Source organism: Pleurodeles waltl, chromosome 12, assembly GCF_031143425.1.
Source record: "Pleurodeles waltl isolate 20211129_DDA chromosome 12, aPleWal1.hap1.20221129, whole genome shotgun sequence".
In the NCBI taxonomy this organism is placed as follows: Eukaryota; Metazoa; Chordata; class Amphibia; order Caudata; family Salamandridae; genus Pleurodeles; species Pleurodeles waltl.
The window spans coordinates 675,396,152-675,531,879 of record NC_090451.1 but is presented as its reverse complement, the minus strand read 5'-3'; the positions used below and the strand labels follow the sequence as shown (position 1 = coordinate 675,531,879).

General features: G+C 46.9%; 1 protein-coding gene across 1 annotated transcript; it reads left to right on the top strand.

Annotated features, from left to right (window-relative positions):
* Positions 1–44,799: 44,799 nt before the first annotated feature.
* LOC138267203 (extracellular calcium-sensing receptor-like) lies at positions 44,800–103,852 on the top strand. Its single transcript, XM_069216056.1, has 6 exons — positions 44,800–44,949; positions 51,755–52,024; positions 68,085–68,876; positions 85,900–86,127; positions 102,693–102,816; positions 102,936–103,852. Exons 1-6 carry the CDS (start codon positions 44,800–44,802, stop codon positions 103,850–103,852), a joined length of 2,481 nt encoding a protein of 826 aa, XP_069072157.1.
* Positions 103,853–135,728: the final 31,876 nt, after the last annotated feature.

The following is a 135,728-nucleotide window of genomic DNA, read 5'->3' as shown; positions in this document are numbered from 1 at the left end:
ACACGAGCCAGTAGCAGCCAGAAAATGCACTTTCACATACAACTCCAGATATCCCTACGAAGGCCCTGATAGTAAGTTTGACAAGAACACACAGAGCATCTGCAAGGCTGCTGGGACTGGTTCATGTAAGCTATTCTTGAGATTCTGTTGGGAAATTATAGGTGGCAGACGTTTCGGTGGTATCACGCTGCAGCTAACTGGATCTGTCCCTTGGCACATGCCTAGAGGCACCAAGGCAGAGAGCAACTACACCATCTATCAATTGCCATACAGCCCGGTGAGGTCAGGAAGCCTCGTTCAACAGTGGGAGACGTAGATAAATGACCTGCTCTAGTCCTGGCTTAACCCGTTCAAGCCGCACACATAAGAGATGCGGCAATCTCGTCATGGCCAGATGCCCTGTGCTAACTTGGTGCTGACTTTGGCTGCCTTTATAAAGCCCTCAAGCTCAGATCAGAAAGTGCGCAGGGAAAAGGAGGGACCATAGGTGCAGCTGGCTTCATTACGTCAAAACTTAATTAAAATAAATGAATAGCCTTACGAGACAATTTGATAATTTAAGCGTATGTGTACTGGTAAGAAAAGATGTTCATACCAACCTGACCTGGTGTCCCCACATGGATGCGCAGAGCCTGCCTGACACCTTCTCTCTCGTGTGTGCAGATTCAGATCGATAACAGAGTGGAAATTAACAAAAAACATGTTGAATAATAACACTGTTAGACTCTGCTTGCCGTGTGTTTAATGCATTATGAGTAAGTGAACAATCAAAAACAGAGATATAAAAATGAGGATTTATTAGCCGTCAGCCAGATTAAAACACACGTTAAAGGCTTTGTTCATTGTATCCTTTAGCTCATTAATAACAACGTTGATTCACTTTTAAAATGACATATGCACACTGATATAGTGCTATTGCATCTGAAATGAATTTGCTATGCCTTGTTAAAATATGTTTTCTGGCTTATGTTAATGTGGCCTTAATTTAGGCCTCAGTGCCATCTTCTTCAAAATGGATGTCTTCTCCGGCATGTTCACTGTTTCCCTGTTCATTCTCTGTGAATATCACAGTCGGGCAGACATGATTGTTTATTTCCACTGAAGTTGTTTTTCTGGTTCCCAAAGAAAACTTTCCAAGGTGGACACAGAGGACTTTCCTCTAGCTCACTGAACCTCATTCTTTCACAATAGGTTGCTGGTGTTCATGTAACTAGTTTGTTCTGGCATCTCCAGATAACACTGGCATAGATTTGACAGAATCAATATTCATTTTGTGGGGTAGAGCTTGGATGCTAAGGCAATATGATGTTTCATAAAATTGTGCTCCGATTTGCTGACCAGACATGGGGATGATTTGCAGAAACTAACGATTCCCTAGCAAGAATAGTGCATGTCAAATCTCGATTTTGGTGGCAAGACTGCCCTTTCCTGAATACTTTCCGATGCAACTAGGGAAGCTTTCTGATTTCTTTGTGATTTTGCTGCTCACTTGGGACTTCGATTTTTTCCTGATAACTGAATAATGTGCTTTGTCCTCTTTTTTGAGAGCTTTCATTGGAAGGACTTTATGCCCTTGCATTCATAGCTTCTGTACAACGCCTTTTGAATTTTCATGATAAATCTTTGAAATTTTTATTCCTGCTCTACAACCCAATTATTAAGTTGGCCCTTACTTAACTGACTTTGTTCTGATATGTTATGGGATGCTTAACTCAGGAACACTTGAAATTGCACCGTGTCCGTTTCATCAAGCTTGTGGGCCAGACATAGAGGTGATATTTTGGAGTGTACAAACTTAGGGGTTCCCTCATTGGTAGCAGAGGATGGGTCAAAGATAAGAGCACCTCCTTTTCTTTGTTAGGGATTCTCTTTCTGCCCTGTCTTCAGTTTATCAAAACTGGATTTTCCTGGTGGGTTACTTGCAAAGTTCCTCACTTGCAGTGCTGAGCAGTGAGGATTGTAAGTATATTTACAGGAGAATGATCCTTGAGATTGAGTGTGCTATTAAAGTATTGTGGTAGGTGTTGTGTTTTGGAATGTTATGATGCATATGAGGTTTTTGGTTCTGCATTGTTGATTCTTCGTTCAATCAGTGGTTTGATCACTACCATTTTACTTTTTGATCATACTATTGATTTATTCGGTAATCGTATTTATCAAAATCCAAGATCTCGACATGATATTTCTTAACTTGTCTGCATAAAAGGTAGAGTGCTTGGCGAGGCACTACATTCACACAAATAGGGAATTTCCTGAACTGATGAGTTTCATTTCCAAGGTTTGCATGTCCAGGTAGATTGGTGTTATTTGGTCTTTGGTGCACAGGAGTAAGTAGACTAACATGAGGGTTTTGGATTATTTTGAGTACAAATATTGGATGCTGTGTTGAAAAAGCCTAAAACCCTTAGCACACCTGCTATGGAGGGACAGAAAATACCTGAAGCGGGTCTGCCTGCGTAGGAAATGTTGATAAATGCTGGGTTCTATTTATGTACCTGGATTCACTATTGGCATGAACACACCTCTGGTGACAAGGACTTGCAGTTTCTTTAAGAGGGTACTTTTAATGTTAGAAAGTTATATTTCTTAAGGCACACAATAAATGTGAGAAAGCCATTACCTAGACCTACGCATTTGAGCCATTGAAAAAACAGGACCAAATAGCCAGATGAGGAGTATAACTTTTTATAGATCTCCTGGATTCAAGTTCTCCTCTGTATATGATGGTTTGCAGAAACAGGTGCAGGTCTCGCCAGTACCTGGCCTGGGTGCAGAGGGAGAGTATAGGAGTGTACTGGCACAGGGGTTGACAGTACTTGCAGTAGTAGGTGCATCTTTGAGTGTCCGCCCTAATGTACATTAATAACTTTGCAATGTAATAGCAGAGATCCAACTGTTGTCGCTCCAGTTTTAAAATACATGTTTGTTTCTGGTCCCCTTGAGCCTTCTAAGAAGAGGGAAATTAATATTGGGCTTTTAAGGATTTATTTGAAGAAATTTCATAAGGAACGTTTGAGTTAAATAAACTGATGTCGAACAACTAGATGAAATGAGATATCTGATCAGAGAAGCAGTGAGGTGTGCGAATGATAAACTTGAGGAATTAGCTGAAGAATGTGACGTGGGCAGGCAGAATGAGCACCGTATAGAGAAATAATAAAATGGATTTGACCAAAGCGGAAATAAAAGAATTGGGTTTGTTCACATTACAAGCTCACATTAAAGATCTAATTGTGAAAATGTAATCATAGAGAGATTCAAAGAAGTACTAGGAAGGTGGGAGGAAGGGAGTTGCTACTAAAAAGAAAGGTACCAAGGCAGGAAAGAAATCAAAGGGAGCTAGTGGTGATTCAGGACCAGAGACATTGTCAGAATTCCCCTTGAAAGAATTACATGGAGGAAATTATGTGCATGTGTCCTCTGGACTAGAGGTGATCTTTATGCATGCATAGCAAACTTTCCAAACTTGTGAGAAAAACCTGACAAATGGTAGAAGGAGGTTCACAGATTAGTGACGATTTGGAAAATGCTTTGGATTAATTAGGATACACCATTTGAGATTATTGTTCAAAGTAATCTATGGACGGAGTGTTTGGCTGCTGGTGCCAGGTCAACTGAGGAACGGGCTAGTGTTGCACCTAACAATGCTCCATCAGAGGTGGCTGCTGAAAATTTAAGGCAGTGGGATTGAATATTAAAGGTCTGAAAATGCAATGGGCATTCCATTTAAGGTCTGAGAATGGGAAATGAGATGGTGCAGGAGCAAGGCTGTGGTAAAGGAGCTGAGTATAGTTCTAGAATGAGTGCAAATATTAATTTGCTGGAGAGGAGCAATGCTTGTCATTTCTAGTGTAAAATGAGGCATTGAACAAGTGAGCACAGACAGAATCTAAATCTAATCCAGAATCATTTTGTTCCCTAGATGCAGTGAAATGCAAATCAGATGCAGACTCAGTCAGTGTGCCCAGTCCAGCCAGCTCCTATGAAGAATATGCAAAATTAAGGGAAGTTCCATATGAATATGCCTGTAGTCCACTGATGCAGCAAAACATGAGAAACAAAATGCCTTACAGTTCAGCTTACCAACAGAGGCCATTGTTGCTGAATAATGATTGTTCTTAGTTTTCAACCAAGAGTTATTCACAATGAAGGCGCCTGAGGGTGGAGGAGGATTGCATTATTCTGAGCAGTCCTAGAGGTATCCCAGAATAACCCATATGTTGAAGGTGAGAGGAAATGCCACCTTGTATCATTTCTAATTGACCTTGGTGCTACCTACTCTACCGTTAGATCTGTGGATTTTCCAAATGCACCCTCTCGAGAAGAGAAATGCATTAGCAATAAACAGATTGTTAACCCGGTTGTGAAAGATGTCTCACTTAAAACAGGATCAATGGAGAACATTCATCAGTTCATAATATGTCAATCAAGTCTTGTTCATTTACTGGGCAGAGACTTTCTCTGCAAGATGAACTGGGTGATTTATTGTACACCAGATGGTGTTGCAATTGAAACTCAAGATGAAGAGTCAGTGTTTAAAATCAAATCACCAGACTCTGGAATAAGGGGATATGGTCAAAAAAGAGGTATGGAATTCCACAGACTAAGAGATAAGATTGATAAAAAGTTCAGACTCAGACAGAATAATGTTATACCAAATGCAGTGTTTGCAAAAATTTGCCTATACAGGTTTTCATAAGAAGAAGAAAGAATGAATCTTGTTATTGAACAAATGATAGAACTATGCATTTTGCAAGTGGTACTTGGTGTTCCTTGCAACTCTCTGAAAACGGGCATTCGAAAAATGAGTGGAAAATGGAGTATTGTGCACAACCTGAGGAATAAAAATACAATAGTGATCGCCTGTTGTCTGATGCTACTGTATCCTGCAGTAATATTGCTCCCTCAGAAGCAGAATGGGTTAAAGTCATTGACTTATGGTAAGAGTTCTTCATTCCTCTGCTAGAGGACAGTCAACTTCTTTTTGCATTCCAGTTCCAAATAACGTATTTCTTTGGTGTCAAATTCCCCAGGGATATACCGAACGTCCTCCAATTATTAGCCAGCTTTAAAAGATGGATTTGGAGAATCTACATACCCTGCACCCCAGTTCTGCAACAATATATTGATGACCTGCTTGTGGCACCAAAAACAAAAGAAAATAGCAAGCTAAATTTAATTGCATTTCTGAATCTTCTTGCGGACAATGGTCACAATGCTTCCACCACAAAAATACAGTAGTGTAAAAAAGAAGTGATATATCTTTGTCAACATATTGAAAAGGAAGCAAGGAAAGTCTCAAAAGAATGCCTTTTGGCAATTCTGAAAATGAGTTCTCCGACTCCTCGGAGGGAGATGATGATGTTTCTGGGAATTGTTGGCTACTGTTGTCACTGGATTCCAAACTTTTCTCGGACTGTGAACCCTTTAATAAGCTAAATTATGGTTATATTAAAGATCTGGTACAACATGATGACAGATGCATAAAGACCTTCAGAGAGTTAAGAGAAACCTAAATAATGTACCCACCCTTTGAATGTCTAATTAAGATAGGAATTTTTACCTTTTTTCCAAGAAAAAGTTGGTTGTGCCCTGTCAGTATTGAACCAAAATCATGGTGGGGGGGAATAATGAGGCAAGTTGAATATTTATCTTCTGTGCTGGATCTAGTATCTGTAGCTCTTCCTGGCTGTCTGTCTGAAATCAGTGCAGTTGTTCCACACTCAGTTGAAATTTTGCTAACTCATATTAGAACTCAGCAAATGACTAACATCCGGCTCACCAGGTATGAGCAAGTCATACTGGCGTTTTTATTAGAAGATGTAATATTCGGAACCCACCAATGCTGCCTCCTGCCTCTGACAGTAGAGAAAACAGAAAGGATGATGATAAAGATTGTGATGATTAACCAGAACATGATTGTATGAATGTCACAGAATTATGTACCAAACCCAGATCACATATCAAAGAAATTCCTCTTAAAATGGTCTATCTGATTTTGTTTGTATGTGGTTCTTGTGTGAGAGGCCATCTTGAAGCATTAAAAGCTACATATGCAGCCTGTTCCATTTCTGAAAATGTTGAAGGATCATACCTGCCTACTGAAATTTCAGCACAAGGGGCAGAGTTGATTACACAAGAGCTTGTTGCTTTGCAAACAAGCTGAATGTGAAAATTAGAGTGGTGCTGACTTTGGGCAGTTATGGTCACAAGGAGGTTTTATGACAATCAATGGTACTCCCATAAGGAATGTTTCCTATATTCTTGCCCGGAGGGACCCCTGAGAGAGTTTCGCCTGGATCCGGGAGAGGCGTGCTCCGATCTGAGTGCATTCCTTGTTCGCTGCGGGCGGTGTGCGCTCTGCGGCTCATGCTCCTGGCTGGGGCCCAGCGCCCGCCCTGTGAAAGAGGCGCGCTCGGCCCTGAATATTGTGGGCTCCCTTGGGCGACTCTCGGAGCCGCGCGCGCCGGACCCCACGTGCTCTGTGGGGCCGTGGCCTGCCGCCGGCCTGGAAGACTGGGGAAACACCCACGATGAAGCTGAGTTCCTCCTGCACGTACTGCGGACGATGCGTGCGGCCTGGGGGGCCCCTGCTGACTCTGCCTCTCCACACGCAGCCCTATCGGATGCTGCTGATGACGCAATACCAGCGGTGACTACCTCTTTGGCAGTGAGTACACGGCTTGCCCCGGGGCCCTCCCTCCTCCCACGCAGGCCACTGAGCACATCCACCCAGCCCCCTGTGACGGGGAACACCGTGATCGTCGCCTGGACACAGGAATCAGAGCCTAGGGCTTGCGCAGCGACGAGGTGGTGAATCAGTGGCACTTATCGAGCCACGGCCTACCCTGCACGCATACTGAGGTCCCTTGTCGCCATTGCGCCCACGCACAAACCTTTGCTGCAGAGGGGGCCACGGCAGCCCCTTGGCTCCTATTGCCTACGGCTCTCACGAAGCCAGCCAAACACTGGAGATATTGGCCCTCTCCCTGCGCTAGCAGCATTGTCGCCCCAAGCCTGCCATATCTAATTCAACTGGATCACCTCCTGCCGTCTTTGGGGCCTAACAAGCCTGCGGACCCACACGGATAACTTAACCAGTAGGTCACTCAACCCTCCTGTCACCACCCTGCTCCTTCTCCTCAACATAACGCAGGGGTCGGCACCTGCTCCCTACTTATTTACCTTACTTACTTGCGGTACCGGCCTACCACACCAATATCTCTTCACTACCTGGCACTGCATACGCCTCGCCCCCTTCGGCTCACTGGCCACACTCCTCGGAAATGCATAGAACGTGCGCTGCCCAGTTTGAGCGCCCCTGACTTGTTCTACACTGACACCTGGACACCCGGATGGGCAAGACGCGACCCTCTAGGACACCAGCGCCGTCCGTGGAGATGTCGGGAACGTCACCCGGAGCTCCGGACTCGACCGCCCGAGCGTTGAGCCAGATGGAGTCAACCTTACAGGGCCATACATCGGAGTTCGAGAGGCTGCTACAAGCCATTATGGACACCAAAACTACTCTCAAAACGAAGATCGACGCCGTTACCCTAGATGTCAACCTACTACGAACGGACCACCAGGCACTGGTGGAGAGAGTCGCGGAGACAGAGGGTAACATAGCATAGCTGACCCGAGACGTGAAATCCCTCTGGGAGCAAATGACCCACTTATCCACAGAGGTGGACGAACTCAGGCGCACAGCCGAAGACACGGAGGGTAGATCAAGGCGCAACAATATACGTCTGGTGGGCTTCCCTGAGAGAGCCGAGGGCCCCAATGCGGAAATATTTTTGGAAGGTTGGCTAACGGACACCATCCTACAGAACAATTTGCCGAAATTCTTCTTGATCAAACGGGCACATAGAGTCCCGGGCAGACCTCCGCCACCGGGAGCCCATCCCCGTCCATTGATCGCCTGTTTCCTTAACTATCGAGACAGAGACCTAGTGCTTCTGCTTTTCCGCAAAGAGGGACCGCAAAAATACGAGAACGCATCGATTACTGCCTACCCGGATTTCACTGCCGAAGTCCAAAAACGTCGCAACTCCTTCTATTCTGCAAAACAACGCCTCCGCGAGCACAACATTAAATACGCCCCCCTCTTGCCTGCGAAACTACAGATACAGGATGGCTCTACAGTGCATGTCTTCACTTCCTCGGAGGATGTCTGGACCTGGCTACCTGCTAAGGGGCTTGCCCAGCCCACTCAACAGGGGAGCCCGGAAGGGTCCTGGGCACCCCCAAAAAGAAAGCGAGATAGCCGAGCCCGATCGGGCACCAAGCCTACCAAGGCGCAATCGGTGGAGGAGCGCACGGGCCTATTGCGCGAAGCCACACAGTTTGCCTCCAACCCTTACTTGTCCCTGAAAGCATTGCCGGACACTGACATTGCCGGGCCGACTCCTCAGACGCTGGGGACTCCCACCAGGGCCCGTCGCTCACTCCATGGTCTGCAGATGACATCTGACCTGCAGATCCCACGCTGCCACTTCCTTCACGGGAGATAAAACCCCAAGACACTCCCTCACCAATCTGTCCTACTTCACTCGCTCTGAGATGTATTGGGCCAACGCGCAGCTGCCTGGGAATGCGGATCACATACCTGCAACGACTAGTGCGGGATCCGAGGTGGTGGGGTCTGATTGGGTTCCTGGGTGGCTGTTGGCCGGTCCTCTGCAATCTGTGACTCTCACACCGCGCCCCGCTCCATATGGACCAGTTTCCTTTCTTGCGAGCCTACGGGCTTCATTTTTTGTCTACACATAGTTATTATGTATTGAATTACGTTTCCTTCCCCACTTTTTGGGGGTCTTCTTATTCCTTGTTCTTATTGGTTTTCCCTGTCGTTGCCGCGTCTGGTGGCTGGGGGGGGGGTACAGAGGGTTCCCTCAGGGCACCTGCTTCGTAAATTATGCTTGAGGGAGGACACCAGAGGGGATCCCACAAGCAATGAGGGTGCAGCACTGGGAAACCACCCTTCGTTCAAACATAATAATCTAGCTATGACTACACAACCTCAGACACACACCCCATGCTATAACGTTATCACATCGAACGTTCGGGGTATGTCCAATCCTCGCAGGCGACAACGCATATACAGCTTTTTAAGGCGACACCTTGTCCACATAGCAATGCTACAGGAAATGCACTTGACTGCAACCACGATAGAGAGGGTGCGAACCAACTGGAAGGGACAACTCGTGGGCACTGTCACCTCGTCCTTTGCTCAAAGAGTGGCAATCTGGATAGCACCAAATGTCCCGTACATGATCTCTCATACCCGACTGGATCCCGATGGCCGCTATGTACGACAGAGGGTTGCCTAGACGGTAAAGCAGTGACTCTTGTAGCCCTTTATGCACCTAATACCTCCCAAAAGAGCTTTCTACAGGCAATGTCCGCTGGCTGGCTCAGAGACCCCCATGCGGAGAGCATCTGGGGCAGAGACTGTAATAGTGTCCCGGATATTCACCTTGACCGCTCTTCTCCTCCTCTACCCTCCGCCCCGAGCAGGCAGGTGTCACAGGAGCTTGACACATGGAGCGTAAAAAATGGGCCTAAATTCCTTCTGGCGCCTGCGACACCCGACAGACCGTGAGTACTCATTTTACTCCCCGGTGCATGACTTGCATACAAGGATCGACCTATTCTTTGTCCCTTCCATAATGATATCCAAGATCAGCGCTGCCACTTACCTGGCACGTACTGTGTCCGGTCACTGCCCCTTACAGGTGGCTCTGGACTGGGGACGCCGAGGACCCGGATACCAACGTGGCGCCTGCAACCGGAGGCCCTGACGGATCCCCCCTTTCGGGCAGACCTAGCGCAATGCCTGGCCACTTATTTCTCACAAAACCTAAACACGAATACACATAGGGCAACGGAGTTGAATGCACATAAAGTGGTGATACGGGGACACTGCATGATGGCTTCCTACAGGGTCGCAGGGTTTTAGCCAGGGAACTGTCACAGATAAGAGTCCAACCTAAGCACTGAAGAGATTGCTGTGGCCAGAGGCGAGAAAGCAGCGAACACACTCATATCCATACGCGCAGACCGCAGGTAGGCTGACGATAGATTGTGCAAGCATGATCACTGACATTACACTACACGCCAGTACGCTGAGGGCGACAGATCAGGCCGCCTGCTGGCATGGCTGGCTCGCGACAATCCCAAGTCTTCGCCCATCGGAGCGATGCGCTTGGATTCAGGCAAACTAGTAAACACCCAAGGGGCAATCAACGAAGCCTTTTACACCTACTATTGTACACTATATGCCCCTCCTCCCTCCCCCCAGGGGACCGCGTGACTGGCTTTCTGGACTCCCTACAGTTCCACCACCTGCCTCCTAACAAGCAGACACACTGAATGGGCCTATCGAGGTTGAGGAGATCCGCCTTGAGATATCTCAGTTGTCCAGAGGCAAGGCCCCTGGCTTGGACGGCCTCCCGCCCGAGTATTTCACATCGCTAGCGCCCCACCTCTTGCATCCCCTGCTACAGGTCTACAACGAGGCGCAGTCCCGCGGCACACTGCCTGCATCCATGCGGGAAGCCCTCATAGTGGTACTGCCGAAATCTGGCCGTGACCCCCTTGATGTCCGGTCATATCGTCCCCTCTCATTACTAAACATTGACTGCAAAATACTAGGGAAAATCTTAGCCAACCAGCTTCTCCCATACATTACTCACTTAATTCACGAGCATCAATCGGGTTTCATACCGGGTAGGAATACTTCCCATAATATTAGGAGACTGATCCATATACTACGCCGCACCGATCCAACCCCTATCGGCAGCGAAATCGCTGTGTCACTTGACATAGAAAAAGCGTTCGATACACTGAGCTGGAATTTCCACATCCAATCACTCGCAGCGCTGGGGCTCGGAGCTGGATTCATAGCATGGATCAAGATCCTCTACTCCAATCCATCGGCCCACGTCAAAACGGGACAAATAATCTTAGACCCATTCCCCTTTTCCTGGGGTACCAGACAGGGCTGCCCCTTATCCCCCCTACTATTCACCATGGAACCCTTAGCCGTACACCTTAGACAACTGGCACAATGATGGGGCATCCCAGAACTACATACATTTCATATAATCTCCTTGTACGCGGATGACACTTTAATTTATCTACGCGACCACACATCGTCACTAAGCCAGGTAATGGAGTTATTGGACTCCTACGCAGACATCTCTGGCCTACGTGTAAATAAGTCCAAATCTTGCATCTTCCCCTTATCTCCAGTGCCTTCGGAACTCCAGTCGGTATTACCGAATTACCAGCTGCCATGGTGTCATATCACCTTTAAATACTTGGGCATACAGATGTACTACTCTCTTGAGGACCTCAGGGAAGGCAATTTGGACAGAGCCCTCCATTCCATTAAGGGCTTCCTGCCCTTCTGGAGAACACTTCCCCTGTCCCCCATGGGCAGGGTCTCTATCACGAAGATGATCATCCTTCCTCACCTACTTTACTGCTTTGCAGCGCTCCCTCTTGTCTTGCCACGCTCATTCTTTAAGACACTACAGAGCACTGACGGACTTTGTGTGGGGTAAGGACAGACGCCGCGCTGCCTCATCTACGATCCAACATATACAGACTGAGGGCAGACTGGGTGTTCCTAATTTCAAAATGTACTACGCTGCGGCCCAGCTGCAGTGGCCAGAAGATTGGCTGCGTGATCACCCATCGGGTGAAAAATCGACCCTGCTCAACTCCCTTGCTCAGACACCATTACTGACCTGGCTGTCAGACAAATCCTCCCTCCCATTACATACACAGACTGAGGGCAGACTGGGTGTTCCTAATTTCAAAATGTACTACGCTGCGGCCCAGCTGCAGTGGCCAGAAGATTGGCTGCGTGATCACCCATCGGGTGAAAAATCAACCCTGCTCAACTCCCTCGCTCAGACACCATTACTGACCTGGCTGTCAGACAAATCCTCCCTCCCATTACATGGCAACGCTGTATTGACCGCTGCAAGGTCATGCTGGCTACGCTATATCCAGGGCAGGGGGCCTCACTTGCCATACTCCCCCAAGTACCCCTTGACACTTCTGCCTGATGCACGGTCCTTGCTGGCACACCACAACATGTCCCCGTAGAAGGCGGCGGGCCTTGACTCGACTGGTGATTTCTACTCTGAAGGCACACTACTAACATTCGATGAATTGCAGACCCACACTAAGATACCGGACGCTAACTTCTTAGCATATTGCGCTATACGCCATCTTCTTCATATATCGTGGGGCCTGGGTGACACTGAATCTCCCGTGTCGCAGATCCTCACCCTGCTCCTCTCAATGGGCGACAGCAGGAGAGCGGTGTCACGATTATTCACCGTGCTCCTGCTGCAGGCCCCCCCGTGCCTAGATCGCGCAAAGTCCCATTGAGACGAGTCGCTGCCTGCCCCCCTGTCCTCGGCTTGGTCGTCTGCGCTTTCCTCGGTCAAGACTGTCTCCCGTAATGCTAGACTCCCCTACACCCAATTAAATTATTTACATTGCTCTTACCTCTCCCCCTCCCGCATAAAACGCATGTTCCCTGCTTCGGACCCAGCGTGCCCCCGATGCGCGCTGCCCCTAGTGAATTTTTACCACATGGTGTGGAGTTGCCCCCCGTTGGCCGTGGCTTGGCAACTCGTCACTGATATAGTGTCTGACATAACTTCCCACGCACTGCTGCAGACTCCTGAATCTTGCCTATTGGGATTGAGACGTCGCACCAACAAAGACAAACAACTACATAGGTTCAACGATCTCACTTACATAGTTTTTAAACAACAAATTGCCATTAATTGGAAGGCACTGCACGCCCCTAAACAGGAAGAGTGGCTTCGGATATTACTACAGCAGTCTCAAGCCGAATCCCAGACACTGCGCAGCTTACAACATAGAGGGTTAGCACAGGGTGGCTCAGAAGTATGGGACGCCTTTATAGTCAAGCTGGAGGTCAGGGATGACACTCGCCCACCATAGTTTCTTTATAAGTCATCGAGGGGGGCTGGCTGATTCCCCGCCTCCCCATCGATCTGAATTTGAATCTTGCTCTGGCGACGTCTATAGCGTTGGCCGCTGCTTCCACATGAAAGTGCACACCATTAACATACCAGCGTAAAAGGGCTCTTGGACACCCCCGCGATTCTACCCATTATGCCCCCTCTTCACGCCATACCACACCTGAAACAGCCAGGATATACAACTGCTAACACGTCCCTTTATGATAATTTATTACACATCAGGATTCATTTTAGGCCAATGAATCTTTTGACCCAGTTGTGAGACAACTTAGGACGAGATGGTTAATCAATATGTCCATCAATAATGTCATCATCATTTATTACAATAATGCATTTCACTTTAGTCAGAGACATTAATCAATTCAAGACACTACCATGACCTGGCAGTCATGAATAACCACACCAGTTTAGTAGAATTTTATGAGTTTTATTCCCTATTAGTTACCATTCCAAGAGCAAATGTGTTAATCTTAAAACCAAGAAGCAAAGTAGCATAGTCACAATATGGCAGCTCTGATAGGATTTCATCAAGCAAAAATCACGAATATCAGAACATAACACGGCGTGAACATAGATCAACTTTAGCAGAGTGTCATCAACGCGTCAATTCAACAAAGCATAGATTCCGTTGTTTGTCTATTTGCGTCAGTTTAGTGAATACCTGTCGTAACCACTGATTATTCGCATGTTGGTCTTCATGCAAAACAATTTAGAACACCAATTTGGAAAACATCTAACTATGGTCTCTGTCAAAAGTAAGCAGTTGGTACCTAGAAAGGAAAAGCAAACAGACATATCACAATTTCATTGTCATAGTTACCCTCCAAGGTTTAGGTCAGCACTCCGGGTCAGTCTTCGTCTTCAGGACATCAGTTGATTTGCCATCAGTCAAAACTCAGCTCCGGGGTAAAAAGGGGCACTCCCCTCATAAGGAAGCAAAGTGTAAATTGGGCAATCTAAAGAAGAGGATGGTTTGAGTAAACCAATAAGTCACCAAACAGAGTGACAAAGTTTCTGGATAAAATCAATAGCATTCCCTAACACCTCTCTCAGGTTCCCCGTGTTATGGGCTTTTATCTCTTTTTCGTAGTACATTCCCCTAAAATTTCATTGGTCCTTGGTTATACCCCACTATCTTTACCCTATTAGAAAACAGATTATGTCATTAATCTTTCACCCCATTTTAGTTTACAGACATTTTATTGGTCCATATGATTGACGTCTTCAGAGGTAGCACGTCCGGTATGATTTCATCCTTCAGTAATTCTTTGCACATCTTTTGGTCAGTAGCTCCATTGTCTTCACCGGTTCAAACGACCTTGTACATTATATTAGTATACACTGTTGCATTTCGATTAAACATTTCTACAAGCAATATGAATTTCATGAGAACGGATCCATTATGATTACATTCAGCTTCTAGTTTGAAGAAAACAAGAGGTCATGTCCTTTTGCGAGTCAGCACACTGCACGTTAGAAAAACACATTTAATATGAGAGACAGCCAGCTAAGCTTTGGCTCATGCTAACTTAAGGCCTACAAGATTTATTTAGCATAACTTTAATAGCATAATCATTAATAATTAGTGCAAACCATTCTTTAATTCAAATATTCATAGGCATTAGTCATTTTTATTAATCCACGTATACATTGGCGGCCACTCCCCGTGGTCACATTTTAAGTGCACGTTTTAGCAAAACAGGTCAATACAATTTCTATATGGCATTACCACACATTAGTTCATAAACATTTCATGTTTAATATAGATTCTATAAGCTACACTCTCTCACTACCAATCACTAACACGCTCACATAACAAATGCTTATTGTGCGTGTGGACGCCCCCGCCCCCCTCTCGCCCTCTCCTATCAGAATACTACTGTATACATCTCCCGCCCTCCCCGGCGCCTTCACGTACTGGCCACCTCACGACACAGGGTATAATTTAAGTTGACGTTGAATATGTAAATCACTGTTAATGTTTAAAGATGTTTAATCCCGATGCTCTTCTTTACGTACCTTAATGACCACCTTCGGCAGCTAGCTATGTATATCACTCTGAAACAATAAAAAGATGTTTGAAGAAAAAAAAAAACTCCCTAGGATATGGTACGACTGGTTCCCAGGGCATGGGTATTAAATGGGGTCACCAGCGACTGAAGTACTATTAGTGCCACCCTGAGTGATCCGAGTAAACTACTGACAGCAGGCTTCCCAGTGCAGACTGCAGGAGCAATGCACACTGCTCAAACTCGACTGTGCCCGCCCCATGTGTGGCACAGACCAAGCACTGCCATTAACATATGTAAGGAACCCCTAAGGCAGGCTTCCAGAGCACAGGAGGCAGGGTGCATTATGTTAAAGGTGTGGACATATAAATACAAGCTTATATTTCCCTGTTGTGGCCTTTTCCAGTAAAGGCTACTGTAGGTGAATGACGGTCCATAGGATAACATGCGCTGGCACCGAGGCAAACCTGAAGTCAACAGCTCCATTATGGTACAGTCAAAGTGGTTTGTGTTTGGTATCAAACAATGTGCCTTCTCACACCTGATATGAATCTCGTGCTGAGAGTGAGGTAGCATGGACCCAGAAAGCAACCTTAGAGATTGGCCACCAAGTTTCCCCCATTTCCCTGTGCTCTGGCTGCCAGTTCCCAGCTGCCGGGATTCTGACCCCCTTGACAGAGGTGCAAACACTCCTAGGAGTCAGGACAATGGCCTGGATGGGAAGGAGGTCACACCTCCCTCCCTCCCAAGAAGACTATTGAAGTGGCACATCAACGCCTTGAGCTTCAGAGGGCACATCGAATCTGATATTCAAGCAGGCTGTCTCCCAGGGAAGGACAAAGCAACCCCACTGCCCCAAGGCAAATTTGCACCCACACCCACACCCTTGGATCCACTAAATCTGGGATTTAAGGGGTTCCCGTGGCACCGGAACTTCAGTTCTGCAACAACTTGTGACAAGAGAATAAGAAAAGACCTACATCGATGACAACAGGCACCTGCACTAACACAAGGCATGATACCTTGAACATGTGGCAACCCCATGGAACTGCTCAACTGTGGCTCGTCCTGGACCAAAGACTGCTTACCCCAGCAAGAGGGAACACTTTGTGAGCCAAAGGCAAGGATAGACTGCCTTTGACTATGAGCACTAGTGCCCTACCCACCGCTGGTAAAAAGTACTCACCAGATCCAAAGAAGTACCTGCCATCGGGCCATCTAAGGCACTTCCCAAAGTTTTGGCCTGGGCAGAGTTCACAGAGTTCCACTCAGCGGAATTCCAAGGAGTTGATTAAAAACTCTGTGGAATTCTGCTGAGGTGGAATTCAGTGAGCAGTGGAGTTCTGAATGCACCTGATCTTGAAAGCGCTAAGCTTAGCGCTTCCGAGATCGGGCATATTCAGGAGAGTTCCGAAGGCAGTGAAAGCAGTGTGCACCGGCCTGCCCTATGTGCACTGCAAACGGTACAGGCCGGTGGACAAGAGGTCTGAAACAGCAGCTTTCCTTTAATTCAGGCCAGGACCATAGGCAGCAAAAGCTGCCTTTTCAGGCCTCTGGTGCACCAGTGTGCACAAACAAGGAGAAAAGAAATGCAGACTTACCTGGGTCCTCCAGGGGGTCCTTGACGTCCTCTGCAGTGGCCTGGCTCTCTGCCATCCTCTGCCCCCTGCTTCCGAGCTGCTGGCAGAGGGAGGCCTGGCTGTGGATCCGTTGCTGGTGCGCACTGCAGCCCAGTTATAAGCTACACAGCACAAGCACAGACTGTCTGCACATGCACTGTGTAGCCCATAACTGGTCTGCAGTGCGCACCGGGTGAGCTCCGCTGGTGGGCTAGCTGAGTTTTTAGGTAAACTCCATGCGAGTGCCCAAAAATGATGTGTTAGCTCTGCCAGCGGAGCGGAACTCCCCACCCAGCCTTACCGAAGACAGGTAATCCAGTGCACTGTGGGAAGTATAGTTTTACTCCCTGCCAAGTTACAGCAAGCTACCGTTTTCCACTGGACCTCCAGAAGGACAGATAGTTTCTCCTCCAGTTTACCACTGCCAAGGCTTGTTGGTTGCCAGTCTGGTGATCACCACCTTTACTCAATGCTGCAACTCAAGGGTAACACCTTCAGCTGATGTACACTATGGTTCTGTTGTTGAGTTTTTGCATCCTTTACCTCACCTGCACCCTCTCAGTGGTAAAACCAGCAACTGCAGCTCCCGTTCAGCACCAAGGATGGCCTAGCACACCTCTGCACCTAAGACACTGAGTCAAAATGGAGTTGTTCTGCCTTATAAATCCAGGTCCATGTGCCCACCCAAGCTTAACCCTCAGTAGGCTCCCACAAACTCATTTTTCAGCACCAGAGCCATTCTCCAGCTGCACCCGTAACCTCATGGAATCAAAGCTAAATTGTGTTGAGACCACAACATCTTCTGAGATCTGAAAGGTTGAGGCAACACCATTTAAAGCCCCTCATATTCAAACTCAGTGCACTTCAGTGTGTGTGTTTAAAGTCAAGACTGAGATTGCCAGTATTTAACTGTTTCCTCCATTAAATCTTCCTTTTCTCAATTTTCTCTCTCTGTTACTGGCACATCAACCAATGGGTACTGAGTGAAGTACATGTGCTCGGCGCCTGAGCATCAGAAGCATGGATCAAGTATTCAGCTTGAAGATCTGACTCAAACACTAGCAAAACTACAAATATGCACAACATCCATATGACAGGAAATGGACTAAACTCAATAAAAACAGAATCTCTACCAAATAAGGTGGATATACTGGCTGCTAAAGCAGTACATGCATCAAAGTTCAAAGCTCCTTGGGGAACCTTAAACTCCATCAATACTGAATGTACCAACACCAAATACAGTAACCACAAATCAGACAATACATGCTGCACTGCCAATAATTCTTTGATAGCACATAAATAATTTATTACAGATCCACAAAGGACGTAAATATTTCTACCCTAATGTGTTTTTGCGCAAACTGTCTGGATTCTGTGATACCATGTGTTTTGTCGTATTTGGCTTGACACACTTTGATGTGGCTATGCCTTTTCCCACTCTAGCTGGCCACATTTTGTAGCATTATAATAAATTTAAGATAGAGCTTCAGAGATATTTGAAAGATGAACAGCAGCTTTACCTTCTGACAATGAGACACTAAGGATGTGACATAACAATAGAAACCGTGTGGCATATTTAGTGCAATTTAACTATTAGTGGAGAAAGAAACAGAGAAAGCAAAACATGCAGCTCTCTTTTACAGAAGATGGTGTAAGGGCTCTTAAAGGATGACCTAGCACAAATCCCTAACTATTGCATAGAGGTGACATCACCTCGTGACTTGGTCCTGCAGACTGATTATAGAGTGTTGACTTTAAGAAAAAGAAACATGTTGAGTTTCTTGGTTTGTCTGAGCCAGGAAAGACACATCGGGAAGAACCTCGAACAGAGGCCTTATTCACAAAGCTAAATTTAGACCTTGAGCATAACCTCAGACCTGAAGTCTAAGGGCCCGATTCACAAAGGTAAACTTGGACCTGAAGTCTAAGTTTAGAACTGAAGTCTAAGGACAAATTCACAAAAGTAACTTTAGTAAATTTAGGTCAACGTTTAGCTTTCTGAATAGGGCCCAATGAGTAAAGTATTTATTCAGCACACAAACAGTAATAAAGTGAAAACAAAACACAAGAAAAATCAAACACCAACTTAGAACAATAAGAAAAATGGTAAATTATTTGACACCAAATTATTTAAAAAAAATACAATCATTAGAACTGAAGTTACGATTTTTCAAATTTTAAGGTGAAAACTAGAGCCTAAAATATCAGAGCAAGACCCGGTCAAAGATGAAAAATATGGCTGACTGCGATAAGTGTGGTTCGGATACAAGAAGTGGATTGGGCCCAGATGGTACTTCCCTTCAGACTTAGAAGAAATTTCATGGAAAAAGTTCTGAGAAGGTAAAGTTCAGATTGGCAAAGCTGCAGGCAGCGTCAGAGGAAGCGGTGTTGTATTGGGGAAGCAGCTAGATGAAGTTGCAGTGAAGATTTCTATTTTTGGACTTAGATTCTTATTTGGAAGTTGAAGCTGCAAGCTGTAGCAGAAGAGGGCTCTACAAAGCAGGACAGCTGAACAGGATTTACTGCTGAGCAGAAGAACATAGCAGTAGCTGCAGCAAAGTCAAGTCAATCGGAAATTCACCTTAGCAGATAGACCAGCAGGTATGTACCTGTTTCCTCTCGGTTCTCAGAGAACTTTTTAGCCAAAATCTTCCTGAGTCCCAAATTCTGGATTTTGGTTATCTGGGTACTTTAGTACCACTTCCAAGGGTCTAGGTGCGGAGAAGCACCACTTGGAGGGTCAGGACTTATTCAGGCTGCGTTCAGGTGCAGGGTCAAGATGGCTGGTGTCTTTTCTGTCTCGGAGGCTCTGGTCAGGAGGCCAACCAAATAGCCCTGGAGTCACTCTGGTATTTCTGGGCTCAAGCAGCAGGGTAGTCCTCTGAGGGTTCAAGGCAGGTTTCGGGCAGCAGATCAGTCCTTCAAGTTGCAGCAAAGCAGTCTTCTTAAGTACACAGCGGCCCATAGTAGCAGGCAGTCCTCTGAGAGTCCTTCTATAGGTCCTGAACTTGAACTGAAGAGTGGTTCTGATATTCCTATTTTTATATCTGGTGTCTTCTTTGAAGTAGGGAGAGGTTTCTAAAGATTCCCTTTGAAATGTTATGTTTGGAATTTCTTGCCTTCCCAGGCTCCAGCCTGGCTGCAGACACAATGGACTATTGTGAAGTTCTTTGTGGGACTGCATGGCACAGGCTATTGAATTGCAAATGGGGCTGTGCCCAGCTCCAGCCCCCTCACCCAAGACAATCTAATACCTATATCGTGTGGCTTCCTTGGAGGAATATTCAAAGACCAACTGCCAACCACACTCCAACTATTAATCAATCAATCAGTTTTTATAAAGCACAACTACTCACCCGTGAGGGTCTCAAGGCACTGGTGGTGGGTATGGTCCTCATTCGAACAGCCATATGTTGAGGTTCTTCCTGAAGATGGTGAGTGATGGGCTTTGTCTGAGGTGCGAGGGCAGGTTGTTCCAGCTCTTAGCTGCGAGTTAGGTTAAAGATCTTCCTCTGGCATGGTTTTCCAGATGTGTGGGATTGTGGCTAGCGTCTGCTGGGCGGAGCAGAGGGGTCTGGCGGGGTTATAGAATGAGATGCAATGGTTCAGGTAGGCCAGTCCGATGCTGTGAAGGGCCTTGTAGATGTGAGTGAGTAGTTTGGAGTTGACTTGCTTCTCCACTGGAAGTCAATGGAGGATCCTCAGGTTTTGAGAGATGTGTTCCTGGTGTGGGAGGTTCAGGACGACTCTGGCGGCGGCATTTTGGATGTCGTAGTTTCCGGATGTTCTTTGTTGTGGTGCCGGTATAGAGTGCGTTGCCATAGTCGAGCTTGCGTGTGACTAAGACGTGGGTGATTATCTTGCAGGAGTTGACCGGGATCCATTTGAAGATTTTGCGGAGTAGGCGGAGGGTGTGCTAGGAGGAAGAGGTGACTGCGTTTACCTATCAGGTCATTGATAGGGAGGAGTCGAGGATGATTCCTAGGTTGCGGGCATGGTCAGTCGAGGTAGGCGGTGCAGGCCACCAGGAGTCAGCCCAGGCTGAAGTGGAGTTTCCGAAGATGATGAGCTCGGTCTATTCTGAGTTGAGATGATAGACGGAATGCAGAGCAAATCAAACATTCACCCCCAGTCACAAAGATCTGGGTTAAATCCATTGCTTTTTTGCTCACCACGCCACCCCAGTTTGGACCCACCATATGCAAATCAGTGTTGACCCTGTTCCTCATGGGAACAGTCCAGCCCGAACTGCCAAGCCAAGTCCTGCCTGGACCAGAAACAAACATCCTAGGACCAGTTTCAGGGTAACACCCTTCATCAGCTAGGCTAGCTTGAATCCAGTGGCACAGTGAGCATGGGACCCATGTCTGGGTATACCCTTCCCACTTGGGGCGACTAATGCAAAAACAACAGTTGATGGACGGAATGCAAAGCAAATCAAACATTCACCCCAGTCACAAAGATCTGGGTTAAATCCATCGTTTTTTTGCCCACCACGCCACCCCAGTTTGGACCCAGCCATATGCAAATCAGTCTTGACCCTGTTCCTCATGGGAACAGTCCAGCCTGAACTGCCACGCCAGGTCCAGGTTCTCAAAGTTGAGATTGAGGCAGCTCTCCCTCATCCAGGAGGCGACGGCTCTCATTCCGGTGTGAAAGTTCCTCTTAGCTATGTCCTGATCTTCAGTGAGGGATATGATGAGTTGTGTGTCATCAGTGTATGACACGATGTTCATTCCGTGGTCTCTAAGGATGACTGCAAGTAGGGCCATGTAGATGTTGAAGAGCGCTGGGCTCAGGGATGAACCCTAATGGACACCGCAGCTGACTTCTGTTTGTTTGGATATGAGGGGTGGGAGCCTGGCTCTCTGTGTTCTTCCGGTGAGGAAGGAGTGGATCCATTGCAAGTCTTTTCCGCAGATTCCTGCGTCGCGGAGTCTGCTGCATAAGTTGCTGTGCGAGACCGTGTCGAAGGCTGCTGAGAGGTCGAGGAGTATGAGTGCTACAGTGTGGCAACGGTCGAGGAGTATGTGGATGTCACTGTGGCTGCAAGAAGAGCTGTCTCCATGCTGTGTTTGCTGTGGAAGTCAGACTGAGAGCTATCCAGAGTGTTGTCCTCAAAGAATTGTCTCAGCTGTGATGTTATAGCTTTTTCCAGGACTTTGGCGGAGTAGGGTAGCAGTGAGATTGGCCAGAAAGTCTTGAGCCCTGATGGATCGGCTGTGGGTTTCTTCAAGAGGGGGCAGACTTCAGCGTGTTTCCAGCATCTTGCAGAGTTCGGGGGCGATGGATGCACTGGCTCTGTTGAAGATGTGGTGAGGACAGGGGTCTGGGGGAGCTCTGGAGTGAATGCTCTTTATGATGATTTCAGTCTCTTCTGTGGTGAGAGTGAACCAGCTATGGACGGTATGGGTGAGTTCTGGGGGGCTGGGTTGGTCGTAGGTTCTGATGCTGGATGGGTTCTGTGGGAGAAAGCTATCATAGATGTCCTAATTCTTGCAGTGGAAGAAAGTGTCCAGTTTGTTGCAGAGGTCTTGTGACAGGGGGATGTTGGTGGCTTCGGAGGGAGGATTGGTGAATTTGTTGATTACCGTGAAGAGTTCCCTCGTATTGTGCAGGGAGGTGTTGATGCATTCACGGAGTGTGGCTTTATTGTGTTCTTGATGAGTTGGTGATGAGTGGCAGTGGCGGATCTGAAGGAGGCGAGGTCTTCACTGGTTTTGCTCTTTCTCCATTTCTTCCCCAGGTGCCTGCAGGTACGTGTGGATTCTTGGAGTTTGGTGGTGAACCAGCTGGCTTTTTTTAGGATGCGCTTGACCAAAGTTGATCGGGTGGGGGGGCTAAGGTGTTGGTGCATTCAGTGATCCAGGAGTTGAGGTTGCGTGCTGCTGCATTGGCGGCGTCGGTGGGGGCGGGGGTGATTTTGCAAGAGTCGTGGTAAGTTGCTCATCGGTGATTTCATTCCATTTCCTGTGGGGTGCCCTCGGGATGCGGAGGTGGTTGTTGGGTGCAGTGATAGTGAAGTGTAGGAAGTGATGGTCTGTCAAGTCCGGGGTTGAGATATTCTTGATGGTAATTCAGTTGCTTGAGGTTAAAACGGGGTCTATTGTGTGTCCTGCGATGTGGGTGGGTGCAGTGATCAGTTGTCTGTGGCTGAGGGTGGCGAGATTGTCAAGTAGGGAAGTGGTGTTTTGGTCGTTGCGGTCCTCGAGGTGGAAACTACACTCAGTAATGTGAGCCAGGAACAGTCTGGAGGCACCAAACAGCCTTGGAAGGGAAATGCCAAAGTGGCGTTTTCAAAATTGTAACTTAAAATCCAACTTTACCATTAAGGAGGGTTTTAAATTAATACATGGCTAGATGGTTTGGATTTGGTTCCTCTTGATGGCCCTTTCCGTCAGCAAGGCTTTATCAAAGTATTCTTGGGAATCTGGTTTCTTCAGCATGTGTATTGTAGATCCTCTGGTGGAAAGTAGGTCTTCCGGCTATGCCCAGGTCACAGCTGCAAGGTGATTCCACAGTTCTCACATGTTCACTCAGTCTTGAGGGAGAATTGCATTTGCTCCCAGCCAGTGTCCACACTGAGAACAGTTTTAGCTGGCTCTGGTACAAAAAATATTGCACTTTTTCTCCATCTTTATTGTCAGGAGAGATGTCCAGGGCACTGGAAATGGGGAAGGGATGAGTTTCACCGAGACAAAGTAAATCTACACTACAGGTAAAGACAAAGGGCGGGGGGCCGCCCCTATCCAACTTATAAACAGGTTTTATGAAGGTAAGGGACCTTGGTTTTCTGAAATGAAAATCACCAGATCACTTAAAGAACATCTCCATTTTTGTGAAGCATACACACGTGGGGTGCAATCGACTCCAGGCACTCACCAATGCATTCACAGATCAGGCAGCCATCAACATATTTCAGATATTTAATAGTTAATGGGTCTTGTCTGTGGTAGAGGTGATACACATGTTTCCTGGCAGGAGCATATGTAGCAGTGGTAGTGTTCCTGACTACATAATGCGGCCACCAGTGTCAGAGACACTCTAGACAGCCTGGATTGAGGTTGGGCAGACTCTCTAATTAACATTGTTGTAAACGTTGGGTGTTCCCCTGACATGATGGTAAGTACAGGGAGGCCCTCTGGTGGGCTTGCATGACTGTCAAGTTAACAGGGGAAAACCCTGGGCTCTTCAGAAAATGTAGAAATGTTGGGGAGCACTTCACAAAGCACTGAAATAAGTGCTGTTCCAACTGCAGACCTTACAGAACTTTGAAAACAATTGTCTCTCAGAGCTATGGACAACTCTTAAGTGCCTCGGAGAGTTGTGCTCCAATGTAGCGACAATATAAGTCTCAGGTGATTAGTGCCATGAGTTTCTTTTACACATCCCAGCAACCTAAGCAGCTAGTAGCCCCTCCTCGCCACTGCATCCTCCTCTCGAGACCCTGATTAGATATAAAAGACTTCCTTCCTCGTGGCTCGTGATCATTGCTAGGCCCATGAGATGGAGTTATCGCCCTGCTGCTCCAAGGCTGTGAGCGCCCTCTGCCAAGACCCGAGGAGGGTTGGAGAATCCCGGCTCATGAGGGCACAGAGGGAAGTCTTTCTTCTCTCTCACTCAGGCACAAGCCGGTGCTTACCTGGACTCCATTCCAGCAGTCTGTGAGTAAGAAATCACGAGTGTGGTTAAGAGGCGTCTTTACGGCTACCAAAAGCAAACTTTACTCCACTTTGTGCTTTCATTTCAAATCAGACGGTTACGAGTTTTATGTGACGTGGAACGATGAACTGTGCATTTCAGTGCATCTGCAATTCATTTGAAATTTGCACCACCAAAAACAGTGCATTTCATTTACGTACTTTCACCACATACTGTGACCTTTGGTGTTAAAGCAGGGATCCAAAATGTATCCCATTTGCAGTGGGAAGTATATTGGTTTTGTGATGGCCGCTGGAAATATGCAACTGTGTGGCTGCATAAGTATTAATTTTTGCACATAACCACCCATCTGCTAGATAATATGCAGATGTTAACAAAAAAATAGTTTCCAGCTCTAGTAGATTAGAAATGCAGCAACATATGCTGCCGTGCACTGGAAGGTACTTTGCAAATATTGAATATTGACCTTTTGGTTGCTGAGTGTTGTATGTGTTGCCTCTCTATATATGACAAAATACGTTACCCAAATGTGCTGTTTATGCTATATAATTTGTGTACTCTCCCACAAAATGTAGCCACAACTGCTACAATATTTGGTTCTTGTCTGCCTAATTTTAGTGGTCCTGCTAATAAGACATATTTTGGGTGGGGATAGGGTGAGATATGCATCGTCATGAATTAAAGGGTTGTAACAAGTACATAATGAAAATGTTAGAATTGCATAACTTGTGTATGTATGGTTTGTCATACAGGCATGTATTTGGGAACAGGTCGGAGTACTTCAGACAGAGGTGTAATGGGCTGTAATACTTTTTGTGCAAAATATACTTCTTGAGAGCAGAGTGGGGAGAATACCTAGGAGGGACTGTGCCTACTGCACTGAGCGTGAGGTTAAACACTCATTGCGTTCTTTGCTTTGTCACAAAACAGACAAAGCTTTCATGACCAAAGCTTTCATGGCTTTCATGACCAAAAGGAGCCATCACCCCGGGCTGAGCTGAATGGCACAGAAATGTGGATAGGTCAATCAAGACGCCCTGATATCTTCCCTGTTATGTTGGCCTAGTGCCTTGTTGTGTGACTGCCGGTGCCAGTAAGGACTAGTGGTGTGTAGGCTGCGACCGTGTGGCCTGAGAGGAGGCCAAACTTCTGCGGACAAACGTATTTTGAGAGCGCGCGTCAGTGCATGTGGTGACAGTAACAACAGTGCTTAATTTGTGCCGGTGCCCCACCAGCACTCATTTATTTAGGAACTAGCACTCGTTAAAGGGAGAAAGAAGGGAAGAATAACCAAAACTCGAAAGTGAAGAAAGGGAGAGGGAGTGCGGGGTGGAATGGGGACTAAGCTGCCTTGGGGTTCGGCAGTCTGGACGTTTATTATCCCCAAAAGCTGGTTTGTGAGGCAAAGGTTGAGCACATTGCGCAATCCATGCAACGACGAAGCACGGGGTTGTCAGGTGAGACAAGGAGATGTTTCTCTACAGACGTCATTCAGTTGCTGTGATTGGTTACTGGGCTGAGCATGAATTTTGTCCCACATGGCACGCCTCCGTATACTTGCAATGCCATCATGAAGTTCGTTTTCTCGCACGTCATCTTTATCCAATGATTCTCGATAACCCCTTACCAGCGCGTCACAGTAGGTCTCGTGATTCATCTTTTTTTGTTAAAAATACTATTTTTTAAGGTGAGGAAACTGCGCGCTCCAGGCAGCTCTCTCATTGCTTGTCCTGGATCCGCGGGCACCAGCGGGCCTGTTCCTTACAACGATGCTCTTTGCTTGTACAGTGTGCCCATGCGCCATCGCGGCTTGTATGTAGGGGAGTTCATCGCCCGGCATACTTTCCGCAGATTCGCACGGCTGTCACCGCTTTCCTGTCGTTTTGTATTTCATGCCAAGGAACGCGGGGTATTTTGCAGTTTGTTGCAACAGCCTTTTTGCTTTCCATGAATCTAGCATTCATGATGTCGGCCCTAGCGGGGTATTTATTTCACGCAAGAATTAGCATGAGGTTTCCCAGCTTGTCAAGCATTTGCAATGCAATAGGTCTCGCATTTTCTTGAGTTAGAGCTGTTAGTATTGTAAATTTATAACTGAACTTTTCTTGCCCCATAAATTGGTCAACCCTGCCTCATAATTTCGTCTTTTCCTTCCATATAATACCAGTGGCCCAGCATTTAACTAAAGCACTTCCATTGACCTTCTTCCTCTATCTTAAAACATATATAATTATCATATAAACCTTCATCAGAAATACATTTTTGGCATTAGAGTGTAATGCTGAAAACACCATAACAAAAATATAATTTGGAATGGATTGGAGGGGGAAAGGAAAGAGGGAGTCTGGAGTAAAGACGGACAGGATGAGTGGTGTAGTAACCGTGTCATGGGCCCTGGAGTAAGGAAGGAAAATGGTTGACTGTAGTTTCGGTAGGAAAATAGAGCAGTAATTAGAGTTGAGTGAGGCCCGTAGGTCTCTGGGCCCGGTGCCACTGCACCTGCTGCCCCATTGATAACTAGGCCTCAGGAGAGAAAATGGATGGGGCAGAATAAGAGAAGCCAAAAGGAATACAACAGACAAACGGAAGAAAGAGAAAGGGTTGCAAAGAAATAAAAGAAAGAAGGGAAAGAAAGAACAAGAAAATTAACACAGAACTAAGAGAAGAACGTAGGGCCATATGCACGAACACTTTTTCCCATAGACACAGAATGGGGAAAAAGCTTTGCTACATCTGGCCCATAGAGAGTGAGACAAAAAGGAAAGGATGCTGGTGAACAAAAGATAAAGAAGAAAAAATATGACATAAGTGTGAAAGAGAAAAATGCATGAACATTAGAATAAAAAAGAGATGGTGAGAGGAACAAGCAGTGAAACAGCCAGGGCATGCATGTACTGACGTTTCCCACTGACAAAGAATGGGAAGACCACTTTGACACTTCAGGTCCCGACAAGTACCCTGTGGCTTCCACATACAGACGGTAAAAAGAGGGATTTATAGTAAGACATGAATTGACAGATAAAGATAAGAGAAACACCAGAGAAAGGAAGAAAGATCTTTAAAAAGAAAAAGTGAAAAGACGCATACCAACTCAAACGAAAGAGCACATGAAAAAGACAAAGAACGAAGGGAAGATGAAAAAAAAGTGAAATAATGAATGCCTGATGAAGAAAAAAAGAGAGAAACGAAACAAGGAAAGAAATAACCATGTTTTTGCAAGTTTGAAAGAGGAGGTAGGAAGAGGGAAAAAAAAAAAGAGAGGAGTTGAAATAAACAGTTGAAAGAAAGAGCAAAACTGCTAATTCGTGGATTTTGAGACCTGGAAAGAGAAAAGTTGGGGAGAAAGAAAAAGTTGAGAGTAAACAGAGTAAAGGTAAGAACGGAGTGAGATAGGTGAAACAGACCCTCCCAAATAAAGTTGGCAGCTAAGAATAGATTTAATTAGCTCCCGCGTCATCAAACAGAAGTCAGAGTGTGGAACAGCAGGGGGCGCTGCATAACAGCAGGAGGTGCTTTAGCAGAGTAGTATGAGAACCCCTATACAGCAATATTGGAGCTCTTCAGATCAGGATTGGGGGAGTAGACAAAGCTGTGTCCAGACCCAATGCTGGAATACCAGGAAGCGGGTGAGGAATGAGAAACGGAGCACTGTGTAAGTCCTGGTATTGGAATAATGGGGCACTGCAGGTAAGCACTAAGGCCCACTGACAGCTGTATGTGGGCTGCAGTACTGGAATAGTAATGGGCACACAAAGTCAGAAGTGAGTTATGTTATTGGAGCTATGTGTGGAACCTAGTGCCAGTGTTGCCGAGTGTTTGGCAGAGCTGTGCTGGTTCCCATCAATAGGGTCATAGGATGCTAAACTTGAGGTACACTGGCTGAGCTGTGTTTTGCTCTTTTGGATCCAGTATTGGCTCAGCAGCAGGACTGAATATTAGAATTGAACTGCTGTAATGGAACTGTATGTGAGCGGGGTCCCAGTATAGGAAAGGAAGTGACCTCACTGGGGTAGAAATGATGTGCACTGATTGAGCTGCGCCCGAGATCCCAATACTGGAATAGCAGAGTGTCATGACTGCAAGAACTGAGGTGCTCTGGCAGACAGCGTGTATGGGGATCCTGGCACTGGCATGGCTGAGGGCTTGGAGTGTACGAATGGAGGTGCACTGATGGTGCTGCACCCGAGGTCTCAGTACTGGAGCAGCAGAGTGTACCGACTGCAAGAACTGAACTGCTCTGGCAGACAGCGTGCGTGGGGTTTCTGGCACTGGCATGGATGAGGGCTTGGAGTGTGAAATGAGGTGCACTGATGGAGCTCCGAGTGGGATCCCAGTATGGAGCAGAAGTGGACACTGTCACTAAGGATTGCGGAACCCTGATCTAGCTGGGTGCCTAGGCTATTAGCAATTACAAGTGATCCTCCAGGCAGGCACACTTGCTAATGAAAATCCAAGCCAAGGAAGGGCGGGAGCCAGGCAGCTAAGGGAGGGAGCAGAGAGCCCACAAAGACCAAATGTGACCAAGATAACAGCCTAATTTATAGCCTTGTTTACAGCTAAGCTCAGAGCAAAAATGCCTGAAAATGAAAAGGGAAGCTTTCCTGGACAGGAGCAGGAAACAAAGTAAACAAAAAAGTCCCCAACAGACCAGATAAACAGGACAAAGCGTAATTATACTGTAGTTGGTCCCTGATCCCACATAAAAGAAGGAGGGACAAAGAGGCATGACTGACCACTAGCAAGCAAGGATTTTTAAATGACCCTGAAACTAACAAAATAAATATCTGGAGGCCCACAGAAGAAGTATACTTAACAGTACACAAGAGGTTGTACGCTTACACTCAACCTAAAAATATATATATGTCTCGAGGCCACAGCGTGTGGAAGCCGTTGGAAAAGGTGGAGCATTCAAACAGCACATCTTGGGCCAGATGTGCTAAAGGAATTTAAAATTGCAAACTTTGTGATTCGCAAAATCACTGGGTTTGCGACTGCACAATTTATTTTCATAATGTGCAAACCCCGTTTTATGAGTGGGGAAAAGTTTTTCCAACTTGTAAAGTGGGTTTTGCAAATCATAAGAATCGCAATTGTGGAAGTGGATGTAAAAGGGGTGTTCCTTGCAAATTACAATTTGCTATAGTTTGCAACCACCAATGCAATACTGACACCTCAAATAAGTTAATAACTGAATCCCCTCTGGAAATCATATTTCTAGCCTAGGAGGGTATAAAAAGTGTCACAAATAATTGTAAAAAATTCACGAGCAACACTGTGTGAGATTTAGCTGTTAAGGCAGGGCGTCTTTTTGTCACAGAAAAAATCAAAGCAAGCTAACATAACTCACTTCAGTAGCTTGTCACAGAGAAAAAACTTTTCTCTTTTAGGAGGACACCACTTTAGCTGGGTTGAAAAACACTTGTTACATCCCAACCCCAGCAAGAAGTTCCCACCTGCTAGGCCCAGCTGTTTGCAGCTAGAAGCCAAACGGAGTCAGACGATGGCCAAACAGGAAATAGCGCACACCGCTCTGAGAGCTGCAAAGTGCTTGCACTGCTATGCGACACCTATTTACCCACTCCCCCTTTACCCATGGCCACTCAGTTGCGCTCCACATATGGCTCCCTGAGGGGTGGAACCTGCGCTGCAGTGATGGCATGGCGCTGTGCAGTTCAGAGGTTCAGTGAAAGGGTAGACAGTCAAACAATGAGGCTCTGCAGAGAGGAAGTTGGACAGGAGCACACACAACATGACACAGGAGCATGAGTGCAGTGGAAAATGTTGGTGGTGGGGGGTTGTAGGCAGATATAGGCAGTGGTTTTCCTGCTCCATCTGCTATTTTTCAAGATGAAAACCTGCTTTTTCTTTTGAAGAACTAGTTCTATTAAGGAGCACAGGCAGATCTAAAAAAAATAGTTTTCTATTTGAAAATGCAAACACAGGGATGGAAGTATGCATTCCCTTACTGGACATCATGGGTCTAATTTAGAGTTTGGTGGATGGCGGTACACCATCACAAACATGAAGGATACCCTGTCCTGCTCTCTAGTTGATTACAGTTTTAATACTGAGGTGGTCTCTGTATTTATTCTTCTACCCCTTTTTGTGTCGACATCCAACTCAAACTAGTCTATTTCTGGAAAGGCCCAGCCAAGGACACTGAACCAGAGATTATCTGAGGCTCTCTAAGGCTCTGATATAGCTATTAAATATCTACTTTCATATGTGATAAATCTATCCAGTCATAACTCTTTAGCAACAAAAAGTTGTATTCAAATACTTGTAGTTATTTTGAAAATCTTTTCATCATCAATAGTGCAGTTAGCTAAAAACTTAGGACTGGCCAACAGTGTCATGAATAACACAGAGCTACTTACAGCTATTCAGGCAGAGGTGAATGGCCATATTTTGGAAATCTATTTGTAATCTGGCCCCTGTAGCCAAGGCCGGAACAATGGAACTTCAACCGGTTAGTTAAAATGTAAAGGCCAAACCAAAGAACTATGCTAAAATAATGAATGATCCTTCCAGAAACAAAATTGAAATTGAAATTCTACCAGGATAAATAGGTAACATTTATGAAGTACTCCAGCCCCAGCCTGGATGAAGCAGTAATAGTACAAAATAGGTAGGTATTTAATCGCAGAGGCAATGCTTCTTTGCAGCCTCACCCAGCCCTGCTACACTATGCAGGATTTGTTCCTGGTCATGTCAACATTTGAGCTAGCCGCACTTTTCATGCTGGTATTTATTAATTCATATTTTAATGGTAAAAGCAAAATTACATGTCCTAGAATGTAAAGTCCTGTAGTTGCTGAAAATCGTCACATCTAGCATGGATCCACTTTTCAGTTGTGGCTGTACAAGAACAGCAACAGCTCAATGTTTCACTTGTGGCACACTCGAGTATTACCTGCATGCCTTTGTAATTTTAACAATACTTTGTTATAGTGACAATCAAGTGACAGTATTGGCTCTAGAGATATGTCAAGACAAAAGTACAGGCACTGACTGTTAGTCCTGGCATCCTTGGCATGGGTTTGCCCTAACTTCTTGCCTTCAGACCACCTCTTTTTTCTGACTTTGTTTTTTGCTGGCCTTAGGATTCTTCGCACTTGCCAGTGCCAACCAGTGCAAAAGTGTGTGTGCTTTGACTTGTTGGGGCCACTGAGAGAGAAATGGGAGGGATGGGTGGGAACACAGGGCAAAGCAGACTGGCAAAACGCCTGTGTGGCCTCACATGTCCTAGCAATATCTGCTGGTGCAATTTAAAAACCTGCATCAGGGATACCTCACACCCCCGGCTATGGAAGGCTGCTAATCGTACCTCCCCCGCATGCAATAGATGCCAGGACATGCAAGAGGACTTTTACCACATGGTGGGCCATGCCCGGTTATACAATAGTATTGGAACACCATTACTGATTCCTTATCCGTGGTAGTAGGGGCACACATTGAGACACATCCCAAGATCGCAATGCTGGAAATATTGGAGGCCATGGGAGGGCTGAGCAGTGACAGGACCCTGGGGGGAACAGGCACGGCAGTGGCCAAAAAAGGTATTGGCAGGCAATGGATTTGCAGGCAGCTTTCTATAGTAGGGTGAACCAATGGCATGGACTGGTGCGCCAAAAATGAGGAAATACACAGCCAGGGGACATCCACAAAAATATGTGAACATTTGGAGAAAATGGTGGGCACACTATGTACCGCATGGTTATCAGTGGGGACTGATAGACTCTGAGTGTCGGATACTAGATGGAGATGCAAGGGATGGGGAGACTGTGCACAGGATGTATACCAACTGTATTTCTTTTCATTGTTGTTAACAAGAATAAAACAATAATTATTTCCATTAAAAAAATGCAGTGAGCTCTTTCCCTAAAACATGGTAACATTGACATATTTAATTTACTTATAAGTCCCTCGTAAAGTGACCTAAGTGTGGCCAGGGCCTGTAAATTACATGCTACTAGTGGGCCTGCAGTATTGCCTGTGCCACCCATTTAAGTAACCTTTAAATAACCTTTAAACATGTCTCGGCCTGCCATTGCAGCGCCTGTGTGGGGTGTTTTGAACTGTCATTTTGATATGGCAAAATAAACCTTCTGCTAGGACCAAACCTTCCTTTTTAATACATATACGTCACCCCTAGGGTAGACCCTGGACAGCTTCAAGGACAGTGTCTAATGGATCCAAAACATTGGACATGTACCTTTTAGTTTTACATGTCCTAGTGGTAAAAAACTCTTAAATTAGTTTGTCACCTCTGCAAGGCCTATCTCTCCCATAGGTTAACATTGGAATTGCCTTATTCAAATGTATAAGTGTAATTTCCAAACGAGAAGAGATAGCCCCTTTGTTTGGGCTTTGTGTGTCCCTCCTAGGTAGCCAGACACAATAGGAGCTTAGATATCACTTGAAGGGCCATTATGGGCAGGATGGAAGGAGGAGCTGGAAACAGCTTTACTTACACCTTACAGACTGTGTCCTGTCCCCACAGAAAGGGCTACATGCCCCCCTGTAGCTAGTGGGAAACCAGGTCAAGGTGGGCAGGATATCTGTGCCCCTCAAAGGCATGTCTTTGAGGTCTCCCCCACATCAAAGGCACCATGAGTATAAGAACTGTACCTCAGACACCACATCGGTACCTGTGGATAACCCTGCGCAGAAGAAGGACTGCTGGCTGCTGGAGGACTGCCACTCTGCTGGCTTGGCCCCTGCTGGACTACTGCTTTGCTGTGTTGACCTTTTGCCTGCTGGCCTGTTGCCTGGGAGTGAGAAGGACTGGGCCTACATCTCTCCAACCCAGAACCCAGGGTGACTCCAAGGTCTGGTTGGCTGGCCTCCTAATCTAAAGTCTCAGGGGCACAAAAGACTTCCAATCAACCTGCTTCTACACCTGGACTGTAAATCTACTCTGCCAAGTTGTGCCACGCCACTTCCGGACCCTGGGAAGTGAGCCTGAGGTATTTCCTAGCTGAACCAATGCATCCTCTCTGCTGAGCAGCACATCGCCCAGCAGAAGCGATGCATCTCCTCGGATGAGTGGCACGTCCTTGATTAGAATTCATACATCGCCGCTGCTGCGTGGATTGGGCCTGACTCACATCGCCCCCTCATCTTGGGTTTGATGCATCGCCTTCAGAAACACCCTTGCACAACATTTCTCCAGAGCAGGTCCTAGCATCCCTCATCGACAGCAGCCTCGACTACGACACAAAAGCTCTGCACTGCAGCCTCACCGCTCATCAGAACTGATGCATCACCTCAGCTGCACAATGCATCCCTGACACTGGTCTGTGCAATGCACGCTCTGCCGAGGGGATCCTTGACATTGACACAACAGAATCTTGCACCTCATCCTCACCACATCTTGGAACCAACTGATCACATCAGCTGCTCAATGCTGCTCTTTGACTCAGTTCCACATAGCACGCAGCAACCAGGATTTAAGTAGTTTGTTCAGTTGGCAGAGCTGGGTCCCTGTAGCATGGCCCGTGCTCCATCGCGGTCGGTCAGAACTTTTGAGTTTGACACCGTCTGGTGTGACCAGATATCCCCGGTTGTTACTTTGTAGCGATATACTACTGTTTATTTGTTAAAAATAATAACTCAAAATGTACTAATTGGACATTTGTCATATTGGCGTTGTTTTATTTATTTAAATCTTATCCATTTTTCTAATTCCATGTGGGATTTCTTTTGTGTGGTTTTTTCTCTGTTTTACTGTTTTAAGTGTTGCACAAATACTTTCTACATTGCCTTTAAATTAAGCCTGGCCGCTCTGGGCTAAGGTACCAGAGGGTAAGCACAGGTTAACTTGGGATCTGACTGTGCCTTACCCTGGCAATATTTGTGATTGCTGCTTGACTAGGGCTCACACCCCAGTCAACCAACAACCCAATTTCTCACAGACATGTTCAGTGTATACAAATAATTACTACTGATGTGCACAAAGTGCCAACAGATTGGGTAATGTCATGATGTCTGGAGAGAAGGGGCAGGATCACAGCTGGGTCTCATGTCACATGGAATACTTTAGTTAGTATTTTATTTAAAAAATCTACTTGCATTCTAAAACATGGAGTTTTATCAAAGCATGAAATGTGCTGTTGGATAAATAGTCATGAGTGCCTAAGAGCATTCAACCTGACAGGAACAACTTGGGATCTATAAAGGTTAGCTAAATACCAATGTGTGACAAAAGTAAGGAACATAAGCTTTGTTGTTTGACAATAAAAAGGTTCCTGTAGTTATGCTTCATACTCTTCGTTCAAAAGTGGTTTGCGAAATGATTTTGAATTTTTTCATATGTGGATAAAATTGCATTACTGAGTTAAATATTTGCCACTGAAAAAAATCACCATCATTTCACAAACCACTTCTGAACAGGATGTAAATACTTTTTAAAAAGTCATTTCGGTAGTAGTGGGAGACACATGACTTAATATCACTCCAAATGTCACAAGCTCATAAAGCTGCGACAATTAAGTAGGACACCAACCTTGGTGTGTCTCCAAAATAGGATTGGTGCAAGTCCTTTCCTATATGCTTTGGCTCGGAATAATTGGGCGAGACTGCTGGCATGCAACTTTAAATTAAACTTGCCTTGTCTGCTCTGATAGCACAAAGCATATGGCATTCTATCCTTGACAGCCCCACTGCCAGGCAGTGATGTGAAGGAAGAATCCGACCACTTAGGTCGGGCTCCGATTGGCAAATATAGTGGGGGGGGTCCTCCCTAAACCACCACCCTGAAGATACACCCCAGTGCCTGGCAAACCCACATTGAAAGTAGCGCTTCTCCCCTTCCCAAGAATCAATGTAATTCAAAAGAGAAATCTTGTTTTTGGACTGTCACTGCTCTGAGTGACAGACCTGCCCAAACAAGTGGGGTGCCATTTTTATTGTAAGTGTGGGAATACAGGGCAGCTGGAATTTTGCCATTCCATGCAGATTGAGGAAATTCTGGACATTTACCCACATATTGACATTTGTAAGATACTCTGGGTAAGAAAACAAGACAGCAACCATGCTTGCGGCACCATCCTGGACTCCGGGTTTTAAATTTTCTGAAATATCTAGGATTTGCATATTCCACATGGACACTAGCCAGTCCTGCTCCCAAATACCGCGTAGAACTACCACCCCAAAGTCTATCTTATCCAAACATCATGCCCTCTATTTACATGGCTACATTTGTGTCATTCCTGTCATATGCGAGGGACCAATTTATACATTTGGGGTACCTTTTTCAATAGGAGAGGATTGGGGGCACAGAACAGTAAGACATTTGTTACTATCCATTGAAGTTCTCTATATTTTTGACTTGCAAGTCAATGTGCACCAGAAATCACACACTGACATGCTCACTTAGATTCACCTGATCCTATGGGTAATCACAAATTCATACTGAAAAGAATAGCCCCCATTTCTAAATTGATATTCTTAGGCACATTTCAAATATATATATCTTTCCATTATAGCAATTTTTAATCATCTGAGTTTTTCTTATGCATTGCTGCATAGTCAAAACAAAATGAAAAGGCACTATAAGCTGCAGCTTAGTTGCTGGCCCCGTGCACTGCATTATTTCGAACAATGACTTACTCCATTTATCCTTTCAATGAGAAGAGCTTGAATGACGTAATGGTCAAACACATTTGCAGATTGACATCTTGTGCAAAAACTCAAAGATGAAATTATTGTATCCTGCTCTTCCCTACTACTTACTTTCACAAATTTTTTATTCAATAGTTTCTTTGATAAAAACTTGAACAATCTAAACAATTGACTCCTTGCTTAATCTAGAGTTGCCGCTAGTTCTCAGAAATGTATAGATTTCCAAATTCCTGCATGAGATTCACACCTATTTTCTCCAAAAACTAGATGTAGGTACAAACAGGAAAAATAGGAACTACTGTCCACCACTTATAAATACAAAACACTGAGGTGAAAAAAAACAGTTTTCCCAAACTGTCTGTTTCTGAAAGCTGAAAAGAGGGCAATTGTTTGTTGAAACCATGTTTAGAAAATGACAGATTCTTGCACAGCACTTATTCCCATTTTTGTAAAAATAACATTCTGCCACATGTTGGATATTTTCTCAGTTACCTTCAGTAAATCTCATACCCTGAGTACATTTATAATTCCCACTGTTGGACCTGGCCCTCTCTGCAGGATCACCCCCTAACATTTTGCCTTTACCCCTCTTGCTTTGCTGAATTCATTTTTGCTGGCTTTAAGACTCTTTACTTTACCATTGGTAACGCACGCTAAAGTGCTAGTGCTCTCTCTCTAAAACATGTTAAAATTGGCCTTCACCTGATTGGCACATTTAATGGACTTGCAAGTCACTAGAATGCAGTACCTCATGCATTCACCGCTTAGGACCTGTAAATTAAATGCTGCTAGTGGGCCTGCAGCACTCTTTGGCCCACCTACTAAAGTAGCCTCTTAGAACAAGTTTCAGGCTTACCACTGCAGCCTGTGGTGCAGTTTTAAACCACCTAATTGAAGCTGGCATAATATACCCTTTGCCTAGAGTAAACCTTTCTTTATAATACCTATATGCCACCCCTAAGCTAGGTTCTAAAAGCGTGTAGGTCTGGGTGCCTGGTATTTAACAAGTAGGACATTTGCATTTAGATTTTACATGTCCTGATAGTGGAAAAACTCGAAGTTGTTTTTCACTATTGTAAGACCTGTCTCTCCTATTGGTTAACACTGGGTTACATTATTACATTAAATAGTATCACCTTTAGATTGGGAGTAGATGGAGATATACTGTCTAGACTCAAATGAATTGTAATGTTGAATCCTATTAAGTGGTAAAGTCAGATTTGCAGTAACAGTTCTGAAAAGGCCACTGTTGGAAAGTTGGCATTTTATTGTCCAAACCATTTGTGCCTTCTGCCAGCATCCTGGGTCATGTGACTGTGAATGTGTCTGCTGTTGGGGTTTAGGTATTCCTCCCAGACAGTGACACAAAAGGGATTAGGTGTGGACAGAATGGGCCATCCTACCAAGACGACTGGGGATGGAGCTCTGCCCTGCCTCACTTACACTTTAAACGGCTTTCTTCCAGCACACACAAAGGAACCTGACACCAGCCTTTGTCACCCCAGACAGTTTGGAGCCTTGACACAGGAAGCGAAGAACTTTCCAGAACCAGGAGTTGGGAAAGGGCAGGCTGCACGCCCAAACACAAAGGCTGGCACCAGGTATAAATACTGGCCCCTCAGAACCACTCTACAGAACACTCCTAGACCTATGGAAGTTACAGAGGAAGGATTGCCCTGCTGCCAGAGCGCTGCCTTGCTGCATGAAGGACTGCCTTGCAATCTGAGAACGGAGATTGGTCCTGTTGACATTCATACTAGTCTAACCTGATTGACTTCAACAGTCAGCTGGCTGACCTCTAGTGGGAGCTACAGAGACACAACAAGCTCCAGAGGCCTCCCTGAAACTGCTCAGCTGACCTGCTGCACTGTGCCTGCAAATGGACCTGTCTGAGCCCTGCTGGAATGAATCCCGGATCCCCAAGAGATGCCTGCTCAGGTCCTGGACCCATGTCTAGCATTGGATTGTTTTCCTCCCTACCTGTGAGTTCCATCGAATTCAACACAGAACAAAGCAACTTGACACAGCACTCACAGCAGAACTGATGCAGTGTGATGCAATGTAACAAAGGACCTCTCTTTGCAGCACCTCACAACTCCTCATCGATGGCCTCTTTGGAACAGATGCAGTGCGATGCAACTTGACATCGGACCTCGCATCGCAGGCCCTTGTGGCTCCTGATCAGCAGTTTTACCGGAACTTACACAGCACGATGTAGGACCTTGCATTCTAGCCCTCACAGTTCATCTGAACTGATGCAGCTTGAAGCAAGAATTTGCATCTCAGCACTAGGCAGCTCCTGATCGGAACTGACTCAGAGCATCCTAAATCCTCACAAAAAGGACATAAGGTACAACTCTCGGTGGGACAGACTTGGCCCCTGTATTCAGCCCACACTCTATCACAGCTGGCCTGAACTTGTGCTTGTGTCCTACTCCAGCGTGACTAGATATCCACAGTGGGTGCTATGTGCTTTTGACACTATTGCTGGTTGGATTTTTGTTGTTCTTGTATCATTTTATTAATTAATATGTACTCTATGTCTCCAAATTGGTTAAGGAAATGTGCTTGTATTTTGTTTTCACTTTATCACTGTTTGTGTGCAGCATAAATACTTTAGACATTGCCTCTGAGTCAGGCCTGGCTGCTTTTTCAGCCAAGCTACCAGAGGATTGGGCCCAGGTTAATTTTGTTGTTCCTGACAAAGACTATGGGCATTATCTGAGGAGGGCTGCCACCCCCTCAACAAGTAACCCCATTTCATACACTCAACATAGGGGAAAAGGTCATACATGTTGTATGGATGCATTTTAAGAAAAAAGATATGACAGTTTAAGAGCAAACTTCAACAGTAAAAATAGGGCTCAGCATGTTGGGGGTTAGCAAATCATGGCAAAAATATCAATACAGTTTTTAAAATGATAAATTGATTTTATTGCCAATTTTAATGTGGTTACTGAAATGATTTTGCTGTGTTTGTCTAGGAATGGTACGTGCTAAAGTTAAGGATAAAAACCTTGTGGCTGATGACACTGAAAAAGGGTTCCTCAATGTAGTGAAGCTCATGGCTTTAAAACGATGCATCAAGCTTCCTCCAAACCAAAGAATATTTCCTTTTCTGATAGTGGTCTCTCTGATGCCACAACATGTCTGTCAGACCCCAATAACTGGATGTCATTTGCAAAGACCTGAGGTGAATGGACTGTCACAAGATGGAGATATCTTCATTGGTGGGATCTTTAATGTTCATACGGAAATAAAGTTCAGAGAAATCACCTTCACAGAAAGACCAGAAAGTATCATTTGCCAAAGGTAATATATTCTTATTTTATAATTGTTTATTTAAGACAATGATCTGGTCTCTAATTCTGGATTTGTTGCAGATCACCACATTTATCATTTTGTTAAAAAGCTTGTTAAATTAACCTTGATAGGTCTGTTTTTTCTTTTGGGTTGAAAAGGCAGGTTTTCTCATCTACATCAGAAAAATCCACGTCAAATCAGGAGTTGACTGGAAGAGAAAATCTCAGACTCAAAACGTTTTCTTGGACTTTGTTTAACACCCAATTTGTCACAATCTGGGTTTTTAGAATGCACACAGAAGCATTAAATGTTTTGCACAATGATTAATCTAAACCCTTAATATGTGGAGTTAGTACATACTTATATATGGTGTTTCTTATCAGGAAGAAGAGAGGTTTGATGTTTTAAAATAGGATAAACGTTTCCTGTAATCTTGTTATTATTTGGTATTTTGTATGATGTTATATTTTTATCAGTTTTTACTATAGTGTATTTTTATATGTGCTTTTATGTTTTTTAACCAAAATAAAGGTTTGATGATGATGATGATATAGTTATAGATATATATATATACACATATATATATATGTATATATACACACATGCATCTTACGGCATTGCCAGTAGGTGGTTATAGTTAGGACCTAGTTTCCATAGGAAAAGCATTTTTTGTTTGGCCAATAACTTTGCTGCTGTTTGACGAATCTCCACAAAATTTTCAAAATTAATATGACAGTCAGTTCAGCTTCTTTCATGAAGGTTTTGGGGTGATTCGTCAAGTGGGGGCCAAGAAAAATAGTGGGCCCAAAATGCTTTTTCCCAATGCAATTTCCATTGGGATTTTTAGTCTCGACTAGAGCTCGAACCGCTGGACAGGATTACACCAAATTTGGCAGAAAGGTAGCTCTTGGTCCTGAAAGAGCCCTGTTTGTTATTTGTGGTAAATCCATTTAGTAGTCTTGACGTTTTCTTTTTAAATTCATTTTATTATAAAACAGTGATAACAGTACAATCAATGTCCCACAACTGAGAGGCCAGTATTAACTGCACATAAAACAAGCAAAGCATATTTATCAGCGACCTACAACCTTCTCACAATGTCTGCCAGTCAGGATTTCAGCTTGACTATGATTAATATCTTACCATCCACTACAGGGCTCTCTCAAAGAGCACATTAAAGGTCAAGAAAACTTGATAACAACCATCAGATACAAACCCAGAAACCCAAAAAGAGAGAAGGAGTGGACAAGGAAAGAGAGGAATAGAAAGAAGAGAGGTTAAAAAAGGGATCAGAACATTTCTGCCGCCTGAATAGCTTCAATATTCCAATCGACCTTGTAGGGTAGCGTAGAGGAATGGAGAACCCTCTAGTACAAGCTATAGGAAATGGCAAGCATCTAGTCGCTGCCAAAAGTTTGATTTAACAAATAAGCACGCAGTGGACCCCATATATCTTTGGGACACGAGCCCTCTGGCATGAGCTCCCAGTATATCATCAACTGCTCCTGACAGTATGAAGCATCCCGCGGCCACTCATGGCTCCGAGGCACTCCACAACGTCCCCAGCTCATCGCAACCCTGCGCTTAGCCAACAACAACAGCAGCCCTACCAGTCTTCTGTGAACAGTCGGACCCCCTCAACGTAGCCTAACAGGGAAAGCTTAGGAGTACGTGGCAGCTCAATATCAGTCATCTTCTCAATAATGTGCAGCACCTCCATCCAATATGCGCTCACTCCGGCACAACGCCATGCAAGGTGGAGAAAGTCCGCATCAGGCGCCCCACATCTTTCACAACAAGCGTCTACACGCAGCCCCATGTGTCTCAAGCTACTGGGAGTATGATACAGCCGGTGTAAAAACTTAAAACGAAGGAGGCGTAATCGATAATTAGGGGACAACTCTCTCATATGCGGGCAGCATCTGCGCCACACCTCATCTGAAATAGCCTCACCAATGTCCGCCTCCCAGCGCACTCTCGCCCCTATCTCAGTTCCAGGTGACTCGCTCTGCACACAGGCATAAAGCTTGGTAATAAGTCTACGCGGGGACGGTGTCTGGTATAGGAGCTCCAGTGAACGACACACCGATGGCCTCGCGGGGAAGCAGGGGTAGCGCAAGCGCAGCATAGCCCCAATGCTGAGCACAAATAGCCAGTTAATCGCAGTATCAAGCCCACCACTTAAAGCCACCTCAGCTGAGATGACCAGTCCATCAGAAAACCAGGAGCCCAAGGTAGCCAGGCCGACTTGCGCAGGAACTCCTGCACACATGCATCCCATGACAGCTGCACGTCCGCAACATCCAAAACTGAGATCATAGGTGCAAACGGCTCACTCACTTTAACACGTCTCAGCAGCGCGGTCCAGGCCCTCGCCGTACAGGCCACATCATACGCGACAGTCTATCAGGCCATAGAGCGTCCGCTTCAGGTGCCATATGTGGCAAATACCTTCCAGGGAACAGACAAAAATGTGCGAAATGTGCCTGCGCCCAGTAATAAGCTCTAAATCCGGGGCCGCCAGCCCACCCATCTCAAACGGAAGCGTCAATCTCTCCCATGAAATTCTGGGCTGTCTACCGGCCCAAACTAACTTCACTAGAGCACATCTGAGCCTTTTAAAAAAACTCACAGTGAGAACAAGCGATAAGTTTACAAACAGATATAGAAACTTTGGCAGAATTACCATCTTCGCAATGGCAATACGGCCGGTCAGCGAAAGCGGCAGCGAACGCAAGGTCTCCACTTTTTCTTCTAACCATGCAAGAGCCCTGCCGTAATTCTCTGACCAGAGCGTGGTGACATCACGGCTCAACCAGACGCCTAAGTACCGCACTGGGCCGTCAGCCCAGTCAATTGAGTATATAGAGGGAACCTGTGCCGTAACCGCAGAGAGGTACCACCATCAACTTAGACCAGTTTATGGTTATCCCAGAGAGCCACCCAAAACACACTATTTCATCTAGCAGAACATCAAGATGTCGCTGTGGGTCACGGACATACAGAGCAACATCATCCGCATACATAGAAATTAATATTGGCCTCTGCCTGAATGTCAAAGCTCTGTCATTGTGATGCTGCCGCAATCGAGCAGCCAGTGGCTCCATTGCAATTGCTAAAAGCAGCAGGGATAATGGACAGCCCTGACGAGTGCCTCTAGCTATCAAAAAAGGGTCAGAAAGGGTACCATTCACTCTCAGCCGGGCAGAAGGCCTCGAATACAGCAGCCAAATCAATTGTATAAATCTGGAGCTCAGCCCCACCCGAGCCCCTCCCATTGGAGAAACGTGCTTCATGGGACAAAGCTCAGAGCTTTGCAAATAGTTTACGCCCGGCCATTGGGCAGCAGCTGTCCCATGAAGCACGTTTCTCCAATGGGAGAGCCGACAGTTAGGAATAGGACGTTCTAACCACACACAAACATTGTAAGTGACTTGTCAACTGACAGTCTTAATATATAGGAGTTTTTTTGCAGTTGTATAGAAGGAGAAGTACATTTCTACATGGTCCTGAAGAAGCATCGCTGGATCCTTTTGGACCATTAGAGACGCGAAACATGTTGACCCTGTTGTTAGGGACAGCCTGGTAGTTCCACTTGTCCCACCTCTCTTGTTTCTTCATTATATGTGGTTGAGAGTGTATTGACCATTATACTCACTTCACTCTCCACATTAATTTTAGTCTTGGCCTCTACCCTTTATGGTTAAATAAAAGTGTTATCCCTTGGTCCTGGGTCCAGAGCCAATTTTAAATACCCTCACTACTACTCTCTTTCTTTTTCTCCTCTTCCCAAGCTCACTTGTGGGGCCTTGGCATCATCAAGTTAAGATCTCCAGCAAAGAGCCCCCCTACGGGGGGTGCCCGTCAGACATTGCAGCACCAGTCTGACGAGGAGCACTTCCGAGGATGAAGCATGACACTCAGTTGGGTGTGTGAGGATTCTTGCTCCTAGAATTAGGACTTCCTTCTCCTACTTTCTCTTTGGAACAGTGTATTTTATTGCCAAGTACATTATATTAGGGAGGTCATACACTGGACCATCATTCCTCCCCATCCCTTTTCTTATTGATCTACTGTACATAGGCAGACAACAGTCTCATCTTGCGCCTATCATTTAGCCCATGTACATTCCAAGTAAGGCAGTGTACAAGCGTCCCACTAAACCCAGTCATACTGAGTTGTCACCCAGCCACCCAATCCTCCACACCACATATTCACAATGGCAACAGCATGCAGAAAGGGAAGCAAGACAAAGAAAGGAAGACATAGTGAAGAATCCAATCCCAGAACAACCCTAACCCCCCACCCACGATGACCCCACAAATGGGTCTGTGCAGCAGTCCCACCCAACCCCCAAATACACAACCCAACTAACATTATTAAACAGTGTCATAGGACTCATCTACAGGGGCGTGAAACAGGCCATCCAAGACACCATCCCAAACAGGACAGGTGGCAGGGGAACTATCAATACAACAAGTACAACAGAGCAGCCATGTTATATATTAGAAACATTGACCAACAGAATAGCAATAAGGCAGTGGTGGGGCCAACAGCCCCCCAGCTCAGCAAAGACCATTTAGTCATTGTCACTCAGGGCTCCTCTCTCTCCGCCAGAATCTCTCAAACCCGCTAACAGCACCTTTTTGGGAACCGATTTTGCGAACTTGGCGGCCAGTTTCAGGTCAGTAAAGAAATGCAGCTTTCCTCTATGCTGCACATGTAATTTGGCTGGATAGATGAGGGAGTATTTGGCGTGTGTCTGGCTAAGAGTGCGCTTGACCGGCAGGAAGGCCCGACGGGCAGCCTGGACCCCAGGGGTGTAGTCAGGAAAAAAATTAAGTTCAATGTTATTGTAAATCACCGGTCTACGCTTTCTGGCCAGTCTGAGCACAGTATCTCTGTCCCGGTAGTTCAGCAAGCAAACCACTATAGGACGCGGCAGAGTTCCCGGTGGCGGATGCGGACCCAAAGACCTATGGGCGCTCTCCACCACCAAGACTTTGGAGAGCTCATCGGGAAATAGCGCAGACAGCATCGTCTCAACATAGTCCTCCATACGGCCCATAGCCGGTGACTCAGGGAGGCCTATGATACGTATATTATTGCACCGCGACCGGGCTTCCAAATCCTTGTTCTTGTCGCGGATGACCTCCAGCACGCGTTCCATGCGTAACAATTGCTCCCCGTCTCCACCGCGTCCATCTTCTAAGTCCGAAGTATGAGATTCCAACTGCTCAAATCCGACCTTATGACCATCCACCCGTTCCTTAAAACGATCCATCTGCTCAGTCAAATGGTCAATATTAGCATCAATGCCAGCCAGGCTATGCTTGAGGTCCAAGAACATAGCCTTAACGGAAGAAGCTTAAGCCCCCTCCTCAGGGAACGAGTCATCTGCCGAAGAGCCGGCCGCACCACTCTTTTTCTCCCCTTATGATCGGCCTTCCCCATCCTCTGCACAGGCCACTAGGACCGCGATCACAAGTGCGTCACTCCTCTTCAGCACCGGGCATCCTCCAGGAAAAGCCACACAGGGCAGTAATGCCACAAGGGTATGGGGTCCAAGTCACCGATCCTGGTCAGACCAAGCCTGAACTATGGGTCGAATTGCCAAAGCCCCCAAGCCAGGCCCGCAACCAGGATCGCAGTGTCCGTCCAGTCGCAGATTGTAGGAGGATGGACTGGCTTGTAGTGAGTACCAAGGGGTACTTACACCTTGCACCAGGCCCAGGTATCCCTTATTAGTGTAGAGGGGTGTCTAGCAGCTTAGGCTGATAGAAAAGGTAGCTTAGCAGAGCAGCTTAGGCTGAACTAGGAGACGAGTGAAGCTCCTACAGTACCACTAGTGTCATATGCACAATATCATAAAAAAACACAATACACAGATATACTAAAAATAAAGGTACTTTATTTTTATGACAATATGCCAAAGTATCTCAGTGAGTACCCTCAGTATGAGGATAGCAAATCTACACAAGATATATGTACACAATACCAAAATATGCAGTAATAGCAATAGAAAACAATGCAAGCAATGTATTGTCACAATAGAATGCAATGAGGGCACATAGGGAGAGGGGCAACACAAACCATATACTCTAGAAGTGGAATGCGAACCACGAATGGACCCCAAACCTATGTGACCTTGTAGAGGGTCGCTGGGACTGTAAGAAAACAGTGAGGGTTAGAAAAATAACCCACCACAAGACCCTGAAAAGTGGTTGCAAAGTGCACCTAAGTTCCCCAAAGAGCACAGAAGTCGTGATAGGGGAATTCTGCCAGAAACAACAACACCAGCAATGCAACAACAATGGATTTCCTGACAAGAGTACCTGTGGAACAAGGGGACCAAGTCCAAGAGTCACGATCAAGTCGGGAGTGGGCAGATGCGCAGGAAATGCCAGCTGTGGGAGCAAATAAGCTGCCACCGGATGGTAGAAGCTGTGGATTCTACAAGAACGACAAGGGCTAGAAACTTCCCCTTTGGAGGATGGATGTCCCACATCGTGAAGAGTCGTGCAGAAGTGTTTCCGTGCGGAAAGACTGCCAACAAGCCTTGCTAGCTGCAAAGGTCACGGTAAGGGTTTTTGGATGCTGCTGTGGCCCAGGAGGGACCAGGATGTCGCCAACTGCGTGAGGAGACAGAGGGGGCGCCCAGCAAGAGAAGGAGCCCACTCAGAAGCAAGCAGCACCCGCAGAAGTGCCGGAACAGTCACTACAAAGTGGAGTGAACCGGAGCTCACCCGAAGTTGCACAAGAGGGTCCCACGAAGCCGGAGGACAACTCAGGAGGTCGTGCAATGCAGGTTAGAGTGCCGGGGACACAGGCTTGGCTGTGCACAAACGAAATCCTCGGTGAGTGCACAGGAGCCGGAGTAGCTGCAAAACATGCGGTTCCCAGCAATGCAGTCTAGCGTGGGGAGGCAAGGACTTACCTCCACCAAACTTGGACTGAAGAGTCACTGGACTGTGGGAGTCACTTGGACAGAGTTGCTGAGTTCAAAAGAACCTTGCTCGTCGTGCTGAGAGGAGACCCAGAGGACCGGTGATGCAGTTCTTTGGTGCCTGCGGTTGCAGGGGGAAGATTCAGTCGACCCACAGGAGATTTCTTCGGAGCTTCTAGTGCAGAGAGGAGGCAGACTACCCCCACAGCATGCACCACCAGGAAAACAGTAGAGAAGGCGGCAGGATCAGCGTTACAAGGTCACAGTAGTCGTCTTTGCTACTTTGTTGCAGTGTTGCAGGCTTCCAGCACGGTCAGCAGTCGATTCCTTGGCAGAAGGTGAAGAGAGAGATGCAGAGGAACTCTGATGAGCTCTTGCATTCGAAAGCAGAGACCCTAAATAGCCAGAAAAGGAGGTTTGGCTACCTAGGAGAGAGGACAGGCTAGCAACACCCGAAGGAGCCTATCAGAAGGAGTCTCTGACGTCACCTGCTGGCCCTGGCCACTCAGAGCAGTCCAGTGTGCCAGCAGCACCTCTGTTTCCAAGATGGCAGAGGTCTGGAGCACACTGGAGGAGCTCTGGGCACCTCCCAGGGGAGGTGCAGGTCAGGGGAGTGGTCACTCCCCTTTCCTTTGTCCAGTTTCGCGCCAGAGCAGGGCTGAGGGATCCCTGAACCGGTGTAGACTGGCTTATGCAGAGATGGGCACCATCTGTGCCCATCAAAGCATTTCCAGAGGCTGGGGGAGGCTACTCCTCTCCAGCCCTGACACCTTATTCCAAAGGGAGAGGGTGTAACACCCTCTCTCTGAGGAAGTCCTTTGTTCTGCCTTCCTGGGCCAAGCCTGGCTGGACCCCAGGAGGGCAGAAACCTGTCTGAGGGGTTGGCAGCAGCAGCAGCTGCAGTGAAACCCCGGGAAAGGCAGTTTGGCAGTACCTGTGCTAGAGACCCGGGGAATCATGGGATTGTCTCCCCAATACCAGGATGGCATTGGTGCGGCAATTCCATGATCTTAGACATGTTACATGGCCATATTCGGAGTTACCATTGTGAAGCTATACATAGGTAGTGACCTATGTATAGTGCACGCGTGTAATGGTGTCCCCGCACTCACAAAGTCCGGGGAATTGGCCCTGAACAATGTGGGGGCACCTTGGCTAGTGCCAGGGTGCCCACACACTAAGTAACTTAGCACCCAACCTTTACCAGTTAAAGGTTAGACATATAGGTGACTTATAAGTTACTTAAGTGCAGTGTAAAATGGCTGTGAAATAACGTGGACGTTATTTCACTCAGGCTGCAGTGGCAGGCCTGTGTAAGAATTGTCAGAGCTCCCTATGGGTGGCAAAAGAAATGCTGCCGCCCATAGGGATCTCCTGGAACCCCAATACCCTGGGTACCTAAGTACCATATACTAGGGAATTATAAGGGTGTTCCAGTATGCCAATGTAAATTGGTAAAATTGGTCACTAGCCTGTTAGTGACAATTTGGAAAGAAATGAGAGAGCATAACCACTGAGGTTCTGATTAGCAGAGCCTCAGTGAGACAGTTAGTCATAACACGGGTAACACATACAGGGCACACTTATGAGCACTGGGGCCCTGGCTGGCAGGGTCCCAGTGACACATACAACTAAAACAACATATATACAGTGAAATATGGGGGTAACATGCCAGGCAAGATGGTACTTTCCTGCACAGATGATCTCAACAGCAGCCCAGACGAGCGTCCGCAACACCACAGGGGTCCGCGGTTCGAGTCCCACTGCCGATTAGGCCTGTCAGTCAGTCACAGCCAGGACCAATTCAGGTCCAGGCGCCAGGCCGTGGCATATCAAGCAGGCACCCACTCTCCACATGCAAAACAAGGAGTGGGGAGGAGGGAGCGGACAATCCAAACCCCCACCGGCACCAGGCCACAGCATACACCAGCCTAGCGCACCGGCCCAGAGGCCGCAAGCCGGCAAGGTCAGCCCACCGCACCTCCCGTGGCCCTACAGCCCCGCAACCACCCACAGATGGGTCCCGCCAGGGAAAAAAAGAATAAAGGAGGGGCACCTAATGCGTGGACAAGCTGGAGAGGGGAGGGGGGGACCCACCAAAGCCACCCCCCCCTGCTAAGGGGACACTCTGAGGCTCAAGATGTCAAGGGGTCGCTCCCCCGTGTCACCCACAAGGATGCGCCAACTACAGCCGGGCCCCCACCCCCGCAGGTGCCTGTCGCCCGGCCGCCGAACGGGCCCCCCAGGGGGCAGGAATCCGGCCACCAAAAGCACGCCCACCCACAAGAAGGGGAAAGAGGGACGCCCAATGACACAGCCCCCAGCAATGGGAGAAAAATGTGGCCCAGAATAGTTAAAAATTAAGGGGTCGCCCCCCAGCGCCACCGGAGCAAGCGCGCTGTCAGCGGGCCAGCCCGTCGTCACAACCGAGGCCCGCGCCACGCAACTTCAGCAAGGCCCGCCCGGAGGCACCAGGCAGACCTGCTCACCTGTCGCCAGCCAGGAGATACAGGCGCCACCCGCAGCCTCCTAAAGCTTCCTTGTGCCTTTAGCAGTGCGGCCCAGGGGTCGGCAGGCTGCTCAAAAGGAGAATCGGGAGGATTTATTCACCCGCCCAGCAGAGCCTCACAGTGTGGAGGCCATCTTGCTGGTCGGCCATGCCACGCCCCAGTCTTGACGTTATTAAAGAAAAAACAAACATAGATATCCAGGGACGCAGATCCTCCACGGATCCAACAATCCCTGTGTTGATATTTGATTGGCTTCATCCAGGAAGTGTTGTCTGCCATTTTGGGAATCGCACTCAGCCGAGTCCCAAGAACAAATAAAGAAATAAAGAAAAGGGGGGAGAGTAGGAATACCATGACCCCATAGGCCTGGTTCTGGGGCTCCCCAGCGATCCCCACCTGGCCCAAAAAGCTTTTTTTTATTTTGAAGCAAAAATTGTGGCAGATTTGTGAATTCTTGCAAAACTAAATTTAAAAAACACAAGCGCAGGAACCCGTGCTTGGATTTTTTTATGCCATGGGCCATGTCAGAGGGGGGGGAGTGATTCATGATCATTTCTACTGATGTGCACTGTCTGGGATCGAGGGGTGCAATACAACCCCTGAACGGGCAGCTGCTTCTGTACAGACAGTCTGTGATGCAAACTAAACTGATGCACTTTTTGTGACCCTTTGGCACTGATGTCCACTGACACTTGTGGCTGCCCACCTCGTTGCTCCACAGACCACAGCAAACTTGCAGCTGACCTGCCTCCTGACAGCATAACGCAGAAATCAGCATGGGCCGTGCTGTGGGCTGGTGAGTGTGGGCGGGGCTCAGCAGCAGCACCTTGCAGTCGCAACAAGGAGTGCCAAACGAAGTGTCTGTTTAGCTCAGATCATCAGGCCTCCCGCTCCACAGCCTGCTGGCAACAGGTTAGCAGCTGCGATAAGGGCAGCATCTAGCTGGCCACAGTAGCGTGTGCACAGCCCGCTCAAGGGTATCTTTTTTTCAGTGACGACTTCCTTTCAAGGAAATTCAGTGGAACATAATAGTGTTGTTTTTTTGTCCATTTATAATGTTCACATTGTTTTAATTCTATAGCTAATCCTTTTTTGACCATTCACAGTGTGCTCTATGGTACCGGTATCGTGCAACTGTACTTCACAACGTTTCTCCAGCGACATTTTATTAGTGGCTGGCATTCAGCTTCTTTCCACCGTGACTCATCAAATTCTTTTAACAGACACACACTTTATTACATTAGGAAATTCTGTTCTTATTGTTAGACTTGGCATCCTTGGCGTCGTCTCCCCAAATTTTTTGCGTCTGTTTCCCAGGTTGCTGACGTGTGCTGGACTCTGTTTTTGCTGTTTTTGTTACTCTGGGCACTTTACCACTGCTATTCAGTGCTAAAGTGCAAGTGCTCCTATGTAAAATGTATGTGTAATTGGCTTTCCATGATTGGCATATTTGATTTCCTAGTATGTCCCTACTACAGTGCACTAGAGGTGCCCAGGGCCTGTAAATCAATTGCTACTAGTGAGCCTGCAGCACTGGTTGTGCCACCCACGAGTAGCCCTGTAAACGTGGCTCAGACCTGCCACTCCATTGTCTGTGTGTGCAGTTTTAAACTGCCAATTCGACTTGGCAAGTGTACCCAATTGCCAGGCCTCAACCTTCCCTTTTACTACATGTAAGGCACTCCTAAGGTAAGCCCTAGGTAACCCCATGGGCAGGGTGCAGTGTATGTTAAACATGTAGTTATGTATTTTACATGTCCTGACAGTGAAATACTGCCAAATGCAGTTATCTCTCTCAAAGGTTAAAAGGGGGCTGCCTTTAAATGTTATTAAAACGCAGATTCCATTTGGGAGCAGAGAGAAATATGGCGTTTAGGGTCGCTGAGCTACAATTTAAAAGTACATCTTTTTTTGTGAAGTAACTTTTTAGATTGTGTGGGCATACTAACTATAACACTGCTTATGACCTCACATATTACATCACTCATGACATTGTCAGTGACACTGATGACATCTTAAATGACATAACTGATGACATAACTGATGAGCTCATCCACAGAACCACTCAAACACCCACTAATATACTAATTTAATAGTTTCTGTTTCTTGAAAACAACAAACTAATCAGTCATTTCCCCGACTCTGTTTACCTCCTGTTCCACCAAACCCAAATGAACCCTTTGGTTGTGTGGTATCTTCTCCAAACTCTGCTTTTCTGCAAGGTTAAACTTTTCAAGTATTTCAATGTTCATTAATTCATTAGGCTTTTAAAGACAATCTTACAAGCAGCTTGCAGGTCTTGAGCTGGACTCAAAAGAGAGGTTTATTTTTAAAACAGATGAAAAGGACCTGTCAGGGAGAGGGAAGAAGCTTTGCCACTCGTGAATCATGGTCCCTTCCACCGCTCAGCAATGGTAATGAACAACATAGCACACTCCGTGTATCTGCATGTACATTATTATACTTACAGATGTCACTGAGCAAAGCCTAGGAAACCAGTTATTGATGGAGCAAAAGCATTGGATTGCTCTGATTATGGATGTCAAAATGAGCAAACCTCCACTGTAAAGGTACAGGTTGAACATCCCGAGGACGACAAAGCACACCAACACTAGTGTTCATTGGGTCAAATCAACATGCTAGGTGTGGTGTAACTTGTATCTGATTCCTTGCTACCCATTATAAACAAATTGTAAATGTATCCATAGTCGTTTCTTTGTTTACTTTTGATGTATTGTGTGGGCGTTTTGAAAGCTACAAGTACTCTACTAGTTAGAAACATAGTTGGTCCATCTCGTAAAAATTAACTGCTGTCTGGAAGCCTTAGTATTTGCATTGAAGGCTCAACTTCTCTTTGAAAATCTGCACCATCCCAATCCTTGTGTTGCATTACTCAGAAATTGAGATATGTTGCTAATTTTTATGGTTTAGTTATGTATCAATATGTGTTCTGGCATTTAAGTGATTTATACTGAAATAGTTTGTATTTCCTCAGAAATTTAGCTTCCTATAATTTTTCAGGCTTGGTTTGCTTAATTACCAGTGGCTTCAGGCAATGGTGTTTGCCATTGAGGAGATCAACAGGAACCCGGACATCTTGCCCAACGTCACACTGGGATTCCGCATGTACGACTCTTGCTTGATGAGGCAGCGGGCCCTTGAAGGGACCTTCTGGGTGCTGACGGGTCTGGGGAAGCTTGTACCAAACTATAGATGTCTAATAGATAATGTCCTTGCAGGCATAATTGGAGATGCAGGATCATCGTGTTCGATTGCTATGTCACGAGTCTTGACCCTTTACCGGCTCCCACAGGTATGAAAATGCCTTAATCTGCTCACCAACAAAAAACAATATTGCATGTCAAAAGAACCCATGGAACTGTCTGTAAGGAGATATATTGGAGAGTGGGTAAAGGTAAACACATAGGACCAAAGTCACAAAAAATTTCTGTGAGAAGTTGATTCCTAGTTCTGGCTTAGGTATATGCAAGTGTCACTGCTTCTTCTGGCAGAGAAAAAAAGGCCTAGATTGAAACAGCTAATTTCAAGCCTGTGGTGCCCGCTGTTTTGGAAGTGTGGCAGCTCCAAGATGATGAACAATGGTAATTTTATCAGTGCCCAGAGGAAAGAAATTAGAACACTTGCCTGCATCAGTCAAATACATTATGTTATTTGTGTTAGGTTATTGTTTATGTTATGTGTATTTGTATTGTATTCAACTCACCAGGTAGGGTGTCCTGGCTCTGAAACAGGAGCTGTATGCGCAAAGACAGGCTGGGGCTGGGTGAGTAGTCAGTCTTTCAGTTCTTGAACTCCACAAGAAACTGAAGGGGCGTCTCTGCTGTGCAAGGGCAGGTCATTCCAGGCTTTAAGAGCGAGATAGGAAAAAGCACGACAACAAGACCTGGTTCTACTTTTGCAAAGGGTGTGTCTGAATAGCAGTCAACCTTAGCAGAGCTATCTGGCAGGTTTGCTGAGTGGTTGTGTAGCCAATCCCAAGTTGCTAGGTTTCCCCAAGAGTGTAAAAGTATCCACAGTGTGATATATTAACAGATTACGGGGAAAGGGACATTGAGGGTTATTAGGGCCCTCACACAATAGGACACCTACTTACAGCCACAAAATGAGTGACAACTGATGCTATGTCCCACTGCACAGTTGCTCAATGCCACTCTGTTTTCTTTCACTATTTGCATTGTTTTAGCCTCTGTTCCCCAGGAACATAAAAAATGTTCAAATTGGTCACAGCCTGGACCATCCTCCCTCCTCAAGATAAATTACCACCCCACTGGGGGCTGTTCTACAGTTTAAAGGTGTCTAGTTTAGACAATGTAACGGTTGTCAAAGTTGATTGCACCAGTTGTGTATTTGAGATTGGGAAAGGCATAACTTTAAATAAAGCTATGTATACTTATGTATTGGGACAAACATACATGAAATGTGCATATTTCCACGAAAGTAGGGACTGTAATATTTATTTTCCGTGCAGTTCTTATAGAAAAAAGGAAACTTCCAATGTTGTTTTCAAATTTGTTGTGGGGGAGTGGCCAAGAACTGACGGTGGGGTGCTCCAATTAAACAGCCAAGATGTTGGTAAGATCAGTTCACAGTGCATTAGAAGCAACCTGGAGGTTGAAGCTGGTGAATTGTATGTTTCAAGTGGATATTTTTTCAGGATCAGAGAGGTTGTACTCCTGGCCTTTGCACTAAGTTGGTGCCCCCGTTTCTTAGCTTCTTTTTAGATTTTACATGTTTTAGCTGCATCACTTTCAGCAATAATATTTTTCACTTTTCACTTTGCTTGCAATATATTATTGTAGGAATAAATTGTACAAATGACTTGTTTCAGTTAGCCTTCCCTCAACATGTGATCAGTACATTCCGTCCAAGGCTAGGAAAACAGTACACTATATCCGAAGACTTGCGTTGCCCATTTAGGAGGCAGCTTCTAACATCTAGACAAGCTTTGCATCAGAACTCTCCTCCTAACAGTTTGAATTTGTTACATAAATGATGCACTGACCCGGAAGGGGGAGAAGGGCTTTCCAGCCGCGGCCATCCTGGGACGAATGCTGTGTTTGACATGCAGCTATGCTGGCACTAATCTACCAGCTTCCTGAAAGGATTGCCGCCCATACCACAGGCTGACTCCTGACACCATTTCCAGGTATGAGGGTAATGGCAATCCTATAGATCGCGTTGGAAAAAGGGTACACCTGCTATCCTCTCAGTATAGTCTTAGGGTAAGGCAGGAACCTCCAGAATCTAAGGAACCTCTAGAACTCACTTACCATGGTTGAACTGTTCATTTTCTTTGCACATTCATTATCCTGGTAACTTTGGTTTGTTTCATTTGCCTAATCAGCACAGCTCATACTCTCTATGCAAGATTACGATTGTTTCAATATATGTATTGAAAACTTGCCTTGTATATCTCTTGTGGTTTGTCGGGGCATGCATGGGTAATACAATAAAAGTGTGAGATATGTCTTCACAACCTCCCTTAGGAGTCAGGGTGTCATGTTGCGGTTGCCATAATAATTTTACACCCTGGTCAGGTTAAGGGTTCAGTTGAAGCACTGTGAGCTAGCAAGGAACTGGGCTGACAGTTTCCAGTGGTGTGGCAAGATTCAGTTCCCCACATTCTGAACTTCTGCTGTTCTAAATGTAAGGTCCTATTATCTTAGTAGGAACCATATAACAAGGTAGCATGGTAGCAGACCATTTACTTTTATCAAGCCTGATTCTTGGTGCATGATTGGGCTTGCTTGGGTAAACTATACAGAGTCCTGGTAGGGACATTTATGACCCTTCCTACTGGAGTAAAGGAGTTTTAGAGAAGGTTACTACTACTACTGCTATAGTCCAGTCAGCCAGATATTATTGAGTTGAATAGATTCTCTATGTATTTGCACCTTCAGTATATTTAGGATTTGGAAAACTCCTTTGTTAGCACCTTCGATAATGAATGAAACAGTTTTATGAAAGGGTAGAAATTGTCAATGCTGTTGGATGATATCAAGGGTTCTGGCCAGGATGCAATAGGAGGGTATGTGAGAATGTGCATAGTGGTAATGAGTAAGCAAGCCAACATGGTGGATGCACCTTAGTGCAGCTTTGCCCCGGGCCGCCAACTTGCCAGGAGATATCCAGGGCACGGTGGCAGCATCCATCAACTAGCCGCACGTCGGGCCCTCGGGAGGCTGGAGGGGCTGGCCGTTGCTGGAAGAGGGGCGGCTGCACACCCATGGAGCTACCTGGTGGGTGAGGCGTTCCAGCGTGTGCCCCCATGGCAGGAGGCGGTCCGCCTGGCTAGTGAAACCTGGATGCAATACTGAGAAGATCAGCAGCCATGATCCACTGCCTTTGGAGCCAGCAGCACAAAACCACTAGCAGCGAGCGGTAATGCCTGGCCGCCCGACACCAGAAACTGGGCGGCCAAGGAGCACGGCTCAGAGTAATGCATGTGGTGGCAGCGGCCCACAGCCGCGGCATCTTGGGCCTGGTCGCCGTCAGGGGTACGCTGACCAAAGAGACGACAGGTTGCGGCCAGGCAGGCCCATGGGCCACTCCCCACCCAGGACTACTTCAGAACCAGCCGTGATCCACAACCCATGGAATCATATGGTGAGAGGGACTGCTCAGAGCGTGGGCCCGGGGGTGGCGCAGCGGTGTGGCCAAAGACGGGGTTCCCAGAGACTGACAGCCTAATCAAAGTGTGAGGCCAGGCCCAGCTAGGGAAAATCAACACATGGCCTAAGACTAGGCAACGCCAGATGGAGATTGGGGGTGCCAGTGACCTGATGCACATGGCTGGAGCAGCATATTGGACCTGAGACCAACAGAAACCAGCCTGGTAAGTGTCGAGTGGGCCCCTAGAGAGACAGCACAGTAGGCCGGGCCCTGGAGATGGCTGGGAAGGGGGCCCCTACCAGCTGTCAGTTAACCAGGTACCCCATTGGGGCCCCATTGGATCTCTCTCAACATCTAGCCACTCCTCCTTGATAGCGTCCCCCCGTGGAAGTGGGAGAGGGAGGCAGTGCTGGACTGAATCGTATTAGAAAGTTCCTGAGCAATCCAAAATACAGCCACAATACCTCTTTGACGGCTGCAGTTTTGAGGCACTTATGCCCCTGGAGCTTAATACTCACGAGACTGGCCTCCCGGGGGTCGCATCGATCTGGGTGGAAGCCAGCAATGCTGGGAGTGGCATATCCCTGGCCTTGGGGGAGGCGAGAGAAGGACGTAGCCAGGACTCGGAACAGAAATGGGCAGACAGCGTCCCCCTCAACCGGCCCCACAGACCTCGTCATCCCACCCCCTAAACCTGCGGGTGCGGCATCCCTAGCCGAAAGAAATGCAGATGCCCCTATGATGTTGGATAACTTGGATCAAGTGCTCGCTGCCATTGTGTAAGTCAAGTGATCTATAGAGACCCAGCTGGGAACACTGGCCATGGAACTTGGCTTCCTACGAGACAACCACCGAAAGCTGGCAGACAAAGTCTCTGATGGGGAAAAGACACTTACCGAATTGCAACCACAAGTAATGGAGCACCAGGCATAGCTGCAGGACCTTCGCGGTCGTGTTTAGTATCTGGAGATGTGAGCAGATGACGCAGAAGGCCGCTCCTGTAGGAGCAACATCAGAATAATTGGGATGAATGAAGGAGCGGAAGGGCCGGACCTCCTGACCTTCCTAGAAACCTGGTTCTGCTCCCTTACACCGGACTCAAACCTCACACTATTCTGCACACTAGAAAAGACACTTGAAGTCCTAGCTCGCCGGTCACCCCCCCGGGTCACTGCCACAACCCTTACTTTTAAAACTACTACACTACCGGGACAGAGATGCCAGCTTGGAAGGATGCGCCACTGCAGCTTGAAGGCAAAATGCTGATGCTGTTCCCGGACTACACCAAACAGGTTCAGCAGTGGCGCTCCACATTCCTGGCAGTCATACGCCGCCTCCGGCAATTGGGACTACACTACTCCCTGCTCCTCCCGGCCTGTCTATGGACCACTGCAGGCAACAAGACGCACCTCTTTATGGACCCATCAGAGGTGATGCAATGGTTGGACCATTGAGATGATGACACCTCGGTATGTGGTACTGAGGCGCCCCCTAGATCTCGCTGTTGGAGGGGAGTCATGTGGCATGGCCGCATAAGAGGGCGGCCTCCCGGTAAGTCCTGGCTGCTTCCCCAGATTTGGAACAGATCATTAAGGAAAGAAAGGTGGCGATGACTGCTACGGCCACCCTGGGGGCTGCAACCCTCTTGACTGAAGATGACGTGGGTCATCATCTCTTTTTGACAGATGAGGAGTACATGGACTCAACCATCACACCGAGACTCACCCATAGTACCTGTTGTCACACCGCAGACGGCGGATGGCCTGATCTAAGTTACCGGGGCCCCACGCCTCTGTTCGGCAGCCCTTCCCCCGGGGACGGCACGGGCAGACCCACACAATGGAAACTAAGGGAGACTAAGGGGAAGGTATTTAATATTTATTAGGACTGCTACAGGCATAGCACATATTACACGGATGCCCCCCTCCCCCCACTGTTGCTTGGTGCCAGACAGAGTGCTCTATTATAGGATACATGACTGAACTGCTTGACCTGAGGACGCAGTGCAGAGCCAGCAGAATTACCCAATATCCCAGCTGTCCCCACGCTATGGAAGATGCCACACATAGAAGTATATATGGCCACACGCAGGCCACACCGGCAGCACTGGCCACTTCACCCCCTACTCCAATAGTTGACATCATGCATTTATGGTTTGAGTGCCTTGCCCGGTGCGAGGGCTTCCCCCATTTGACATCCCCTTACTACCCTTCTCTCTTAAGATAAGTCACCTTTCCCCATCCAGATGGAAGCCTACTGAGTCATTCGCAAGGTGGGAGCACACAACCATGCACAAGCAGTCAGAAATGAGCGTGGGGGGCACACAGGTAGGCTCCCCATTTTACTCCCCCTGAGCGTAAGGGGCATGCACAAAGAGTGGAAGTGCTACACAGTCTACTCCTATATCTGGCTCCTGAGCGCCAACATAGCATTACTACAAGAGACACATATCACTGCGGAGGAGGAACCAAGACTCCGCTGCCGCTGGTGCGGAATTCTACATGCTACCCCCTATTCTGCATTTGCACGCAGGGCCCTGATCTAGGTTCGGCCAGCCCTCCCATTTCAGGAAACAGGGGTCACAATTGATACTGAAAGTCGCTTTGTATTGGTAGAGGGCCAACTAAATGGAAAACCACACTTAATAGGCAGTATATATGCCCCCAACACAGATCAGCACCTCCTCTGGGACCCCCTGTCCATGCACCTTGTCCATAAAGGCACATCTACCATGGCTCTTGGGGGCGACTTCAGCAATGTCCTGGACATCTTCATGGGAAGGTCTCATCCACTTCTGTCCCACAAACTACCCTGTCATCAGGCAGCACACCACTCAGCCTGACCTGAGCAGTGGTACCTCAGAGATATCTGGCGCATCCAGCTCATAAACTTCACTCCTTCTATTCCATACCCCACTACCTTTATTTCCGGTTCGCCGCCTTCTGAGCTCTCATAGTATACTTCGCTTGGCAACGTATTCCGACTACCTAGGCAGATTCATAGCAGAGCATTCTGCCCATGTGATAGACCTGCACTTGTTGCCCTGCGTCCCATGTCCCCCTCTTGCACCTTAGGAGCGACTTGTTAAAAGACTCTTCACTTAGATATGTGCTGGACACCCACATAAAACACTATTTCACAGAGAATCACAGCACTGTGGAGAGCCGTGCTATAAAATTGGACTCCTTTAAGGTTGTCACACGGTGTGTATGCATCAAAGAAGTCACGGATGTCAGCAGAAAACTAGTTGGGCGGGGAGGAGGCGCACCTGGCTGAGCTGGAAAGGTACCCTGACCCTCAAACAGACATCACTGTGTAGCGAATTTGGGCGCGTGAAGTGCTCACCACACAATTGGAGCACCTATAGAGCTTCAACTTTACAGTTCATGCAATGAGGGTACATCAGAAGTGGGACAGGGCCAGATGACTGCTTGCCTGGCTAGCACAGAAAGATACAAGCACCACCCACATTACAGAAATACGCTCTCAGTCAGGAGAGATACTTCGAGATCAGGACTTGATCCTGCAAGAATTCACACATTACTATGCACGAATATATGAGGCCCCAACTGCTGCCTCTTCCTTGGCCGTCACTGACTGCCTGTCACATATTACCATCCCATGTATCCCTGCAGCTACCAGGAGGGTCCTGGATGCTGCAATTACAGAACAAGAGGGCCATCAAGCAATCAAAGACGTGGTCAGAAATAAATCCCCAGGCTTAGTCTGCTGCTGGAGTTTTACTCCACATTTGTGACTATACTAGCCCCAAGGTCTAAAATGAAGCATTACAGTGGGGCACCCTGCCCAGAACACTCTGAGAATCGCTCCTCACCTCTATTCTCAAGCCTGATCGAGACTCAACTTTCCTGAGTTCCTATCGGCCAATAGCCATTCTTGGGGCAGACTACGAAATATTAGGCAAAGTTCTAACAGGTCATTTCACAAAAATAGTCCCCACCCTAGTACACGAAGACAAAAATGGATTTGAATTGGGGCAGGATATCTCGCAAAATCCCTGCTGCCTGTTTCACATAAAGAATCAACTCTGCGAGTCCTTACCACACCCATTAGCCCTCATCTTAGATGTGGAGGAGTTTGATACTCTACCATGGGATTACTTATTCCAGGTGATGACTTGCGCGGGTGGGGGAGAACTCCAGTTGGCATATACCTGCCTCCTCTTCAATGGCCCCTCCTCCTGGGTCTGGTTGGGTCCTTTAGTCTCCAATTTGTTCCCAGCACCCACCAGGGTTACCACTATCCCCCCTCCTGTTTCACTGGCGATGGAGCCTCTGGTGATCCGACTGCAACAGGAGGGAAGCTGCTTGGGCATTCCCTTGGCTGACTGGGTGCATGTGACCTTTCTTGTATGTGTATGATATGTATGTTGGTGTACCGCCGGGATATCAACATGCCCCTCAGCCCACTATACAACACATTGTAAGAATTCACTGCTGCATCAGGCCTGTAAATCAATTTGGCCAAGTCAGTGGTCTACCCTTTCCACCCAGAAACTCCATGCCCTGTCGTTCAGCTAGGCTCTGCTCACCTTCAGTGGGGGCCACAGGTGGTCCCATTTCTCAGGATCCGCCTACATTAAACACCGGAGGACCTATATGAGGGCAATCCAGGCAGAGCGATGGCAGGCGTCAGAGCACACATGGCATTCTGGCAGACCCTCCCCCTTGCCCCCATAAGAAGGATAGCACTCACTAAAACTCTTATTCTCCCTAGATTGTTATATTTCTTTGCGAACCTCCTGGTTGTTCCACCCGTGCCTTCTTCAGAGAGCTGGATACATTGATGGGGACTCTAATCTGGGGCCGACAGCGCCATAGAGTGGCAATTTCGAATCTGCAACTCCCCGAGACTGAGGCAGGCTGGGAGTACCGGTGTTTGAGACTTACTTTCTACCGGCGCAGCTTTAATGGCTGTCACAGTGGACACCTGACCGCTATATGGGTGAGGCTGCCGGTTCCCAGGACCCTCTTAACAAAATTACCATTCGCATCCTCTTGTTCCCAAGGCTGACACCCTCCCACCTCCTGGCAACTGCAGGTCTCAGTGGCCTGCGTCTGCATGCTATGAATATATAGACTCTGTTGAGACCGACCGTGTATTGCTCCTAATGTTCTGCTGGTGGGACTGCCCCCAGGCCACTACACAGCGCGTCACTTAGCAGAGTGGACAGCAAATGATGTTAGAGCAATGGAAGACCTATATTTTGAGGGCCACTCGCTCACATTTGACCAGCTCATGTAGAATAATAATGTATTGCCAGGGCAATTTCTCACCCATCAACAGCTATGCACTACTATACAGACACTCTGGGGACAAGTGGAGACTGAACCACAGCACCACCCAGTCATACAAACAATATACCCCATGGGTCCTGGTCGCCACCTCATAACCTGGCTATAGAGAGCCATAGTTGACATTCACTGTATAACCCTGGACCCACTCAGACGTCGATGGGAGACAGACCTGGGCAGGGAACTAACCGATAGGGAATAGGAAACAGCACTGTCCCATCCCAAGAAAGTCTCCCGCAACTCCTGTTTCAAGAATATATAGTTTTAGTTCCTACAGAGTGTACCTATGCCCCATATGTCTCAATAAGTATTATCCCACGGCATATCTCACATGCCCACACTGTCCCCAAGAAGAGACAGATCTTCACCACAGGCTTTGGGCTTGCTTGACACTTCATCCTTACTGGTCTACAATTCACACTACCCTACGGGGACTATTGGAACTACCTAACTTGAATACATGGGAGGCTAGAACTCTAGGCCTTATCAAATGGAAGAAAACACAAGGTGTTGGTAGGGACAGAAATTGGTGGGATACTGCTGAACAATATATGCAGTAAGTCATGATCAGATAAGGAACTAAAATATTTAGCACAGCATAGTGCTTTGATGCAAGTATTATAGATCATGAGATTTGCATCAAGCAGAAGGTGTGTTAAAAAGGGTGAGTTGCAAAACTGATTCATGAATGTCAACTTGTAAAAAAAAAAAAAAAGGATGATTGTAGTCAAGGGTGCATGGAAGGGTACATGGAAGTCATGGTATGTACACAGTTATTGAAAGTAGTGACAAAGCAAAGCAGGGAGGTAGATTGTTGTAATCTTTCCTCTGAAGGATGTTATGCCTGCTATATAATGGTACTCAAAAGAGATTGCAAGTGTGCCTTGTAAGCGAATGGTGGAGGACATACACTCCCCGGCCTTACAATTCACTTAGAGTGTATCATATCAGTGATGTCATCAGTGATATCATTTGAGATGTTATCAGTGATTTTATTAATAATAATTCTTTATTAAGTTTGTAATTAGGCTTGGAACTCACAGTACCGGTGTACGTAGCATTGCATTACAATATAATCAAAGGTACCAGCTACAGTCATTCGCAATCATAGAAATAAATCAGCATACAAACTTATAAACCAGTCCCAACTATGTATTAGTGTGATTTAGTTACTGTAGTCACAAATACAGCTCTCCCGTTGCCATACTGTAAAGCTCCAGTTGGGGGAGTAGCTTAAAATTGTGTCCGATGCCCTGTGGGGGGCTCATAAGGTAAAAGTGGATTCTACCCCATCTACAGCATTGATAACTGGCCCCCTCGTTTAGAGTGTGTTTTAAAATGGCGCAGTTGGGATGCCTGTATGGCTCCATGCATGGTTGTCATCCTGACAAGACTGCAGCTAATCCAGCTTAACTTCTTCCACTGTACCTACTGCATGCCCAGGCAGCTATGGCAGGCCAACAGCATCTTTGAATCTAAATGCTTTTGCTGTCTTGGGGACCCTGTATATATCTATCATATGATATGGGAATGCCAAGTCATAAAATGTTTCTGGAGGGGTGTTTTACCCATGCTCTCAAGTGTCCTGAGTAGGTTGATGGACCCCTCACCGTGTATCCCTAGGAATCCTCAAAGATAATGGGGGCAACCGTGGAGACTGTATCTTGGTGGGGATGGTAAAGGTGATTGCTAAAAGAGACATTGTCAGGCACTGGAATTCTTCATGTCCTCCCTGTTTATTGAAATGGCATTTTGGTGTGTTCTGGTGCACAAAACATGGGATACATATATGTGAGGCAAGGGGATGTCCTCAGAACACACAAAAAAATGGTGAGATATGTTGGGTATACCATTGCATAGGCTGAGTTGCTCTGAACGTTATAAGATGTATACAATGTATAAGCATGACATGTTATGACGTGACAAAGTGATGTGCATTTTCTTGCTGTGTTTTGTCAAAAACAATAAAATTTTATATAAAAATGGCACAGTGAGTAAGAATGGCTGCAGATGTGGCTGCACTCTTGATTCAAGTCTCTGTTATGTAAAAAAGTTGTAGTGCAGAGCTATAAAGAGGAGAAATGATTAGTGGTAAAGGATGTTTCAATATGAACTAAACTCGTATTCAATAGGCAAAATGGAACTGAGAGTTCATTGGAAGTTCTACATAGGAATCCAGTGGTTTAAACTTGTTCCGTTGGCTGTAAATGTGGGCAGGTAGGTAAGGTGAACTTAGGTAGAATTGAGGATGTTTCATTGTGTGTAAACATAGGATGTGACTTCACAGAGATGGTGTGGAGTGCTGAGGAGCAAATAATGGACAAAAGGTATGGGCACAATTCACAAAGCTAAAATCACTTGTGCTGATCATTCTACTTCTTTGCTATTCACTAGTTTAAAAGTGAAAATGTAAACTATAGTTGTAGACCTAGTGTCTCCACCCCCACCAATAAGGGGTGCAGCCTTCTGTGAAGGAATTGAGAAGCGTAAAGTTACTACAAGTATCTTTTTACCAGTTGATGGAGCTCTCAGCCACTTGGGTGGAGAGTTCCCTAAAATATAAATGTACAATTATTTTTAAAAAAATTGGAACAAATAAATAAAAATATAGTGCATTAACTCATCAATGTGAATGTGAATAAAACATATTTTAACTATACTACTTTCATTTATAAATATTATTTTTGAACAATAATGTTAAAAAATGCCTACTCTCACTACTGTTTTTTATTTTCATTTCATTTATATTAAGAATGGTCAAATGTTATGTGTAACTATTTAAATATGTACTGTATCTCTAAAACTTAATTAAAAAGCAAGGAAAAAACAATACAATTTATCAAACATTATACTTCATTTTATTCACTATATTTACATTATGTAGTGGCAGTCACCACGGTGCAGTGCAGTTATAGTTAGATCAGAATTTTTAGAAAAAGCATTTTTTGTTTTGCTGATAACTTTGATGCCTTTTGACGTACAAAAAATGTTCCAAAAGAAGTTTATCCACCTCAGCATCTTCTTGGATTGTTTTGTGGTGATCCGTCAAGAGCAGGTAAAAAAAAAGGAGTTCCCAAATCATTGATTTCCCTTGTTAATTCTCATAGGATACTTGGGTCACAGGTAGAAAACAATGGCTCATCTGAATTACACAAAATGAGGCAAAAATTCAGAAATTTTCTCAGAAAGTGTACTTTTTGTGATTTGATGTAAATCAATTAAGCAGTTTTTGAGAAATAGGAGTTTAAAATGGTGCTCACTTGGTCATGAAGGGATAAAAAAAATAGGTATATCTGAATGATTTTTCCAGTGGGAGACCAGCAGTGCCGAAAACTAAAAATAAAATAGGTCCTTCTGATTGGCCAAGGGAGCTTTTTCTTCCATCGACCCGTTTGGTAAACAGTGACTGTTACCAGTCTTGTGGTACTAAGTGATCTGCTTCACTGGCCACAATCCAGGAAAAAATTTTGTGGCCACCAGAAGAGGACTCACTGACTCAGTCTACGTGTTCAAATTTGTTAAAAGAATTGCATAAGGGGTGGCAGTACTGACACGCTGACTTCTAGCACTTGTGAGGAGGACCCAGCGGGAATCCCCTGGGACCAGAAATTTAAAAATCAATTGTGCCATAGGGATTCTCAAAGGGAAGCTTGCACAGAACAGTGGTACCCATGGGGTGTTGCTTGGGCCCCTCCAGTACCGCAGGTCCCATGAAAAATAAATTAAATATGGGTTTGGAGACTGGGGGGGGGGGATTGACTATCCATGGAGGGTTGGCCACCAAAAGGCTGCCATAGTGTAGATCCTGGGATACAGGAACCGGGCTCCCGCCAGCCTATGGGGCCTACCCTCTCCTGAGCACGTGTTTCACCATGCACAGCATGGAGTTGGCTAACCACAAGCAATGCATGGCCAGAGGCCTTGCACAGTCAGGGGTTGGATGTGCACAGTGGGCTGCAGGGCTTCGCTTGAAGTGGGGAGTTGGCTGAATTTGATAAAAAATAATCCAGAAATTCAATAACAAAAATTAAGTTTAAAGTGACGGTAAAGTTAGGTATATTAATATGATCTTACTTTACGTTACAAAAACGCTAGAAATTCTCTAACAAAAACAAATGTTAAAGTGACATTATTGTTAAGGTAAAAACTAATCTTTAAAAAACTAAAATACAACACAAACTCACCAGTAGTAGCTTACTGAGTTAACTATAAGTTGCATCCCCGCCATGCACTGCCTATGACCTCCAATATTAAATCACTCATTGCATGTTGGATAACATCATTGATGATATCACTGATGACATCACTGATATGATACAATCATTGTACTAATGTCCTGTACAGCATATGGACTTGAAGTGGTTCACCATGCTACACCTGTAGAAAATTACCTTCTTTTAGAGTTCACATAACCTGCTATTTTAAGTCAAGAGGTTTGCTAGTGAAAAGCCACCTTCTTTCAGATCCTATGGACAACATTGTGTAAATTAGTAAAATACTCTATACACATTCCTGAGATGGGGACAATAACATACAACCTTAAACCCATGTTTACCCTATGAGTGGGAGATAAACCACCTCTAATTGGGGCACCCCTACATTTTACATTATTCAACAATCTGCAGTGCCTGAAACATCTTCAGCAAAGTTCTGGAAATTATTATACAGGCCTAATATACATCCTTGCTGCACAGAATTTGTCTATTCCACTGTATTACAATACTTAACACTGGCACGTGGCAAGATATCCACTGGTGGATAATCTATTGTCAACAGAAGATTTGGGCCTTATCACAGATGTTTAAAATATCTTTTTGTCATTAAGCCTCAACGTACTTTCAAACATACCTCTGCAATCCACATCAGGTGTGCTCAGCTTTTACCTTGTAACATAGACTAATAACTGCACCCCAAACTTTAGTGTTTTGTAAACAGTGCACATTTTCAAATCAGTGAACATCACATGTGACACATTGAATCACAATCCTTGTGTCACGTATAAAAGAGTGGGTTAACTTAGAGATTTATTTGTGAGAAGTTAACTGTCCCCAGTGAGAGAAATACTTTGCAAAAGGGTTATGACAGGCTTTCATTTATGTTGGAACTGTAAATCATGCAAACACAGCATTGTTAAGAAGATACACACATTCATCACCTAAACCACTCCACTTGGCATATGTTCCAGTGCAGAAAACTGTATGCTGCCAGTAACATATTCTTGGTTAAAAAGGGGGTACTGGAGCATAATGTGCCACTAGAGATATTCATATATGCTAGCAAGACATTTTGTGGACAAAGTTGACATTAAACTTAGGGTTGGCATGAGAAAGCTGCAGTTTAAGCAATTGGAATTAGACTATATTTTCAATTTAGACCCGTGAAACAGAGGGTGAACTCTAGGGAACCGATGATCCATGTGAGATAGGTTTCTCGGTTAGATCAATATATTTCTGGTTGACTGTTGGGTTTCACTGGAGTTGTTGATATATTTCTGTGTATGAGGTGGTGCCTTTTGAAGATTGGAATATGTTCACTCCTGATGGACTCCTTAAACAGAATTTACTATTCAGAATTGACTTATTGCTGTTGAAATGAAGGACACATTTGATAATAATGTTTTCAGCCCACCTGGGAGTCATAATCGGTTTTATATTGATTATTTGCACCTTTGAAGACTATTGCTTTGATGCATTGCTGCTCTTTGAACTTTAGGTGCCCACTGGGTCTTCATTCAGTTAGACTATGTTGGCAGTTCAAGTGGAAAGCCCCATTGATATTTACTGTTCGAGCTATAAAAGATTGTGAATCGCTACAAAGGAGTGTTATCCCTTGGATAGCCCACTGGGAAAATATTAATTTAAACTGGGATAACACCTGCTCTCTTATATTGCTATGATTCTTTATTTCTATATGACTGACTCAAATCACTGTGCTGTGGTAGAGTACCACATTATTCAGAGCGAGACATCAAACAACGCATTTATTGTTTGATTCTACTTGTGACACATAGTGCCGACCACAAAATCAAATGTGAACATTTTTTCAGCAGTTCTGTTTTTTTGTTTAAATTAAATATTGTTCTTTCTTTGCTTTAATATAAAGATGTTAGATTTAGAAATGATGTAGAGTCTTTTGGCTTGAGAAAGGTAGTTTGCCGAAATACATTGCAAAAGCTCCAATAAATGCATATTTCAAACCTATCCCACAAGGAGTGACAACCTTTTTATTCAATGGGACTCAACCAATAAGCTTTGTAATTTGTTACGCTTTTGCCTGTCCATCGCCATGCACCTGATGTTATGGAAATGTGTAATAGTACCAGTGGTTCTCCATGTGTGATACTTGACTTCCACCAAGGCTGGCATGGGGTACATTTAAGCCTGTTTTGACACCATTACAACTGTATTAACTTTAGAATTGTTATTTGTGAATTGCAAATGTCCTGCTCTTTTGTGGGTATGTGTTTTGTATTACCATTACCTTCCTAAACTGCTCATTAGTTTCCATACACCCTAACTAGTTTTGAGTAATTACTTCCTGTTTTCTGACCACCTTCCTTGCTCTCCCACACTTTTTTGACCAATAGTATGCTTATTTGTGTGGGGGGTGGAGACCGTCACACAGAAAACATGGGGGAGGAGGCTGTGATCTTCACCCACATGTGTGTGAACTGCATTTTGTAGTAAGTAAGTCATACCACTGGTGCACTACTCAATGTACTACAAAATTAAGTTTGTGAATTTAACCCTATGTCTGTAGAAACCAGAAGCTTTGGGGAGAATAGGGCATTGGAGGAAGAAGGAAGGGCTTATAAGTAGTAGAATGTTTGGAGACAGGTTGGGGAAAGTAAATGAGCATAGTTTGAGCTCAGACAGTCATGCAACATGTGGTTTAAAATGTTGCTGCTCACAATTTACATTACAGACTTGTGATATTTAGGTGGAAAATCACATTTAGGCTCCATGCTATCTCCATTTAAGATACAAAGAACAAGATGCTCATGAAATGGTAAAGCATTTTAATTTAATGCCAGGTTATTACAGTTCACAAATAATAAAATAAAACACAAAAGTACATGAAAGTAGAAATCTGATGGTTACAAGTTATAAGGATATATTATTTTGAAGATGTTTTCCTGGATGGTTACAAAAGGTTCTTTGAAGAGGATTGTTTTTAGTTTTCTTTATCAGGCCCGGATGATGTTTCAGGGTTGTGCCTAGAACCTCCTAAGCAAAATGAAGCAGAACAATAGCCATCTTATCAGTACTTCTCAAAAACTCTGTGGGATGATGAAAGTACAGAAAAAGAATGTCCTTGATCGACCGTTGCCCTGTTTAATTAAGTTAGTGACATGGGGCAAAGTCATAAAAAAGACTGTAGTTCTACACCTTGCCATTTTCAAACCTCTCATTCTTGCTTTCACAGATAAGTTACTTTTCATCAAGTCCCCTACTGAGTGACCGCATTCAATTTCCTTCTTTTTTCCGAACGGTCCCTAGTGATGACTTCCAGTCCCGAGGGATGGCGCAAATGCTAATACACTTTGGTTGGACATGGGTGGGTCTTGTGGCAGAGGACAATGACTACGGTCAACACGGTGTCCAAATATTGCAAGAAGAAATTATCAAGGCGGGACTTTGTGTGGCCTTCTCTGAAAGCATCCTCACAAGTAGACCTGACAAGAATTCTTTTCACATTGTTCAAGTAATCAAAGAATCAACAGCCAATGCTATTGTCATCTTTGCCAGCGATGCTGAGTTCACTCCTGTTGCTGATGAAATAGTTAAGCAGAATGTTTTTGGAAAAGTGTGGATTGCAAGCGAGTCTTGGTCAACTTCCCCACTCATATCATCAGAGAAGTACTCAAAACTCTTCACTGGTACCATTGGGTTCGCTGTCCATAGTGAGGAGATGTTGGGATTCAAAGAGCATCTCAACAGAGTGCACCCTTCACAGTCTCCTGGTGATATTACTGTTAACATTTTCTGGGAAAAAGCTTTTGGGTGCAAGTGGTTGAAGGAGAAAGATTTGTCAGGTTCCTTGAAAAATGAAACCCTAGAATGTACAGGATCAGAGAAATTAGAACAAATTCAAATAGGCTATAATGACGTCAACAATCTAAGAGTTGCCTACAATGTTTACACTGCTGTCTATGCCATTGCTTTGGCTTTACAAGATCTCATGCTCTGCAGACACGGACAAGGTCCTTTCCATCTGGTGAGCTGTTCAGATTTTAGGAACCTCAGACCTTGGCAGGTACACTATTTAAATGTCATAGCTTTTTAAATTTCATACGTTGTAAGAAGCTATCCAGTTTTACCTGTCATATGCTATATGGAGTATACGCTACTGATTTTGGTAATGTAATGTTAAGGATGCATTTGCAAAGTTGTTGGATGATCCACAAAGTAATCAATTAAATGTCACTTCTTTCTTTTGTATTAATGTGCTGAGAAATAGGTTAACACTCACGATCCTGTATTGTATTAATGCGTACAATACTTTGTATTGTATATAATGTGTATTAATGAATTAAATCCATGAATTTCTTGGTTATTAATATGTAGATGATATGAAGATTTATTTAGATTCAATTTAACAATTCATTTTGACAATGATCCTATTTCACAAATGAAATTGTTGCGTCAAACAAAACAAAATTTGTTTAAAGCTATAACTGCTGCTCTGTGTATAATCCACAAAAAAGTCAGATGCTCCTGCAGTTTCTTTACAAAGACATGTACAGGCTGACATGTTAAAACCTAAGGTTGTTCTAATTTCTTCTGGGAAGTTAGACATTACGTCGATGGGTCTGTCCAGATCTAGCCCAGGTTTATGAATCCCAGTCTAGATTACAAACCCAGACTAAAGTTTTTCAATGCCATACTTCGGGTATCAGGACCTACTACGTGTGCTATGTAAGTACTTGTATAGGCGTTCAGATTACAGGCCAGCTTCTCTGTCTGTGTAAAATGCTTCTGGCACAATGCAAGTTTATGATCACAAGCCCATGAAATGTATCTAAAAAAGTTTTTTGAAATGTGGTATATTTCTCTACTAAGGCCATATATGTACTAACCCAGGCTAATATATGTCCTCACAAATTCACCAGACAAAACCTCATTTTAAGGAATGCTATAGTCACAATACAAGCCTGAAATATCCTGAAACATTCAATCCGTATATTGTAACACAACCATGATTTCTCATTTTCCGCCATACCTTCACATGTGGCGTCATAGAGGACATCTTGACATTGATGTATATCTGACGCATCACATATGACAGCTATGAAGATCTCGATCCAGATTAATTGCCCAAAATATAATGGTAATATCCACTGCTATAGGCAGGTCCATCAAAAGGGAGGGGCAGAACATCATTATCCCCCAGTCCCTGCACATTTGCATGGCCCCATGCTGAAATAATTATTTATACATTTTCAAGCAAAGCTACCCTATTAAGTAATGGTCAAGGCATCTAACAAGGCTTTTACCACTTTAAAACACCAGGTGCTGTTTTGGCTGTGTTTTTGCCTCTGTTTCATATTCTTTTAAAATGTTAAAACAGGTCCTTCTCCTATGAAGCGTGTAGCTTCAATTTATAGATCCTGACAACCTAACCTCCTTTGTCATGCTTAGCAGCAAGTTGTGTCCTGTGCAAACTTCACACATCTAATGGCCTCACTGCCATGCATTGCGTAAATAACTAACACCTTTCTAAATTATACAGAGAACAAAAGGAACATTCCATGGCATATATACTATGTATTCTAAAATGCCATATCCTAAAACACTACTCTTAATTGTAACAATAAAAGAAAATATAAAATCTTAATCTAAATAATCATGAATACATTAAAAACAAGGAGTGACACTCTCTATAATCTCATTTAACAATTAGCAATTTAGAGTTCCTGGGAAATACATGTTAAATAAAGTGAGAAATATAGAAAGGAAAACAATTACACAAATATTGAACAGGTAAATTGAGACTCAGGTTTATCCAGTGAAGGGTAAAGCCAGATGTGTCGGCATGTGCTGTTCTAGCAAAGTTCACTATATGATTAACCAAAACTGGTCAATTGCAAATTGAACAGTATGTATGGTAGTTTCTTAGGCGTAGTGAAGTTCCCACCCCTATAAATGGGTATGTAAATGTGATTGAGTAAAAAAGAGTAGTCAGCTAATGCATCAACAAAGCAAATATTACTCCAGGAAGCAAAGTCAGCATTTTATTGAGGCAAGCTATAAAAGTGATAAATTATATGCAATTTGTTAAACCATTTAGGATTTACCTACATACACTCATGTCTAGTTGGCATCAATTTGTGAGTGGGTAAGTCACCGTATGTGTAGGACAGTGAGTGAGTATGTGTGCATGAGAAAGTGCTTGTTAATGTTCTGTGACTGACTATGAATCTCTAAGTGTGCAAGCATGTGAATTAATTGGACTAATTTGGAGCCCAGATCACATTTTTTAAAGTAATATTGGCTGAGGACTAACATCAAGCTGAGGATGTTTGATGCTGGTTGTAATCCTGTTATTGTTGAAGATTCACCCCCTGGTATGTTAATTTGCGGTCAAAGGGGATGTGAGGGCAGGTTTTGTAATGTGATGTTTACTGAGATTTGTCAGTCTACTATCCTCCCTAAATTTGTCAGGAGGGGTAAAGGGACAATAACTGACTATGGTGGTCATTACAACCCCGGTGTTAAAGCGGCAGTAAGACCGCCAACAGGCCGGCGGTAAATATTTTGCAATTACAACTGTGGCGGAAACCGCCAACAAAGACAGCCACTTTAACACTCAGACCGCCACGGCGGTACAAACAGCGCGGCGGTCACCGCCAACAGACAGGCGGGAGACAATGTACCGCCCACACTATTATGACAGGCCAATCCGCCACCTTTTCCGGGGGGGATTCACTGTGGATAAAAACACGGCGGAAACAGGCATTTCGAAGGGAAAACGCTCAGCTCCACACACTCCACGAGGAATGACGACACCATGGAGCCGGAACTCCATATTCTTCCTGCACTAGTCTTCCTGCTCCTGTACCAGGAGCACCAACGCCGGTGGCGAAGACCACGGTGAGTACTGCACCTACAACATAGGGGAGGGGAGAGGCAAAAAACAGGGACACAGACATGCAACACCCCCACCCCCACCCTCTACAACACACACACCAATGCATATCCAAACATTACAGTAACACCCCCAAAACCCCCCGGAAGAATGCAAAGACAAAAGGAAATGAGTGTAACCATTATAATATATCAAAATAGAGTAAGCAAAATTAACAAAATATACACCACGAATAGTAGTCCAGTTATAGCACCATTCATAGTCCGTGGACCACTGGGCCCAAAATGCATGGGCGAGGCCCACACAAGATACCCGAACATGACGGAGAGAAATTGGCTGGGGCATCAGATAGAAACACAACAGGCACCTCAGGGGGAAGGGAAGGCACTTCAGCCTCAGCCGGATGAGTGCACGACGCCAGATCCACGAGGGGGCTCCATGCCCATTGATGTATCCTGGGGAGTGCAAAGCCACAGTCTCTCAAGTCTCTACAGTGGGTGGTTTGCCCACTGCTGTATCCTGGGGAGTGCAAAGCCACAGTCTCTCAAGTCTCTACAGTGGGTGGTTTGCCCACTGTACCATCCTGGGGATTGCAAAGCCATAGTCTCTCAAGTCTCCCCAGTGGGCGGTTTGCCCACTGTACCATCCTGGGGAGTGCAAAGCCACAGTCTTTCAAGTCTCTCCAGTGGGCGGTCACTCAAGTGGATAACAGTCTCCACTGGTTCTGGAGGGGGACTGGTGCCCAGAGTGCTTCATTCTGCCAAGGACAGACGGAGTGGATGCAGGTCTCCACTAGTTCTGGAGGGGGACTGGTGCCCAGAGTGCTTCATCCTGCCAAGGACAGACGGAGTGGATACAGGTCTCCACTGGTTCTGGAGGGGGACTGGTGCCCAGAGTGCTTCATCCTGCCAAGGACATACGGAGTGGATGCAGGTCTCCACTGGTTCTGGAGGGGGACTGGTGCCCAGAGTGCATCACTCACCCCGTGACGGTCCCTGTTGCGTCACTGCCCCTGGCGCTCATGGGCTAGCGGTGCTTGCCTTGGCGGTCCCTGCCCTGGTCAGCGGTGCTTGCCTTGGCGGTCCTTGCCCTGTTCAGCGGTGCTTGCCTTGGCGGTCCTTTCCCTGTTCAGCGGTGCTTGCCTTGGCGGTCCTTGCCCTGTTCAGTCCTTGCCCTGTTCAGCGGTGCTTGGCTTGGCGGTCCTTGCCCTGTTCAGCGGTGCTTGCCTTGGCGGTCCTTGCCCTGTTCAGCAGTGCTTGCCTTGGCGGTCCTTGCCCTGTTCAGCGGTCCTTGCCCTTCAGCGGTGCTTGCCTTGGCGGTCCTTGCCCTGTTTAGCGGTGCTTGCCTTGGCAGTCCTTGCCCTGTTCAGCGGTCCTTGCCCTGTTCAGCGGTGCTTGCCTTGGCGGTCCTTGCCCTGTTCAGCGGTGCTTGCCTTGGCGGTCTTTGCCCTGTTCAGCGGTCCTTGTCCTGTTCAGCGGTGCTTGCCTTGGCGGTCCTTCATTGCCCAGCTGGGCTGGGGCTGGCGGTCCTTCATTGCCCAGCTGGGCTTTGGCTGGCGGGGCCCTCCTGGGCAGCGACGATGGGGCTGGCGGGGCCCTCCTGGGCAGCAACGATGGTGCTGGCGGGGCCCTCCTGGGCAGCGACGATGGGGCTGGCGGGGCCCTCCTGGGCAGCTGGGCTGTGGCTGGCGGGCCCTCCTGGGCAGCTGGGCTGTGGCTGGCGGGGCCCTCCTGGGCAGCGATGATGGGGCTGGCGGGGGCCTCCTGGGCAGCTGGGCTGTGGCTGGCGGGGCCCTCCTGGGCATCGACGATTGGGCTGGCAGGGCCCTCCTGCCCAGCAGGGATGATGGCGGTCTTCTCCGCCATGCTGCTCCTCCCAGACTTTGAGGGTTTCTTCTGCCCCTTCCCCACCTTGGGAGGAGTCACAGCAGAGTCCACATTCCCCCCGGGACCCCTGTGAGCGGCTTGAGTGGCTGGAGTCTTCCCCCTCTCCCGCCTGGCACTGGCCAACTTCTGGTGCTTCACAGGGGGGGGACTGGCTGTGCTCTGGCTCCATGATACACTGGCTGGCCTGGTGGCCGGTGCACTCCACATACCTGTGACAACAGGCACCACTGGTCCCGGTGATTTTGTGGCTGAGGTGATAGTACGGGACCTATGAGTTGGACGGGGGTGGTGGGAAATAGGTTATGGGTGGACAGGAAAAGTTGTTTGGAAACACTGGGACGGGTAGCTGGAGGGGGTTTGGGAGTGGAGGAAGAGGAGGTGGTTGTAGGAGGTGTAACTTTTGTGGCTTTGGGTGCAGGTGCATGCGCTGGAGGCTGTCGTGAGGTGGATGTATGTTGGGTGGGTGTGTGCCTGCGTTTGTGTATCTTGGGAGGGGGCATCATAGACACACTGGGAGAGGACACAGACATGTGGATGGTAGTGGGAGTGGTGACTGGACATGAGCGGGGTGTGCTGGTGGGTGTGCTGGTGCGGGACGTAGTGGCTGCAGAGGTAGTGCATGCAGGTGTGAGTGTAGACAAGACTTGGAGGGAGGAGGGAGATGATGAGGAGGAGGGGGACACAGTGGAGGCAGTGGATGTTGGTGTGTCTGCATGTGTGTGATGCTTGCATGAGTGCCTCTGGGATGTGTGGTGCTTATGTTTGCCAGAGCTTCTCTTGTCTGTTGTGGTGTGTGCAGGCTGGTCTGATGGTGTGCTTGGGATAGGCAGAGGTACAGGGGATTGGGTCTGGGTGGAGGAAGTTGGAGGGGGGAGGCTAGACACAGGGACAATGGCTGCCATCAGTGCTGAGGCCAGAGTTTGAACGGTTCGATGAAGGGCAGCCTGACCAGAATGAATGCCCTCCAGGAATGCATTTGTGTGTTGCAACTCCCTTTCTACACCCTGGATGGCATTCAAAATGGTAGACTGAACAACAGTGAGGGACCTGAGGAGGTCAATGGCCTCCTCACTGAGGGCAGCAGAGGTGACAGGGGCAGGGGCTGAGGTGCCTGGGGCGAAGGTGATGCCCACCCTCCCGGGTGAGCGGGCACGGGGCGAAGGCTGAGGGACTGCTGGGAGGGCGGTGCTGGTAGGGGGGGTGGCGGCTGTACCTGTTGAAGTGGAGGGCACAGATGTTGCCGCCACCACAAGGGAGCTCCCATCGGAGGACAAGTCCATGTCGCTGGTTGCAGATCCTGTGACCGCCATGGTTCTCCCCTCGCCCTCCATCCCACTGGTGTATTCAGAGTCTGTAGTGTGGGCCTCCATGCCCATGTGGGATGCAGCTCCCTCGTGCTCCGGTGCCACTGCACCTCCGCCTGATGATGCTAATGCACGCAAGAACAGGGAGACCGCAAAAAAAGGGAGGGGGGGACAGAAGAAAGACATGTTGAGTGCATGCATTACCGTTAACGTTGGCAGACAAGACAGACACAGCAGCCCCCTGCACAACGTCGCGCTGTTGGGCTCTACAGTGCAATTAATGGGAAATGGCCTACAAGTCTATGGACCACATCTGCACACATAGATGAAACAGGTGCATGAATAGCTTTACTTGGCACTCTACAGAGGTGGGGTGGGGGGCCACAGGGCCATGCCTTACAAAGGGGCCTAGCCTACGGAACTCGCCCTGGCCTAGGGAAACCCACAGCCCTCCTCCCCCACCCAGACCCCTCCACTGCGCTCAAAGTCAGCAGAATGAGAGTGTACTCACCCCCTTGTGTCTGCTGTGATGCCCTAAAGCGCCCTTCCAACTCAGGGTAGGCCACCGCCAGGATCCGGAACATCAGGGGGGTCATGGTTCGACGGGCACCCCTCCCACGTTGGAAGGCCATCCCCAGCAGAGCCTCCGCCGTCTTCTTGCTTCAGCAGCGAATGTCCTCCCATCTCTTCCGGCAGTGGGTGCTCCGTCTGTGGTGGACCCCCAGGGTCCGGTCGTCCTTGGCGATGGCACGCCAAATATCCTTCTTCTGGTGGGCGCTGACCTACATGAAATGTACAGAAGAGAAGTCATTACCAACTGCACCGTCAAAGTGAGTGGCCCCCAACCCTACCCTTGCCATGTGGCACATGCACCCACCGTCTTTCATGCACGCAGAACTCTGCCCCCTTCCTTCTTACAACCAGCCCTCTCCACACAGGCATAGCCCATACAGCATGCTCCCTGTGTACTTACCTGTTGGTCTGGAGGACCGTAGAGTAGCGTGTACTGGGGGAGGACCCCGCCGACGAGCTTCTCCAACTCCTCCGATGTGAAGGCAGGGGCCCTTTCCCCAGACGCACGAGCCATTGTCTCTTCCAGACCGAGGCCACAGCAGCATAGGGTCCAATGTTAACCAATGCAGCATTGCGCCGCGGTCTTCGACCGCCTACCGCGACGGTGTACATTCCAGCGCTGTTACCTCACATCCCATTGTCCCGCTTTAGTTGTCAGGCAGCCGCCATTTCAGGGGCCCACATGGCCTAATTACCAACTGCGTCACACATACCTAGGCCTACTCTCAACACAATTACAGGCCAGATTTTGTGTGTGAATCTTGTTCTGTCTACACTGTGTGTACATACCTCTGAGTTGTTTGACTCTGTGCTTGCTGTTGTCCTTCATAGGCACCGTCTGCTGGGACATGTGAGGAGATGGTGGAATCCTCCGGTGTACCGACCGCTGGTGGACCTGTCGACAATGGAGGAAAGAAGTTTGATCATCACATACAGGTTTGACCGTGCCACAATCCAGGAACTGTGTACCCAGTTGGAGCCAGACCTGATGTCAGTAATCCGCCATCCCACAGGAATCCCCCCTCAAGTGCAGGTGGTATCACACATGCGGAGCTACATTGTTTTCCCTCAGGTGGAGGACTTGCCTACAGTGAAAGGTGACTTCTATGCCCTTGGACATATCCCCAACATCATAGGTGCCATTGATGGGACCCATGTGGCTTTGCCCCCCCCCCCTCCAACAGGAGTGAACAGGTGTACAGAAACCTATTATTCCATGAATGTACAGATGGTATGTTTGGCAGACCGGACATCTTCCATGTGAATGCCATGTTCCCTGGCTCAGTGCATGACGCCTACATCATGCGGACTAGCAGCATCCCTTATGTGATGGGTCAACTACAGAGGCACCGGGTGTGGCTATAAGGTGACTCTGGTTACCCCAACCTGTCATGGCTACTGACCCCAGTGAGAAATCCCAGGACCAGGGCAGAGGAACGCTACAATGAGGCCCATGGGCGGACTAGGAGGGTGATCGAACGCACCTTCGGCCTCCTGAAGGCCAGGTTTAGGTGCCTCCATATGACAGGTGGATCCCTATTCTACTCACCAAAGAAGGTGTGACAGATCATCGTGGCCTGCTGTATGCTTCATAACTTGGCTTTGCGACGACAGGTGCCTTTTCTGCAGGAGGATGGTCCAGATGGCGGTGTTGTGGCAGCTGTGGAGCCTGTGGACAGTGATGAGGAGGAAGCAGAGGAAAAAGACATTGACAACAGGGACTCAGTCATCCAGCAATATTTCCAGTGAAACACAGGTGAGAATACATTCCTGCCTACTACAAGTACTTTTACACTTCTACCTCTCTCCTGTCTGGCTATTTCACCCAGTGTATGGTCACTGAGTTGTCACTTTCCCTCACGGTTTCACAGGTGTGGGTCCCAATGTGTGTCATCTGCTTAGATACCTCATGGACTAGAGCCGTGTGACATCAGTATGTTGACATTACTATTTCCTGGAAATTTTGTCACTGTAATTGCAAATACACTATTTCGAAATCACAGACAGACTCCAGATCTTTTGGTGTTTTAGGTGTGTTTATTTACATAAAAAATATTGGAGGGGGAAGTTAAATGGTGAGGGGTGATGGCGGAGGAGTGTCCATGGCAGAGTCCAGTCTATTTGTCTCATAGGTGCATTGCCCATATGGGCATAGGAAGTGGAGCTGGGGCAGTTCCAATATGGACAGGGTGACAAAGTGGGACAGTGGGTTGACAATCAGGGTGGTCTCATGTCTTGCGGGGGTCTTGGCATCGTGCTCTGTCTTGTTCCTGGATCTCAGGGACCGCTTGTGGGGTGGTCCTCCATCTGCAGGGAGTGGGGTGCTGGTGTGGTGGTCCCTCCTGTCCACTAGCGCCGGCGGAGGTGGTGGGCAGTTCATCGTCCATGCTAGTGTCAGGGGCCCCTTGGAGTGCCACAGTGTCCCTCCTAGTGTTAAGTATTTCCTTCAGCACCCCTACGATGGTGCCCAGGGCGGAGCTGATGGTTCTGAGTTCCTCCCTGAACCCCAAATGCTATTCCTCCTGCATGCGCTGCGTCTTCTGAAACTTGGCCAGGACCGTTGCCTTCGTCTCCTGGGAGTGATGGTATGCTCCCATGATGGAGGAGAGGGCCTCGTGGAGAGTGTGTTCCCTTGGCCTGTCCGCCCCCTGTCGCACAGCAGCCCTCCCAGTTCCGCTGTGTTCCTGGGCCTCCATCCCCTGGACCGTGTGCCCACTACCACTGCCCCCAGGTCCCTGCTGTTGTTGGGGTGGTGGGTTATCCTGGGTTCCCTGTAGTGGTGGACACACAGCTGATTGACATGTCCTGGGGACGGAGGTATGGGCCCGCTGGGTGGGTGCTGTGCTGGTGTTACCAGAGGGTGGAAGGTCTGTGGTGGCCTGTGCCTGTGTGAGGGGAACTGACTGTCCCGAGGCCCACAATGGTCCGGGCTGGTCATCTAGATCCAGGTGGACAGAGCTGCTGTCATCACTGTGGGCCTCTTCTGTGGGTGGGGTGGAGATGTCTGGACCCTCCTGTCTGGTGATGTTGGGTAGTGGTCCTGCAAGGGTGGAAAAGCATGATTATTGCATCTGTGTGTGTCATGGTGTGCAATGGGTGGGTGATCGTATACCTGAGTGCTGGCATTCCTGCGTGGGGGCTTGTGTGATGATGGTTTAGGGGGGTGTTATGGGTATGTGCAGTGGGCATGCTTTAGTGATGGGTGTCCATGCTTTGGTGTTGCATGCAGGGCTTGGTGTTGGGATGGGTGGTTTGTGATATCGGGACATTTGTGAGGAGTTGGAGTGATGGGGTGAGGGTGAGGGTGGGGGTATGTGATGGCATGCAGGTATGGTGGGGGATGTAATAGTTAAGATTTGTCTTACCAGAGTCCATTCCTCCACCGACTCCTGCGAGGCCCTCAGGATGCAGAATCTCCAAGACCTGCTCCTCCCATGTTGTTAGTTGTGGGGGAGGAGGTGGGGGTCCGCCGCCAGTCCGCTGAACCGCCTGGTGGTGTCTTGAGACCACGGAACGCACCTTCCCCCGTAGGTCGTTCCACCTCTTCCTGATGTCGTCCCGATTTCTTGGGTGCTGTCCCACTGCGTTCACCCTGTCAACTATTCTTCTCCATAGCTTCATCTTCCTTGCAATGGAGGTGTGCTGCACCTGTGCTCCAAATAGCTGTGGCTCTACCCGGACAATTTCCTCCACCATGACCCTGAGCTCCTCCTCCGAGAACCTGGGGTGTCTTTGCCGTGCCATGGGGTGGTGTAGGTGATGTGTGGGGTGGTGTGTGTGGTGATATGTAGTGGTGTGTGGAGTTTTGTGCGTGGAAGTTGTGTGGGTGATGGTGTTGAGTGCCTGTGGATGCTAGTTTGTGGATGGTGGTGTCTCTCTCTGGCCTTCTCTCTGTAATAGTGGTCGTAGGGGTTTGTGGGTGATGTGGGTGTGTGTTTTATATTGTATTGGGTGTGTGGGAGTGGTGTGTGTATGTGTAGCAGGTGTGTGTATTTCGAATTGTCCAATGTGGCGGTGTTTTGTAGAAGTGTGTGTATTTTGAGTGCGGCGGTGTGTACCGCCAATGGAATACCGCGGTTGAAAGACCGCCGCGTGGATTTGTGTGTTGTGATAGTGTGGGTGTATTTCTGTTGGCGTGATGGTGGAGGTTTTGTTTTTGCCAGTTTATCACTGACCTTTGGTGTGGCGGACTTGTGTGGGTGTCTGAATTTTGTCAGATTTCGAGATGTGGGTCATAATAGCTGTGGCGGAATTCCGCAGCCGCGTGTTGGCGGTCTTCTGCACGGCGGTAAGCGGCTTTTACCGCCAATGTTGTAACGACCGCCTATGTGCTTAACTCCAGAACACTTGTGAATCTTGTGAGCCCTGGGGCTGTTCATGATATTTTTTTAGTGATCATAATCCTAAGAAACTCCTCAAAAAATAAGAGTTACAATTCAATCTGTAGCCAGTTTTGACGCTGTGCTAGGACCGACTGACAAGGGGCTGAGGTTGTAGTGGTGAAATCTACCAACCGCAGCTTTATTTGAGACAATAGTTTAAACAAATTTTAATCTTTTTGAGGACACTCTGTTAGTGGAAATCTCACCTCCTGCAATGATTTCAGCCCATATTCAATTGTTAAGCTCAATTTTAAAGCATTGCGAGAGATTTGTCAAGTCAAAGACCAGCTGTTCAGCATTGCTGGTTTGATAAAACCTGTAGCCTAATAAGCATCTAAGGGTGACCCTCAACATTAGGCTACTTAATTAAATATATATTACGGAGGCGAGGAAGATCTATAAATCAGCCGTTGAGAAGCAAAAAGCGGAATTTAGGGAGGTTTCGTGGGAATGATTGTTGCCTGCCTCTGTTTCTGGGGACTCTAGAGGTTTCTGGGCCATTGTTAATGGTAGGCAGGCTACTTTGGTTGCTCCAGATGACATAGGCTCTTCCATTAGACCTGAGCGTTGGGTGACTAGTTTTAAAAGGGTTTACAATTTTGGCGATGATGCTAGGTCTGTGGGGAATGAGGATGGACATTTTTACCCATTAGAGATCAGGTTTCAACTGGAAGTGGTTTATAAGGCTATTTGATCAAGTCTGTAGCATAAAGCCCCTGATCCGGACGGGATCCCTATGGACTTATGTAAGGCTAAAATGAATTTTTGGGCTCCTGCCTCAACCAATGTAGTTGTTAATGCAGCGGCGCAGGTAGGACTCCGCCCCCCCCCCTTCAAACCCCACCGCCCCAGTATGGAAAGCTGCAGTAATAGAATCTGTTTTTAAATAAGGGAACAGACAAGACCCTGTATGATATAGACTTATTTATTTGCTTAATTCAGTTGTGAAGGTAGCAGGACATATTATTTCAGAGCATGTGGAAACTTGAGTCCAGTACCATAATGTTTTGTGCCCTGTTCAATATAGGGTTGGTGAGGGTAAAGGCACTATGGAACAGTGCCTGAACCTAAATCCCCTATTCGGGTAATGTGTGACTGCGAAGCAGGGGTCCTTGTTTCTCGCATTCATTGACATGAGTAGTGCTTTCGACTGAGTGAACAGATCGAAACTATGGAACAACGTGATGGTGCTTGGTTTACCTAGTCCACTGCTAAATTGCTTAAGGGCCTTGCACTCGGACGTGAATGCATCAGCGAGATTTGGCTCAGGAGAGGAGCGCACAGAGACGTTTGGCGTTCCATACAGGGATGTGTGTTGGCTGCACTTCTCTTTTCATTATATATTAATGGTTTGAACAGCTTATTGGTTACACATGGGTAAGATCTGCCTATGATAAAGATAATTCCTGTGCCATCTCTACTCTATGCAGATAATGCCGTATTATTGGCTCGTATGGCTAATGGGCTTAAGATGCTTGTTGACCTTTTTGTTAATTTTACGTTTGAGCTGGACCTGGAGGCAAGTAGTAATAAGAGGCCAAAACCAGAACAATTGTTATCAAAGGGAAGAGGGATTAATCAATCAGAATTATTTTTTGTTGGTTTTTCCATAGTGGTGTCCAATGGGAGTCCCGTGGCACTATATTTTGCATTGTTGTAAGCCTTAATATTTCTGAGTTGGCTCAACAGATTTTCTACAAATCACAAAAATGCACTTTATGGATAACTATCTGAACTTCAGTAACCTTAGATGTAATTCTCTTCCTCCCATTTTATTGCTATATGATTTTGTAATTTAGTTCATATGTGTGCCCATCTCAAGTAATGATCAATGATTCTTGATAGGGTGAATCACTAAACTTACTAAGTTAATCTGAACTCATCCTCTGGCTAGCCAGCTGCACAGAGCAGACAAAATGTAAATTATTTATGTAGTACCAAAACAATAATAATCTCAAAGCACAACACAAGAAAAATCTGAAACCAATTTAGAAAAGTAGAGTGTTGGTTAATAAATGAAATGACACTGAAAAATAAAAATCCAAACAGGGATAGAGAGTTTTAAAGTGTAAGACTCAACATGGTACTGAAAATTGTGAAGCACCAACTGTGGTCATCTAACTGCTCTTGACTGGTACTTTGGAGCAAGCTAAGGCTGACTACAATGGAGTGCGGGTTGGTTAGAGAAACCAGATTCAACCCCATCAGAAGTTGTACCAATGGATGTAGTGTTTAAAATAGAAGGCAGAATTCCTGAGCGGGACAAGGCAGCAAGCTGCGAATGACGAAGGTTTCACAAAGTCAGATACAAGCTAGACAGAATCCCTGTAAGGACAATGACTTTTGGCACCAAAACCATGTGCAGTAGAAATCAGAATTTCACACCCAATGAAGGTATCTCATTGAGCCAATACTTTTGGGGCCTTCACCTGGTAAAGATTCCTACATTCAGAATTGGTCATGTTTTCCAGTGAGGCAAGGGATCCACAAGGCTGGATACCTTCTCTGCGAGTTTCCTCTAAATAAGAATTGCTGCTGCAGAATATCTCTGATACAGACTTCTTCATCAGATAGACTTGGCAGGGTGCATCCGGTCCTCTGGAGATCTTTGTAGCAAAAAAGATTCTAAGTTCCAGGATTTGGGACATATTAGGAGGAGATCACTTTGACACAGCACCGGGTTCCAGCGCCTCAGCAACAGAACCTGGGAGTCCAGACTCACTGTAGCGGAAGCCACCAGCGGGATCCAGGGCAGTCCAGTTAGAGATGGTCAGCTGGGAAGTAGTAGGTAGGAAAGGCCTCTTGTAGCTTGTTGTGGCCCTGTAGCTTGAATAGTGTATCCTGATAACCCTTGGAGTCCAATTCTTTATTCTGATTGTGATAGCAGATCGAGATTTCTAGGCTGTTCTCAGGTCTCAGACAGCAGGTTCGGCCCTCTTCTGATTTTTCACAGGTCCAATAGTGTTCTGAGGAGGCTACTGTGGGTGACACCTTTATGCATAGGGCCAGCTTGCAGGTGTGGATAATTCCTGGCCTCTCCCTAACAAATAGGGTAAACATTCCCTGGGGTTATCCTACCCACTTTTTTCAATACTTCCTGTGTGCCCTACAGCAAACAATCCCTCAGTACAATCTCTGTCTAAACCCAGGATAGCAAACTTTTCTTCCCACTCCTAAGGTGTACCCAGAGAAATAAGCAACCCTTCCTCTGTGGTCCCTAAGCTACTTCCGAAGGCAGCTCCTCTTGCACTTGGTTTTGCACCTGTCTGACAGGTGAACGAAGAAGGGCCCTTGCCAGGTGTTAGCAAACATTTGCCTGTGACAGGATAGGTCTCTTAGAAGTTAATTAAGCTCCTGGGAACAGCCTAAATATGCATCCTGTGAGAGGAACAGAAACACCTCCCCAAACCTAAGGCTCTAGTCATGCTTTGGGAGCAGTTTTCACACCTTATTAAGAGGGCTATTCAGCTGCCAGGGATAGCTGGAGCTGATGCAAATAGTTAATCAGATGCTTTAGTCAGGGAACAAGGTAACATTCTAAAAATAACATTTCCATAATATGTATTAAAAGTCTGACTTCACCAGTTAATTTGGCTTACAATACATATTACAGAAAGTCTAAGAATGGCATTTATAGTTGGTTCCTGCTCAGAGATTAAATTGTTAAATTTAATATTGCATTACAATATGTCCCTAAGGAACAGCAAGCCTTGCAACAGTGAAAATAGTTTTTTTTGGTTTTTTTTCATTGTAAAGACATGATGTGTAACAATAAGATTTCTATATATCTTTCTTCTGAGCAGGATACACCTTACCTTTTGCCAATAAGGTCAACTTGGGGGTGACATCTAAATATTTAAAAGGAAGGTCTCGATCAGTCGAAAGGGGTTATTTTGCAGGTGGAATTTGCAATTTAAAACTGCAACGTTCAGGCTAGAAATAGTAGCCCTGTAGTTATGCTTGTACTGCTGTGGATGGCATAATTGGTGATGCTGTCCACTAGTGACCTCTAACTTACAGGCAATGAGTGCACTTCATATCTTATACTATGGGCTCATAGGAAGGTTCAATATGCCACTTTCAAAATGTTAAATGGAGCACAGGGACTTTACCACTGGTTAGCAAAGTTTACACAGTTCTATAGATAGAAAGTGCAGTCAAGGCAAAATCTGGTGTTACAGCACGCAAAAGAAGGTCATAGCTAAGGTGAAAAAACCTGGAAAGACCATTCGCATGCTCACAGTCAGTTCCAGAACTATGTTCCACTGTGAAGTCCATACCCTGTAGGGAGTTGGGCCTCCTTGACAATTAAGGATGCTTTTCCATCAGCCATCTGAAGGGTCTGTGGTATGGTCTCAGTTACCACAGAGTCTGGGTCACTGCAAATGCCTCCGTCTCAAATACACCCCAGAGGTAGTTGCTGCCTGCTGATGAAGGGTACAGATCGTTTTAAGCCCTCATTATTTAGTTGTGAAAGAAGAGTCCCAATACCATGCTCTGAAGCATCAGACTGCACAGGGTATTCTTTAATGAAGTCTGGTGTTTTTTGTACTGGTGCTAAATACATGGTTTTCTTCAGGGTGTCAAATGCTTTTTAGCACATTGTTATCCAGATTACCTTTTTAGACTGCTTCTTAGAATGAGCGCCATCAGGGGGTAACAACGGTGCTATATCCACTGACTTGGAGGCCAAGGTACATCAGAGAGCCCGTCTGGCCTTGATAGACCTGCCTGCTTCAGGGCATGGAGTACTTCATTCAGGTTCTACAGGTGGTTGTCCCATCCAAAAATAAATATAGTAATGTCATCTATAAAGGATGCACTGAAGTTCTCCAACAAAGCCAGAACTCGGATGACCAACCTATGTAAGATGGCAGGGACATTCTTCATACCAAAAACATAACCTTGACCTGGAAGTGCATCTTAGTGTGAGGAATGTTGACCTCTTTTTTCTCCCCTGAGTTAGAGCAATATGTCAATATCCTGATGCCAATGCAAAGGTACTGAGGTACCTGGCAGTCCCTAACTTGCCAATGAGCTCATCAGCTCTGGCTATGGTGTTATCATCAGTCATGGTGGCTGAATTGAGGCCTCTGTAATCTACACAGAAAAACAGTTTCTGGAGTGCTACCTGGTGGGAAAGCCTTGGGTACCAGAATGAGAGAGCTGGACCAGGAACTAGTAGACGATTTTGTTCCAGAGTGAAAGAGGGAAAACCATAAAAAAGGAGGCTAGAAGGAAAAAGAGAAAAACAGACTAACAGTGACAAATGGAGAAATCAGCTATGAGAAATACTACAAGAGTGAGATAAAGAGTCAGAGAAGAGGGTCTGATGGTGGATTAAAGAGACATTAGATGGAATCAAGACAACGCAGCCTTGGTATTCGGCACTCCGACCTTCAATAGTGAGAAAATCTTTGGGCTCCACCAATTATTGTTTTACAAATTAAGAACTGGATTTCCTGACAACTGGCTCTTACCCTTGTTGCACAGGAAATAGTCCAAAGGACTGTGTAAATGATAGAAATTCTATGCATTAAAGGAGTGCAACCACAAGGCTCACATTGCTATGAGAAAATGGTCCAATAACTGTTTTAGATAATTTCCGAAATGTTTTAAACAGCCTCATAATGAGGCTTGAGGCAGTGAGGCGCTGAGATGCACCAGCAGCAAATGGTTGGAATGTAACTACCTGTTGTTCAGAAAATGATGTGCCCTAGGATATTTCAAATATTATCACTCTCATAGCTAACAAAAAAGTGCACCTATTTCACAACGTGAACACCTAGCAGTTTTGCTTTACTACAAATATCCCCACTTGCACCCGACTGCAGCATTAGAAGTATCAATACCAATACACTGAGTAGATTGTACAGCAAGGTGCTCTAATGCAGTACAAGCAGACTTGTGAGAATATACATATATTTTTTTAAACAATTACAAACAAATAAAGATCATTATTTAAAAAAAAAAAACATTTAATGCCATGAATGCTTCTCTCTTATAGCTTCTTCCTTATGTCAAAAAAGTACATTTTCACAATAAAGTTGGAGCAGAGATATTTTTCGATGAGAATGGCAACGTCCCAGCTCAGTATGATATTATGAATTGGCAACTTGATACCATGGGCTCGGTAAAGTATGTGAAGGTGGGCAGGTATGAGTCCAGCACCTCAATGGAAAAGGGTATTTTTATCAACATCACTGCCATCAGATGGGCCGCAGGATCTCTTCAGGTAAGAGATGCCATTTTCTGAAAGATATTAACTTTGGTGTAGATACTCTAGGAATAGTAAGGATACTGAGTGATTTATTTTATTTCATGTAGAATAAAACAAATGCAAGGAAGAGAACCTACTGCAAAAGGAAAACTGAAAGAGATGGGTGTGAATATCAAGCCATGGTAGCCTCCTTCAGTATTAAGGGTACATTTAATTTCTAGGAGACATTATTTGTCTATCAATTTTGCCATGATGTCTTGATTCAGCCTCTGACCAATGGGTTGTGTAACTGCAAAGAAATGTGACTTGAGCCTTACCTTCACAATCTCAATGCCAAATGGAGAAAGCCCATTCCTTTTTCCAGTGGCCTTCCTTATGCCATTTTGGGAGGAAGTGTGATTTGAAGCTGACCTGCTCTACATTAACTTTGAAGGCACACAAACCGTCCTTTAAAAGCATAATTGATAGAATATCAATTACTAAATACTTCACTAAATACTTATTGAAAGCTCTTTGTGAATGAAATGTGGTCAGTATTAAAAGTAATTTATTGTATACACCAATCAGATAAAAAATACCAGATGATTGTTTCTTAAAAACATTCATAATTTTTCAATTAAGAATATCTTATGCAATTCCACATTTGTACAACCAAATTGGTAGGTTAGTGAAAGCATTTGACTAGAACAATGTAGCTTGAGCTCTCCTCTCTAATGAAATATCAGAGCAACTATTGGAAAGCTTAGCAAGTAGTTCACAGTTTGCAGCATTTCTTATGTAGTTAGGCTGTAGAGAGAAGGAAACCTGCTAGTCTGCAGCCTGCCTGGCTGGTAAAACGTTACCACAAATGTAATGTCAAAGTGATGGCGGATTTAGTATATGTGAGGCAAATGCCAAGTAAGAGTCATACATCAATGTGTGTTCTGGAGTGTATGCAGTGCCACAGGTACAGTGTGTCTAGTAACAATTGAGAAGATGTTGTAATGAGAGTAAAAGGCACAAACAATGTAAGTGAGGAGAAATTAAGAGAGGTCCTGTGTTGAGTATGTGTGTATTAAGTCACACAAAACTCCCCAAATGAGTGCAATAGCACATGCTGTTATAAATTATTTTATCCATGGGGAAAAAAAGACTTTCACAGTGGATAAACCCATTTCTCTACACGCCCACCAACTGTAGGGTTGTTCCGTTCATATTCCAGCAAAGTCACTCATAAGTGCAGACTTGCAGCTCTCCATCTTGTGGAGCCCCCCTACACCAGCATTTATAAGAGTAAAGTTACTAATTGCAATTTTTCACATGTAGACAGGAACATATGCCACCCTGGCAGATGTCTCCATTTGCAAATGTATATGGTCAATTCGAGAAGTTTATTAAATTTAAAAACATTTTTCCAAAAAATTATTTTAGTATATAATGAGAACTATTAATGTAATATAATTATAAATATTTATTTTGAACCCAGACCTAATAAAATATAAAGTACAAAACACACTAATATGCATTAATTAATTTAAATATAATTTATTCTCTTATAAAAAGCATTTTATTAAAATCTATCTACAGTAAAATTTTAATTTTCATTTGCTGGAAAGTGTGTTTCTGGTTGGCAGAGGTATGCACCATGTCCAAGCAAGAACCACAATCCTAGTCAGGATAATTCACAAGCACACCCTAAATTAACCCGTGCTCACCCCTTGTAGCTTGGCACAGAGCAGTCAGGCTTAACTTAAGAGGCAATGTGTAAAGTATTTGTTCAAAACTTCAAACAGTAAATCAGTGAAAACATCACTTGAAACAATACCACACATGGTTAACAAATAGAGCTTAATCAAAACAACAAAAATCCAATAAGTAGAACTTGAGATATGAATTTCTAAAGAATAAACTGTAAAATAGCGATTAGAATCAAGAAGCGCTAACCGAGGATATCTAGCCGTGCTGGACCGCAAAAAAATATGAAGTTCAGGCCGACCCCGATGGAGCACAGGCTGGATACAGGGACCTGGATAGGTCTTCTGAACAAAAGTACCTTAATCCTGGTTGCATCAACATTGAAGATGCGGGGAGCAGGTTAAAGCAATGGGTCGGTGTTGATCCCCACAGTGGCGGCGATACATTGATCTTTCCCGTGCAGTGGTGAAGATACTTTGATTTTCTCCGTGCAGCAGCGACGATGTGTCAGGTAGGAGATGCAGCAGTACTGAAGGCGATGCATTGAGGTTGATCCACGTCAACTCTGATTTAAAAAAATGGGGCCGATGCACCAGTTCCGATCCGCTTAATTGCGGTGATCTACTGATCGTGACTGAAGTAGCATTTTATATACACTTCCAAAGGCCCAGGACTGGATTGGCACCACTAGGCAGGGCAAGACTTACAGCTGGCAAAGTCCTGGTGCTGTAGCAAGAGAGCTGCATGCCTTTTGTGTCCCTGAGACTTCAGAAAACAGGAGGCAAGCAAGCAAGCTCTTGGAGTCACTTTGATGCTAGGTTGGAGTGATGCAGGTCCAGTCCTTCTCACTCCTAGGCAAGAGGGACAGCAGGACAGTAAAGAAAATCAGGAGTCCAGCAGAGTAGCTGTCTAGCAGAGAGGAAGACCTTGTAGGACAGCAGCGCTTCTTCCTGGCACAGTACCCACAGATATAGAAGTATACTGAGTTTGTGGTGTCTGGGGTAAACGTATTCTTACCAGTTGTGCCACTGATGTGTGGGAATACTTCAAAGAGAGGACTGTCCTTCCTGCCCTGGCTCCAGACTTATTATGGGGGGTATTCAGCCCTTTGTAAGGGGACAGGACACAGTCTATTCAGGTGTGTTAGCTCCTCCCTCCCATCCTGCCCAGGATGGCCCATCAGTCACACCTAAGGTTCCTTTGTGTATGGGTTTCTAGAGGGAATACCCAAAGCCCAGCTGACCCCCCACCCCCACCCCAGATGTGCATTCAGAGACAGGCAGAAGGCACCAAGGGCCTGATTACAACCTTGGCAGATGGGATACTCCATCACAAACATGACGGATATCCCACCCGCTGTATTACAAGTTCCATTATATCCTATAGAACTTGTAAACGATGGGGGATATCTGTCACGTTTGTGATGGAGTGTTCCATCCGCCAAGGTCGCAATCAGGCCCTAAATGTCTTAAGTAAGGAAATGCAAACTTTCTAAAAGTGGCTTTTTCAGAATTACAATTTTAAATTTGGCTTCACCATCAGTTATGATTTTAAATTATGATTCCAGAGATACCAAACTTGGCAGTCCCATCCATTCCCAATTAGAAATTACAGTTACAAATGTAATAAAGTAACCCCAATGGCATCCTATGGGAGAGATAGGTCTTGCAGTAGTGAAAAAATTATTTTAGAGTTTTTCACTACTAGGACATGCAGAACTTAAAAGCACATGTCCTACTTTTTAAATACACTGTGCCTTGTTCCTAGGCTGCCTAGGGCCTACCTTAGGGGTGATGTCAATCTATTAAAAAGGAAGGTTTGGGCCTGGCATGAGGGTTAACTTGCCAGGTCGACATGGCAGTTTAAAACTGCACACACAGACTCTGCAATGGCAGGTCTGAGACATATTTATAGGGCTACTTAAGTGGGTGGCACAATCTGTCCTGCAGGCATAACAGTAGCATTTAATTTACAAGCCTAGTGCACATGTAGTGCACTTTACTAGGGACTTATAAGTAAATTAAATATGCCAAATGTCACTACGCCGATGTTACTATGTTTTAGGCTGTGAGCACATGCACTTTAGCACTAGTTAGCATTGCTAAATTGCCAGAGTCCCAAAGCCAACAAAAACAAATTCAGCAAAAAAGTGGAGGGAAAAGGCAAAATGCTGGGGGATGACCCTGCAGAAAGGGCCATTTTCATCTTCATTCGATAATCACTAAAATGTACTACACTTTACGCATAGAATTATTTGTAATTATTTTGACTTTTTTAACAAAGGTATCTGTTTTAGGACATTTTTGGCTGTAGTAAAAGTTTGTGAATATCAATGACCTTACTCACTTATGGATGGGTACTTATATTTTTAATGCCCCTCCCTGCAGCCCTCCTTAAATCTACCTAAACCTTCTCATTTAGGTACAAGTATTCAATATTTTCCAGATAGTCCCTGCCATCCACTGTTAGAACAAAAAAGTGGATTGGTGTGTGTAGAGATCTCCGTAGACATAATGGAGAGTTCTGCACAGAAAAGATAGGAGTGACTGCTGCAGTGGTCTGCGCAAAATGGTTAGCAAATAGCATTTTGTAGCATTGTGAGTAGTACAAATGTTGTACTATTCCACACATTAACAAATGTAGTTTCTGAATAGGCCCCAAAGTTATAGTTCACAAATGCAGGTCTATTTATCAGTGCACAGTTGTTTTAACACATGCTTGTATGCAGAAGCTATATTGGGATGATGGAGGTTGTCTAATTTTCCTCCAAAAAAATTACAATATTTTGTATATTTTTGTAAACCAGTTGCTGTTTGTGCTGACGCCACATGCCAGCTCATGCATGCCTGCTGCTTCCCAACCGGAGGTGATCCAGACAGCCTTGGGCCACCCCCCTTCGACTTCCTGCAGTAGCTCCCTGCAGCATCCTGGGCATCCTCTGCATCCACTTCCCGCCATGCGGTTTGGACTCTCCAGTCTCTGCTACTGCTCACGATTGCCATTGATCTGCTTGGGCCGAACTGTACAACTGTGGCGGTGGGGTTTGACTGGGCTTGGCCGCATGAGCTTCGGCTGGAGCGCTTGAGCACTGGCTGGTGGAGATCTGCTGGTGCTCACTAACTTGCACGCAGGAATGCATTACCATTGTTGCCACTCAGTGCAGAGCCATGGAGGAAGCACATGCTCGAGCAATGTGAAAGCACATGGTGAGGACAGAGGACATTACCAGAAGCAGGCTCAAGGACGGTGAGCTACCAACCTGTATTCTATACTCTTGCTCGAGTGAGACTTTCTTTTGTATCTGGCACTGGTACACAGTATTTGGCATTTGGCACCTGGCATTTTGGCACCTAGAGCCTTGAAGCTTGAAGTCTTGGAAGTCAAGGAAGCCTAGAGATCAGTGCAGTTCAAACTTGCAGAGGAGCAGAAAGTTGCTGATCTGGGGCCATCTCAGGGTCTCATCAAGGACTGGAGGTTAGGCGACTGGCAGTAGCCTGCCTGTTACGCACTCCACAGAAGCGGCCGGCAGTAGGTCGGTGCAGCTTGTAAGCATGTGGTCCCTACTGCCGCTTTTTCACCTGTGCCCTCACCCGGCCCCCTTCGGCACTTCAACACATACATCACAAACTGTAAGCCTCTGGATCGCTCTCCAGAGCTGATTGTGGTACTTCTTCACTAAAATTTAAGCTTGCTCCTGCCCCTCTCCCTAAAATTGGGAACCCAAAGCAAGGGGAGTGGCAGCGCCTAAAGGCAGCTCCTTCCAGTACAACATTTAAAGTTATTGGTCTAAAACCCCATGAGTTCGGGGAGAGTCAGGAGACTGTACATTAAAGCACTTTCTAGGAAGAGACGCAGCAGACATAACAGCTCGCCAGGCCAGGAAAAGAAACAAGCCAAATCAAAAACTAAAACGCAGTCGGTTGAGCCTACAAATGAGTCTATAATGTATCCCTTTATAACATTCCCTGATATAGCTTCAGAAGGGAAACCTGGCACCCACAACTCAAACACAGGAGTCTTCATAGCCAAACCTTCGATCTGTACTCATCATCCCAAAATGTATGCAAAGTTTAGTTGCCTTCTACTCAAGCAATGAAGGACTCAAGGAGCTGCAGAAGTCTTTACTGCCCACTGTGCCTTGTAGCCTCCCTAAAGGGGCCCAGGTGCAATCTTCCTCATTATCCGAGCCACCCACCAACCCCCCAGAAGGATCCTTGGGGAAGTCACTTAGCAAACACCGCAAAAGATGCCATGGATTTCTTAGCAGTGGGGTTGCCAGCAGGAACGTGACCGGCACAAGGAACCAAAAAGCAGGTCTCCTTTCAACATGAGGAAGGAGTTAGTCACACATGCCATGATTCACCCAACCTAGCAACACTCAGAAGCACAGCTCGCAGCATTGCAGATCTTAGAGATGACACTGGGGGTAGGGCCACTGGGTGCAAAGTTTAAACAAGGGGCAGGGTGATCTATGCTCTGAAGAGTCTTCTACTCTGCCCCAGAAAGACTCAACAGGGCCTGCAGGCCCAGCTAGCCCTGTGAACACTGGCAACAATCATCGGAATACTTCCCAACCCCTTTCTAGCGGCACAAGGAACAAGGCTGTAGAAGAGCAGGAGGATCATGGGGCCGAGGGGCACTTTCATACTTTGGGATGCTGGAATAGGAAGAAATGGTAGCCTCCTACCCACAGTCACCTTGAGAACCCCGGGTGCCCAGCCCTCATGGAAAGGATGTGGAGCCTACCAGAGAAAATACATTGACATCGGACAGTGTCTAGTTATCCCTGCTGAGCACTGTACAGTTGTCAGTGAAGGCATTGCAATACCAATCAAATAAAATGGACATCCAGCTCTCACTCCTTAACATCCTGGCCTTATTTGTTGCTGGCATCGAAGACAAGTTGGGGGAGATGAACCCACTGACCAGGCAAGCACAGACAGAAACTGCCCTGATACAAACTAACTGGTCATGCATCCCCATTGTTGACTTGTTATCAACTCTTTCGACCATACTCAATGACCTAATGACTGATCTCATACAAAGATTGAAGTCCCATTGGGCCCTAGTAATCTAAATTGAAACTCTCCGTTTAGCTAATGAGGCTCCTCTAAGACCTCCAAACCATGCTCAGACTGTGGAGGAGGGCAGTGGACGTCTAATTTCTAATACCACTGGAGCAGCTTCTGTAACTGCAACTTCTGCTAACTGGAGCAGCCAATGTACAAGCTTGAAGATCAGTGGCACCCTAGGAACTGATACAGGCCCTGCTGCAGCAGAGTACTCAGCCGCCTCTACCGAGGTCTTCTGCTAAAAAATGGCCCCAACCATAAAAAATAATGCCAAAAAACAGGCGGTCTCAGAGGAGGAATTGACGGTAAAAAAAAAAAAACACCTTCCATAACTAGTTGGGAGTCTACCTCTTATTTAATGAGCCAGTAAGGCAGTCTGAGTCGCCTCATGAATAACATGCTCCCTGGTCACCGGACAATCTGGTGGCCGACAATCAACCCACCGTAAATGGCAGTGCGGGACAGCCAGCCTCAGCACCTTGGCAGTGGAATCCCTCTCAAATCCGCAAGACGGCGATCAACCTGAAGGCATGAGCAGGCTCCAGAAGCTGAGCCTAAGTCAGTAATAAGAAACACAGAGCTTGAGCCGGGTCCAGGCATAGAGTTAGAACATGGATGTCAGCTTCCACTGGACAGTAAGACCACTGTTCATCAAGGTCCGGAGGCAAATGGTCATACATGGACAGAGAACATCAAGTTACACAGTCAAGGACCTTGGAGCCATGCACACCTCACTTACATTCCAACAGACCTTAAAGAAAGCACCAAACTTTTAACTTTCACTCCAAAGTATGTATCAAACCTTGAAGATTTGAAATCAAAGGCCCTCACTGCAATTAAATTTGTACAAATGGATGGCACCACTGGAGGTGAATCAACTAAGGCCACTAGGAGAACAATTCCAACTGCCCAGAGAGTGCTAACCAAATTGCCGATCTTTAAGAGGTGGGGCATAAAGATCACCCCTCATTATGACCCAGGGTACCCCGCACCCTTGCTCACCCCAGTCAACCAACAGGGGTGTTCAAGAGTTCAAGGTAACCTTTTCCACGCTCAAGGGGCCTAGAGGGTCCTCTCCAAGGCACAGGGGTGCCACATGCGAACAACGCAGCCAGGAAGGGCATGAAATTAATCCACAGGATGGGGACGTGAGGTGGTTCTCAAGGACAATCAACCAGCATCCTTACGGTACACGTCAGAGCCCAGTCCAGGAGGTTCCCACTATGGTCAACAGTCGCCCTTTCCGTCTGAGCTCCTGGAACATTAGTGGTCTCACCTCCAAGCTACTGGACCCTGACTTCCTACAGTATGTGCAAGCATTTGACATCATCCTTGCTCAGAAGAGTTGGCTTGCTAAACTACCTCACATACAGGGTTTTACATATTTTTTTGTCACAACCACAAAAAGGGCTAAACATGGCCACATTTTAGGGGGGTCTCGCAACATACTGATCAACAAGCGTAGCCTCAGCCATAGCTCTGAACACTAATCTGCACTACTTGCTATTAAGATATCTACTTTAATTAACAGGTCAGAAGCTGATGTGTTAACACTTATGCAAACCCTAGAAGCAAGTAGGCCAGCAGGGCTTGTGCTGGCGGTCCTTCATGGCCCAGCAGGGCTTGTGCTGGCGGTCGCCTCCTGAGCTGCAGGGCTGGTGGTGGTGGGCTCCAGGGCAGCTGGGCTGGTGCTGGCCTCCTGGGCAGCTGGGCTGGTGCTGGCCTCCTGGGCAGCTGGGCTGGTACTGGCCTCCTGGGCAGCTGGGCTGGTGCTGGCCTCCTGGGCAGCTGGGCTGGTGGGCTGGTGCTGGCGGTGGCCTCCTGGGCAGCTGTGCTGGCGGTGGCCTCCTGGGCAGCTGGGATGATGGCGTTCTTCTCCGCCGTGATGCTCTTGCCAGACTTGCTGAGTTTCTTGTGCCCCTTCCCCACCTTGGAAGGTGTCGCAGGTGACTCCACACTCCCACCTGGACCCCTGGAAGCGGCTTTGGTGGCTGGAGTCTTCCCCCTCTCCCACCGGGCACTGGACAACTTCTGATGCTTCACAGGTGGGGGACTCTCTGTGCTGTGGCTCCGTGTCACACTGGCTGCCCTGGTGGCCGGTGCACTCCAGATTCCGGTGACTACAGGCACCACTGGTCCCGGAGATGTTGTGGCTGAGGTGCTAGTTCGGGACCTAGGAGACGGATGGGGTGGGGGAGGTGTGGGAAAGAGGTCAAGGTTGGACAGGAAACGTTTTTTAGAGACACTGGGACAGGTAGCTGGAGGGGGTTTGGGAGTGGAGGAAGAGGTTGTGGTTGAAGGAGGTGTTCGTTTGCTGACTGGGTGAAGGTGCATGCGCTGGAGGCTGTCGTGAGGTGGATGGCTGTTGAGTGGGGGTGTGCCTGCGTTTGTGTATCTTGGGAGGGGGCGTCACAGACACACTGGGAGAGGACACAGGGGACGTGTGAATGGTAGTGGGGGTGGTGACTGCACGTGAGCGGGGTGTGGTGGTGGGTGTGCTGGTGATGATAGTAGTGACTGTAGAGGTAGTGCATGCAGGTGTGAGTGTAGACGAGACTGGGAGGGAGGAGGGAGACGAGGAGGAGGGGGATACAGTGGAGGCAGTGGATGTTGGTGTGTCTGCATGTGTGTGATGCTAGTGTGAGTGCCTGTTTGATGTGTGGTGCTTATGTTTGCCTGAGCTTCCCTTGTGTGTTGACGTGTGTGCATGCTGGTCTAGAGGTGTGCTTGGGATAGGCTGGGGTACAGGGGAATGGGTCTGGGTCTGGGTGGAGGAAGTTGGAGGGGGGAGGCTAAACACAGGGACAATGGCTGCCATCAGTGCTGAGACCAGAGTCTGAAAAGGTCGCTGAAGGGCCACCTGACCAGAATGAATGCCCTCCAGGAATCCATTGATTTGTTGCAACTGCCTTTCGACACCCTGAATGGTATTCAAAATGGTAGACTGCCCAACAGTGAGGGTCCTGAGGAGGTCAATGACCTCCTCACTGAGGGCAGCAGGGCGGACTGGGGCAGGGCCTGAGGTGCCTGGGGCGAAGGTGATGCGCACCCTCCCGGGTGAGCGGGCACGGGGCAAAGGCTGAGGGGCTGCTGGGAGGGCGGTGCTGGAAGGGGGGGTGGTGGCTGTACCTGTAGATGGGGTGGGGGACAGATGTTGCCACCACCACAAGGGAGCTCCCATCAGAGAATATGTCCGTGTCACTGGTCTCAGCCCCTGTCCCTGCCGTGGAGCTCCCCTCAACCTCCGTCCCACTGATGAAGTCCGATTCCGTAGTGTAGCCCTCCATGGACATGTGGGATGCAGCCCCCTCGTGCTCCGGTGCCACTGCTCCTCCGCCTGATGTTGCTATTGCACACAAGAACAGGGAGACCACAAAAAGGCGGGACGACAGAAGAAAGATATGTTGAGTGCATGCATTACTGCTACCGTTGGCGGACACAACAGACACAGAAGCCCCCAGCACTACGCCACGCTCTTGGGCTCCACTGTCCAATTCCTGGGAAATGGCCTACTAGGCTATGGACGACATCTGCACACATGGATGACACAGGGGTCTGACTAGGTGTACTTGGCACTCTACAGAGGTGCGGTGGGGTGCCACATGGACTGCCTTACAGAGGGACCTTGCCTACGGAACTCGCCCTGGCCTAGGGAAACCCACAGCCCACCTCCCCCACCCAGACTCCTCCACTGCGCGCAAAATCAGCAGAATGAGAGTGTACTCACCTCCTTGTGGCTGCTGTGATGCCCTCAAGCGCCCATCCAACTCCAGGTACGCCACCGCCAGGATCCTGAACATCAGGGGGGTCATGGTGCGACGGGCACCCCTCCCACGTTGGGAGGCCATCCCCAGCTGAGCCTCCGCCGTCTTCTTGCTCCAGCGGCGAATGTCCTCCCATCTTTTACGGCAGTGGGTGCTCCATCTGTGGTAGACCCCCCAGGGTCCAGACGTCCTTGGCGATGGCACGCCAAATATTTTTTTTCTGGTGGGCCCTGACCTACATGAGTTGTACAGGGGGAAGAGAAACGTATTACCAACTGCACCGTCACAGTCATTGGCCCCCATCCCGACCCTTGCCATGTGGCACATGCACTCACCGCCATTTCATGCACGCCGCACTCTCCCCCCTTTCTTCTTTCATCCACCCCTCTCCACACAGGCATAGCCCATACAGCATGCTCCCAGTGTACTTACTTGTTTGTCTGGAGAACCGTAGAGTAGCGTGTACTGGGGGAGGACCCCATCCACGAGTTTCTCCAAGTCCTTCGTGCTGAAGGCAGGGGCCCTTTCCCCAGTCGCACAAGCCATTGTCTCTTCCAGACCGAGGTCACAGCAGCACTTGCAGTGTAGGTCCTCTTCTGTCGAAGATCAGGTATTGAGTGATTGAACAGATAGAAAATGGCATTCACGTCCACGGCTGTGCGTACCGTCACCGCCGGCGTACATAGTCATTGGCTCCTGGGACCCATGGGTCCAATGCTAACCAATGCAGCATTGCGCCACGGTCTTCGACCGCCTACTTCGACGTTCTACAACGCCAGGGCAGTTACCTCACATCCCATTGTCCCACTTTACAGGTCAGGCAGCCACCATTTCAGGGGCCCACATGGCTTCATTTTCAACTGCGTAACACATACCTAGGCCTAGAATCAACACACATACAGGCCACTTTTTAGATTATGGTTGCTGTTCTGTGTAAGCTGTGGGTACGTACCTCTGAGTTGTTTGACTCTGTGCTCGCTGTTGTCCTTCATAGGCACCGTCCGATGGGACATGTGAGGAGATGGCAGCATCCTCCGGTGTACCGACCGTTGGTGGACCTGTCGACAATGGAGGAAAGACATGTGATAATCACATACAGGCTTGACCGTGCCACAATCCAGGAACTGTGTACCCAGCTGGAGCCAGACCTGATGTCAGCTATCCGCAATCCCACAGGAATACCCCCTCAAGTGCAGGTGCTGTCAGTACTCCATTTCCTTGCAAGTGGGTCATTTCAAACAACTGTGACCATAGCATCAGGGATGTCCCAGCCAATGTTTTCCAGCGTGTTGTCCAGAGTGTTGTCTGCCCTTCTGAAACACATGCAGAGCTACATCGTTTTCCCTCAGGTGGAGGATTTGCCTGTAGTGAAAGGTGATTTCTATGCCCTGGGACATATCCCCAACATCATAGGTACCACTGATGGGACACATGTGGCTTTGGTCCTCCCCCCACAGGAGTGAACAGGTGTACAGAAACCGGAAGAGTTATCATTTGATGAATGTACAGATGGTATGTTTGGCCGACCAGTACATCTCCCATGTGAATGCCAAGTTCCCTGCCTCAGTGCATGACTCCCACATCCTGCGGAATAGCAGCATCCCTTATGTCATGGGTCAACTCCAGAGGCACCGTGTGTGGCTATTAGGTGAGCACATGGAAGCTAGTCAGTGGGAATGGTTGTCTGGGTCTGGGGATATCCCTCCAGGTTTGTGTGTGTCTAACAGTTGTCCCTCGCCATTTGCAGGTGACTCTGGTTACCCCAACCTGTCATGGCTACTGACCCCAGTGAGGAATCCTAGGACAAGGGCAGAGGAACGCTACGATGAGGCCCATGGGCGAACTAGGAGGGTGATCGAGTGGACCTTCGGGCTCCTGAAGGCCAGGTTCAGGTGCCTCCATATGACAGGTGGATCCCTATTCTACTCACCAAAGAAGGTGTGCCAGATCATCGTGGCCTGCTGTATGCTTCACAACTTGGCTTTACGATGACAGGTGCCTTTTCTGCAGGAGGATGGTCCAGATGGCGGTGTTGTTGCAGCTGTGGAGCCTGTGGACAGTGAAGACGAGGAAGCAGAAGAAGAAGACATGGACAACAGGGACTCAGTGATCCAGCAATATTTCCAGTGAGACACAGGTAAGAATACAGCCTGCCTCCTACATGTACTTTAACACTACTACCTCTCTACTGTCTGTCGTTTTCACCCAGTGTATGGTTACTGAGTTGTCACTTTCCCTTACGATTTCACAGATCTGGGTCCTACAGTGTGACATCTGCTTTGATTCCTCATGGACTAGAGCTGTCTGACATAGGTATGTTGACATTACAAGTGAAAGAGTGTTTTGCCACAGTAATTGCTAATACAGTGTTCCGAAATCACAGACTGACTCCAGATTGTTTTGTGCTTTAAGGGTGTTTATTTTAGTGCTCAAAATTGGAGGGGGTAGCAAAATGGTAAGGGGTGATGGCGGAGGAATGTCCATGGCAGAGTCCAGTCTATTAGTCTCACAGGTGCATTGCCCAAATGGGCATAGGAAGTGGAGCTGGGGCAGTTTAAGTATGGACAGGGTGACAAAGTGGGACAGTAGGAAGACAATCAGGGTAGTCTCATTTCTTGTCGGGGGTCTTGGCATCGTTCTCTGTCTTTGTCCTGGGTCTCAGGGACCGTTTGTGAGGTGGTTCTCCCTCTGCAGGGGGTGGGGTGCTGTTGTGGTGGTCCTGTGGCGGTGCCTCCTGTCCACTAGCGCCGGCGGAGGTGGTGAGCAGTTCATCATCCTGGCTAGTATCAGTGGCCCCTTGTAGTGCCACAGTGTCCCTCCTGGCGTGCACGAGTTCCTTCAGCACCCCTCGATGGTCCCAGGGTGAAGTTGATGGTTCTGAGTTCCTCCCTGAAGCCCATATACTGTTCCTCCTGCAGGCGCTGGGTCTCCTGAAACTTGGCCAGTACCGTTGCCATCATCTCCTGGGAGTGGTGGTAGGCTCCCATGATGGAGGAGAGGGCCTCGTGGAGAGTGGGTTCCCTTGGCCTGTCCTCCCCCTGTCGCACAGCAGCCCTCCCAGTTCCCCTGTGTTCCTGGGCCTCCGTCCCCTGGACCGTGTGCCCACTACCACTGCCCCCAGGTCCCTGTTGTTGTTGGGGTGGTGGGTTAGCCTGGATTCCCTGTAGTTGTGGACACACTGCTGATTGACATGTCCTGGGGACGGAGGTATGGGCCCGCTGGGTGGGTGCTGTGCTGTGCTGGTGTTTCCAGAGGGGGGAAGCTCTGTGGTGGCCTGTGACTGGGTGTGGGGAACCAACTGTCCAGAGGTCCCCGATGGGCCGGGCTGGTCATCTAGATCCAGTTGGACAGAGGTGTTGTCATCACTGTTGGCCTCTTCTGGTGGTGGTGTGGACATGTGTGGACCCTCCTGTCCGTTGACGTTGGGTAAGGGTCCTGCAGGGGTATAAAAGGATGTTTATTACATCTGTGTGTGGCATGGTGTGCAATGGGTGGGTGACCATGTACCCTAGTGCTTGCATTCCTGTGTGGAACCTTGTGTGCTGATGGTTTAGGGGGGTGTATGGGTATGTGCAGTGGCCATGCTTTAGTGCTGTGTGTCCATGCATCGTTGTTGCATGCAGGGCTTGGTGTTGGGATGGGTGGGTTGTGATAGTGGGACATTTGTGAGGAGTAGGAGTGATGGGGGTGGGGGTGGGGGTGAGGGTGGGGGTGGGGATATGTGATGGCATGCAGGTAGGGTGGGGGATGTAATAGTTAAGATTTGACTTACCAGAGTCCATTTCTCCAGCTACTCCTGCGAGGCCCTCAGGATGTAGAATCGCCAAGACCTGCTCCCCTCATGTTGTTAGTTGTGGGGGAGGCGGTGGGGGTCCGCCGCCAGTCCGCTGAACCGCCAGGTGGTGTCTTGAGACCATGGAACGCACCTTCCCCCGTAGGTCGTTCCACCTCTTCCTGATGTCCTCCCGATTTCTTGGGTGCTGTCCCACTGTGTTGACACTGTCCACTATTCTTCGCCATAGCTCCATCTTCCTTGCAATTGAGGTGTGCTGCACCTGTGATCTGAATAGCTGTGGCTCTACCCGGACGATTTCCTCCACCATGACACTGAGCTCCTCCTCCGAGAACCTGGGGTGTCTTTGCCGTGCCATGGGGTGGTGTAGGTGATGTGTGGGGTGGTATGTGGGGTGATAAGTGTGCTGATATGTAGTAGTGTGCTGATATGTAGTGGTGTGTAGTGTGAGGTGCGTGGAAGTTATGTGAGTGATGGTGTTGTGTGCCTGTGGATGCTTGTTAGTTGTTTGTGGTGTCTCTCTCTGGCCTTCGTTCGTGAATTTTGGTCATAGGGGTTTGTGGGTGTGTGTTATATATTGTATTGGGTGTGTGGGAGTGGCGTGTGTATGTGTATCAGGTGTGTGAATTTTGAATTGTCCAATGTGGCTGTGTTTTGTAAGTGTGTGTGTATTTTGAGCGCGGCTGTGTGTACCACCAAAGGAATACTGCGGTTGAAAGACTGCTGTGTGGATTTGTGTGTCGTGATAGTGTGGGCATATTTCTGTTTGCGTGACGGTGGAGGTTTTGTTTTCGCCAGTTTATCACTGACCTTTGGTGTGGCGGACTTGTGTGGGTGTCTGAATTTTGGCGGTTTCCGTGCTGTGGGTCATAATAGCTGTGGCGGTTTTCCGCGTGCGCGGCGATGTGTTGGCAGTCTTCTGCAAGCGGTAAGCGGCTTTTACCGCCAATGTTGTAATGACTGCCTATGTCTGCTGCCCTGATGGACTACCACCCACCAAATTGGCTGTAGGGCTTGACTTGGTGATATGTTTTATGGAGGACTCGTGGACCCTGTTATAAGGGTTTTGCAGACTATACTTGTGCACCATAGGCTAAAAATGGACTATGAAAGCTAAAAGCATTCAAGGCGCATGGCTGGCTTTTACTTTTAAATCTAAGTCCTGCAAATCTGATTTTGAGGAATGTCCAAAGTCAAACAGTCCAAATATCTTTAACTTGTAACCCTTTCAAGACCACTGACAATATTGTAAGGCAAATTTCTTAAAAGTATTGAAAGACTTTATATCGAAACAAGCACCATTACTTTCCTGAGCAAAAACACAATTTCATATCCAGGCTGCTATAATTCCATTTGATGATTACTTCTGTAGTGGAGAGCAAATATTTGTTGACATTTTTTAGCAAAATATTCCAGGGATCACTGACTGTTCTACAACAATCCCTGTATGTAAAACTTTATCACATAGATGTCCAGACGTGCTAAGGCACAATAATACATATTGTGTAATGCTTTAAACATTGAACTATGGAATTAAGATATATTGAGCTCTTGCTCTAGACTACTTCAGAACCTATATTGTAGCTTGCTGGAAAAGCCTTGGGATTACTGAAGTCTGTTGGTGGGGTCTTTACCAAGGTGACCAGTCCCACAGACGGGCAAGGTGGAAGAAATCACTACATTTTCAGCAGGTCACAGAGAATGACATAAGGAGTATTGCATGAAGCCTTCTACAACAGAACACAAGGGTCTGAATAGTCACATAAACCCTCAAACACAAGTATTCCTGTCTTTTGCCCTTTATGAGCGATCCCCTGTTGTCCATAATTCTCAATTTGACACTAGATTTCTCTCTTAACTTCCTCTTAGCCAATCCTTATTCACTTTGTTGACCTTTTATTAAAAGATTACCTGAACTGCAATTTCAAAGAACAATCATCAAACTTTTAAGGTGCTAGACAAATCCACCCATAGAATGCATATAAAGATCAACCTTGGACTCGGCTCTTCCCACTTCCCTTTCCAAAAATAGATTCTTTTTTACTGCTCTTGCACCAAGTCAGTATTGTTTTCCTGTAAGTTGCTCTTTCTCTGCAAGAAATCCTGACATTTCTGTCATGCGATGTTGACAATAAATGCAGTGATATATTGCATGCACATCTGCTCAATTATGCTTTCATTGTTTTCTCCTGCATAATTATGCTCTACTACCTCTACTGCAAAGGAACATACTGACAAATGTTATAAATAAATTAAATGTGTTACTTTCTATGGAAGGCCCCAATATCTGTGTGCAGTCCAAGCTGCCCCCCTGGTTTCAGAAAGCTGACTATGGAAGGCAAGCCTGCCTGCTGCTTTGAGTGCGTCCGATGTCCTCAAGGGGAGATTTCGAAACAAACTGGTATGCACTATTTATCTGGATTCAGTTGTAAAGTGTAGTTGAGACTTAACATGACATTAAGTTAATCCTCATTTCAATGTTAATTTATATTTAAATATTCTGCTTTACCTTTCTTTCAGACTCTGTTGAGTGTTACAGATGCAGTTGGGATTCTTGGCCGAATGTAAGGCAGGACACTTGTGTTGCAAAAACGATTGAGTACCTCTCCCATGAAGAGCCTCTTGGTGCCACTTTGATGACAATCTGCATTTTTTGCTCATTGTTCACATTTGTCGTTCTGGGACTCTTTACGCATTACAGAAACACTGCAATTGTCAAAGCAAATAACCGCTCACTCAGCTACCTGCTGCTTTTGTCTCTTTCCCTCAGTTTTCTGTGCCCATTGGCTTTCATCGGTTATCCTACCACTGTTAAGTGTCTTCTTCGTCAAGTGGCCTTCGGCATCATTTTTGCTTTTTGTGTCTCTTGCATTTTGGCCAAAACCATTATGGTGGTCATCGCCTTCAAAGCAACAAAACCGAATAGTGACTTAAGGAAATGGATTGGGCCGCGGTTATCATATATTGTCATCTTTGTCTTTACACTCATTCAAGTTCTTTTATGTGTGTTATGGTTACTACTGTCCCCACCCTTCTCAGTCTACAACACCCTCATTCAACCTGAGATGATAGTAGTTGAATGCAATGAGGGGTCTCCTCTAGCTTTTTGGTGCATGCTGGGATATCTTGGAGCGCTGGCCGCTGTCAGCTTCATATTGGCTTTTTTAGCAAGGAAACTGCCTGACAGTTTCAACGAGGCTCAGTTAATCACCTTCAGCATGCTTGCCTTCCTCAGTGTTTGGCTGTCATTCATACCAGCCTACCTAAGCACCAAGGGCAAGTATATGGTGGCCATGGAGATTTTTGCTATCTTGTCTTCTACATTTGCACTGGTTTCTTGTATATTTTTCCCAAAATGTTACATAATCCTTTTGAGACCAGACAATAATTCAAAAGAGCATCTTCTGGGCAAAAAACTGTGCAGAGTAAGAACTTAACTTATTATTTAGGTTGAGAGAAAGCTACGCCATATTTTTATGATATGTGTACGACAATATTAAAAGTAATTATCCTTACAGATTGAGATACTCAGAGACTAAAGTGTGAAGAGTCTTCAGATTTTATCTAGTTTAAACTGTAAACAAGTGAGAATATATTGAATTAGAGATGGGTAACAGTAAATTACTGAGAGGTTTTTTTCCCCAATGGGTTCTGAGTGACAATAAATAGACAATATGAGTGAAGCTGGAGTTGTCTATGATGTTACTCAAAACCTCGAGGTGAAACCACCCCATAGTTCACTTCTTACCCATCTATAATATGATATTGTATGTGCCCCTACCACAAAATCATCTGCCCTTTCCTTCAACTACTACATTTGGGCAGGGAAGTACTGGGGGAGCCATACATACAATGCTCTGCGTCACAAATCTAAAAGAAAATAGCTGTCCATCTGCCATCCATTTTCACCACACTCTGTGCTCTCTCCTCCGGAAGCAGTGCTTGTTGATTACCAGCACAGCTCTGAGAGGCTTTTAGAGAGTCCAGCCAGACCAGCCTGGAATTCCTTTATGATGTAGCAACAGTAGGGGGCGTGGCCAAGATGGCGACCGGAGCGGCAGCATAAACTGCAGCTCCGATCCCTGGCCCGGTAAATTATCCTGTTGGAGGCGCCCGGGCCCCCCCGAGAGCGGGTCCGACTGCCGCTAAGAGGGCTGCCCGGGGGCGGCATCGTTAATCGCGGCCGGAGACGCGCTACTCGCATGGCTGGCGATCGGCTGGATTGAGGCCGTGATCGCGCTGCAGACAACGCGCTCGCGGCGAGCGCTACATGGAACCACCCGCGACCCGGTCCCAGAACACGGGTTCGCGTTATGCTGAGGCGACATAGCACCTTCGTTTTTACCCGGTGGGGAGAGGCGCCGGGGTGCGCGCTCTGGAGGGGCGGTGCCGTCCAGGCCACCTACGGTACAGCGCCATCTTAGCGAGATAAGCCCTGCCGGAGCAGGCTTACCTGTTTTACACCCGGTGAATGGGGCTTCCCGTACTGTGACTCTCCTGCTGTCCTGCGGTAACACACCGTTCCGCGGCCGTCCTGGAGGTCGTACTGCACGGAACACGCCTCCTGTTGGTGTGGCCTGGGGATTGCGCCGCATGCACGGAAGGCGCCATTGGGAACTCTACGCAGAACTGTGCTGGCTGGAATTTATTTTATTCACTGCGGCGAAGCCCCTCAGGGGCCGAATCCTGTCAAGGTAGGCCCTCCCCCGCACCATAATCATCGAGATGAGAAGCCGGTGTGGATGTTCTGGTTTCCTCTGCCCACCCATAGCTGCATAGCGCCCCGCGCTCTGGCTACTGATTAATCCATCGTATCAACAGGCCCAACAGGCGGCGGCCAATACGTAACACCTCTGCATCTTTTGCAAACAATAGTGCCTAACTCTGCCATAAAAGGCCCGCTGGCGCGTGGGTGGCGCTGTGCAATGGCGCGTCGCATTGGGGCGCGCACCCTGTAAACTCACTCTGTGTTATCGCTGTGGGGCAGCATCGACCTGTGGCATCCCTGCTCCCTGCACAGAGCAGTCCGGGAAAACAGACTCACTAAATAACTGGCTCCAGTGTCGCAGGCCACGTTGGATGATAAATTGTGGCCAATTAAACGCACTGAATCAATGCGGATTGCTACACCAGCACAGGGGACCACAGCCGCAGCCCCTACTGTACGTATCCTTGTCCTGCATTGGCCCGTGCTTCACTTCTGGGAGACTGAGGCATTAGGAAGTCAGCTATCTGGGAGAGGGGTAAACACATAATGGACCTGGCTGTTTATAAGGGAAGTGCCTATCGATGACAGTTACCGTGTGGTAGTGCGCACGCGCATGAATCATCCCTCTTGGGACACTAGTTCCCATGTGTTGCTGTAACTTCTGTCACAATGCACAGCGTATTGCTCCCTATTCCACCAGTCTTATAAATTCATACCAGCCCTGTCATTATTAAGTGACACAAGTGATAGCAAAAATACCATCCAAAGCCTTGCTTGTTCCTGGCCTTGCTCCTTTTCAACGTCTAGGCTCGAACTGGTGTGACACTTGACTAGATCGTGCATACTGCTTCGCGTTTTCTCAGCACGCTAACGTCTAAGAGCTCCTGTACTTGCCAAATGGTCAAACCAAAAACCCCACGTGCACCTCTGGGCAAGATGGAACACGCCACCTCATCCTCCTCAGAGCCCTACGCCAACACACAAGTGGCACTTCAGAAACTAGAATTGACCCTACAATCACACACATCACAATTCGAAAAGATACTACAAGCCATTCTAGACACTAAAATTACTCTGGAAGCTAAAATAGGTTCGGTAACAGAAGATCTTAACATACTTCGCACTGACCAACACGCACTAGCTGATAGGGTATCGGAACTTGAAAGAGATACTGTGGCTATCCCCCGCTCGGTGAAAGATCTCCAATCGCAACTAGTTCACTTATCGACAGAGGTGGACTCTTTAAAACGCAGAGCTGAGGATGCAGAAGGTAGATCTCGCCGCAACAATATCCGTATGGTGGGATTCCCCGAGCGTGCCGAGGGCCTCAGTGCTGAACTATTTATAGAGAAATGGCTTACTGATACTATTCTGAAGGATAATATCCCGAAGTTCTTTTCTGTCGAAAGAGCACACAGGATCCCTGCCAGGCCTCCCCCTCCTGGCTCCCAACCACGTCCGCTTATAGTAAGACTCCTTAATTACCGTGACAGAGATCTTATCCTACAGTTATTTCGAAAATCTGGCCCGGTAAGCTTCGAAGATGGTGTGATTACAGCCTACCCAGATTTTACAGCAGAAGTACAGAAGAAACGCAACTCTTTCTACCATGTTAAGGCGTGTCTCCGAAAACACAACATCAAGTATGCGCTGTTGTTCCCTGCCAGACTCCGGATACAAGATGACACTCGCACACTCTTTTTTACCTCTCCAGAGGACGCCTGGACCTGGCTACATGCCAAGGGGCTAGCCGATCCATTAGACACAATTGCTCTGGGAGCCGATAGACCCTCCTCCACGTCAGGTCGCAGACAGCGCAAGAAACAAGGCGCGAAGCCCTCGCCTGAACAAGCGCAAACTGAACGCTCCCGACTTTTGCGAGCCACATCCAGATTTGTTAACGCGTCACCTACTGCCTCCTCTACACAAGCGGACGTTGAGCAGGAACAGGATGCAAACTCTGACTCAGCTGAATCCACACGTGGCCCTACCCTCACACCACGCACAGCAGATGATATCTGCTAAACAGCTGGGCCCTACTGGTTCTTACAGATCGTGGACAGTATCACAATACTATTACACCTCCTTCTGAGCGCCATCGGCATCCACCTGCTACGCCGCGTGATTCGATTGTGCCCCTGGGCGGCACACTCTTCACCACAAGTGAACAGGGCAAGGTAAACCCTAGACTCTGTATCAATGCTGCCCGACACCCCCCTGCTCCATATGGACCATTCTCTCATGCCAGCAAATGCTGGAATAGATTTCTATTTTTCAATTCAGTTGTTATTGTGTGTTGTTTTAGTGTGCTCCCTTTTATTTAATCGTTGGTTTTATCACATGTTAGTTAATTGCAAATGCAGCAGCAAATGTACATGTCATGATTATCATAGCAATAGGACTGCAGCTCGCAATGTCGCTGGTGTGGGTCGCCCAACCTTAGTGTGCGCATGTCACAATGTTTTTGTGTCATGGTCAGCAGGCAATCATTCCCTTGGGCATACGAAAACCACAACAATATCATGGCCACTCAAACTCATCAGAGTATAGCAAAATACAAAGTGCTCACATGGAATATTAGAGGCATGGCAACCTCACGGAAGCGTCAGAGAGTTTACGCCTTTCTTAAGAGACATCAGATACATATAGCACTATTGCAAGAAACACATCTCTCTAAAGCTACGCTAGAAAACACACGCTCAAAATGGAAGGGGCAATTGCATGGCACAACTTCTTCATCATTTGCCCGCGGGGTAGCGATTTGGATCGCCCCCGGGGTTCCATTCACCGTGTCTCGCACACAATGTGACTCAAATGGTCGCCACGTGATAGTTGAGGGCATACTAGATGGATCCCCTTTAGCCCTAGTTGCACTGTACTCCCCAAATGTAGACCAGCGAGATTTCCTATCTACACTTTCAACCGGCAACCTTAATGACCCTACGTTGGAATGCGTTTGGGGAGGAGACTTTAACAGTGTCTTAGACACTCAAAAGGACCGCTCGTTCCCCCCGCTTACCTCAGCTCCTTCCAATCGTGCCTCTCAAGCACTAGCAAGCTGGGCTTTAAACAATGGCCTGAGCGAAGTATGGAGGACGGCCCATCCTGCCCAACGGGAATACTCTTATTATTCCCCTGTACATAAGCTGTATACCAGAATAGATATGGTTTTTGTATCTGCAACAGTGATTCAGAAGGTGTGCGGATCTGAATACTTAGCCCGCACTATATCAGATCATAATCCTTTATGTGTAACAATAGCTTGGGGTCACATGCACACCCGCATACCGACGTGGCGTTTACAGCCGGAAGCCCTTTTAGATCCCCCCTTTCAAACAGAGATAGCTAAAATATTAGCTGATTATTTCCTGCTAAATAAAAACTCGTCATCATCCCGCTCTATAGAGTGGGATGCCCACAAAGTGGTGATAAGGGGACACTGCCTTGCAGCCACGGTAGGGGTGAGAAAAGTACTCACTAAAGAGCTACAAACATTAGAGGTAAAAATCCGTAATGCGGAGGCTGCGGTTGTTGGGGACGAGTCCATACTAACAACACTGAATTCGCTCAGGGCCGCTCATAGCGAAGCAGATACTAGGCTAGGCAAACATGACTACAGACATTATATAACAAGACAGCACGCTGAAGGAGACAGGTCCGGTAGATTGTTGGCTTGGCTGACTCGACAGCCCTCACAGCCAACACCTATCGGCGCGATACGTTTAAACCCCAACGTTATCGTTAACACTCAGTCTGGCATTAATGAAGCCTTTTTCACATATTATCGTACACTTTATACGTCTCCTCCCCCTCCGCCGGAATCACACCTAACTGATACACTACAACTTGTCTCTCAAAACCAACTTATCCTCGATAACACCCATATTCTAGATGGCCCCATTACCATTGAAGAACTGCGCTCAGCTTTGGCACAAATGGCGCGCAGTAAAACCCCCGGATCGGATGGACTCCCGGTGGAATATTTTAACTCTCATGCGAGTCATCTCCTGCCCCCGCTCGTTGAAGTGTTCAATGAGGCGTACCATAATTTGCAAATGCCAGACTCTTTGCGCGAAGCTTTAATAGTGGTCCTTCCAAAAGCTGGTCGAGACCCACTTGATGTTAAATCATACAGACCGCTCTCCCTCCTAAACACAGACTGCAAATTACTAGGGAAAATATTAGCGAATAGGCTCCTCCCCTACCTACCGAGTCTGATACATCAAGACCAGTCCGGCTTTATCCCCGGCAGGAGCACCTTCCTAAATATTAGGAGACTGCTTCATATAATGCATAACAACACGAACACCGAAGCGGTCGCCCTCTCCCTAGATATTGAAAAAGCGTTTGATACACTAAGCTGGAATTATCTTATTTGCACACTCAGGGCGTTCGGCTTCGGACCTGGCTTCATAAACTGGATCAGGACGCTGTACTCTAAGCCCACAGCACGTGTAAAAAATGGTCGCATTATCTCCGAAGCATTTGCCATAAGTAGAGGCACCAGACAGGGTTGCCCATTATCCCCCTTGCTGTTTGCCATTGCCATGGAGCCACTGGCAATCAAACTGCGTAGCTTCGCGCATATGTGGGGTATCCCGGAATTTAACACCTATCATATCATATCTCTATATGCAGATGATGCCCTGATTTATCTGCGTAATCATTCTACCTCCATGTCAGAGGTGCTGAAATTGCTGGACTCCTTCGCCCTAGCCTCTGGACTTCACGTCAACTGGTCCAAATCCAGTATTTTCCCTCTTATCTCCATTCCGACTGATGCGCATATAACACTTCCGCAATATAAACTACCGTGGTCATATACAACCATTAAGTACCTCGGGGTGCAGATTTACCACTCTGTTACAGATTTAAAAGAGGGCAATATTGACAGAGTGGTGAGATCCACTCGCGGCTCGATACCATTCTGGAGCTCACTCCCTTTATCCCCGTTGGGCCGGGTAGCAATAACCAAGATGATTATCCTCCCGAGGTTCCTATATTATTTTACTGCCCTGCCAGTGTGCCTGCCACGCTCCTTCTTTAATAAATTACATTCAATATTAACCGACCTACTCTGGGGCAAAGATAGACGTAGAGTAGCGTTGACCATAACACAACATCCGCAGGAAATGGGCGGGTTGGGCATGCCTAACCTCGAAAGATACTACGCGGCCGCTCAACTGTCGTGGCTGGCTGGATGGCTGCATGATGCCCCTTCCGCTGAGGGCGCACTGCTGCAGTCCTGTATGGCCCCCAAGGGGCTGCTGCTCACATTGTTGTCTACCCCTCACTCCTTACCCTCGAAACACATACTGATGGAAGCAGCTCGCTTTTGCTGGTACAGATATGTCCATGGCAAGTCCCCCTCCCCCCCTTACTCACCCTTGATACCGTTGTTTCAATTGCCGGGCACCCAAATTATTTCAATACATCATAACACTCGGGATATAAATACACTGAAGGTGGGCGATCTATACTCCCATTCCGCGCTGTACTCCTTTACGGAACTGGTGTCTGCCGGGGTGATGCACAATGGGGCCTTTTTGACATACAGCGCCATTAAACGACTGCTAAACAAGACCTGGGGCCTCGGCAATAATGCACCCCCTGAGTCCCCATTATTCACTACTATCCTTACAATAGGTAGCGCAAAAGGTACCATAACTAAAATATACAAAATATTATTAGCAGCAGTTTGCACTACCCTGCTGCACGCTAAAGCACGCTGGGACATGGTCCTTCCTACGCCATTACCACTAAAAACCTGGACCGCAGCTCTTGCAACAATCAAATCAATATCCCGTAATCCTCGCTTACGCTATACCCAATTTAATTATATTCACCATGCTTATTTATCCCCAGCCCGCATTCTAAGAATATACCCGAACACAACTCCGTCGTGCCCAAGATGTGCTACCCCGGCAGCTGACTTTTACCACATGGTTTGGAGTTGTCACTCAATAAACTCAGCCTGGCACCGAGTTACAAACGTTACAGCAGACATTTCATCCCTCGCATTATCCCCCATACCAGAGTCCTGCTTACTGGGCATACGTCACCGCACTAAGGGAGATAAACAGACACACAGATTCATAGACTTAGCGTTTGTTGTTTTCAAACGTCTGATTGCAACACATTGGAAGGCTCCACATGTTCCGTCCCATTCGGTTTGGCTGCGCGACTTACATAGTCGCTCGCAGGCCGAGGCGCAGACACTTAATCTATTGCAACGTAAAGGTCTCATCGAAGTGGGCCCTGAAGTCTGGAATACCTTTGTGGTGGCAAAATAAGCGCGTGACGACCTGCACCCCCCGTGAATAGTGCAACATACACAAATCTTACAGCAAGGTGGATACGCTCAGCAGGATACTTGAACTGCCTCAATCTTAATTATAGACATTGCTGACACTCTCATTCTAATCCTCAAAGTATTAACCTAACAAACCAGGCTGTTTCCACTGCGTACAAGACTCTACGCAGGTCAAACCCAGTCCGATCAATGCCAAGTAGGCTCAGCATCCAGCTGAACCCCACAAAACACAATCCTTGCCCCACCTCTGTCCTTCGATCTAAACACACTTACATATATTAGCTGCATTCCTTCCTCTAGCCTCTCCCTACCTCGGCTTGAGGTTGCAAATATTATCAATGACATTGGTCGTGCTTAGCTGCATTGATATTCGGCAAGTAGTTGCCGCACAGTATTTAAGCTGTATGTTTCCTTTTTTCTTGCTCTGTTGGCATTATCTTATGTTTGTTTATAATTTGATTTTTCTCTTTCTCTTTCATACCAGTTAATATGCAAAGAGGCTGTGCAAGATTATTTATGCGAGCAAATAATTCGATAAATTGTAAACAGCCAATGTACTGGTATGTGAATGTTATGTTTAATAAACAGATTAAAAAAAAAAAAAAAAAATGATGTAGCAACAGTAGGTAACATCTTTTATTAACAACTATCGTAATGCTATAGCAGTAAGGTAGTCGATCTGAGTCCAGATGATTCTGCTAGTGGCTCTCAACCAGAGCCATACATATCACTGACAATTATAGTTGAATTACAGTGAATTTTTACCAAAGGGTTCTTAGTGGTCTCCAAAAGTCAATAGTGAAGCTTGAATTGTCTATGATGACACACAGAAGCCAATAGGTGAAAAACATGACTGTAATTCACTTTGAACCCATTTTTTATTTTATGTCATCTATGGCTACCAAAGTCACCTGCCCCAGCTTTTAAATTCTATGCAGGGGTAGAAGAATATTGGGGCGGGGGTATACATATTAGGGCTGCCCCTTAACTCACAGATTTGAAAAAAATACCTTATTATCCATTCTTAATCAACACCCACCACCTTTCCTATCTGCCTTTCCCCTCCCGCAGATGTCCTTTCTGATTTCAGACAACACAGACAAGCAGTGCTGAGCTGCAAGGCTTCAGAGAGACCTGTCAGCCTGGCCTGTAAGGCCTTTATGGCCTAGCTACAGTGGGTAACGTGTGTTGCTACATCCTAGCAGTGGGTTAACTGATTTAGAATCTATTGTAAACAACAGAGGTTTTCTATGGAAGCCATTCATAACAGCAGTTTGTGTTCTGTCCCTGAATAAGAAAGTGGGTCAGCAACCTTTGAATAGTCTATGTATGCTACAGGCGTTGAGAGAAACAAGTTACCAGTTACACATAGAAGCTCCTCTTTGGAGTCACGAAACATTTAGAAGTAAAAAATAAAAATTGTCATTCGCATGGCTGGATTAAAACAGAGGTGACAGAAGTTGGAGAGGTATGGGAGTGTAAATCCATGGCTTTGAAATGCTTTAAAATGTAAATATAAGTTGTCAAAAGAAATTCAAACATAACAGATATTTAATTACATGCAATACCATCCTCCATGCTAAGACATCATAATCTTCTACTTTCCATGATCTTTTGAGTTCCTCATATTTCTCCGCATCTGCACTTTGCCATACTTTTTTGTCACCAAGACTGGAGAGGAACTCATTACTTCGGGATTCCCGGAATCACGACTACGGTGTGGACATTTGTGACAACATGTGGAAGGATATATGTGAAGGCTGTTCTTATAATCAAACTAAATTTACAATAAATGATGAAGTTGATTGTCTCTTGTTGGCATTAGTGGCAAGAAGAAAATGTATTGGCTTTACTCATTAATAAATCAGGTTCGGCATGCTAGCCTGACGGCGGACCTTTGGGCCTTATGGTTTGTTTTTTTGGTAAAGAGTGCATTTTTTTGTCCCAGATATTTCAATGAATAAATATGCTTTAGGTAAGTACATTCCAATCTTTTGTATTTTGCCTTCTTGAAAATGGCTCTCATGCTGATCCTTACATACAATTGCAATGGCATACAGTGGTGACTCTCTCAATACATGAAGTTATATTATCTTGCTCTAAAAGTCTGAGGTTGCATAAAATGTTTCTATATATTATGATACAACCACCAAGCTCTTTTTTTAGAAGCCTTATGCTGTTTTGCATTCCTTCATATTTTTCACATCCTTTTCTGTTTATATAATTGTTGATTTTTTTTTAAATGTGCTCATTTATGTTTTCTTGGTATCAGGGGAAGCTTAGGTTTATGAAAGTTTTAGAAATGACTTTGCATTATTTTGTTTCAGTTACTACTAGCTTATGTATCTGCTGACTGTATTATTTTTCTTTAAGGTTCCTGCAAAGCTTATTCATTAAAATACAAATAGCAAAGTAAGATAAACTGATTTGCATGAACTGTTCTTTTCTGCTTTGGAATCCAGACTAAGTAACATTCTGGGGATCATTAAGAGTTTGGCAGACGGAAAACCCCGTCCGCCAAACTCCTACGGACAGATTGCTCCCTATCTGACTGCCTCCCCGCGGACCCCATTACAAGTTTCACGCTAGGTCGGCGGGTGGAAACTCTCCGCCCACTAGCCCAGCGGGAAACAACCCACAGAGTACCCGTCGCGCTCTTCACTGTCCGCTATGTAAACAGTGAAAATAGCGACGGGGCTGCCCATGTGGCCCCCTGCAATGCCCATGCCTGGTGGATTATGACCGCTGGCACCGCCACGCCGCCGGCGACATTGCGGTGTCAGTGGCTGGACCGTGGTGCGTTTGCCACAGCCACAATGTGGCAGTCTGACTGCTGCCAAAACAGTTGGACCACCGCTTTGGCAGCGGTCAGACCGCCATCGTGGCCCTGGCAGTCTATAAACTGCCATGGACACAATGACCCCTCTATGTGTAGATAAATGCCTATACCATAAATGAGAATTCTCAGCTCAACCCTTGTTAGTCAGGGCACAAGCATCAGGCCATCCCTGTGAAGTGCTTGCTAGGTTCAAGGAATATCAACAATCATAAAGTCAACAAAACAATATATTGTGTTTTCTTGTCACATTCTTACTTGATTGTTTTGTAACTATTATGATTTGGTAATGTATTCACACCAAATGCCAACAAACAGACCTTTTACAAAAATGGAAAAGAAAACAGCACAAGGAACCAATTTAGAGAATAGAGTAAAAGGTAACAAGCACAAAGACAATAAGGAAAGCGGAAGATATGAATTTCTAAAGTTTTTGGCAAATAAGCACCAAGAATAATGAAATGACCAATCAAAGGTCACCGTTCATGATTAGCCTGAACCTAGGGCTATTTCAGACTGAGAGTCGTGGAGCAGAAGTCGCCTGCATCAAAAAGATTGTCCTAGTTGAAGTTTTTACCTTTCAACTTAGTTAAGAAAGAAAATAATATCTTCCAGTAGGGCAAGGCACAAGGCTGTGGCTGGCTGGGAGCTCTCAGTGGTGGACATGTCATTGTCACCCTCCTGGTAAAGCAGTTAGTTCCAGTGTGAAAAACCTGGAATTCAAAGCCTACAAGGCCACTTGGCATTTCAAATAGAATTTCTGCCTTTCAGTGATCCTAGATTTTACCTTTAGAACTAGGGCTTGATTTAAAGTTTGGCGAGGGATAGTCTGACAGTCAAGAGTGGCGAGATACATTACGTATGTCACCCTGATGGACTACCACCCGCTGCATCGAGAGATCACCTGCAGTGGTGATGCATGTCACCTTCGGAGGGACCTATGTTAACCAGACCAATCAGGGGCACCGCTGACAGAGAGCTGACAGACTCTGTGACACTAAATAGGTTTGGCAGACTAACAGTGTGGCAGACCGGGTAGTCCATCATATCTGTAATGGAGTGCCCTCTCTGCCAAACTCTAAATCAGGACCATAGTCTCTGTTTGGAAATCAAAATCCTCCAGCAGGGCAAGACTGGAAGTTGTAGCCAGCCATGGCTCAATGAGGCTACCATTCCTAGGAGGCCCAATTAACCTCTTTTTAGCATGGCAAAAAGCTGAGAGCTGGACATTTGGTTTTCTTGCTGGCCTAGGATGCAACCCTCCTGGGCAAGTTTCAGCACCTTGTACCCGTTACCAGGAGTAGGACAAAAAGTACCAAGTCAGATTTTTCTTCAACTGCTGTAAAAATTCCTTATGGTCAAACCTTAAGCCTATAGCTTTTCAGGGCAGGCTTCTAAGCACCAGGTCCACCTCCTCGACATGAGCCTCTCACTCTTGGAGGCACATTCAAATAGATCACCTTACACCCAAGAAGAAATAAACATACCATACCCTTTTAAGAGAAAGGAAGAACTGGAATGTGCCTCCCACTCCTCTCTCTAAAGAGTTATATTACTTTGGAAAGGGGGTGCTATGAGTCAGACAACCCTGTCAGAGTCTCTCTTCCCCGCAGGGGTTATTTGTAGACAGAGCTCCATTTTAGTTCCCTTAAACAGTAGATACAAACAATAATTGGTATTTTACAACAATTGGCTATTTATTATACACAGAGCAAGTATAAAACATATGCATCTGAGTTATAGTACTTATTACTAAAGTCTAAACATTCATAACTGAGATCCGAGCTATCCCGAGGAAAGCCCCAAATATGTTCCAAACACGTCTTGATTCCTGTTAGTCTAATATTCCTATGAATTATCAATCAAATACAACTTTATTCGGTTTTATAAGTTTAAAAGTACATCTTGATAAGCAATATTAACCTTCAATAACATCATGAGAAATATGTGAACATGTTTCCACTAGTTGATTAAACTAGAGCTAAATTACAATAAAATCAATAAAACATACATGATATGAAGGGGGGCGTGGCTAAGCCACCTAACATGGCGGGCGCAAGCTGGTAGAGCTCTGCGCCGTAACTGGCTTAAACAGTGCCTGGGTGGGGGCACAGGGGGGGCATGAAGTCCCGTGATGGCCCCCTGGACCCAGAGGACGCGCTGGGGCTTCCTGGGCTGGAGCCACCCCCTTGGAGGCTTCGGCTCCCGAGCGGCTCCGCGATTGTGCGGGCCGCGCCACGAGGCGGAGCTGAGAGGCAGGAGACGCGAGTGGGGAGAGGCGGCGAGCGCGTCCGGAGCCGCGCGCAAGGATTGAACTTCTGCTGGCCCCCTCGCCGGAGACCCCCCGAGCAACCGGCGAGAGAGGGTGCCCCCTTCCCCCCCGCCTTCCACAAAACAGTAAAATAACGAGACGCCTCGCCGGGGCGGCATCGAGGCCTTTCCCATCCCTTCATTGCAGCCATCCTTGAAATGCCCACGGGGCCCTGAAAGACTGGACGGACCAGCGGGAAGGGCAGAGGGGGCCCTATTGCAGTGACACGCGGCAACTGGAAGCCCTCCCCGGGTCGCCAACCTTTTTTCTTCCCCTCTTTTCTTTAAGGAGGGAGGAAATAGAAGAAGGAGGAAGGAGGGAAGGAAAATCAAAAAGGAACTGTGCATAGGCCCTTCATGGGAACTGCTGCGTGAAACACCAAGGGGATACCCCCTGATTCCCTCTTCTTCCCCACTCACTTCGCACCCAGCAGGGAGAAGGCAACCAGGCCCAGAAAACTTAACTCACTGGCCATTCACGACTGCTAAAACCACTAAGGCAGACTAAGGTACTAAGGCAGACCCACAGTGACGCTTGGGCCCCTGGGCCGGCCGGAGCCCCTGGGGACGCATGGAGCACCACGAGAGTGGAGAGTGGTGACCCGGAGGGAGGCATTAACCGACGGGCTGCACGTGCTGTCGCAGTGTCACGGTCCCTTCACCCCCCGACAAGCGGGCCCAATCCTCCCCTAATTAAAAACAGGAGCTCAACAGGAGGGACACAACATTGAAGCCCCGCGACCCGCCGGAGGCCAAAGACGAATGAAACACTACAGAGACACCTCCGCCAAAAGTGATTCCGTGGAAGTCTACACACGAACCGGAGCCCACACTGAAGATCCAAGATAGACTGATAATAGAGAAGCCCCTCACTTAATAGTTGAGAGCTGGCGGCACGCGGCGCACCCCCTCAACAACTCGCCAATGGACATTAACTCATAGTGCGTAGTGTGTGCGCAAACAAACTGAACGCAAAGTGACGACCAGAAACTAAACTAACCTCTCAACAAACTAAACCATGGCAGGAGCCGGACGACTCCGCTCGGGAGCTGGATCTGGCAAAGCACCAGACCTCCCAACTCAAGATAACCAGAAGTTAGATGCGGTACTCGCTGCGGTGGAACGCATTGGGGACACACTGGAGCACGCCCGCACATCATTAGAAGCCAAGATAGATAGAGTAGCGAGCGACCTCACCCTCCTACACGCGGACCACCACAAACTATCAGACAGAACCAAAGAGATTGAAACCACAATACAGGAGCTAACACCTGCGACCACCCAATTGAAAACCGGACTGGAAGACATACAAGCCAGAGTAACAGAACTGGAGCAACGGGCAGAAGACGCAGAAGGCCGATCCAGAAGGAGTAATATATGAGTGGTGAATCTGCCGGAGGGCGTGGAGGGTCGAGAGCCGGCGGCTTACGCGGAGACTTGGCTGCAAGGATTGATGCCAGATGGAGCGCTCACTCCTTTTTTCTCTGTGGAACGTGCTCACAGGATCCCGTCCCGGATGAGGCCCCCAGGGAGCGCTCCGCGCCCATTCATAATACTCCTCCTCCACTATGCGGACAGAGACATCATATTACGAACAATAAGAGCTGCGCCACCACCTAGAATAGACGACATGCAAATACTGCTGTTTCCAGACTACACCTTAGCAGTACAGAGGGACAGGGCCTCTTATCTACCTGTGAAATGTAAGCTACGATCACTGGGCCTAATCTATTTGCTACTGTTCCCAGCTAAACTTCGAGTAGTGGCTAAAGACAAAACACACTTTTTCCCCACTCCTGAGGCAGCATGGGATTGGCTTGAATCGACAGGACTCTCAACTGGCGATACGCCGGAACGAACTGAACGAACACCCCAGGCCAAGCGTAACCGAAACAAACAAGACCGGAAAAGAAACGTAACTCGTACAGGGCCAACTAAAAGTGCTCCAGACCTGGAACAAATAATTCGAGAGAGAAGGGAAGCGATACACACCGCGACAGCGATGGGTACATCCCCGAGCTCTGGATCAGACATGGAACTCTCACAAATGACTAGCGACCGTCTCCCTACACTGGACCGCCTATCAGAATCGGGCCCTATTGAAGGACCCCCTGTGACACCAGCCACTGTGGATGAAATCTTCTAAAAATTCCTGTACAAAGCAAAATCATATCACTCTATAAGAAAAATTCAATCCAAGACACTCACACTAATCGCACTAATAGGCGAGCAAATAGCCTACACAACTAACCAATACCTAAGCCAACCCATGAGGGGGCTACAAACGCGCAGATGAGGAAGAGGGCGGGCGATGCCCGTTGATCAGCCTCCCTACTTCTGCCTCTTCCCCCGTCTATATTACTGCTGGTTTTCCTTCTTGACGAACGAATATACTGGGGGGTCCTCCTGTGCTCCCACCTATCATCTTAATTATCCGCCACAGCCGGACCACAAGGCCTAAGACTACACCATCTCCTGGCACAACTGGCTCACCCCTACACTCCTATCAGTGGAGCCTCAAAAATGTATTGACACGCACTTGTACGTTCTTGTCTTTGTTGCAATGTTTGGGCGGTGACCTGTTGTTTAACTGCTCTAATAGTATTAACTAAGTTCTGTTTTTGCCAATGGCCATACACAATCTTTATTAATTTCAGCCGGGAACGGAAAACTAACGAAATAACACAACACAGGGGACATAAATGGGCGAAGTGGAAAAAAGACCTAACACTTAACACATGGCCACATACACAACAATTACATGGAATGTAAGAGGTATACATACCCCCAAGCGGCGATATGCCATCTACTCCTACCTTAAAAGACACTCAATTCAACTGGCGTTCCTCCAAGAGACACACCTAATAGACAAGGAAATCCCCCGACTACGCCAGCGCTGGCGAGGACAATTATACGCAACAGGATGTTCTGCGTATGCCAGGGGCGCGCTCATCTGGATTAGGGCAGGCACCCACTTCGCGGCGGAAGAACAGATCATAGACCCACAGGGTAGATATGTACTCGTCAAAGGGAAACTAGCAGGGCGCACAATTATATTGGGATCCATACACAGACCAAATTACCTTTCTACACACCCTATCGCGCCACCTAGCACATTGGAGCACACTCCTGTGGATACTAGGAGGAGACTTCAATTACGTGCAGGATATAGAACTAGATCGCTCCTTCCCTCCGCTGCCAACATCCCCAGTGGTGGCTGCTTCGCAAGGCCTGGCAAACTGGACTCAACAATGTCAATTAATAGATATATGGCGGCAGAGGCACAGAGAAGACAGAACTTACTCCTTCTACTCCATCCCCCACTCCCTACATGTACGCCTAGTTTACATATTCTGCACCGCGAACCTTGCCACAGTGGTAGAGAACCCGGTATACATGGGGCGCACGCACTCAGATCATAACCCCTTAATAGTACGGTTGTGCTGGAAATCTCCCCACTCACCTATCCCCACATGGAAGCTGAGGCCAGAACTCTTAGAAGATGCTGATTTCAGAGCATCATTAAGTACTGCAATTTTAGAGTATTTTGAACATAATGAAGGCACGGCTACCTCCAGACTAATTTAATGGGATGCATTCAAAGTTTTTATCCGAGGACACTGCCTGGGAGCTCAATGCAACATGCGCAAAACCGTTGCACGTGACTTGGCCCGAATAGAGCGGATCCTACCGCAGTCAGAAGACGAAGTCACTAATGACCAAACTGAAAACGCGAAACTAGCAGCACTTCACTCAGACCACCAGACACTACTAGAGTGTCTGAGATGCTTAAACTACACCACGCACTCTGCGAGAACTCATGCGTCAGCTGATAAAGCAGGTAAATTACTGGCCTGGCTGATACGACGGGATTGTGAGAGAAAACCGATAATGGAAATTCGCTCACAAACAGGGGAGATAGTATACACACCCGCAGAGATACAAACTGAATTTATAAAACACTATACAGCGCTCTACACCTCAAAGACAACCCCTGGAGAAGACCCCAGCGCGGAATTTCTTACCAAAGTGAAACTCCCAAACCTAGAAAGCGACCAGATCGAAACCCTCGAGGCACCTCTGGACCTTGAGGAGATCAAAGCCAGTATCAAAGATCTCAACTCAGGTAAAACAACAGGCCCAGATTGGTTACCAGTCGACTTTTACAAAGCATTTGCGGTGCACTTGGCGCCCAAGCTACTCCAGGTATATGAAACAGCCGAACAAGAGGGTCACTTATCGGATACACAAAGGGAGACATTACTGGCCTCTCTTCCCAAGCCTGGAAGAGACCCAATAGACATGGGCTCCTACAGGCCGCTAGCAATGCTAAATACTGATTATAAAATATTAGCTAAGATATTAGCGACAAGACTGGCACCAAGTGTGCCGGAACTGATACACCCCGACCAAAACGGATTTGTACCAGCCAGAGACACCTCCTAAAATATCAGGAGACTATTCCGGGTTATGGAATATGCTAAACGGGCCTGGCCTCTAGCGGGTTGCCTGGTCCTTGACCTGGAGAAAGCCTTCGACTCCCTGGAATGGCCCTACTTGTTCACAGTGCTGCAAAAATATGGCATGGGACCATCTTTCACTCGCCTAATTAAACTACTATACACCACACCAACGATAAGGGTGGGTCTGGGCTCCGCGATATCAGAACCAGTCTGGGTAGGTAGAGGCACAAGACAAGGTTGCCCCCTATCACCGTTACTATTCTCACTCGCAATGGAGCCCCTAGCGGCCGCCCTGCGCGAGGAGGGATCCAAGTTGGGAATACCTTTGGGAAACGGCCTACACATAGTGTCGCTCTACGCTGACGACCTCTTGCTATATTTTAGAGACATCACACAGATTCCACAAACGGCTGGCTCGCTCTTGCGACTCTTCGCGCAGGTGTCAGGTCTTAAGGTTAACTGGTCCAAGTCAGGCCTCTTTCCATTCGACTCAACCCTACCAGACCCGAGACTCACCCTAGCCGAAAGTCCAGTCCCATGGCAACCAAACACATTTAGGTATCTGGGCATCAAAGTCTATCATAGCGAAGAAGATATATTAGAGGGTAATTTAGTAAACATCCTCAGTTAGATCCCAAATGGCTTTCTGGAGAACGCTACCACTATCAGTGGCGGGTAGAATAGCGCTCCTAAAAATGGTGGTACTCTCACGACTACTATACATCTTCACTAACCTACCACATTATGTCTCCCCCAGCTTCTTTAAGACACTGGAAACAGGGTTGAGAGAATTTATATGGAACAATGGCCACTGCAGAGTAGCCCTGAAAAACCTGTACCTACCAACCAACGAGGGCGGGCTAGCGGTTCCCAACCTGGAGCACTACTACTTGGCAGCCCAACTCCAGTGGATATCCAGATGGTTGGCTGGTAAACAACTGGCAGATACAGCAACAGAGACAGGACCATACCCGCTCCAACAAATACAGCATTTATTTCATCCTCTCACACATGCCCGAACCCCACGACAAATGTTCCTTAAAACAGCCCACAAATGCTATCATAGATCACTCCACCTTACGGGACCAACGATCCCATTCGCACCCGCCCTGGCACTGGCGGGCACACCGAGGGGCACAAGGATCACATCAGACATAGAACTGCACTCATGGCATGAGCTAGAACTACATACACTGGGTGACATATATGATGACAACCGACTATTGCCGTTTGCCAAGCTCCAAGAAATGGGGCTCCCGCCTGGCCAATTCCTTCTATACTGCTCACTGGTGAGGTCTTTGAGCTCCAGGTGGGGAGATATGACAATGGTTCCACTTACCCACCTGCTGGTCCAGTAACTACAGGTGGTGGGCTGTGGCCAGCACCAGGTCAGCTGGCTGGCAGACGCTCTGAGAATCCAAACGGCCCCCCAAAGTGATACATTATGTGTAACATGGGAAACAGACACGGGTGAACCCATCGCGATAACAAAATGGAGATCTGCCATCTCAAGCCACCTGAACATACCACGTAACTCCTGATTCAGACTAATCCAGTATTATATTGTGAACAGAGCTTACCTTACACCGGCACGCATAAACAGGTACTTTCACCGTCAAAACACGCCTGCCCTAGATGCCGTGAGATTGGAGCAGACATGCTGCACATGATGTGGTCCTGCCCTAACCTAAGCGCCTACTGGAAAGCGGTGATTGATAACCTAACCACTTGCACAACACAACAAATACCCTTTACATGGGAGGCATGCATCCTAGGATTGTTCCCAAGAAACAAACAACACAGAGCAGAGACACGCTTCATAGACCTGGGACTAATTGTTGCGAAGCAACTGGTGACCCAAAGGTGGAAGTTCCCATATCCTCCATTGATACAGGCCTGGACACACTCGCTCAGGGTATGGGCGGGAGCAGAAAACTTAGCACTCAAACGAGAAGAAACCCTAGGACTATGACAATTCCTGATCTCTATTGACTGGGAGGAACTCTTACTCCAATTATATAACACGGAACCGCACCTGACAGGGGAGGGACTTGACTAAAGCAAACTAACATCCACAAATGAGAAGATCACACCGCACAGGGAGATAGATCGCACAGCACAACTGAGTAAGCTAAGGCTTTGAGAAACAAGAAGGGCATAAACAACAATCTCCACGAAAGGCCTCCCCTGATTGCAAATTTACTCGTCACAATTAATCCCCAACCCAGCATGAAAACAGCGAAATTCACACTAACTCCATTGCTGTAGACATTGGCCAATGTTACTGTTACACAGGTTCTTCCTTTTATTTACTCTTCTTCACTTTAAGATTAAGCTTTATTAAAAAAAAAAAATTCATATTATCTGCTCACCATACTTCCTTCCGCTAAACGCAATAATCCGACACTTGAGACAAAACAATGTTACCCCAACGAGAATCTCAACTGAGATCAACAACAGAACAATCAAAGTGACATAATGTAGTAAATGTCGTACACATGTGATACTGCTGTACTAAAAATAATGTAACAAAAAGAACACCAAGCATTGTAACAAACTGTATTGCAACAACCACTGAACATGACAAGATGTGAAATGTAACCTAAACAAGAAAAAAAAGGGAAAAAAAACAACAATAAACAGATTTATGAAAAAAAAACATACATGATATAAATACATTATAACAATGTCTCTTTAATAGGTAAAATTAATTTAGCTATAAAAGCTGGCCTCTACCAAGAGGTTTACCGATACTAAGCACATGTCATATATGGGACGAGACAGAAAAACACACCTCAGCTGACTCTCACAACTGAAGAATAAGTAATGCAGAAGTACAGGTTTACATTCTGAACAGCTATTTGATCAATAGAGATTAAATAAAAGTGGCTCTAGGCACAATACAAAAAGTAGAAAAAATAAGCTGAAATGTGCTTTGGAGTAGAACAACTGACACACAGGTATTTGGCAACAACACGCAAACTATCATTATGGTAGGGGAATGTAACCATACCATGCACCAAATTTATGTCGAAATTTTGCGAGTAAGTAGCTCTGCTGGGAGTCATGAACATAAAAAAGGTATGGTTGCATATGGTAGTAGATCTAGATGCAAGCTAACAGAGGTCTTAGATTTAGCAAAATGTGTTATTTGCTCCTCAGTCACAGGCACATGTGCTTGAGCTCAGACTTACTCATTGTGGCCAGAGATGACAGGTTGTCAAATAATTCGGGATTCTGCGGCTCATTGGTTAAAGTTTTAACATTAATCAGCCAGGGAATACCATCAACCTGATCTAAAGGTAAACAATTCTTTAGAAATAATGTATTCATTTTTCCTTTATCATTAGTCCACACCCTGTACCACAATAACAAAGATGAAGTCTAATGAGATCTTCAATATATGGAAACCCCACAACGAAAGGATGCCAAGCTCTGAGGAAGTGTCAATATTCTCCCAAGATGGGGGTTTTCAGGAATGTATAGACCAGGGGACTTGACATGCCCCCTAATACCTGCCCCATATGCGGCCACTGAAATACACCTGATAAATTGTGGACATTTGTTTTAGAGGCTTAAGACCTAGCTTTGCAGAGAAACCAAAAAGAGGTTATGGTCCTCCCGATATGGTCATTATTATTAGGACTCCACTCCACTTACCCACCACATCAAAAGGAATCCTCAAGTAGGATAAAGTTGCACTATGTTTTAATTGCATAGTATTCACAAAGAGTCAATAATGAGAAGACATGTGAGTGCCACGTCATATAAAAGTCTTACCAAACTTAAATGTAAGAAATCGATCCCTCATTAATACCATGAAATTATCCAAAAGCATCTGCAGGGCTACTGGAGTTCACCCCATAAGGACTACATCATCTGCATACAATAATGCAGGGATTGGTTGTTGACCAATCTGAGGAATATCCTTACACCTCTTCGTAAATACTCTCTTGAAATTATTAATATAGAGGGTAAGGAAGAAGGGGCAAAGGCACAGCACTGTTTAACCCCTCTATTTATAGAACAATTGTACGTTTCCCCATTACCGAACCTCACTTTAGTTGTGGAATCATTATATATTTATTTAAGAAAGTTAATGATTAACCTGTCCTAGCCCAGGCTCTTTCAGAAGATGCCAGAGCTTACTGGGTTAGAACCAATCAAATGCACTGGATAAATCCATAAACTCTAAATGAATTGTGCTCGGTTGCTGATTAATAACCTGGGATGGGAGGGGGTGAGGCTTTGGGCTCCAAGATGGCGGTCGCACTCCAAGAATGCTCCGGACCCCTCCCTCATCCGCTGCTAGAAGCCCTGTCTGTCCTGCGTCCTGTCTGCCCCCACTATGTCACTGTGCACATTGGAGGGTCTAGAGATGCGGCACGGGACCCTAGCGTGCCGCAAATACACAGCGGGGATCAACTAACGATCTGCGTCCAGTGAGGCTGTGGACCAGAGCCTTCGGCGCGGCCTGGAGGTGTGGGGTCGGCCCTCTGTAGGCGGAAGAGGTGTGATTTGGAGCCCCTGTGCTCCGTTTATCGACGACACCCGGCAGCCAGGGACAAAATCCGGCCCTGCGAGAAGCAGGTGAGGAGGAGGGCACCGTGTGAGAAAGATCAGGACCCTGGAGGGAAGTGGTTGGCGGCGGCTGCTGCTTCAGGCTGCAGGGGCCGGGCCCGGGAGCACAGATAGCGCCACAGGCGTGGGATTCCCTGATGCCAGGGCCAACACTGAAGTGACCTGGCCCCTGACCTGCACCGCGGCCTGCCAGAGAAAAGGAGCAGCGAGACTGGCTGGAGAAGAGAGCGCTGCGCGGACCATGTGAGAGATGCGGAATGGCCTGGGTGACTCCCCAGCTCGCACATTAGGCTGGGGGCCCAGATAGAGTGGTGGAAGCTGGAGAGGGAGCAGGGTCACCGCGGCCCTCATGCTCGACAGCCTCCAGAGTCCAGCACAGTCCACGAGCTGGTGAGGGGGACCTGAGGGGGGTGGCAGACCAGAGATAACAGAGGTGGCGATAACCAATGAGACACAAGGTGTGGGACTGAGATGCAACACAAGTGTACAGACTGCGGAGTAACACCGACCGAGCGGTTGTGGGCCGGCCCCCAGTCCTGAGGGAGTCCTTGCTACCTACTGCCCCACCTCACTCACCCGACGACCCCTGGTGATGGCAGGGCCCTCGTGGCTGGACCCTGGAGCATCCCCCTGGTGTTGAGCAAACTGCCCGAACTCCCTAAGACAATCCCCCGGGGATGACGTGATAGAGATCCGTGAGGGATCGTAACACCCTGGGCCCACTCAGCTACCATGGGGAAAGACAAAAACGACAAACAGCCGCCAACGTCCCAACAACGCATTAATCAGTTCACTAAGCAGACATCCTCCCACGGGGAAAGCGGTACAACAGCAGAGACCCCTGTTGTGGAAGGTGTGAGCGCGATCCTGGAGGCCATTCAATGCTAACAGCTGGTAGTTTAAAAAAAAATGGTGAAGTACCGGGGATGTGGGCCTACTGTGGCAGGACTTACGGTGAGTCACATGAAAGAAGTCAAAGACCGGGTTTCCCAGGCAGAAGATGAGATCACAGATCTTAAAACCAAAGTCGCCCAGCTACTGATCCGCACTGGTGAGCTTCACCATTGAGCTGAATACGCTGAAAATCGCTCCAGGTGCAACAACCTGCGATTCGTTGGCTTTCTGGGGGGAGCGGAAGAGACCCAGGTGATTGAGTTACTGGAGCGCTGGATCAGATCCTAGGTCCCAGAGCAGCGACTGTCCCCCTGGTTTGCTATCCAGCGGGCCCACAGGGCACTGGTGCCCAGACCCTCACCGGGAGGACCGAGACAACCAATAATCACAAGATTTCTCAATTTCAAAGACCGCAAAGTGTATCCTCAGAGAAGCAAGATCACACCCAGATCTGCGCTGGGACAGCCATAGGATCGTTATCTTCCCAGACTATACCCGGGAAGTGCAGGCTAAACGTCGCTCCTATGAAGGAGTCAAGAAAAAGCTAAGAGCAATGCAGTTAAACTACATGCTCTTCTTCCCTGCTCGCTTCAAGGTCCTTATGGACGGGAAGTCATTCTTCTTTGAGCCACCCTAAGTCGCGTGGGACTGGCTCACTGAAGAGCACCATGTTGCCCGGAAGGGTCCCTCCTGGCAAGAGGATAACCCCCCCCGGGGCCCCACCGCATCGACTCGCCAGGATTGCTTAGCGAGCGCAGATGTACCCGGTCCCGCCGAAGGAAAGGGAATGATCCGATTCGCTCAACTGCAGAGGGAGAACCACCGAATCCTGGTCATCCGAGAGGACGGACTACACCGGATGGCCTGGAAGAGAAGAGACTCACACCAACCCTTGAGGACGATTGCCTCAGCCAAACTTGCTCGCTACCATAAGACACGGAATACACGGGCCCTATGCGATTAAGGGAGAGGTGAGAGGGAGGCCTCCTGTCTAGAAATGACGCGGGACGAGGGCTGGCAATATTGCAGAACTCCGACTACAAGGAGGGGTCCATCACTCCACACCAATTGCAGACACTTATTTTTGAGGTTTTGGTTGTGTTTAAGGGCGACAGATGCTTCAAGGCTGGGAGTATGGGGTCAGGGACAGTTGGGGGGATGGGAAGAAATATCAATGCAACAATCTATTGTCACGTTGTGGTTGAGTATCAGTTGTGTTAACAATTGGTCACATCAAGGCCCTAGGGCTAACACACTACACATACCACTACTGGTTCCCCACATGCACCAGAACCCTCAAAGCAGGTTCTTTCCTGGAATGTTAATGGGCTCCTTGATAAAATCAAGCGATCTGTGGTCTTTAACACTCTCCGCCAGTTTGCCCCTTCTGTAGTCTTGCTCCAGGAGACACACTTGCTTGGCACCAAATGCCCTATGCTCGTACGGGGTAGGTATGACAGAGTCTACCATGCGGGCCTCTGCATGGGTTCTAGGGGGTGGCTATCCTGCTGCACCGCTCACTACCCATCGTGATAACTTCTTCCCAGCTAGATCTGCAGGGGTGCTATGCAGCAGTGTCCATCACGCTCGGCGGGCGTCTGGTTAATATCCTGAGTGCCTACTCGCCCCTTGGAGCGTTTGAGCGATTCTTGGCCACTCTCCAGGAGGCAGTGGCAGGGCATCCCCCGGCATTGACCATCCTGGGGGGGGGAAGACTTCAAATCTATCATGAATCCAGAGATGGATATCACCGGACCCCCATCCGTGAGTCACTCGGCCTGGGCTTCCAGGCTGAGCCGCTGGGCAGAAGGCCTAGGCCTTTGTGATGTGTGGCGGATTTGGCACCCCAGAATCCGGCAATACACGCATACGTCGGCAGGGCACCACACCCATGCAAGAATAGACCACTTCTTCATGACGGCCCTGGACGTTTCTAGAGTCACGGGGGCAGAGATACTGCCACATGGGGTTTCGGATCACGCACCACTCCACGTCCGAATAGATGACACAGACGTCACCCAGCGCCTCCTGTGGTGATTAAACGCCTGCCACTTACAGGATGGCGACTATACCCAAGCCGTAAGAGACCAACTTATCCAATACTTTGCAAATAATTTGGGGTCAGTGCCGTCACCTGGCATAATCTGTGCTGCTTGTAAGGCCACCCACAGGTGGCAAGCCAAACATATCCTCCGTGTGAGAGCACGCGTGTGGAACCAACAGGTGTCAGACCTCGAGGCCTGGGCGCTACGACTTGAGCATCAGCTCACCGCCTCCACACACAAGTCCGTAATGAGTCAACTAAACCTAGTCAGAGAGAAAATCAGGCATTCTACTCTCGAAACGGCAAAAAACATGTGGTGAGCCTCGATGGCCCGCTTATACGGGTGGGGGGACAAGAACCGAAAGCTCTTGCACTGGCTCGTGACTCTGCCCTTAGCAAACAGAGTTGGGCCTGAAATCATCGACGGGTCGGGAGACATCTCCTGTACACCTCACAAAGTTGCGCAAAGCTTTGCCACCTATTACACAAGACTCTATGAGGAATGGCTCAGACCTCAAATGGAGAGGGAGGCCCTCTTGCTGGGGGACGTGTCCTTCCCTAGAATCTCAGCAGTAGTGAGACAAGACCTCGACAAACCCATAGTGTTAGAGGAGGTCAGGACCGCTATCTCGGCTTTGGCCGCGGGCAAGACCCCAGGCCCTGACGGGTTTCCGGTGGAGTTTTACAGCAAGTGTAGTGACATCCTGGCCCCTCACTTGCTGAATATATTTGAGGAAGCTAAACAGATGGGCGGTTTTCCCCCGGGTCTCGACAAGGCCACCATTGTAGTGATCCCCAAGACCATCTCTCCTTCACAGCCGAGTTCTGCCAACCACCCCATTTTACTTCTTAACACCGAAGTTCAGATACTGTCCATGATATTGGCCACCAGGTTGAAGAGGGTGATATCCTCGTTGATACACCCAGATTAAAGCAGCTTTATGCCAGCTAGGAGTACTAGGCATTGCATTAGACGGTTACATGTAGCACTGGCTCACCGGGCTCCTTGACCCCTCCTCTGGCACTTCCCTTCCTAGACTTTGAAAAAGCGTTCGACACAGTGGACTGGACATATCTCCACCAGGTACTTTTGAGCGCCGGGTTTGGTCCTAATTTCTGAGGACTATCCATTATCTATTATTCTAATCCAACGGCTCAGGTGCAAGTGAACTCGGTTGTATCAGACCCTTTCCCTATTCGCCGAGGAACCCGCCAGGGGTGCCCTTTGTCCCCGCTTCTCTTCACACTAGCGATGGAGTTACTTGCGAAGATTATAAGGGAAGACCCCTCGATTGACAGTTGGTCTTGGTCCACAGGACAGGAAGACCGCGTAGCGTTGAACACAGATGATGTACTCTTCTTCCTGGCCAGCCCGGCTAGTAGCGAACCCCGAGCTTTGCAGCTATTGGGGCTGTTCTCAGAGGCCTCCGGCCTGACACTCAACCCCTGTAAGTCTCTGCTGGTCCCGTTGCACCCCACAAGGAATTGCTACGAGTGGCAGAATAACATTCCTGTCTGGTGCAACAGCTTCCGGTACCTGGGAGTAACTGATGCCCTCCTACCCGAATTAGCCTGGTCGCTTAACATTTCACCACTCACCCAGAGGATCAAAGACGACCTCCAGAGATGGCAGACCCTGACCCGTAATGTCCTGGGAAGGATAGCGCTATATAAAATGATGGTGCTACCTTGGTTCCTCTACCTGCTCCAGAATTTCCCCTACCACATACCCAGGAGATGGTTTTAAAAAATGGACGCAGTGGCTTAATACCCACCCCCGGCCTGCATTCTGCACTTGTCAAGGAGATGTGTATGAAGGAGGATTGGGAATTACCAATCTTAATCTCTACTACCTAGCAATGCATTTACTAGTGATTAATGACTTGCTGGGGGGCGGCTGGTCGGATCCAGCATACCAACTTGAACTCCTGACAATGGGTTTCCAAGGCCTGCTCGGGATGCTGTGTGGTAATCCCCTGCCACGTAAGATCCTAGAGGTGACAAGAGTGGTGCTGATGGTGTGGAGGGCGGCACAGGAGGCAAAGGGATGGTGGCGACGGCTCACCCAACAAACCCCGCTATGGCACAGGATGTGGCTGGGAGAGGTCTCTGCACGGTAGGGGTTCCTGAAATAGGACCTTATAGGTATTTCACTTTTGGGAGACATCTGGGCAGGCTCCAAAACACTGTCCTTTCAAGAGCTTCAACAGAAGTACTCGCTCACCAGGACCCAATTCCATAGATACCTACAACTCGGACATGCGCTGAGCGTACACGTTCAAGCTGGCAAGACCCTCCCAGAGCTTAGCCCTGTGGAGGATAACTCCCTGATGGGTTGTTTAGGCGGGGGGGGGAGTGTCAAATATACAGCATCCTGGACACCAATACAGCACAGACATTCGGCAGACTCCGAGAGCGGTGGGAGAACTGGCTGGGCCACAAGGAGGTCGAGGACTGGCGAGATGCCATGAACGCCCCAAGAACCCTGACTATGACCACCCGCCTTTGTGTGGTGCAAACTTACTATCTGCATACAGCTTACCTCACACCCGACAAAATGCATAAAGCAAAGTCTCCCGACCCGCACAGACTGCCCCCGCTGTGCAGGCCCCAACGCTGATTTCTACCATATGCTGTGGGACTGCCTGCACATAGCAACCTACTGGCGAGCGGTTCCAGACAAAATTTCCAGAATCCTGCAGGTGGAGGTGGAGGCTGCCCCACTTCCGCTTTTGTTGGGTGTCTTGGAGGGAGTGGGGTCCAGTAGAGCAGAGAGGGCCTTTTTGGGAGTGGCATGTCGGGTGGCAAAAAGAGATATCGCAGATGGCTGGAAGGCGGAGACGGCACCAGCACTTGCGAAATAGCGATGTGGGGTGGACTGGGGTGCCCAACAAAAAAAATTAGTATATGAGGCAAGAGAGTGCCCTGCTATGTTTGACAGAGTGTGGGGGAAGAGGACAGGGACATGGGATATCCGTCCCTGTCCACTTCCCCCACACTCTGCCAAACATTCAGTTGTCACTCGTTCAACTGCTAAGCCTTAGATGCATCGACCATTGTGTGACCTGTCCCTGACCAGTGTAACCAGTATCAATCATGTACGCATGCTAACTACATGGGATTTGTATGATGCTATGCCTATGAGGTGCGGATGTGACCTGTTGGTTTTTATGTTGTTATGCAAAACTAATAAAGTTGCTTACTAAATAAAAAAAAATATTAAAAAAATACAAAAAATAATAACCTTGGATGGACAATTTAAGCGTATGGGTAAAGGCTGTTGAATCAACAGTGACCATATGCAGAGCGATCCTGCCACCCATATGTCTAACAGGACTTTAAGAAAGGATTTTGTGACCCATTTGATGGTGAGCAAAACCATGGTGTGTTTATTCCCACACGTAAGGATAACTCTAGGCCTGGGTGGAACAAGAGGAGTTACATAAGAACTCCAGAAAATTCTATGGAGTTCCACGAGCGGACAGAATTTGGGCATGTCTTTCTGCTTGTGCTGATTTTTAGCAGCCGGAGCTTGTACTGCAATGTAGAATCAGAATTAACTGCACCATGCAGCGTACTAGAGGATGCTGCTTCTTACTGCTGCTCGAGTAGACTTTGTACATGAGCAGCAGCTTTCTCCACACAAACGGTCGTGACCTGCTGTGACCGAGCGCATTGAGATATCTCACCAGGAGGCATTCTAACACCTGAAAACCATGCTAGGGGATGCAATTTCTCACTCGCACTTGCCAACTTAACATTGGTGAGCCAGAAAAAAAAACAAGCTTTGCCACACAGCACTTAGTGGAGTTTTGCAGGAACTCCACACTCCAAGCAGAAGGCAGAGTGGACAAAACTCTGTGAACTCCACCAGTGGAGTGGAATTTTTCACCCACCACTAGATACTATCATTGAAACCCTGTAGGACGTTGGCTCTGGATATACTATCTCAAAGTGAGAGATAGTGTGCACAGAGTCCAAGGGTTCCCCTTAGAGGTTGATAGTGGCAAAAGTAGATGATTCTAATGCTCTATTTTGTGGTAGTGTGGTCGAGCAGTAGGCTTATCAGAGGGTAGTGTTAAGCATTTGTTGTACACACACAGGCAATGAATGAGAACACACACTCAAAGACTTAACTCCAGGCCAATAGGTTTTTATATAGAAAAATATTATTTTCTTAATTTATTTTAGAACCGCAAGATTCAGAATTTGAGTAATTACATAAATTGTAAGGTACTTGACACTGGTAAATATGGAACTAAGAATTAAAACATAAAAGTACACAGTTTTCTGGGGAACAACATTGTTGCCCTGTTACAATGCCCCAGGGCACTCCAGCTAGTGGAGATGCCCGCCCCTCCGGACACAGCCCCCACTTTTGGAGGCAAGTCCAGAGGAGATAATGAGAAAAACAAGGAGGAGTCACCCACCAGTCTCCTCCTAAAGTTATTGGATTTCTGTTGTTTTGGTCTTGCTTTATTTATTATATTTTACTCTATTTGTTTAAACTGTGTGGATTCATTTTGTCTGGTGTTTTCACTGTTGCACCGTTTAAAGTGTTGCACACATACTTTACACACTGCCTCTAAGTTAAGCCTGACTGCTCGGCTCCAAGCTACCAGAAGGTGAGCAAAGGTTACTTTAGGGTTTGCCTGACACTTACCCTGACACACTCAGCACCTCTGTTTCTAAAGTGAAGCAAAAATAACCCTTCTTCCTAGATGATTTACAGATGATAATGTGGATATTCTCAGAGAAAACAAAGTTGACTTCGAGATAACCAGAATTAAATTTGACAACATTTAAAAACAGTAATGGCTGCAGACTGTACTATCACATTATAACCTGCTTTAGTTCAATCTAAGGTGTGTGTTAGTGCTTAAGTGTTGCAGAGATGGAGTAATGGAATCACTAATTTGCTTTATGGGATATAAATCCAGATGAATTAGATTCTAGCTTTTTTTGCCTTGTTTACATAAGTAATTCATTAACTGTTTTCTTATACAGTTAATTAATTTATATTCACTATCTAAGAAAATTTAGAAACTCAAAGCTCCCTGAAGAATTTTCTTGAGAACCTGGCAAAATGATTGCTCCTTGACAAAAAGAATAAGCTGTATCTCTTGTTATCGGAGTGTAGTGAAGTAAAACGGGGATTAACATAAAGTGGGATTTGCTTTAAAATACATTTGAAACGTTAATGGGAAGGTAGTGCAAAATTATTAGATGAAGATATAACATGGTACAAGACTGCCTCCTTATTTAATTCAGGTAGTTATTTTGACAATAAGACAATTATAACATTGCTTGGAAATATAAAGCCTTTTCGCAGCTCTCCACCAGCTTTCGAAATGAATACATTTCTGACTGAAGTTATCACAACTTTAAACACAGACGAAATTAAATAACAGTAGGTGCAATGACCAACCTTAAAGCTGTTGCTTTAATGGAAATGTGGAAGTTGATTGTATTGCCTAGATTTCCAATGAAATGCTATGCTAGATTAAATAAAGTTTTCATGATGTTTCATCATTATTTTTAGGACAATTACACTATTTCGTCCAGCCTTATTTTTGGTTGTTTGTTTTGGTGTGGTCTCAGCAACCATTGGTTATGCCAATAGGTCTGGTTTATAGGTGAAAGTGCCTCTTAAGGCATTGATGGGCTTAGGCACTCAATAAGTTATCATGCATACATTCTCTCACTCATATTTGCACTCACACATCCATTTATCCACCAGCTCCCGCATTCAACATCTTCTGCAACCACAATGAAGCTCAATCACACATGCACACTAAGAAAACAAATGCATGGCAGACATATACTAGCTACAACAATTACAATTAAACATAGCAGTGACAAGCCATCTGCAATGGCATTGTACATAGTTCCAGCATGGCCATCATGTTTAGGCCTAAGTAGAGTTCGTGAAGTTCTGCTCGTGGAACTCCACGAAGAGCCAAAAAACTCTGTTGTGCTATGAGGAGTTCTGCGAGCAGCAGAGTTTGGGTAAGTCGTGCTATTTGAGCTGATTTTCAGCACCAGGAGTTTTTCCAGCACTTTAAAATCATTGCGAATGGCATCAGGGCCAAAGGACGCTAACTTCTTTCTGCTGGTCGACTAGATTTTCTACTCGATCTGCAGCGTCTTCATTGCGAGAGGTAGCAGCATACAGTGATTGATCGCGTCCAGAAATCTCCCACGCCAACTTAATGTACGCAAGCAAGAGAAACATCTCTGCTCTGCATAACTTTGCTGAGTTTTTTGGAACCCTGCATGGAGTGGGGAAAACTCCTCGAACACCACCAGCGGAGCAGAATTCTTTGCCCACCCCTAATCATGTTTAGAGTTCCAGCATTGCCGCCATGTTTAGAACCAACAGGCTGGAAAGCTTGCAATGGGAAAACAGTGATAAACAACGGACAAACCATTCCCTGATGATCACCTGTTTCAGAGACAGCAACCACATGGGATCTGCTACCCTGCAGATGAAATGGGGTGGTGATCAAGCTGGCTGTTGGAAAGAAGAGAAGGAAAGAAATGAAAGGAGGATAGAAAAGGAGACAATGGAAAACTAAAGGACTGGCACACAAGTCCTGGTAGCAACCTCACTCATTATTTAGGGGGATGTGAACAGACAAATATCATCACTCACAGGCCCGGAGAATGAAAATCTGAAGCAGGCTGACCCACTGCCCCGCGCTACAGTAAGCTATTATGGATGGAAGCAGGGAGTAAATGGCATTCATGCAGATAAATGGAGAAGTGTGGTAACCCATCAATGTAGATACGTATACACATAAGTTGGCAACCATCACGCATACAGTAAAAAAGTTACAAACATACAAAAATTGCAGGTGGTAATACAATATACAAACCCTCTCAAAAAGGACGAGCGAGGATTATCACAGAGAAAAATCACCTCCCCTCAGGTTTGTCAGAGAGAATGACTAACACCAAAACCCCTGCCTATTACAGTAATCTCCAAAATTACATGCATCAAAATACCTCTCCAGAATATGCAACACAGTGTGAGAACAATCTACTATCAAAACATATTGGCTTTAACAAATGTTTGTCACAAAAAAAACTCAGGACCTCTGTAATGCGCATACACTTTCCCACAAGGCAACCATCTGCAACACACTCGTAAGATAATACATA

What these genes read in the sequence shown, in the direction of transcription:
- LOC138267203 (XM_069216056.1), top strand. Translation starts at nt 44,800, where the DNA reads ATGCCACAAGGGTATGGGGTCCAAGTCACCGATCCTGGTCAGACCAAG. An exon ending in GGAGGATGGACTGGCTTGTA is followed by an intron (nt 44,950 to 51,754) that starts GTGAGTACCAAG and finishes CTTAATTACCAG; the next exon opens with TGGCTTCAGGCAATGGTGTT. An exon ending in CCCTTTACCGGCTCCCACAG is followed by an intron (nt 52,025 to 68,084) that starts GTATGAAAATGC and finishes TTGCTTTCACAG; the next exon opens with ATAAGTTACTTTTCATCAAG.